The sequence below is a fragment of the Heteronotia binoei genome, chromosome 12, assembly GCF_032191835.1.
Source record: "Heteronotia binoei isolate CCM8104 ecotype False Entrance Well chromosome 12, APGP_CSIRO_Hbin_v1, whole genome shotgun sequence".
In the NCBI taxonomy this organism is placed as follows: Eukaryota; Metazoa; Chordata; class Lepidosauria; order Squamata; family Gekkonidae; genus Heteronotia; species Heteronotia binoei.
In genome coordinates, this window is record NC_083234.1 from 31,255,658 (window position 1) to 31,399,065 (window position 143,408).

The following is a 143,408-nucleotide window of genomic DNA, read 5'->3' on the forward strand; positions in this document are numbered from 1 at the left end:
TGGGATGCTGGGGCTGACTTTTAGAAAGGCTACTTGGGGCTAGTGCCAAAGCATGTCTTTTGTAGCTGCTTCTCAGCCTTCTGGGTATGCGATGCAGTGGGAAATGAGCGGAACAGGCAGGAGGAGCCCTTTTCTGGCGGAAATGATAAACACAAGAAGCTGCCTTATAATGCATCAGGCCAGATAGTCTATCAAACATAGTAGCAGGAGCTCCTTTGCATATTAGCCAATCCTCCAAGAGCTTACAGGACTCTTCATACAGGGCCTGCTGTAAGCTCCAGGAGGATTGGCTACATCAGGAGTGTGTGGCCTAATATGCGAAGGAGTTCCTGCTACAAAAAAAAGTTGTGTAGTAGAGTCTCTCAAGGGTCCCAGGCAGAGGTCTTTTACATCCCTTACTACCCCATCCCTTACTACCCAAGATGCCAGGGATTCAATCTGGGACCTTCTGCATTCCAAGCAGATGCTCTGCTGTGGAGCTACAGCATCTCCACTTCAGCTCAGTGTGGAAGAGAGCTGCTGCAGTAGCAGCAGGAATCCAGTGGGACATGCTGACAGTTCACACTCATCTAGTCATCCCCAAGCTCAAGGGTGTGTGTGTGTGTATGTGTGTGTGAGGAAAGAGAGAGAGAGAGGAGGAGCAGATGGGTCCCTTGTATGCGTGGCTTGAGATTGAGCACCCACCTAAAGGCCAAAGCAGACACACTTGAGATCTGTCTTTGGATCTTATGATTAACATGCAATTTAAATGGAGTCGGAGGTGGGTGTGGGCATGAACAGGAACTGGATCAGGACAATAGCTTTGGGGGAAGTTTCTTCCTAGCTCTTTCTGTGTGCTGTTTTCCTCATTGAAATCAACCCCTCCGGCTGCTATTTGTCTCAAGAAGTAAAGCAGCAGTCAACCCACCAATAAACAATATTATATATTGTGAATATATATAGGTCTATATTCTTTGCTAGAAGAATTAGGGACATCCCTTTCCTCATCAAACAGAAATCAAAAAGTGACAGCTGCCCCTCCCCCACAATTTCCTCATTAAACAGCTGCCCCTCCCCCACACCAGCCCCCACCTCCTGATCAGTAAATGAATGCCTGACGTAGTGGGATTGTACTTTTTTGCTGCCCCTTCTAATACATTAATTGTAACCATCCCAGCATTTTCTTACACATTAAATCCTAACATTTACCTAGCCACCTAACAGCATTTTAGATGCCTATTCTAATACATTAATTGTAAACATATAGCATTTTCTTACACATTAAATCCTAACATTTTTCTATCATCTTCAGTGCCTGTTCTCAGAGTGAGACAAAAGTATTTGACCTTAAAAGGTCAAGTGCTGAAATGTATATCTCGCAGACGTGGGAGGATATTCACCCTGTGAGAGAGAGCAAGAATCTTAGCAAATTATTTAATGCTGACACAGTTTAGACCTGGACAAAATAAACAGATGAAATTAGGTTCTCACGCAATAAATTTCCTGTTCTTATGGTCTGTGATTTAAAATAGCTTTTCCATCAAATTTATGTATGGGCTAATTGTGAGAATAGTGTTTGACCCCCAAAAATGGTCCTAAGAGGTCAAGGGGTTTTATGGCTGTGAAGTGCAGAAAAATGTAGACTTAAGAAAAATGCAAAAGCAGGACAGAGATATACAATTTAGGTTATTTTAAATATAAACAAAGATAGGATTTTCTGACATGTATAGAAACACACAGGTTACAGAATGCCCCATTGGTTTTTTTGTGGATATACTCTGACTGTGTCCAATATGTAGATAAAATAAAATTTTAAATAAAAACAAGCAACAGTAAGCAGTGTTTTAAATGATTTTAGTTCTACATGCCCTGTTAAATGTGCATTCACCCCATGTTCCCCAAGTATTGTTGACAACACAAATATTTACTGCCAACTTTGGTGATTTTTGATATGGTTCCACCAAGATCAGGATCTGAGCCTTTAATTGTATTCAAGTAGGCATTCATTTGCTTTTGATGGAACTCTTAACATCAGAAGATCTGGGGCTTAGTTCTGAGCCATGCAGCTCACTTAATATCTTGGCACACAATACAACTTTTTTCCATCGTCAGCATCCTCCACCTGTTAGCACTCCAAGGAGCTGTCTGGGGGGTTACTTGAGCAATGAACAGGGCCCCGGCAGTAGGAGGTTGCCTAGGATTCTATAAGAAAAAGAAGAGCTTATCGTTGCTGCTTTAGGGAGAAGAGGGGGTTGTGGGTCACGGGCAGCCTAGGAACTGATCTCCTTGATGAACCAAGGGTGCAGAGAGAGGAGCGAATTCCACATTTTAATCACTCTCTGTGTAAAATAGTATTTCCTTTTGTCCACCCTGAATATGCTATCAGCCTCGTTGTATTGAGTTCTAGTATTTTGAAAGGGGGAAAAAGTTCTGTTTGTCAACTCTCTCCACCCCTTGCATAATTTTATAAACCTCTATCTTGACCCCACACCCTCCCCCTCCCCTAACATAGCCATCGCTTTTCTAAACTGAAAAGTCACTCATCAGCCTTTCCTCATAGAGAAGGTGCTCCCCCCCCCCAACCCCCCCCCAATCAACTTTGCTGCCCTTCTCTGTACTTTTTCTAGCTCTGCAATGTCCTTTTGGAGATACGGTGACCAGAATTGTACACACTATTCCAAACAAGGCTGCGATATAGATCTATATGGGGGCATTACAATATAGGCTGTTTTATTCTCAATCCCGTTCCCAAGAATACCTACCACAGACTTTGCCTTTTTCACCGCTGCAGCACACAGGGTTGACACTTTCACCAAACTATCCTCAACACACTTGGGATTTTCCCCCCTCTCAGTCACAGCAAGTTCTATCCCTATTAGCTTATACGTGAAGTGGGGATTTTTTTTGACCCACTATGCCATCACCTTACACTTACCAGCACCTCACCCCTAGTTCCTAATCATTTATGAATAAATGAAATAGTCTTGCCCCCGTACCAATCCTTATCGGACCCCGTAGCATACTTCCCTACATTGTGAGAATTGTCCACAGATCCCCACTCTTTACTAACAGTCATTGAACCAGTTTTTTAATCAGAAAGAGAACCCATCCTCTTATCCCATGACTGCTAAGTTTACTCAGGAATCTCTGGCGAGTCTTTCTCAATGAACTCTAAAAGGTTGGTGAGGCAGGACTTCCCTTTGCAGAAGCCATGTAGGTGAAGAGTAGGTGGAATTCACTGCCACAGGAGGTGGTGGCGGCCACAAGTATGGCCACCTTCAAGAGGGGTTTAGATAGAAATATGGAGCACGGGTCCATCGGTGGCTATTAGCCACAGTGTATGTGTGTATATAAATTTTTTTGCCACTGTGTGACACAGAGTGTTGGACTTGATGGGCCGTTGGCCTGATCCAACATGGCTTCTCTTATGTTCTTATGTTCTTAAGATTAAAAAAACCAAAACAAAAAAACCTGGCACGATTGTGATCTGAGGGTGGAAAAATGTTTTTGTTTCAAACAGTCTTATTAGTAACATATGGCAATAAATTTCAATTTCTTACATCATTAATAATTACTTTTTATCTATCCCATATATTACTTTCTACCCACTCCTCCCCCGTTACTTGACACCCGCCGGTGTTATATACTTAAAATCTTAATATTAAAGGTACCCTTAATTAATAAGAACCAAAATTAATATCCTCCTCCCTCTTGTACTTAGTCATTATCAAAAATTGTCCAATGTCCTTTTATTTTCCACTCTTTTTCTACGTATCTTCTGAACTTTTTCCACTTCATCTTAATTACTTCTAAATCATAGTCTCTTAAGGTTCATGTTAATTTGCCCATTTCACCCCAGTGTCATAACTTTTAAAATCCAATCCCATTTTTCTGGTATTTTTTCTTGCTTCCACAACCGCGCATACAACGTCCTAACTTTTTCCACTCCATCTTAATTACTTCTAAATCATAGTCTCTTAAGGTTCATGTTAACTTGCCCATTTCACCATGTGTCATAACTTTTACAATCCTACCCCATTTCTCTGGTATTTTTTCTTGCTTCCACAACTACGCATATTATGTCCTAGCAGCTGAAAGCAAGTATCAAATTATAGTTCTATCTTCTTTTGGATTTTTTTTTTCCATTTGTAATCCCAACAGGAAAGTCTCTGCAACTTTCTTAAATTCATATCCCGAGATCCTAGAAATTTCTTGTTGAATCATCCGCCAATACTTTTTTTGCCCTTTCACAAACCCACCACATACGGTAGAAAGAACCTTCATGTTTTTTTTTTACATTTCCAACACCGGTCTGGCATCTTATTATTCATCTTTGCCAATATCACCCAGTGAGTTGCATTTGAACACGAGTCTCCTAGGTTCTTGTTTAGCACTTAACCCGCTAGAGCCAGCGGAGTATTTTACTTACTTTACTGTAGCCCCCCCCTTTTTTGTTTTTGTTTTTTTGCTGAGACTGAAATGTAAGAACAATGTTCTCAACTAGGATAGGCATTAGAGGACCACACTAGGATCCGGAACCATCAAGTTCAAATCCTGACTCTGCCACGCAAGATTGCTGGTGACTTTGAGCCTATCACGCTCTCTTGCCTTAGCCTACCTCACAAGGTTGCTGTTGCGAAGATAAAATGGAAAAGGAGAAAAACAATTGATAAGCTGCTTGGTATCATGATTAGGGAGGGAAACAGGATGTAAAAACTAAGCACTACACCACAATGGTTTCAATGAAATGTGGAGGCTGGACAGTTGTAAGAGACCGCAGAGGCTACTGTTACACGGCTAACCCTACTGACGTCCAAGCTCTGACAAAATTGGGCTAGTCGGTTATATTCAGGCTTCCCATGAAACATTTACATGCGGATAATTAGAGAAATAAGAGCCCCAGTGGTGCAGAGTGGTAAAGCCGCAGCACAGCGGTTCTAACCTCTGCTAACGACCTGAGTTTCACGGTTAAAACAATTTTATTTGGTAACAAATTATATGTCCTGCATCATTAATAACTTCTTTTAACTATCCCACATATTACTTTCTAGCCATCCCTCCCCCATTACTTGACCCCCGCCGGTGTTATTTACTTAAAATACTAATGTTTAAAGGTACCCTTAACTAATAAAAAATGAAAATTAACATTCTTCTTTTTTTTCTAAGACTTCATCATTATCAAAAATTGTTCAATGTCCTTTTATTTTCCACTCCATCTTAAAAACTTCTAAATCATAACCTCTTAAAATTCTTGTTAAGTCGTTCATTTCACACAATGTCATAACTTTTACAATCCAACCCCATTTCTCTGGTATTTTTTCATGCTTCCACAACTACGCATATAATGTCCTAGCGGCTGAAAGCATGCACCAAATTATAGTTCTATTTTCTTTTGGAAATTTTTCCATTTGTAATCCCAACAGAAAAGTCTCTGCGACTTTCTTAAATTCATATCCCAAGATCCTAGAAATTTCTTGTTGAATCATCCGCCAATACTTTTTCGCTCTTTCACAAGTCCACCGCATACGGTAGAAAGAACCTTCATGTTTTTTACATTTCCAACATCTGTCCGGCATCTTATTATTCATCTTTTGCCAATTTCTTAGGAGTCATATACCACCTGTACATCATCTTAAAACAATTTTCTTTAATACTCTGACACGTTGAGAGTTTCATAAAGTTCTTCCACAAATATCCCCAAGTTTCCATATATATTTCTTTATTTACATTAATTGCCCACTTAATCATTTGAGATGTCACTACTTCATTTTAAAAGTAACATATAGATTTTTGAAATTAATTTTTCATTGTCTCCAAGCAGAACTTTTCCCATTTCTGTTTGTTCTCATCTTATTCCTTCAGTTTTAACATCGCTTTCCACCAAACTTTTTATTTGTTGCGTTTGAAACAATCATATTTATTATTCAACTCTTCGGCAGTTTTCAATTCTATTTTACAGCTTTGTATTTTTAGTTTATACGACACCCTTTTTCCCTCTCCCATCTCCGCCGTTATCCTTATTACTTCCGCAGGCACTGAGGATAGAGAAATGTTACGACCGTTCCTTTGTCATAGATTGCTATTTGATCATGTTTTGCGCGCTTCGGTTTTAATACAAAGGCACGCAAATCGGGGCCCTCGGCGGTAGTTTCTAAAGCATCCGCGCAATTCGATGTTTTGATTACGCGTGTCTTAGACGGTCGTTGTATATAATCGAATAAAATATAATACGCGATCGCGATGTATAACGTTAGACAACCTTGTTACTCTGACTTTTGAAAACCCCGAGATAGGCCCCCTTCTGCGAATTCGGCTCAGCGGCCCGCCACCAATAGGGGAGTCGCCGTTGTTCAAACGCGCCAGCGGGTGCGGGGGGGTCGGCGCAGGATTCTCTTTAAATACGGGAAACCCGAGCGCCGTTCTGACGGCTCCGTACCACCATGGAGAAATTTTCTAACATGGAGGGACCCCTAGGCATCAAGCCTCACAAACATTCAAGAAAAGGCAACGGTGATGAGATAGAAGCGGAGAACACCGCCCCGGAGAAGACCCCTCTAGAATCTGTACCCGAAAACATGGAAGAGGAGAGTTTGGAGAACCAGGAAGCAGAAACAGATGCACAGGTAAGTTGTGAGAAAAGAGGAAAGCTGGGAGGATTGCAATGGCGGGTCATGTAGCGTTATGCCCTTTCTTTTTTTTTAAATTAGGCGGCGGAGGGATCAGAGACCAAAGTCGCTGATTTAGAGGATTTGATCATGTGTGGGATGCTAACCCTGGTGTTGCTCAAATCTTTAAGAAAGCGTGGTTCTAATCTCAAGAACTCAACACAGGTGGAGAATAATGAATCCCCTTTGAGGGAGAGTTCCACAAAGAAGGCTTGGGAAAAGTCAGAGCTCTCTGAGAATGGCGTCTCTATCAAGGAGTCAGAACGTGGAGGGAAGGCACAAGAAAATATGGAGATTGTGGAGGAAACGGTGTATTTGAAAGCGCTCTTTCCGAATGTAAGGCCTAAAAAAAAAAAACCCACCGAGGTGTATGGAATTGGGGGTGGGGGGCACGCTCATGAGACCGGATACTAATTTTTTTTTTTTTTTTGTTCTTCAAACTTTTAGGTAGAGAATGTGGCAGCGGTCAACTCAGGGAGGCCGGACGCCTGTCATTGCCCATACTGTGGCGGTCTAGCACACTTTCAAGATTCAGATGAGGAAGATTCCCTAGCAGATGCCGAGCACGATACCGCCGGTGATTCCGGAGTGGACATGGAGGATACCTCTGGAGATTCTGAAGCAGACACGAAGGATGAAGCCGCGGAAAAGGCGAGGGAGCCCCCGGTTGATGAAGCGCAAACACCGGAGTCTCCAAAGGAGGTTGATTCCCTCATGGAGGAAGAAGAAGAGGTTGCAAAGCAGGAAAAACATACAGATTAGAATCGAGAATGTCCCAACCACATGTAGATGAGAAAACACACACGTCTGTTTGTATATAAGATCCGTATCCTGAAGCGGATAGTAAGAACTGTATTTTTTCAGTAGGGTGGGGGGAAATAGCACGCATGTTTTTGTTTTCTCACATTGATAAAGCGGATGTATCGTTGCTACACTTTCTGTACATACACACGTGTCTAATCCTTGTGAATCGCAACACGACAAAGATGTACGCCGTATATTTCTTACCCTGCCCCCCCCCCCTTTGCAGGATTTTCCGGCAATCTTCCCTTCCCTCCTATTCGACACCAAAGTGGAAGACGCCTCATTCGCGGAGAACTGTAGACACGTGGGTCGGGATGCAGATTGTTGTTAATTAAAAAAGCTACGCTTTGTATATTCTCGCTTTAATAAAATGCTTTTCTATTAGATATGACGGTATGAAACACGTGGTGTGCTCGACTGAAATAAGCTTAGAATTCCCTCCATAAAAATCCAAACACACATCGTTACGTCGATTGCACCGCAAGGTCATCTAGCGTATTTTAGCATAACGTCTCAGTTCTCTAGAATGGAACTAACAAAACATACAAACTTAGGACCTGAACAATCTTTGTTTCCATTTGTTTGGTTTTTTGACGTTGCCAAGGTGGGTTGTGCTTCATTTAAACATTCAGGCCTAGACACCGATTTAAGCAACGTTATTAAAATTGTAAAAATATAGAGCGGACTCATCACGGGTACTTGTTCATAGTTTCATAGCGCTTGTTCATAGTTTCGAGTTCACGATGTACTTTTATCGCACAGCCATGAGGAAAGCTAATCCTGCTAGGACAAATCCGGCGGTCGCTATGATAGTGTTGCTTTTGGTATCGCACCGGCTGATTGAATCAGAACCGTGTTTGTTGAAGTAGCGGTAGAACCCTTCCCAGCCACCATGCGCCTCCAGCCACTCGCGCTTCTCCACAGACAGATAGATGACCAATGCTTCTGTCAGGCCGCCGATCTCCTCGTGAGCCCCCCGCCCAGCCAGCGCTGTTGCCAAGGTGCCGGTGAACACAAACAGCGCCACTACTCGACCCCAGTTAAGCCCGCCATCAGATGCCATCTGCGCCGCCACACGTCTCAAATGGACGTCTGCCCTACCAGGCTCCGGCAAGATTGCTGTGGAGCAAATGGAGTGAAAGAATGTCTTCTCACGGCTCTCCAGCTTGTCAGCCACTCTCCGCAGGGTCTTGGCCGTGTGGCTGTGAGACAGCACCGAACCACTCAGGTTGCGTCGCAAGTAGCCATCCACCAGTCGCCTTGTCTCGGCTGTCAGATCGCTCAGCATAGCGACTCTTCGATGACTGCCGATGAATACGTCGGCCTGCTCCAACCGTGCCCCAGTACCGCCGGTTCTATACAGATACGGTTTTACAACCTACTTTCCCCCAATCGGTAGGTTTCTTACAAACCGAGAAGCCGACAAATTAAGCATCCGTAATAGATACGGTCATAGAAATGTAGAGGAAGTACCGTCCGAAAGAACACGGGTAAAAGAATGATGGGATTACCTACGTGTATAGACAAGGAACATACCCCCCCCCCTTTCCCTAACATGATCCGGCGGCGGACTATAACGCTGTTGCTCGTGTGTTACTTTGTAATATGTTTATTGCACCCCAACCTGATTCCGGCCTCCCCCATTCTCACCTTTTCCCATTATGCTCACCCTCGGCACTTTTGATTTGTAGCCATCTTTATACAATATTACACCCGCTTTCCTATATAAAATCAGATAGACTCCCTCCGTTTCTTGCCCCGTTTGCCCCAGCTAATTTTAATCCGCCCAAGCAAACGCCGAAGAAACCTATCCTCCCACGATTGCGATCCACAGCCTTTACACCGTCACTCCTACCCTGTTCAATAGGTCATATTTACAGGGGAGTGTTTCACCGTAAAGTGAAAATAAAGGAAAAAAGCTTATATGTAATAACAGGGTGTGTCCGATTATTCAGTGTATTTTTATACTTTGTTTCTTTGTTGCCCAAAGTGTTTTACAAAAAGCCATTAGCCAAAAATTGGCATGATTATACATTATTAAAACAAACCAGGAGAAGGACTTTCTGTGTTGGTGGTATCGGATGAGAGAAGAGACGGCCCCCTCCTTCAGCCGGGGCATAAGAATGGAACCGCTACAGAAAAAGACTTGCTCCGGCTTTTAAAGAACTTTTAAAGAGCTGTTCAGGATTATGTGGGGAAGAGCGTGCACGGTGTTGTTTTTTAAAGTAAGGAACCCGTGAAAACACGCTGTCGGTATTAGGACTTGTGTTTAAATAGCTCTCGGTCTATTTTAAGTTTTCTCGGTGCAGAGCCGTTATTTTCATCGTTATTGGTAAAACCATACGTCTATCGGCGTATCGGCGTCAATCTCCCTCTTACTGATCAAAAGCGACCTCCCTAAATGCAGCGTGATCTTTTTTAATATCGAATATTTTTTAGTATCAAAATTTGCACAAACTCAACGGCTTCTAAATACATTTTTATTTTTATACATGTGAATGTATAAAATGTACATTTATTACAGAAAGTTTTTTAAATTTATTTACAAAAGGGGGAAAAGAAAGGTATTCACAGATGTGCCATTCTGAAATGTATTATGCAGAAATTTCTCAACAAGTGTCACATAGGGTCGGTGGCATTTCTGAAACAACGTTCTCAATTGTTCACAGGGGGTCGGGGATGTTCGTACGCCTTCCACCAGGTTGGCCAACGTTATGACATGATTCTTGTTAATACCACAACAATCAAGAAAACACGCAATAACCGTGATCACATACAACACGGGGCTCATATTCAGATTGCGACAAACATATCTTAAGTTCTCATCGTAAAAAGCAGAGGACCACGTCAAACATACATGAGAATTCTGTCCGGGTCTATCTAAAATGCATCCGTCACACATAGAATAAGAGAGATCGTTGGAGCAATAATTGAGAACAGAATAAGCGGTGGCAGTTATCAGTTTGTACATCGCAGAACGTGACTTTTGCTTGTCCACAGGTGGAACGTCTTCATCGGACACTCCCACGTATTTTTGCAGGACGGTTTGAATCGACGTCTGAACACCGGACAAGTCCACGAGACAAATTTTCTAAAAAAATCACAAACACACAAAATGAGAAAAGGAGTCTAAACAGAAACAACACAACCTTTTACACATCTTTCCCATGTTGTTCTACCCACCTTAAATGTATCTTGTTGTGACGGATTCACGGAGTCACAACTCTCACCATCCTGGAAACATCTACTCCGCTTCGATGTACAGGTTTCTGCCCCATCTTTCATTTTCTCGGGGGAAGCAAAAAGGCGTTTAGCAAGAACCGGCTGTACATTCTCCTTGTCAGAATCGGTGCTAGGTTTTTGAATCCTCGCTGTAGTTTTCCTCCTCACGGGTGCTCCGGGGGCCACGGGATTAAAAACAGACAGAGGTGTATTCGCCATGGTGGTACGGAGCCGTCAGAACGGCGCTCGGGTTTCCCGTATTTAAAGAGAATCCTGCGCCGACCCCCCCCCCCCCCGCACCCGCTGGCGCGTTTGAACAACGGCGACTCCCCTATTGGTGGCGGGCCGCTGAGCCGAATTCGCAGAAGGGGGCCTATCTCGGGGTTTTCAAAAGTCAGAGTAACAAGGTTGTCTAACGTTATACATCGCGATCGCGTATTATATTTTATTCGATTATATACAACGACCGTCTAAGACACGCGTAATCAAAACATCGAATTGCGCGGATGCTTTAGAAACTACCGCCGAGGGCCCCGATTTGCGTGCCTTTGTATTAAAACCGAAGCGCGCAAAACATGATCAAATAGCAATCTATGACAAAGGAACGGTCGTAACATTTCTCTATCCTCAGTGCCTGCGGAAGTAATAAGGATAACGGCGGAGATGGGAGAGGGAAAAAGGGTGTCGTATAAACTAAAAATACAAAGCTGTAAAATAGAATTGAAAACTGCCGAAGAGTTGAATAATAAATATGATTGTTTCAAACGCAACAAATAAAAAGTTTGGTGGAAAGCGATGTTAAAACTGAAGGAATAAGATGAGAACAAACAGAAATGGGAAAAGTTCTGCTTGGAGACAATGAAAAATTAATTTCAAAAATCTATATGTTACTTTTAAAATGAAGTAGTGACATCTCAAATGATTAAGTGGGCAATTAATGTAAATAAAGAAATATATATGGAAACTTGGGGATATCTGTGGAAGAACTTTATGAAACTCTCAACGTGTCAGAGTATTAAAGAAAATTGTTTTAAGATGATGTACAGGTGGTATATGACTCCTAAGAAATTGGCAAAAGATGAATAATAAGATGCCGGACAGATGTTGGAAATGTAAAAAACATGAAGGTTCTTTCTACCGTATGCGGTGGACTTGTGAAAGAGCGAAAAAGTATTGGCGGATGATTCAACAAGAAATTTCTAGGATCTTGGGATATGAATTTAAGAAAGTCGCAGAGACTTTTCTGTTGGGATTACAAATGGAAAAATTTCCAAAAGAAAATAGAACTATAATTTGGTGCATGCTTTCAGCCGCTAGGACATTATATGCGTAGTTGTGGAAGCATGAAAAAATACCAGAGAAATGGGGTTGGATTGTAAAAGTTATGACATTGTGTGAAATGAACGAGTTAACAAGAATTTTAAGAGGTTATGATTTAGAAGTTTTTAAGATGGAGTGGAAAATAAAAGGACATTGAACAATTTTTGATAATGATGAAGTCTTAGAAAAAAAAGAAGAATGTTAATTTTCATTTTTTATTAGTTAAGGGTACCTTTAAACATTAGTATTTTAAGTAAATAACACCGGCGGGGGTCAAGTAATGGGGGAGGGATGGCTAGAAAGTAATATGTGGGATAGTTAAAAGAAGTTATTAATGATGCAGGACATATAATTTGTTACCAAATAAAATTGTTTTAACCGTGAAACTCAGGTCGTTAGCAGAGGTTAGAACCGCTGTGCTGCGGCTTTACCACTCTGCACCACTGGGGCTCTTATTTCTCTAATTATCCGCATGTAAATGTTTCATGGGAAGCCTGAATATAACCGACTAGCCCAATTTTGTCAGAGCTTGGACGTCAGTAGGGTTAGCCGTGTAACAGTAGCCTCTGCGGTCTCTTACAACTGTCCAGCCTCCACATTTCATTGAAACCATTGTGGTGTAGTGCTTAGTTTTTACATCCTGTTTCCCTCCCTAATCATGATACCAAGCAGCTTATCAATTGTTTTTCTCCTTTTCCATTTTATCTTCGCAACAGCAACCTTGTGAGGTAGGCTAAGGCAAGAGAGCGTGATAGGCTCAAAGTCACCAGCAATCTTGCGTGGCAGAGTCAGGATTTGAACTTGATGGTTCCGGATCCTAGTGTGGTCCTCTAATGCCTATCCTAGTTGAGAACATTGTTCTTACATTTCAGTCTCAGCAAAAAAACAAAAACAAAAAAGGGGGGGGCTACAGTAAAGTAAGTAAAATACTCCGCTGGCTCTAGCGGGTTAAGTGCTAAACAAGAACCTAGGAGACTCGTGTTCAAATGCAACTCACTGGGTGATATTGGCAAAGATGAATAATAAGATGCCAGACCGGTGTTGGAAATGTAAAAAAAAACCATGAAGGTTCTTTCTACCGTATGTGGTGGGTTTGTGAAAGGGCAAAAAAAGTATTGGCGGATGATTCAACAAGAAATTTCTAGGATCTCGGGATATGAATTTAAGAAAGTTGCAGAGACTTTCCTGTTGGGATTACAAATGGAAAAAAAAAATCCAAAAGAAGATAGAACTATAATTTGATACTTGCTTTCAGCTGCTAGGACATAATATGCGTAGTTGTGGAAGCAAGAAAAAATACCAGAGAAATGGGGTAGGATTGTAAAAGTTATGACACATGGTGAAATGGGCAAGTTAACATGAACCTTAAGAGACTATGATTTAGAAGTAATTAAGATGGAGTGGAAAAAGTTAGGACGTTGTATGCGCGGTTGTGGAAGCAAGAAAAAATACCAGAAAAATGGGATTGGATTTTAAAAGTTATGACACTGGGGTGAAATGGGCAAATTAACATGAACCTTAAGAGACTATGATTTAGAAGTAATTAAGATGAAGTGGAAAAAGTTCAGAAGATACGTAGAAAAAGAGTGGAAAATAAAAGGACATTGGACAATTTTTGATAATGACTAAGTACAAGAGGGAGGAGGATATTAATTTTGGTTCTTATTAATTAAGGGTACCTTTAATATTAAGATTTTAAGTATATAACACCGGCGGGTGTCAAGTAACGGGGGAGGAGTGGGTAGAAAGTAATATATGGGATAGATAAAAAGTAATTATTAATGATGTAAGAAATTGAAATTTATTGCCATATGTTACTAATAAGACTGTTTGAAACAAAAACATTTTTCCACCCTCAGATCACAATCGTGCCAGGTTTTTTTGTTTTGGTTTTTTTAATCTTAAGAACATAAGAACATAAGAGAAGCCATGTTGGATCAGGCCAACGGCCCATCAAGTCCAACACTCTGTGTCACACAGTGGCAAAAAAATTTATATACACACATACACTGTGGCTAATAGCCACCGATGGACCCGTGCTCCATATTTCTATCTAAACCCCTCTTGAAGGTGGCCATACTTGTGGCCGCCACCACCTCCTGTGGCAGTGAATTCCACCTACTCTTCACCTACATGGCTTCTGCAAAGGGAAGTCCTGCCTCACCAACCTTTTAGAGTTCATTGAGAAAGACTCGCCAGAGATTCCTGAGTAAACTTAGCAGTCATGGGATAAGAGGATGGGTTCTCTTTCTGATTAAAAAACTGGTTCAATGACTGTTAGTAAAGAGTGGGGATCTGTGGACAATTCTCACAATGTAGGGAAGTATGCTACGGGGTCCGATAAGGATTGGTACGGGGGCAAGACTATTTCATTTATTCATAAATGATTAGGAACTAGGGGTGAGGTGCTGGTAAGTGTAAGGTGATGGCATAGTGGGTCAAAAAAAATCCCCACTTCACGTATAAGCTAATAGGGATAGAACTTGCTGTGACTGAGAGGGGGGAAAATCCCAAGTGTGTTGAGGATAGTTTGGTGAAAGTGTCAACCCTGTGTGCTGCAGCGGTGAAAAAGGCAAAGTCTGTGGTAGGTATTCTTGGGAACGGGATTGAGAATAAAACAGCCTATATTGTAATGCCCCCATATAGATCTATATCGCAGCCTTGTTTGGAATAGTGTGTACAATTCTGGTCACCGTATCTCCAAAAGGACATTGCAGAGCTAGAAAAAGTACAGAGAAGGGCAGCAAAGTTGATTGGGGGGGGGTTGGGGGGGGGGAGCACCTTCTCTATGAGGAAAGGCTGATGAGTGACTTTTCAGTTTAGAAAAGCGATGGCTATGTTAGGGGAGGGGGAGGGTGTGGGGTCAAGATAGAGGTTTATAAAATTATGCAAGGGGTGGAGAGAGTTGACAAACAGAACTTTTTCCCCCTTTCAAAATACTAGAACTCAATACAACGAGGCTGATAGCATATTCAGGGTGGACAAAAGGAAATACTATTTTACACAGAGAGTGATTAAAATGTGGAATTCGCTCCTCTCTCTGCACCCTTGGTTCATCAAGGAGATCAGTTCCTAGGCTGCCCGTGACCCACAACCCCCTCTTCTCCCTAAAGCAGCAACGATAAGCTCTTCTTTTTCTTATAGAATCCTAGGCAACCTCCTACTGCCGGGGCCCTGTTCATTGCTCAAGTAACCCCCCAGACAGCTCCTTGGAGTGCTAACAGGTGGAGGATGCTGACGATGGAAAAAAGTTGTATTGTGTGCCAAGATATTAAGTGAGCTGCATGGCTCAGAACTAAGCCCCAGATCTTCTGATGTTAAGAGTTCCATCAAAAGCAAATGAATGCCTACTTGAATACAATTAAAGGCTCAGATCCTGATCTTGGTGGAACCATATCAAAAATCACCAAAGTTGGCAGTAAATATTTGTGTTGTCAACAATACTTGGGGAACATGGGGTGAATGCACATTTAACAGGGCATGTAGAACTAAAATCATTTAAAACACTGCTTACTGTTGCTTGTTTTTATTTAAAATTTTATTTTATCTACATATTGGACACAGTCAGAGTATATCCACAAAAAAACCAATGGGGCATTCTGTAACCTGTGTGTTTCTATACATGTCAGAAAATCCTATCTTTGTTTATATTTAAAATAACCTAAATTGTATATCTCTGTCCTGCTTTTGCATTTTTCTTAAGTCTACATTTTTCTGCACTTCACAGCCATAAAACCCCTTGACCTCTTAGGACCATTTTTGGGGGTCAAACACTATTCTCACAATTAGCCCATACATAAATTTGATGGAAAAGCTATTTTAAATCACAGACCATAAGAACAGGAAATTTATTGCGTGAGAACCTAATTTCATCTGTTTATTTTGTCCAGGTCTAAACTGTGTCAGCATTAAATAATTTGCTAAGATTCTTGCTCTCTCTCACAGGGTGAATATCCTCCCACGTCTGCGAGATATACATTTCAGCACTTGACCTTTTAAGGTCAAATACTTTTGTCTCACTCTGAGAACAGGCACTGAAGATGATAGAAAAATGTTAGGATTTAATGTGTAAGAAAATGCTATATGTTTACAATTAATGTATTAGAATAGGCATCTAAAATGCTGTTAGGTGGCTAGGTAAATGTTAGGATTTAATGTGTAAGAAAATGCTGGGATGGTTACAATTAATGTATTAGAAGGGGCAGCAAAAAAGTACAATCCCACTACGTCAGGCATTCATTTACTGATCAGGAGGTGGGGGCTGGTGTGGGGGAGGGGCAGCTGTTTAATGAGGAAATTGTGGGGGAGGGGCAGCTGTCACTTTTTGATTTCTGTTTGATGAGGAAAGGGATGTCCCTAATTCTTCTTTTGCTCCCTAGCATGTATGTATATATGATTTAAATCTGGGCAACGGCCTTTATTGTCCTGTCCTGTGCATACAGAACATCATCCTAAACATGTCCCCATTGTACATATTTCTTTTGTAGTTCATCTTTCTTGCTGAGGCTTAAGGTGGATTATACAGTTGAAAAGAATGCAATAAGAGCATTCCGATGCATACAATTATGCAGTAAAACTGCACTACAAAATTAGATAAGTGATGCGACGTTGTAGGGTTGGCCCTACAATGGCTTTCCTCTTTCCTTGAAGGTCGGGGCCAAAGGGTCGTGATTGGGGGTGAGCTATCCCAGAGGCGCACGCTTGATTGCGGAGTGCCTCAAGGGGCGGTTCTCTCCCCGATGTTATTTAACATCTATATGCGTCCCCTTGCCCAGAATGCCCGAAGGTATGGGCTGGGTTGTCACTAGTATGCTGATGACACCCAGGTCTATCTGCTTATGGACGGCCGGCCAGCCTGCGCCCCAGAAAATCTGGACCGGGCGTTACAGGCCATGGCTGTGTGGCTCAGACTGAGCGGGCTGAGGCTAAATCCGGCGAAGACAGAGGTCCTTTGCTTGGGTCGTCGGGGTCCGGGGGGGGGGGGGGAAATCCCCCTGCCAGTTTTTGACGGTGCACCGTTGATAGCGGCGAACAGGGTCGCTTCCTGACCTCTTCAAAAGGCCATTTCACCCACTGGTATCAGCACTTTTCTCCATGGGACATAAGTGGCCATTTGGCTCATGTGTCCAGAAGCAGGGGCACTGCTTTGTATGAGGATCAAATGTGACATCTACTTGTGTTTCACCAGACCATAGGGCAGCTTATTTCAAAAGTGTTAACCTCTTTGCATCAAGTAGCTGTTGATGTACCTATCTCACACTGTGCAGAATATTAACCTGCAATAGATATGCCTGTGGACATAATAACCCATCACCAGAGGCAAATGTAAATCATCTCTGAAGTATAATAGGAATCAATTATCTCCCCAATATCTTTCTTGTCCTTGAAAGAATGGTGATGTATGCATGGTCAGGCAGAGAATGAGGAAGGTGAGGCAGGAGAAGACTGCATTCAGAAATTGTGCTGGTAGTGGGGCTGAAGTGTCTCTCTTATCCTTTAAAAAAACTTACTGCTTTTGCTTTGATTTTTGTTTTGTTTCCTAAAGCAGATATTGACAAGGTAATTAATTGTACTCTTCAAACGCTGAGCTACTGGGTCAAAACAAAGCTTTGTTGCAGAGAAAGCTTCAGTTGGACAAAAGGTCTATTCAGATTAGGAAGAGAAAAGCCTGAAGTCTTCCCTTTCATGGACAGCGCTTTTAGCATGCTGTTAGGAATGCAATTTGATCTGGCTTCTGAACAAGAAGGGTGAAACCTCCATTATGGAGACCAGGAGACAGGCACGTGCCTGCCTGCCTGCAGATAAAATAAATGCAGAGGGCTATAAGAAAGGTCTTCCTGTAAAACCTGGTTATTAACCAAGCCAAGGGTTTACTTGCATGTAAGGACCTCTAGTGGATGAATTTAGTAACAAACTGCTTCAGAAATGGAAGGACTATTGTGTCCAAAACCAAAATCCATGTAACACAGTGTATTAAAATGAAGCAAATGATGTAAAATGGTGTGCAAAATGTCAAGTAATATCAGGTGGGTCATTTTTACAAAAGGACACATGCCACATCCTAAATTTTATATTCACAACAGTGGTTGTTGTTGTTTTTCTTTCAAGTCCCAGGGTGCTTGACCTGTATTGCATCCTGGGCTGCAGCACCTCCTAAATATCTCCAGGCAGGACCTGAAAAATCCTCCCCTTTGTTATTTTAAACGTCTAACTTAATGAACCTGGACGGTATCACTTTACTCTGCTCTGGTTAAACCTCATCTAGAGTATTGTGTTCTGTTTGGGGCACCACAATTAAAGAAGGACATAGACAAGCTGGACCGTGTCCAGAGGAGGGCAACAAAGATGGTGAGTGGTCTAGAGATCAAGTCCTACAAGGAAAGGCCAAAGGAGCTGGGCATATTTAGCCTGGAGATGACTGAGAGGTGATATGATCACCATCTTCCAGTACTTGAAGGGCTGTCATAGAGGATAGTGTGGACTTGTTTTCTATGGCTCCAGAAGATCAGACCAGAACCAATGGGTTGAATTTAAATCAGAAGCGTTTTCAGCTAAATTTTAGGAAGAGCTTTCTGACAGAGCAGTTCCTCGGTGGAACAGGCTTCCTCAGGAGGTGGTGGGCTCTCCTTTGGAGGTTTTTAAATAGAGGCTACTTGGCCATCTGACAACAATGCTGATAATGTGAATTTAGGCATAACAGGGGGGAGGTATAGGAAGGAGGTATTTGTGAGATCCTGCATTGTGCAGGGGGTTGGACTAGATGACCCTGGAGGTCCCTTCAAACTCCAATGATTCTATGATGCTACAGAGAATTCGAAAACATACACACTGTTTTGTGTTTTTTGCTGGGCTTAATAAAGTCATTTATGGATTTTATTTTGAACCCACATTTATTTATTAATTTATTTAAAATATTTAGTCATCTTCCACACAGAGCTTAAGGCGGCTTACAATATAAATTATATAAATAAAATAAATTAGATAAAAACATAAAATCCTGCATTTTAAAACTGATTTAATCAAATAAAATGGCCACCTGGAGCACTGTTGAAAATACCCTAATAACTCTGGTTACTGAAATGGTAGCGGAAACTCAGGGACGCTCATTTTATTTTTTACTTCACATTTGTGTATGGGCATGTGCTTAGGCCTTGTCCCATTACATGAGTAGTCCGGGGCACACAAAAATAAAGATGGGTAGTAGATTCAAGATATGAAACTCCCCCCCCCCCCATCACTTTATGATACTCACGGTCACAGAATGTTCTGATGGCCAATGCAATGGCTTTAAAAGAGGGTTGAACAGGCTCATTGAGAGCTAAAATGCCATAAATCTCCATACGTAGAAGCGGAAAGGCAGTTGCTTAGAGGTAACCCTAACCCTGCTTGGCATGCAGAAGGTCCCAGATTCAGTCCTTGGCATCTCCAGCCAAAATGATCAGGTAGTAGACCTCTGCCTGAGATTCTGGCAAGCAGCTGTCAGTCTGAACAGACAGGATTGACCTTGACGGATGAATGGTCTGGTTCAGTAAAAGTTGGGCTGCCAGCCCTGTGGTGGGAAATACCTGGAAATCTGGGGTGGAGCCTGAGGATGGTGGGGGTTGGGCCCTGGGGAGAGTTGGTGCTGCTTCCATGGGGTATAATGCCCTTGAGTCCACCTTCCAAAGCAGCCATTTTCTTTAGGTGAAGCGATGCGACCTCTGTCGCCTGGAGATAATCCCAGATCTCCAGCCACCATTTAGAGGCTGGTAACCCTAAGGCAGCTTTCATGCCTTCAGGCGTATTACTAATGACTTGCGGGGAGGGCATGTCCCCAGAGCGGCATCCAGGGGCCACATGTATAAATGGGATTGTATAGACGAGCCCTGGGAAGGGCAGCCTAGAAGAAAAAGAAAGAAAGACCCCTTCTAGGCTGATGCAGTGGTCCACAATGAGCAGAAAGAGGGAATTATAAATATGATAAATAAATTCCTTAACAGTACTAGGGATTATTGAAGCCTATACTGAGCAAGCTTTATATTAATGAATAATAAAATTAAACTCGATTCCTTTCATTTCCCGCAGATAATAATAAAATTAAACTCGATTCCTTTCATTTCCCGCAGATCCCCTTCTCTTCCTCCACCCCCGCATTTCCCTTCCCAAGACAAGCCTTCCAAAACTACGCCCACCGACTCAGTTAAAAAAAAAAATAAGCATCAGACTCTTCTGATTGGTCGCTTGACTAGCGAAGCCCCTCCTCTCGACGCTACAATCTACCCAATCCAGAATCACCCTCTACCCTACTCAGCCCCGCCTCTGCCAGGGCGGATGTTGCTGCTGGCCCGACCGTCTCCCCCCTCCACCCGATGGTGTCGGCTGCGAGGTTCCCGCGAGATTTCGTGTGCTCGAAGTCCCAGGGTGTGCGGGTTGAGTGAGGTGGGCTGCCTTCGCCGACTGGAACGAGATGCAGTCGGATGACGTGAGTGCAGCAGAAAACGGGGTGGGGGCTGGAATAGGAGTTGGGCGAGGGGTGTGGGGTTGAATCGTTGTCGTCCGGCTTCCCAGGTTCAGGACTTTGCTTGCGCCTCGGGATTCCTTAACTTTCCACGTGGGCAAGCTGGGCGGATGGGGTGGGCTGGAAGTTGATTCCTGTTTCCAGTCAAGGGATCATGAACCGCAGAGAGTGCTTATGAGCATGTGCAGAGTAGTCGCTCTGTTGCTGCCGTGGAGAGAACTGTAAGGAGAGCCCTCGCTCGATCTAGCCCAGCGTCCCGCTTTCCCACGATAGCCAGCCAAATACTTCTAGGAAGCGCCGGTAATTGTGATCGAGATACACTGCCTCTAGAAGGTTCCGTTTAACTATTGTGGCTAAAAGCTATTAACGCTGTCTTCTTATTTAAATCTGTATTCCGCCCGTCCTGCAAGCAGGCTCAGGACAGATCACAAAACAAAATCTAAGCATATCAAAAATTAAGCACAGTTAAGCAGGACTTTTTTTTAATAGCAGGAACTCCTTTGCATATTAGGCCACACACCCCTGACATAGCCAATCCGTCATGAGTTTACAGGGCTCTTATTACAGGGTCTACTGTAAGCTCTTGGAGGACTGGCTACATCAGGGGTGTGTGGCCTAATATGCAAAGGAGTTTCTGCTGCAAAAAGCCCTGCAGTCAAGTATAAAAATAAAAAAACGGGTTAAAACAGTTTTAATAATAATAATAATACATTTTTATTTATACCCCGCCCTTCCCGCCGAGGCAGGCTCAGGGCGGTGTACAGGACATGGTACATACCATGATACAACAACAATAAAATCAAACAATAACAATATAAAACTGTTCATACATTAATTAAATTACATAAATAGTCTAAAATCCAGTAAAACTTAACGGTGCTACAAACTCAGTATATATAAAGATGGCTTGATGTTACTGCTAAGTTCAACTTAAAAGGCTAGTTGAAAGAGGGTGGTTTTACAAGCCCTACGGAACTGGTTAAAATCCCGCAGGGCCCGCACCTCCTCTGGCAGCTGGTTCCACCATTGGGGTGCCATTATCGAGAAGGCCTGCTCCCTAGTTGTTTTTAACTTAGCCTCCTTTGACCCAGGGATTTTCAGAAGATTTTGTGAACTAGATCTCAGTGCTCTCTGGGGAACATATGGAGAGAGACGGTCCCTAAGGTAGACAGGTCCTCGGCCATATAGGGCTTTAAAGGTAATAACCAGCACCTTGTAACGGACTCGGTACGCAATTGGCAGCCAGTGCAGTTCCCGCAGCCTAGGCTGTACATGTTCCCACCGAGGTAGTCCCATTAACAGTCTGGCTGCTGCATTCTGCACTAGCTGCAGTTTCCGAATTCGGTACAGGGGCAGCCCCATGTAGAGGGCATTACAGTAGTCTAACTTCGAGGTGACTGTTGCGTGGATTACTTTTGCCAGGTTGCCTTGTTCCAGGAAGGGAGCCAACTGCCTCGGCCGCCTAAGATGAAAAAAGGCGGATTTAGCAGTGGCTGCTATCTGGGCCTCCATTGTCAGGGAAGACTCCAGTAGCACTCCCAAGCTCCTGACCCTGCGTGCTGGGACCAGTGGCACACCGTCAAAAGCTGGCAGGGAGATCCCCCCCCCAAGCCCGCCACGGCCTAGGCAAAGGACTTCTGTCTTCGCTGGGTTCAGTTTCAGCCCACTCAGCCTGAGCCAATCTGCCACGGCTTGCAACGCCCGGTCCAGATTCTCAGGGACATTATCAGTTCAGCCGTCCATCAATAGATAGAGCTGGGTGTCATCAGCATACTGGTGACAACCCAGCCTGTATCGCCGGGCAATCTGGGCAAGGGGGTGCATGTAGATGTTAAACAACATCAGGGAGAGAACAGCCCCCTGAGGCACCCCACAATTAAGTAGGTGTCTCTGGGAAAGTTCTCCCCCGATCGCCACCCTCTGTCCCCGACCCTCAAGGAAGGAGGAAAGCCACTGCAAGGCTGACCCCTGAATCCCTGCGTCGGCGAGGCGGCGGGTCAGTAGCCGATGATCGACCATATCGAACGCCGCCGATAGGTCTAACAACAGCAACACTGCCGTACCACCTCGATCCAGATGTCGCCGGAGATCATCCATGAACATAATGGACTAAAAATTATTTGCCCATGTGCACTATCTGGCCATATGCAATATGTCTGCCCTTCTTCTGAGAGTCATGTAGCTTTAACCCCCCCACCCCTTACAGCTACCAATGAAAAAAGGTGTCTTGTTTCCAAGTAGGAGCCTTAGGCATTTCTGTATGTAGAACCACCCCTGAGGGCACTGTAGTCAGGGTGCTTTTTCAGGAAGGAGCTGACCAGTGTTCCCTCTAAGCTGAGTTAGCATGAGCTAGCTCACAGAATTTTAGCCTCCAGCTCACACATTTTTGTCTTAGTACAGGAAGAATAGCCCCAGAGCACAATAATTTATGCAGTAGCTCACAACTTTAATGCCAATAGCTCACAAAGTAGAATTTTTGCTCACAAGGCTCTGAGCTTGGAACATTGGAGCTGACTGACCGCATTTGTATAGGCTTGATGGCATGATAGGGAAAGTTGGCAAAAATGGGAAGAGTCATGAAACATGAGGGACTATCAAAAGCAAAGCCTTGACACTCTTTTACATTGGGAGGTGATCTGAAAAAAAAATCTAGAAAGGCAGATCAGTTGGAATTCCAATCATAGTAACCCCAGTCCCCCGGTTAAATTAGAACAGTGACTTCAGTATTTCTGAAGCTAGCCTGGTTTTATCATCTTGGAAGCTAAACAGAGCCAGCCCTGGCAAATGTTTGGATGGGAGACCTCCGTGGAATGCCGGGGCCGTGACATGGAGGCAGCCAATGGAAACGACCTCTGAACATCTCTTGCCTCTTGAAAACCCTATGGGGGTCACCATAAGTCAGCTATGACTTGATGCCACTTTCCACCAACGACCTCAGTACCTTCCTTAAGATCTGTCTGTTTCTGTTTTGCTTTTTCAATAATGTGAAAACTTGTGGCAGGCTTCCCAGTGATGTTACCCTTACATTACCGCTGTGTTCCCTTGCCACAAGGTGCTTTAAAAAAAATTATCATATATAGGAGAGTGCTTGTTTAAGGGTTGTGGGTTTTTTCCCCCTTCAAAACTTTCTTCTGACTACTTTGCTGATTCCAAAGTAGCATTTTTCACTGTGGCTCAGCTTTAGGCTTGATAAAAATAGTCCACCTCTGTCTATGTTTGGCCTGGAAGGTCAGGAGCAGGGCTAACACAGCATCTTCATGTTCCATTGTTATAGTCACAGCTACTCAATGTCACTATTGGTTTTATCTTGCGTTCTGTACCCAAATGGTTTATGCAAAGTGATTGTGAGCTGCTCATTGACTGTAAATAATAAATTGTTTAATGATGTTGCAATCTGCCCTGAGCCTGCTTGCAGGGTAGGGCAGACTATAAATCTCCTGAATAAACTTGAACTTCAACGACGTCTTCTTTTTTTGGCAGCTTGTCTGGGACACTCTTGGCAACAAACAGTTCTGCTCTTTCAAGATCAAGTGAGTATTCTGGTCTTGACTTCTCTTCTTGTGCCAAGTTCAGGGGCTGTTGGGGCTATTATTTTGTGCTGGCAAAATTCAACATAGCTACCTTTGGCCAATTAATTTGCATTGACAAACCTGACATTTTCAGGATGCAGGTCTACCTGGAGTAGTTTGGAACTAGAAGGAGCAGTTTCTTGGCTGTTTGTTCCAGGTGGCCTGCTCTTTTGGTATCTGCTTGGTGGTGGGAAACTCTGGTGTGGCTATGGACCAGTTCTTTAGGAGAAGCTGGGGTCCAGAATTATTAAACAGATAATCTTCTGGCATTTCAGAAGGAGGCTGATGTAAAAGTAGGAATTGGATAGCACAATTTCCTTATAATGAATGTTAACAGAATTTGTAAGGGTCTTCATGCAGGGGCTGATTTTGAGTACTTCTGAAGATGTGGTTCCCTGCTTCCTTGTGAAATCTGAGATAGTGTATTCATGGAAGTATATCTGGGTCAAGATATTGGAGTCTTTCCTCAGCTAGTGTTTTGCTAAATACCTGGGCCATTGTGACTGCTGTCTTTCTTTGGCTGTGGGGACTGCAGGTGTATGCCAGCTGTTTCAGTAGTGCTGTCTGGTAGCAGAAATCCTCTGGTGCCGCAATTTGGAATATAAAAATTTGCCCAACTGTGTGAGATTTTTTTTTTGGCTCTATGTACAGCATAAATCTTATTTTCGTTTGTTTCAGTTAAATGAATTGGGAATGATGTAGTTGTGGACTAATATTTGCTAAAATGGATTAGAGTTAACCTGCTGTGCATAAAAAACACAGCGAACAATGATTCATTTCAAGCCTCTTGTTGCAGGACAAAAACACAGAACTTCTGCCGGAATGAGTTTAACATAACTGGCCTGTGCAACCGTTCCTCCTGTCCCTTGGCCAACAGCCAATATGCTACTATCAAGGAAGAGAAAGGTGAGGGCCTTGGCTGTCACTCCTCACAGTTGTATTTGGCTTGATGGGCTGGATAAACCCCTGGGTTCACCTGCCTAGCCAAGGAGAGAGGAAGGTAGCACTGTTTTTATGGCAATTCTGAGAGTTTGGGAAAGGGCTGCTCCTTTTCTCCAAGGCAGTTGTGTGAAGAACACCTGCAACTCAGCTTAGAAGGTTGATGCTCCATTACTTCCAGCCTTCTGGCCTTATGTGATGTGTGCTTTGTCTGACTACAGCAGACCTGGTGGTAAGTCTGTGTTCTGCCTCTGTTTCTTTTTTAGGGCAGTGTTTCCTTTACATGAAGACCATTGAGCGTGCTGCTTTCCCCAGTCGGTTATGGGAAAGGGTAAGTCACCTCTCTTGTAAATCCTCTGGTATCAAGAATGGTAGTTCTCTAACAGTTAACGTGAAAGGGAGTTGGAAAGCCTTCTATAAAGGTCCTTTAGGGCTCAGATTATATTTCTACCTTGGTTGGGAATGCAGTATTTCAAATGTTGATTTCATAAATTGATTGTGCCCTACAGTTATACCGATTTGGATGAGTGCTAATTTGCAAGGGAATTCTAATACATTTATTTGTATTTAATTAAAATATGTATACCTTGCTTTTTGGAATAAATAATATATAAATATAGAGCCACATAAATAAAACAAACAGAGCCAACTGGCGTACAAGAGCAGTATTATATAGGTCCTTTGTCTGGGTCGTGGTGGTCCGGGCAGGGAAATTCCCTTGCCGGCTTTTGATGGGGCGCCACTGACAACAGTGTCCAAGGGCAGGAGCCTGGGGGTGCTGCTGGAGCTGTCCTTGTCAATGGAGGCCCAGATAGCAGCCACTGCCAAAGCCGCCTTTTTCCATCTCAGGCAGGTGAGGCAGTTGGTTCCCTTCCTCGAGCACTGCAACCTAGCAACTGTGATCCATGCAGCAGTCACCTCGAGACTGGACTACTGTAATGCTCTCTACATGGGGCTGCCCCGTCTCGAACCTGGGAACTGCAGCTAGTGCAGAATGTGGCGGCTAGACTGTTATTGGGGCTCCCTAAGTGGGAGCATATACAGCCGGGGCTGTGGGAACTATACTGGCTGCCAATAGTACACCAGATTCGCTACAAGGTGCTGGTTATCACCTTTAAAACCCTATATGGCTGAGGACCTGTTTACCTTAGAGACCATCTCTCCCCACACGTTCCCCAGAGGGTACTTAGATCTGGGACGCAAAATCTATTAGTGATCCCTGGGCCGAGGGAGGCAAGATTAAAGTCTACGAGGGAAAGAGGGGGAGAGAGAGAGAGAGAGAGAGAAACTGCCTGATTTCCATCTAGGTTTTCCCTGTGCCCATTCTCCTGCCTCTGCTAGCACGCTAGATTCCACCGCTTCCCTATTTTCAGACCTGCTGCTGATTTTTTTCTATTTCTGGCAGGTCCGTCTGAGCAAGAATTACGAGAAAGCGCTGGAGGAGATCGATGAGAACCTCATCTACTGGCCCCGCTTCATCCGGCACAAATGCAAGCAGCGCTTCACCAAGATCACACAGTACCTGATCAGAATCCGCAAGCTGACGCTCAAGAGACAGTGAGTCGTGATGCTTGGTGGCTGCTCTGTACCAGCTGGGTGTTTCCATTGGAGCTGGTTTTATTCCTGCATAGAGGCTTCTTGCTGGTGGAGTTCAGGGAGAGCACAACAGAGAAGTGTTTCTAGTTTTGTGTTGCTGCCTGGCATGCAGAATCACACCACTAATGGCTGTTTCTCCTCTGCAGGAGGAAGCTTGTCCCCTTAAGTAAGAAAGTTGAACGGCGAGAGAAAAGACGAGAGGTAACCCAACTGTTACAGTGATTGCTCATCGCTGGACTCTCATTTTGCCCCCCACCCCTTTCCCATTCTCTTTGCATTTTTGTGAGGGGGGGGGGGAAGGCAGTCTGAGAAAGGGTTAATCTTATCAGAAGAGTGACTTTCCAGAGGCTTATCGTTTTTATTTAGACCATTTAGATGCTGTGGTTTACAACAAAAGACTGCTAAAAGTTCAACCAACCCAAGTAAAACTAGTTCAGCAGCCGTAAAACCAACAGTATATTGGCATAAGAAACAAAAGCATGCCAGCATGCTGTAGAAACCCACTACTGTTGACTTGGAGACTGGAATAACCTTTTCGTTTTCTTCTAAAGGGTCCTCCTCTGCTCTCAGAAAATCCAAAAGTTAGTTGATCAGGAGATGGGCATGATAATTCCAAAGGCAGGGGAAGTGAGAGAAAATCCTCAGTACCCCAGGATGTGTTTGGGACTGAGAAAATACTGTATGAGTGCTCCTACAAAGTGCTTCCTCTTTTACCTGGATTGCCTGAAGAATATGGATTCTCTCTGGCCTTCAATCATGAGCTTCTGTTGCTTGAATTTCTTTTTTATTGTTTGTGAGAAGGCTGCCCATTAGGTGATGCACAAGAAACACCTCTTATAACAAGACTTTTGTGATCTGACCTTTCCCCATCAGAATCTTCCCTTTGGGCTTACCGTTATGTGTGGGTGCAAAGTTAGCATCCATCAGGAACAGTGCCTCTTTTGTAGTTGCCCCAATATCGTGGAATATCTTCCCTCCAGAGGCTTGTCTGCCTTTTATTTAATTTTATCTGGCTGCTGCTCAGATAAAGCTTTATTGGTTTTAAAATGGTACATGAATTTAGTAAGTAGATAAATTGACGGCGCTAAAAAGTCCGACCTCCCAATGGAGTTAACCTTTTCCTGGATGGCATCCTTCCCTGAAAAGGTGGGCCATTGCCCATCCAGTGCTTCTGGATTACCTTCCTCTCTTTCTGCCTTTCCTTGCAGGAAAAAGCCCTGATTGCTGCTCAGCTGGACAATGCCATTGAAAAAGAATTGCTGGAGAGACTCAAGAAGGAGACGGTATGGGCTGTTATAGTATCTTAATGTGTTGAGCTGGGGATGTGTCTCTGCAGTAGTTCAGTTACCAGTTGGCTGGTGGTACAGGAAGGGAAATGTTACAGAAATCCTCACTAATGTATTGCCATGTTGTTTGAGCAAGGTTTTGCATGTGGTATTCAGGCTGAAATGGTTGGGTGGGGGCCAGAACACGAGGTGGCAGATTTTGGGGCCCAGGGAATGGTCTGCTCTCATGGTGTCATTGCATTGTATAGGTTGGATCCTTATCGTTGTGTGGATGGGTGACTACTGGGAGCCTCGCAAGTGGCTCTTAGCTTTTTGACAAGGAAAAACAACATGTAAATGTAACAGCTGGAACAATCGGGCAGAGACATAGCTCAAGTTGGCCAGTGCAGCTGTTAGATTTACAATATCCGCTTTGTGTTGAGTATCAGGTCCAGATCTATTGTTTTCAGTGCTTAGTAGTACTAGATATATATCTGGTTGTGTAAAAAAAAATTGACACATTTTTCAGTTATTGAAAAGTGTAGTAGACCCTCACCGTTTATGATCTGAGATTTCGCTTTTTTGCAGTCCAGTCGCATGAAGCATTCTCAAAGCTGTTTATTCCCATCTTGTCATAATCAGTCTTTTTTTTTTTTGGCTTGGGATTTTCAAGGCAAGAACCTTTCAGTTGTGGTTTGCCATTGCCTGCCTCTGCATAACAAACCCTGACTTCCTTGGGTCAGGGTTGCTACTTTCCAAATACTCACTAGGGCTGACCCTGCTTAGCTTTCAGGATCTGAAGAGATTGGGCTAACCTGGGCAATCAAGCATCATGTCATTATATTTTGCAGGAAACTGGGTCGTTATGCAGCAGAACCCTGCCTCTCGGTATTTGCAGATTGTGCCATTCGCATTGAATGGATGCCCTGCAAACAGTGTGGGTCTTATGTAATCTCTCAGGGTACATGTTTCTCCTCTAGTATTGGACATCTTTATGCTATAACAGCATTAAGTTTTTCCCTGAAACAATGCGGGCCAGAGCCCCGTTTCTGGTGTTAATAGGAAATAGAGGGACTTTGTTACATAATTATTAGATATTTTTACACACACCCCCGCCCCCCAAATAATGATTTCAAAATGACCTTAAAAAAACAAAAACAGGCACAGTGACAAAAATTCAGTACCCTCCAATATAGAGCTTTCTGGTTTTTAAAGATAAAATATTTCTTTGTGGGGAGGGCTTCCCTGTCTTTTTGTTTACATGCTGCAGCTATTCAGGTTCTTAACCATCTCAAGACGGTCTTCTATACATCCGAGCCATAGGAATATATGTAGCTGTATGCTGTCTAACAATATCTGCTATTTCACTTCAATAGGTAGTGAGTGGCTTCCCATAATTCCATCGGATACCAATCACATCTGCTCAAGGGGTATTCTGTGGTAGCAAGCATCTGCTGTTTCCCTAGTGACTTGGTTTAATTGGGGTTAAATACCAGTTACATAACAGTTTAAGGCAACTTTCCTCTAAGCTAGTTGAAATAAAGCCTTTAAAATCTTTAATAAAAATAACTTTCTATACTGTTTGTTTCTGGCTTGCACGCATTTTTTTAATTGACCCCACCTGCCCTTGCCCTCCAATTTGTCTGTGTCGATCTTCCATATTCTTCAGAGAGCATCAAAAGTTAATGTTAACTCCATATTATCTTATGGGAACTAAAAGCAGTAGCTTGGTGCCTTTATAATCCTGAATTATTCAAAAGAGCTTTTCTTGGCAGGCAGTAGAGTCACACTGCACTAAACATTCCACAGAGTTACTGGGATAAATTATTAGGGCTGCAGTCTACACTACTCTGCAGAGCTTATTGAGACTAGGATCCTACTGTGTGATTTTGGCATCATTTAATGGGTTTATATTTCAGCTTTGCTTCAGTTCTGTTTTTTGACTGCTGTTTGGTTCTGTGACTCAAATCCTGCTTTATCGTTCATTGACTGTCCCACCCTGTTGATTGTATCAGCTCACTCTGTGTAGTCTGCCTTAAGTGCAAGTGAGAAAAGCGGACTAGAAGTGATGTAAATAAAGAATCTGTTGCAAAGCTTATCCAAATTCAGCAGCCCTGATGGGCTGGAGATCTCTGTAGGGTCCAGAATGCTCTTGCCATGTCAGCTTTGGAATCCTCCCGACGACTCTTCCTTCCTGATGTGCTTTCTCTTCTTTTAGTATGGTGATATATACAACTTCCCCATCCACGCCTTTGATAAAGCTCTGCAACAGCAGGAGGCCGAGAGTGAGTCCGACTCTGATACAGAGAAAAATGAGGAGGAGAAGGTAATGATTATGAAATTTGACAGCATGGTCCTCCTGAGGCCTTGTAAATCTCTGGTATATTTACATTGTGCTTGTGATATATTCCTAGTGAACAGGGCATTTGTCCTTTGTGTATAGCCCCTTTAAGATTCTAGTGCAGGGGTGGCCAAATCTGCTTGACGTAAGAGCCACATAGAATAAACGTCAGATGTTTGAGAGCCTCAAGATATGAATGTCAGATGTTTCAGAGCCGCAAGACAGGAAGGAAGGAAATAGATGGGGAGAGAGAGGAGGGAGAGAAGTGGAAAGAAAGCAACATTAACTTTATTTGTATTCTCCAAGCTGCTGGATTTAAGAGAGAAATGCCTTCTACAAGTTGGGTGGTAGGATGGTGGGGGCTTTGAGTGCCACACAGTATGTGTGAAAGAGCCACATGTGGCTCCCGAGCCACAGCTTGGCCACCCCTTTTCTACAGTATGTGTGTTAACAGTTCTCTCCATTCCTAAAGTTCCTTCCTGTAAAAAAATGTCATTGGAGTCCACTTGTAAGATTAATTTCCTAGGTTTAGTAGACTAGCCTAACTTAGGCAACTGCGTGTGGAGTCCTGTGGGCTTCAGACTGTGCCTTACTGCATGTTGAGAAACCCTGCTTGTACGGGGCTTTACAAAATGCTCATTTGGCTGTTATGCAGGCGGAGTTGATAGGTGCCCTCTTTGCCTTCCCCAAGCCTGCTTCTGGGCAATTGAGGTTGCAAAAGTTTGGATTTCCTTGATTGATGATCGGGGAAGAGAATGATGGAGAGAATAGCTAAGGGAAGAATGAAAGCTGCTCCTTCAAATATTGTTTTTGCTTGTCCTTCCTCCCCTGCTCCCCCCCCCCCCCAGGACTCAAACAAGAGGGAGTTTGTGGAGGTGGATGAGAGTGATCTCAGTGACTTCGAGGTAAGTGCTGCCCCCTTGAGGCTGTAATTGAAGGTTTCAGAGGCTCGCATGTTGGGATCTGAGGGGTGCCAGGGAGAGAAGAGATCCTGCAATTCTTCTGTTGCTGCCTGGGTGCTTGCAGCAGTGATACAGAAACCCGGTGTTCAAGCAGAAGCTCCAGCGCAAGGGCTTTGATAATCCTGACCTGACCAGCAAGGAGGAATCTTTTGCTTTGGACCTTAATCTGTATCTTCCTTGCTGGCCCCTCAACTACTCTAGTTACCCTTATTTCCCATCAAGCAGGGCTGGGAATCTGCACTGAAACTCAGAAGTGACAGGGCAAGCTTTGTTTTAATGCAGGCTCAGCAGGTGTTAGGGCCTGGATTTCCAGCAAGGGCTGGCTCAAGCAGGAGAGTAAAGTTGACTGTTACTGATCAGCACTCCTGACAATGTGGGTTGGCCTGTTCATTCGGGTGATCCTTGCTAAGCAAACCACCTCTCAAACTGAAGGGCCTGGATTGCCTTAGGTGGCAGTTCCTGGATTCCCAAATATTGATTGTGACCAAGATGACAATGACTTGATGCGCTGCAGTGTAAACTGGAGAAATAGGTTTGATTCCCCACTCCTGCACATGAAGCCTGCTGGGTGAGCTTAGGCCAGTCACAGTTCTCAGAACTTTCTCAGCCCCACCTACCTCACAAGGTGCCTGTTGTGGAGTAAAGGAAGGGAATGTGATCATAATGCTGCTCTGAGTCAAGGAGATAGAGAAAAGTGGGGTATAAAACCTACTCCTTGTTGTCTTCTAATGCAGCCAGTGTTAATCTGAAAAAGCTTGATCCCCCCCCCCCCTCCCAATTGAGGGTTCCAAAATGACTCTTATATTTTGGTGAAGTTCCTTTCCGGGCTGTGTTCTTGCACTGTTTGTGGAAAAAGGGTCACCAGTGTCTTCTTCTGAGAAGTTGAACTTGAGAGGCCCCCCCCCTCTTTTCTCTTGAAGGTTTTTGTTGCATAATATGTCTTTTCTTGGGTATAAATACATTTAAATTGCAAATTCCTGGTGTGTTACTGACTTGATTACTGGATCAAGAAGCCAGGGCATTCAGCAAGTTACCACCCTTAAACTGTTCAAATCAATTTTAGCAACTGTCTAAATATGCACACAGGAGCTCAGTGGCTTTGGCTGATGGACAATTGTGCAGCTGCACAAAGTTCAATTATACCTCTCACTATTTTCAAACACAGCACAGGTTTCAGGGCAAGGGAGCTCATCTTGCATCCTAAGCTAGTATTATGAGCCATGGAAATTTTGAAGTTGAGCCCATGATTTTTGAACAGCAGTGGCACTGTTAATTTTGATATACGCAACTGCAGTCTAGGGCCCGGAGAAGGAAGCGGAGAAATATTGCTCTAAGATTGGATCTCAGGAAAGATTTAATTTGTAAGGAGGGGAACTGGAAACAGACACAATTATACTTAACTGTATTTTCTCTGTCCAGGATATGGATAAACTGGAAACAAGCAGCGAAGAGGAAGAAGAGGCCACATCCAGTGAAGAGGAGGAGGAAGAGAGAAGTGGTCAGCCCAAGTCAAAGGGCAAAGCACCACTGAAGGGGCCAGTCAGGAGGAAACGACCCTATATTGAAATAGAATATGAGCAGGAAACAGAGCTGCTGCCTAAATCAAAAGCGACGTGACGACTCTTAAAGGGAGGAAGCCAAATCTGAGAACTGTATTGGGTGAAGAGATGCCTGCGTCTCCTCATCTCTAGAACTTTTACAACCCAGGAGGCTGCCACAGACCTTCCACCTGACTGAAAACTGGGGTGGTGAAGCTAAGGGGTGCATGGCAGGAGGAACTAAAAATTCAGATTCTGAAATGTTATTTTTATACTTGTTTGCTTTGGATGTCCCTCAGTGTCTAAATAAAACCACAGCAGCCTTTGTACATGATCTTAAAACATTTTATTTTGCTGCCTTTTTTGATGATCGGAAACAGTTTTTTAGCTGTATTAGAGCAAAAATGCCCTTCAGGAGGGATTCTTAAAATCTAGAGGGTGTTTTTTCCAACCTGGCATGCATTGTCTTTGCTAAAACTCCCTCTTGGGCTCTGTAGAAATGAAGCTTTCTACATGCTCCTCTTCCACTTTCCTGAGGCATTCCTTCAGACGATCATCTTGACAGCTGTGCTGGACTCCTTGCAGGAGAACCTGGAAAAGGGAGGGAAATACTTCATGATCAGTCCTCCTGCTGGCAGCAGAAAGGTGCACCCTTTTGTTCTGCTGTTCCTGAGTGCCCCCAGATGCATCAAGCTCTGGTAGCCAGAACTGCTGTGCCCTGATCTCAGCATTGCCAGAGGTGCAGCCTCTTTCCACAGTGAAATTTCTGCATACGAGGATTGAATTCCCACTAGTCCATGTGGAGTCTAAAGGTTAAAATAGGGGAATGGTTTATAACTCTGCTGGAATGGCTTTATTGTCTCAGACCTCTGCCCCATCATGAATACATGAAGTTGCCATACACTGATACAGACCATCGGTCCATCAAGGTCAGTACTGTCTACTCTGACTGGTGGTGGCAGCAGTCCAGCAAAGTCTTTCACATCACTTACTGCATGGTTCTTTTAGATGGAGATCCCATGGACCGAACCTGGGACTGTCCACATACCAAGCAGATACTCCATGGCTCCATTCCCTTATGAAGAAATACTTGTATACCCACTTTGTGATGGAGAGAGTTCACCCCTTGCATTTTACAGGTTCACTGTCAGACATCTCTTGCAGATACTGCACAGCTATCTGCTCTCCTGTTTAAAGAATGGAGGCTGCTTATGTTCTCCTTTATATCAGGTGCTTCTCTTTGTCTGACTCACCTTCACCTGGCCGTGGGAACACCGATCCAGCAAGAGAAGGCACTCTGTGGCTCCCTGCAGCAAAGCAGCAGTTACTGGCTCGGGAGTTGAGCTCCTGTCAGTGACTGTGTCCCACATGAGCCTCAGCAAAGCTTGGAGCAGCACAGTGAGACGGCTTGTCATCCTGAAAGGAGATGGTGAACAAGGCTCAGTTTGATGGGTAAAGCTGTTTGTAGAGCCAGCTGGTATCCCAGGAGGATACAGGAACACAAATGCAGCCTGGCAGCTGCTGCTCACTACCCACAAAACCAAGTTCATTAATTGAATATCGTATCCTGTTTAATACTTGTAGCCTTCCTGTTTGCCAGAAGCTTTTGGAAGGTGGCTTACTGTGCTAAATAGGAGTAGAACCACCATAGCATTGCTTTTTCTAGCACTGCCCCAACCTCAGAGCCATTCTAAACTCTGATCCCAAAAGACAGCCTAAACCGAATGACTACATTTCATAGCTAACGCTGTTTTGGAAAGTCTCTGAAAAACCAACATGAAGGAAAGCCATTCCATCACCCAGAGGTCTAGGATAACCAGAGGATGATCTAAGTCAGGGGTCTCCAACATGGTGCCATAGAGCCTATCAACACCTTTCCTGGTGCCTGTGAGTGTTTTTGGAAAGTGTATGGGGCCAAATGAGGCTATTGGTCACTGGAGGTTTGATTGGCCATGCAGATTTTTAAAAAATGCAGTTCTGGCAGCAGCTGTCACCACAGCACAAGGAGTTTCACTGTACGACTGAAGGTAAACTGCAGCAGCTGTTTTATGGCTGTACTCACCATGCTGTGTCGGAATTCCATAAGGTGCCCACAGGCTTTAAGCTTTCTGCAAGTTGGAGTGTAAGCCATTGTTTGCAGGGTTGCATCTCGGTGCCCAATGGATTGTAACATGGGACGCTTCTCAAGCATGTCTTCTTGACGCACACACCACTCTGCTTTCAAAGGGAGCTCCTAGCCTTTGGAATTTCATGGTCCTAGTGACATTTTTTCCCAATGGCAGGAAGGAGCTCAGAGGGCTGGGACAAGGATGGGAGTCAGCTATACTAATGGACTGGAGTAATGGAAGCATCAGGAGTCGTTTGCACCCTTAAGATGTTTCTGTCTGAGGGGTGGGAGAAGATGAGTTCAAGCACATTCTGCAGCACAGCTTAGAACCAACATATATCTGCTTTTTGACAGTCACTCAGAGGGAGAACAGCAGCTATGTTCAAGTCCAGCAGCACCTTAGAGACCAACAAGATCTCCAGGGTCTGACCTTTCAAGAGTCAATGGCAACACTGGACTTGAATCTAGCTGTTTCACTGCAGACCAAAAGGGCTGCTCTCTGAAACTAGCAAGGGGGGCAGATTTCAAAGGTTTATTATTTAAAGGTGATTTTTTTTTTAAGCTAGAGAGCACCATGCAACTATAGAAGCATACATTTTTGAGTTGTGCAGGTTTAAAGTTACCTGGGCCAGGCGTTCTGTATGGTCCGCTTCAGTGTTTCTAACATGGCCAATCTAGCAGTTTCTTCTGGTCCATCGTAAACCTCCAGGTATCCCACAATCACCCGCTGCAGCCTCTTCAGATGACGGGCTATGTGGATGCCCAGCCTCTCAAGGGAATGAATCATGGATTAGAAGCTTGCACAGAGGGCTGCTGGCTTGTAAAAACATTGAAAGCAAAGTACACCCCTCACCTCTCAACAAAGGCAGGCAGGTTCTTGGCATACACTCTCCGTAGAGCAAGCTGGTGCTCTGGTTCCATATGGGTCAAGACCAGCCGGAGCACCTTGTCAGAGGGCACAGCAGAGGGAAGCTGGCGGGATGGTCGTCCAGGGGCCCTTTCCAAGATTGGCAGCAAGTCCAGTAAGCAAGGCAACACAACCTGTTTTAGTAAAGAGGATGAGGTCAATCAATGGGCTTTCAAGTATGTTTCTTTGGAGGGCAGTAGAAAAGGGGCTGTGGCTCACTGGTTCAGACTTTGGTTTGCATGCAGAAGGTCCCAGGTTTGAACCCTTGCATCTCCCACTGAATGACCAGGCAGCAAGTGATGCGAAAGACCACCTGAGGCCCTGGAGAGCCACTGTCAGTCTGATTCACTGTAAGGCAGCTTCATGTGTACAATCAGGCAGCACTCTTTTCCTGAACCCCAGAACCATGTCAAATAGGGGAGGGGAAAGTCCATTTCCCTGGCTCTCTGGGACAGGTTAATCTATCCTAGAGTACTTTAAACTTCCTACAATTCCTTATTGTATACAACCTGTCCCTTGATGCAACTGGCTTCGACCCTACTGATGTCAATAGAGCTTGCATTATCAAGTCAGTGGGCTTAGAAGGGTGAAACAATGTTTACGACTGCACTGTCAGAGTAGCATCTACGATTAAACTGTAGAAAGGGAGCCACCAACTCTTTTTCAAAACCAGGACACCACTAGGGAGTAACCTCTAACATTAGAGGCTAGCAAGCAGGAAGGGAAGAGGAGATGTAGCCTTATCCTTGGCCCACCAATTTGGCTAGTTCAGCACAGAATGCAAAGGACAGCAGTGCATGCACTCAACCCCCTCAAGTTACCTGCATGAGCTGGGCCTCCTTGCTGTAAAGATGGTTGGAGAGGGCATGGTGCACAACCTGTGCCCGGTTAAACTGGCAGAGATCAGCTCCTGGCTGCAATGAGAGGAAGCCACTGAGATAACAGGACTTGCTGGATTATGGATGCATTCATTTGCAAAAAGAGACAAAGTTCTTCTATACCCCATAACACTGGATGATGAGAAAAGCTTTGGCCAGGATCTAACATGAGCTAAGTATGTAACAGAATGGGGGAAATGCCACTATGGGCACTGGTGAATATCAGATACTTGGAATGAATGGGAAGGTTATTGCCTCCAAAACCATTTGAAAGTTTCTGGGGAATCTGACTGGCGCCTGTTTAAGGCAGTGTTGGACCAGTGGGACATGGGCTGTCATCCAACAAGATGGTTTTTAAAAGAGTTAAGCGCTGTTTGATTGGATATATACCCCTGCACTATCCTGAAGGCTGATTGCAGCTCTGTACTTTTGGCTCATGAAGCTGTAGCTAATGAAGCATCTGACCGATCTACTGTTTAGGCACACTTCCTTAAAGGAGCTTGAATTAACACACATGATTCTCCCCTCCTTAGTTTCATCATCACAACCACGCTGTGAGGCAGGTTAGGCTGAAAGAATGTTAACCAATGAGCTTTATGGCAGAGTGGGGATTGGGAGCCAGACCTTCTAGGTTCTAATCTGACCCACTAATCTTTAAGCCAGCATGACTTTACAGTTATTCCCCATATGTTGTCCTCATATTCAACCCCCACTCTAGAATTCATTTATTTGAAAACAAAGTTAAACATTTTCATCCAACCATCTTTTCTTCTCTCTCATTCTAAAGAATGCTGCTGAATGTGCAACTCACACATTATCTCTTGGTCCATCCAGGCCCCATTTTTCTTGTCTAATTTAGCCTGCCCCAAGCTCATCTCTTGTGCTTTGCTGATCTAGAAACTGGTTCACTGAAGGCCTGCTCATTCCCCAAACCTTTTCCAAGAACAGAATGAAAACAAACAATTCCACACCAATGTTAGTTTACATTTTGCAAATGCCAAGCACAATATATTTCTCATAGCTCCTATTAATTTAATAATAAATTGAACACTGGGACTTGGATCCAAAAGTGTGAAAGTAGAAAGATAAAAAGACTTGGCACAGTTCTGCTAAGATTTGCCCTCCTTATATATTTATGCCCAGAAACTGGTTGCATAAAATCTTGGGCAAGTGGAAATACAACTTGGAATACAGTAATTCTGCTTCACTCAATGGCTACCATGGTCTTTTTATGGCAATAAATTCCATAAGTTTATTGTGCGAAGTATTTCATTTGTTTGTGATTCCCCTAGTTCTACTATTATGAAAGATGGAAGAAAATGAAGAAGTCCCAAATACTTTAGCATTTCTTTCTAGACAGAGATGTAAGGTTTCTGGAATTTTGAACTCATGGGAAAAATCCCCCCCCCCCAGAAAAGCTCAGAAATTTTTGGGAAAAAATGAAATACATGTGACACTAACTTTTCTACCAAACTTAAATTTCTTTAACTGATTTAACACAAAAACCTATCATTTATAACTTACCATATAAAATTATACCATTAGGCATATTTATGGAATTTAAAAGTCTTAAGTTTTTTCATTTCATTCAGACAAATCACAAATACACCCAATAGCTTAGGCTACAAAAGCACATTTATCTTAGTTTTTGCCATCTGAGAGGTAGGAAAAAAGCTGAGGGAGAAAATAAATTCCATAGTAAACAAAAGAATGTGTATCATTTGGATAGAAATGCTCATATAGTTTTAATAGGGAGAACTACCAGCATATCTGGATATTAAATTAACGTTTATAAAGCACTGAAAGTGGCATAATAATGGACTAAAATTGGGACCTTGGGTTTGAATTCCTACTTCCATTCATCTTTCTGGATGTTTTTGGGCCAGTTGTTCTCAGCCTCATGTATTTCACAAGGATGGTGCGAGGATAAAAATGAGGAAGAGAGACACACAAACACCACCTAAAAATCCTTAAGACGAAAGGTAGGGTGAAAAATGTATCTGACACGAATCAACAGAGGCAGTAAAGCCACTTCTCAGTGTTCCCCCGCAATGGAGGGCCCCAATTCACAGTGCCTGCAGCGCTGGTGGGAAGGGCAGCGTGAATTCCTTACCACATTACGAATGATATGGTGCAGGCATTGCACGCCCAGGATTTTGTTTTCTATCCGGTAGTCATCTGACAGGAGCAGTGATGGTGGGAGGACTTTCTCCAAATGTGGGCCAAGCCAGGGCCGAGTGACCTGCTGGAGTGTCCATGAAAACACGTGCTTTGTGGCTGGGTTGCGCTGCCATGTTTCTCTGAAAAAGACCAAAGATTATCACTGCTGCTTCTGCCTCCCTTCCAGGACAAAATCAGAGGCAATACCTACCCCTAAATCCTGTGAAAAGCACAAGGAAATTGATGGAAAGGATTTCTTTTGGATCACTTTGAGCAATGCTTTTGCACAGAAGCAGAGACTTTCACTGTTTTGGCTGCTCTTCAAATTCCAACACAAATGAGAGACAGGACTCCTTCCCCTCTCCTGAGAGAAGCAGAAAAACTGGGGGGGGGGGGGGGGGGGCGCTTAATGGGAATCACAGGCATATGGCCAAGTCTAAAGTATGTGGACTCCTGTTTCCATTTGATGGTTTCCAAAGATCTGTATCTTCGGAAACCATCAAATGGAAACAGGAGTCCACATGACAAAACAGTTCCTATGTACTAGGCTTTGTACAGGTTATCTGAGACCAGAAGGGGGCAATTTTGATGCTTTAGAGGTGGCTGGAAAAGTGGTGCTGGAGATGTTGCCTTAGAGCACATGAAGAAATAAATAAACTGCACCTCCCTGGAAAATGTCTATATGAGTATCTAATGCTGGGTGGTTTTTTTTGTCCATTTGAGAATAGCATGAGTGAAACTGAAACTGTCCAAGATGAAGCTGAACCAGTTTGGGCGAAATGCTCAGTGCACAGCTTACTGGGAATACCAGCTGTCACCAGATACAAGACAGAAAGCACAAGTGTGCTAACCCCCTCCCCGAAGCCCTTATCTCCTAACTTCCTCCCTGTTTCCATAATGCCCCTTCAGTGGGCTTCCACTCACTTGGTCAACTCTGGCTTCAGGGACTGCATCACCACCGCAAACCAACCCTCTTCATCTTCAGTGGCTCCTCTGAGGAACTCAGGGACCGACTGGCAGCCCCAAACCTGAAGTAAATCTTCCAGCAGGTCCTGGGCCAGGGATTGAGTCCTGGGTTTGTTCCATGGCTTCTCTGCAGCATGAGTCACAGCAAAAATATACATGGGCCCCGCCACCTGGCGCAAGAACGAGCCAACCACCATGCACCCCAGTTCCTCTGAGCCTTTCGCTGCTTCCACCTTTGCCAAGATGCTCCGGAAAACCAGGCTGACATCCGCTGCCTGACTGGCTGCAGCAGCATAGGATGGGTCCTTGCAAGGGAGCTCTGCCCCATCATGTTCCCGCTGGGGTAGCGCTGCATAGGTACTCAGTGCAACCACCAAGTCTCTAAGAACAACCAGGGTGGAATTCTCCTGCCAGCCCCGCAGCAGCCATTGGCAGTCTATGGCCTCCAAGATAGCAAAGAGGTCTCTGACCATTCCTCTCTTGGTTTTGCTGCTAGCCTGCTGGGCTCCCACGCTTGCAAAAAGCTGCAGAAACTGGGGGAGAACCTGCTCTACTGGGGGGTACTCAGGGGCTCCCTGCCCCTCTGGAAGGGTCAGCTGCAGAGAATCCAACAGGGAATGTCGTTCCATGGCTCTGAACACCCTCCCCGTGGGATTGTGCTCTAAAAAAGAAACTTCATGCACTTTCCACCCTTGCTGCCCTTCATATAACTCCCATCTCCCATTCTCTCCCTCTCCACCCGCTTAGCTTTCTCTCAATTTTTCCCCCGAGGGGAGCCAACCAAGGGGCTGCGCTCTTGACAGACGCATCCGGTGTCACACAGAATTGGGTTACTTCTATGCCCAACCCCAGACATATACAGAGGAGCGCTCACTATAGAGCCGTTCAGCGACAGAGCGCCACCGCTAAGCGTCACGGCCAACGGCTGCTTCCGACGTGAAAGCCGGAAGCTCAAGTTCTTTTAGGCGGCTCCAGCCATAGAGACCGAAAAAAGCCCAGAAAGGACGCCACGGTTTTCATCCCACCTACATTCGAGAGAGAGATTTCACCATAGAGATGTCACGGGCTAGTGAGAACGAGAAAACCAATACAGAATTATATGACCAATACTGGCTCTTTTTTATAACCGGAAATTCCGGTGGCGTCACAGCAGTTTCTATGGTGACTCCTTTCGTCGTTCCTTTTTTAGAAAAATGTATTCCTCTCCTAGAAGGACCTACCACAGGCTCCTCTTTCCGATTTTACGCCGCTTCGCTCTCAAAGACCGGAAGGGGGGGAGGGAGAAGAAAAGGGCATCGTCGGCCCAACGGCCCTCCCCATTCTCATGCTGCCGTAAACCACCAAAGGGTTTTCCGACTTTGTCGCAAAACGCTTCTTGCGCAGCGGGAAAAGGGGCGGAGCCACTTATGAATATATTAGCATTCGTAATATTTCGAGCTGTTCTTGAGGAAACAAAACGTATGTCGAATACTGAACCAAAGTAAAGGCAAGAGAAGGCTGTTTTCTGTTCGAATATAAAAATGAGACGGCAGTACCGTCAGGAGCGAGCAGTCGGAGCCGGGGTCGCTATGACCTCAGTGATTAGGGCAGCAACTAGCTCGGCGGACGCGAGAACAGCGTGACGATCCTTCAGGTTCTTATAATGTGATGAGTGGGTTGTGCATGCGGCTGCGTGAAATGTGCCGTCCCGATTGTTACGACGGGGCACAGTACCCATCTGATTAGAACCTTTTATTCATTTTTTAAAATGCAGGTTTTTTTTAGTATGAGAACGCAAACTCTTGTCGGCTTTCATCTTTTTTCTTACTTGATGTTCTGCTTATTATTATTTAGCGTGTTGCCTACTAGTAATAGAAAGAGCCCTGTGGTGCAGTGTTCCACCTGAGCTCGATCCCCGGTGGAAGCTGGGTTTCACGTAGCTTCCATCCTTCCGTGGTCGGTAAAATGAGTACCCAGCTTGCTGGGGGGGAAGTGTAGATGACTGGAGAAGGCAATGGCAAACCACCCCTGCAAAAGTCTGCCGTGAAAACCAACAGTTGTTTAAAAATATGACTCGGGTGGCTAGCCAGTAGAGCAAAGTTTGGGTCCAGTGGAAACTTTGCTGCTTCAGACCAACACAACTACCCACCTTAATCTAAAAAGAAAAAAAAAATCACTCTTTCAACACAAAACACCACCAAATGTACACTATAAAATAAACTGCTTTGCCCTCCTATTTTAAAGCTGTTCTTTTTCAAATGTTTATATGCATAAGCATCGTCTTCATATGTTCATGTTTTGGGAGGAAACATTGTTAAACTGAATCAAGACTTGCCTTCAAATTGAGCCTTCCTTATTTTGGATGTAATGATTTTTTTGCCTTCCAGCCATTAGAGGACACTACCCAATCCAAATTCCGTGCTCTTTAGCTTGAACATCGCATAAATTACTCTTCGCCTTTGTAAGGGTTATTTTATTATTTCTTTACTGCATTTTCATCCCTTTTCTCCAGTGTACTTCATTCTCTTTCTCATTTTATCCTCACAACAATCCTGTGAGGTAGGTTAAGCTGTCAATGCCTGGTCAAAGATGACTCAGCGAGTTTCATGACAAAGAGGGAATTGGAACTTGGGTCTTTGAGAGATACTAGTCTTACATCCTAACTACTACAACACCTATCCCACAAAACTGCCTCTAAGATGCTGTGACTCACGCTTTGTGGATTGGCTTGCCCAAGGTCAAGAAAGCTCCCAGTCTCCTGGCTTTCTGCAAACTATGCAAAACTGAAGAGGGCTTCTCTGTGCTGGTAAGAGGGTTGCGCTGTACAACATGGTTTTAAAAACTTGCTTGGATAAATTATTAAGGACTGTGGTCTATACTGCTGTGTATACCTTATTGTAAGGAGCCTCATGGCGCAGAGTGGTAAAGCTGCAGTACTACAGTCTGAGCTCTCTGCTCACAACCTGAGTTCGATCCTGGCGGAAGCTGGGTTCAAGTAGCTGGCTCAAGGTTGACTCAGCCTTCCAACCTTCCGAGGTCGGTAAAATGAGTACCCAGCTTGCTGGGGGGAAAGTGTAATGACTGGGGAAGGCAATGGCAAACCACCCCGTAAAAAGTCTGCTGTGAAAACGTCATGATGCAACGTCACCCTAGAGTCGGAAACGACTGGTGCTTGCACAGTGAATTACCTTTACCTTTATAGTTTATTGTAACTACAATCCTATTTATGTAGTTTCTTTACCACTTAATGTGTCATGCCAATATTTCTGATATCCTTTGGCTCTTTCTGGGGAGGTTCCAGACTTCTAAGATCCTAATGTCGATTGTACTATGTGGAATCCTTCATGAGTCCCTGTGAAAAAGGCAGACTATAAATAATGCAAATAATTTTTTTAAAACCCTAGAGCCTGAGTTGATGATTCAATCCCAGCCAAACTGACGCTATACCCTCCGACAAACCATTTTGTCTTGAGCTGCCAATTGGCGCTGGAGGTTGTGCTACTACTGGCACAATGCAATAGAAAGGGGATTCTTTTCCCCTGTTCGCAAGAACCCCAGTTTAGGGTTCATGTAGATATTATCCAAGAGCAGGAAAAAACCCCTGCAAGTCCCACGACACCTTCAAGGCTCAGGGTCTTGTCACACATGACAGATTTCATATGTTGGTTGGTGGGCATTCTTATTATCATCATTGTTATTACTACTTGTTTAATCACCCATCCTGGCCAAGGCCAGGCTCTGGGCGATGTAAAGTAAATGTAAAAGTAGTCCCCTGTGCAAGAAGACGACTGCAGATTTATACTCCGCCCTTCTCTCTGAATCAGAGACTCAGAGCAGCGGGTGGGGCTGAGGGGGCCCTCACAGCAGCTGCCCTTTCAAGGACAACCTCTGCCAGAGCTATGGCTGACCCAAGGCCATTCCAGCAGCTGCAAGTGGAGGAGTGAGGAATCAAACCCAGTTCTCCCAGATAAGAATCTGCACACTTAACCACTACACCAAACTGGCTCTCTCACCAAACATGGTTTGCCATTGCCTTCCCCAGTCATCTGCAAGTTGGGTACTCATTTTACTGACCTCAGAAGGATGGAAGGCTGAGTCAGCCTTGAGCCAGCTACCTGAACCCAACTTCCGCTGGGATCGAACTCAGGTCATGAGCAGAGCTTGGACTGCAGTACTGCAGCTTATCACTCTGCGCCACAGATAAAACAATACAAAATCAATACAATTGCCATTAAGACATTTCAAAAAGTTAAGCCAATAAAGCTCTAAATACCCACGATGGCGTCCCACTGGTTAAGTTTTCCTTCCAAACTATCAGAGCATATGGTGAGGGAGTAGTTTCTGAAGAGGGGCGGACCAAAAAGGAAGGAAAGGTGCCAGATGCTGCTGCTGTCCTTAATCGAAGGCCTGGTGGAACATGAAGACTTGGAAGTCCCTTGTGTGATAGGAGCTTTGTGCCTCCCAGGTTTGGGTGTATTGTTATTATTATTTATTTAACTTATTGAATTGCCCCGTCCTAGCTGGTGCTGGGATATACAACAAAGTAAAAAAAATACATACATACAAACCAATAAAACCATTTAAACTAAGACAAATGAAACCCCAATGGTGTCTTATAGTGCTGTTGATCAGATTTCCGAATGTTGCATCAGCCGTGATGATAGTTTTTTTTATATCCCAAAACTATTGTGGCTCTGCAGAGCAGCCTAGGGATGCGGAAATGGTGTGTTAAAGACTGAAGCTTCTTTGCCCTGTGGCCGTGAGCAAAAAAGCGTCACTGTGCATCTTGGAGGCACACAACTCCCATCGTTCATCTGCTACAAAGTTGTCCTGTTGTCCATCCACAAGTCCAATAACTCTGTAATATGTTGCAAGGCCTTCAGGAAATTTATTCTGGCATAAGCTTCTCCAAGTCTGACTCAGGTATGCTTATGCTAGAATAAATGTTGCTAGTCCTTAACCCCAGACTCCTGTTTTACCTTGCCACGAGTGTCTAACAGGGCTACTCGGAATTATTGGGAGAAGGCGGCTGCTTGACCCTTTCATCTCCTTTTGACTATTTTGCCATTCAAACCTCCATTAGTTACCTTTTGGTTGGTTTTACATTTTCATCATACATCCAATTGCTTTAAGTCTGAAAGCTAAACAAGATTTTAAGTGTGGATGCTGAACAGGATCTGTGTGTTCATTAAGTGCCATGAAGCCACTGCACGAATGGTGACCCTACAAATCTAACATTCTTGCAAACTGAGGGCTGCCTGGTTTCCTTGATTATATCAATCTATCTCATGCTGGGTCCTCTCTACTGGCTGCCTTCAGCTTTTCCTAGCATTCTCATCTTTCCCAGTTATTAATGTTTTCTCATAGTGTGACCAAAGTAGAACAGCCTCAGTTTAGTCATTTTATCTTCTGGGACAATTCAGGAATGATTTACTTGCCCTTTTATATGCTTCAGCTTACCATTGCTTCATTGTACTAACCAATGAAGGGGTTAGCAGTGGAATCCTAAGCATATTTTCTCATTAGTCAGTCACACTGATCTCAGTGGAGCTGCTTACTCCTCAGTATGTTTAGGATGGCATCCTCCACCTTTCTGTTATATACAGGGACCTGACGGATTTACACTCCAATGAATCTGATGAAGTGAGCTTTGACTTGCTAAAGTTTTGGCTGGAATAATTTCTGTTAGTCTTTGAGAAGCTGCTGGGCTCATTTCACTTTGCTGCTGCTACAGATGTGCCCATCTAGAATGATCTGGAGCAGAAGGGGGTCTTCTTAGGTGGTGCTTACTCCCCATGATTTAGTAGCTGCAGACTGAGAGCGACCCTAAGCCAAACTTCTCAGAATTAATTCCCCCTGTATTCTATGGCCCCAATTCCTAGGAAAGTGGTCTTAAAACTACAGTCCAGCTGCTTCTCTGGATTTATCAGCTGGCATATAACAGGCGGATAAAGGGAGGTGGTGTGGTGTTCACCCACCTCCCTTTAGCTCAAGGTGAAGGTAAGGTGAAGCAGGAATTCTACTTTCGCCCCTAGATGACAACTTTCTGTCTTGTTCCAGAAACCACACAAAGTAGAAACTGAGTCGCCTTAAGCGGCTGTCACCTTGAAATGAGTTTACAGATATAGAACCTGTGCAGAGGATGCAGAAGGGTTATCAAGAAGTGGTGTGAAAGTCCACATGCACAGTGATGATCTCACCAAGTGCAGTGAGTGCACACACGTCTTGCAAGGATCTGGAAGGAAGCACAGCTGGTGGTTAAACCCAAGCCAAATGTATTGAGTAAACACATTTTTATAGCCTGCCCCAAGCTGAAGTTACTTTGCAGATGAACAGTTCTTCCTCCTGATTCCTGGGGATTTCCCCCCAGGGTGACAGCATCCCAGTTTATTTGGGAGCTTCCACATGACACCACACTCTTTGCAAGCATGCCTTATGCAGATTCTAGAGGATGTCCCCTTTAAGCTGGAGCAAAGAAATACCTCCTTTTACTCCAGACTTTAAATGCAAAACAGTGTGCCAGCTGTAGGCAGAGGTTCTGTGTGACACGAGACTGGAAGAGGGTTGGCGCTTTTACTGCCACCTTCAGAATGGTAATGCTCAGCTCTGGCACTCAATCACCTCCCTTTAGTTTTTTAACAAGGTATTTTTAGCACAACAAAAGCTCAGCTGTGAGCCTCAGCTCAGTGGCAGCAAGATTACTGTCAGATCCTAGTGAACAGGTAGTACCAGCAGCATATGGCGTGGGGGACTGGCTGTGCCTGGATGTGCAAAAGGGAACAGCCAAAGTTGACTCTGAAACTCAAATATATTACTATTAATTTTTATATAATAAATATTTTAATACCAAATTGCTTAATTATTCTGTTTCTCGTGTGTTATTTTATAACAGATGTTTATAACACATGAGAAACAGAATAATAGAGCAATTTGGTATTAAAATATTTATTACGTAAGAAATTAATAGTAATATATTGAGCATGATGAGGTGTTGTGGTTATTTTGTATCTATTTACTCAGCGGTTCCTGTTTTTCTAGAAAGTAAACTTTAAGGCTGCTTTCAGACATGTTGGACAATATACTTCCAGTTAGGGCTTTTTTGGTAGAAAAAGCCCAGCAGGAAGTCATTTGCATATTAGGCCACACCCCTGATGTCACTGCTGTGCCACACAAGGTTTTGTAGAAAAAGCCCAGCAGGAAGTTATTTGCATATTAGGCCACACCCTGGCACCAAGCCAGCGGGAACTGTGTTCCTGCTCAAAAAAAAGCCTTGCTTCCAGACAGGTGCCCTTTAGCGCAAATGATTGCTAGAATGCACTGGAAGCATATTATCCAATGTGTGTGAAAGCAGCCCACGTGGATGACGGATATAGCGGAGTCCCACTGAACTCCCCACCCCCCAATGAAAAGCAGCCTTGTGTGACCGCAGCTCTAAGGGGAAGAACAGTGATGGGGAGAGGGAGGGCAATCCACATCCCAAGTTGCTTTTCTCCATAGCAGGAAAGATACAGTTCAGATGCACAGGTCTGAGGTTTCATTTCACAAATGTGAACATGCAGGTTTCAAGAGAAAGATTTATTTTTTTTCTGCACGAGGACAGAATAGGAAGGGGGGGAAAAAACTTCAAAGGCCACTTAAGAAAATACATCCCACCCATCTTCCAGATCAAAAAAGAAGAGCCCCCCCCCTCTTTTTCTCCCCTGATGCCTCCTCCTCCTTCACTAGATGCCAGTAAGGAATGGCCAAAAGTCAAGACCTGGCCCCTTTCCACCTGCTCAAGCCACAAGTCTGAGGCAGCGGTGCAAAGACTGACCCTCTTGCTCTTCTGCCGGCCAGGCGGACAGCATCTTCAACAGCATACATAATGCTCTTCCATCTGTAAACACAGACTGTAGGTTTTGCAGAGAAGAATCTTAGCAGAACCCAGCGACTGATCTGGGTCAGGCAGCACCCAAGCTATAGCTCTTGGTTTTAATTGGGAAAAAAGGATACTTCCCCAAGCATGAGTCCGTGGCCCCACAATGGGGGTGGAGAGGTCTGACTTTCTATTTTTTAAAAAAGGGGGGGGAGGGTGTTATTAGACCTGCTAAAAATAGAAGAGATGCTGAACAATTGCCTTTTGTTGGCTGCAATTCCTAGAGGAAGGGAAGACTCGATCTGGCTGCTGGAGCTCAAAGTGTCCCCAAGAGTCCAGTTTCAGAATCTGGTGGCAGAGACTTGTATTGTCCTCATGGGAGGTGCATCCAAGCTCTTGGTGCATTAGAGAATGGTGGCACACGGCTTTCAGGCTTGACTTCATCCAGCATCCCCTTGCGATTGCTCCCAGGCTGCAGACTGGCTGCAAGGCCTACTCGCCCTCTGTCTTGGCACTCGACATGGTCCTTCTTTCCCTCCTTCTGGGAGGGAGATGACAATACCCGGCAGAAGGTGTCTCTGTCTGGGAAGCAAGTATGAAATACAGAGTCTCTGGGCAACAGTCTGCTTCAGCAGAGGCTCTGCTATGGGGCAGCAGTTGTGGGTGGGGGGAGGCAAATGTCACACCAGCTCATCCAGGAGGGTCCCGATGCTCTGGTGAGGCTCTGTGGGGCCTGCAATGGGCTTGTTGCACATGGGGCAGACACACCGGACTTCCAGCCACTTCACGAGGCACCTGCAGGCCAAAAGGAGACAGTAAGAGGAAGCAATCCTGAATCTGTCCCTTTGGTGGGATGTGTGTGGGGGTATCCTGTGGCTGAACCAGCCCTCATCTTGGTTGACCCAATATGGCCTTCTCTGCCACTCCTCCTCAGCTCAATTTCAAGCGTTTTCCTCCCCTTCTATTTTTGTATTGTGCCTCTATTCTTGATACATCACTTTTCTCTCCAATGAGAACAGCTCAAATAGCCCACCTTTGCCTGGGTTTGCCACAGTCAGTATTTGGATGGGAGGCCACCAAGAAGACAGGGGTTGTCACACGGAGGAAGTCAACGGCAAGCAACCTCCGTTCATCTTTTGCCTGGAAGTCCCCTTGAACAGGGCCACCATGAGTTGGCTGTGACTCAATAGCACATTCTTCTTCTTTATCCCCAATGAAGACTCAACCTTACAGCACTGTTCTCCTATTTCATCCTCACAGCCACCACTCTGTGAAGTAGACTAGGCTGAGAGCATGTGGCTGGCCCAAGGTTGCCCAGCAAGCTTCCATGATGGAGCAGGGCTCTGAACCTAGTTCTTCCAACTGCTAGCCTGATACTCTAACCACTGTTCCCACACTGGTTACATGCTACTGCTATATTTCTCACCAAGGTAGTAAAATGGTGTCTGAGTTGTACTATTTGAGACGGGGGCCCACAAGACGCAAGGCTCTTCCTTGCAAGAAAATTCCTTCCAAGTAGAAAACTAGCATGTCAGGGAAAAGTCTAAGCATTGACCTAGAGTTGTGCAGCTTTGGCCCGATTCTTCTGATTGCTTCCCATCTGTGCTCTTACTGAGTGAATTAAGAGGCCTTAAATCTGCCTGATGAACAAATGGGAACAGTCTGATTCATTCAACCCTTTTAAAACTCCTGTTGCTATTCTGCACCCCCCACAAAAATCAGCTGCAACAACCACCACCCTGTCCAGATAACCTCCAGGGCCTATACCTCTGCATTGCAAAAAGACCAAAATGTATCTGTATTTTTTAAAAAATCTAAAATCTGGCTTCAAACCCATGAGTTATATAATGCATTTAAGATTTCCTATCACTGTGTGGATTATGGTGAACATAAACACACCATTTGCAAAGGAATCACTGTCACGTCTCCCCCCCCGCTCCCGAAAAGTCTCGATGGCTCCAGGCAGCTGCTTGGTCAATGGCCTGTCATCCTCTGACCGGATCTGGCTAGTGACCAATGCAACTTGAGCCCTACCCCTTCCAGTGTTGGATGCTGGGACTGAACAGGATGTGACAAGATGATGGTAGAAAACAAACAACACCCCCCCTGCCCTCCCAACTTCAATCTCCTGCTTCAATAGACACATGTGGATTCTGAATCAAATCCACATGAAGATACTGATTAGATGGATAGAAAGGGCAAATGAGAACTGTGCAACTTCTTTCATACAATGGGATGCTTATACTTGACAGCATAAAGGTTTAATCACTAAGGGAGCCTGACTTGGTATGGCTTTGTGGTCCCCAAACTGGGTAAAAACATCTCCTTTTTACAGAAAACCAGAATTGTGGCCACAAATCATGACACCACAGATGCAACCCTCAGCTCACATGGGGCACCGGAAGCAGACTGCTTGGACAGTGGCTTAATCTGTGAATCAGAGGCAGAGTCACCCTGTGAGATGCATGATGAAGATCTGACCCTGAGGCTCCTAAGTCTTAGTCTTATACTCTTAACTGCTACACTACACTCCCCACTCCTCCAGTGTCCTGATTCTCTCCAGGAAATGTTGGAGACTATGAGTTAACTCAGGGTGGCTGGAAGTCGAACCCAGGTCATAGTTCTGGAGGCTTAATCCCCACAGTTCTTGCACTTGAAGCATTGAGGGGTTAATCCCTTGATAATTAATATCTAACCCCAGTGGCACTCCTACAGTTATTATTACCTTCATTGTTGCCACAATCCAGGAAGCTCCGGCTGAGGCCTACTCTCAGACTCTTGGGCCCAAGAGATCTTAAAGTCAGGCTCCTTGCCAAAGGAACTGCCCACCTCCCTTCCCAAGCACAGGCACAAAGGGTGTTGAGCCAGTGCTGGGCGGCTGGCAGAGCTGGGCACACAAAGGAGCTATTTGGCCTGTCCTTGGCAGCTACTCACTTTCTGTGGAAGGCATGTTGGCATGGCAACACTCCCAGCTCATCTTTCACTTTAAAGTCTTCTAGGCAGACGGCGCAAGTCTGCTGCGGGGAAAAGAGAGGAGATAGAATCAGCAGGCATTATAAAGCCAGACTGTGCCTGCGGAACTGGCAGCAAAACATGGGCCCCACATTTCACTTGGGCCTGTTGAGGAACACAGACACACATGGAATAAAACGGGCAAGGGTTGCCAACCTCCAGGTGGTGGCTGGAGATCTGATATTACAAGTTATCTCCAGGCTACAGAAATCAGTTCGCCTGGAGAAAATGGTGGACTCTATGGCATTATATCCCATTGAAGTCTTTCCCCTCCCCAACCCCCTTCTCTCCAGGCTCCACCCCCCCAAATCTTCAGATATTTTTCAACCCGGAGCTGGAAACCATAACTCCAGTCCTTGTGATGCCAAATCATTTGATACCAGTAGCTTTGGAATGGGACCTAGACCCACTGTTCTCTGTGACTGAGGCAGATTTCTTTGACCTTGGAGGTTCCCAAAGTAACAGAGTATTCTGTGATCTCTCACTACACGCTCTCCGACATGAGTGGCGAATGTGTTCTGTCAGCATTCTACTGAGGGCTTATCAGTCACCCCAGAGGGGTAGAAGTGTTAGTTTGCTACAGACAAAACAACAGGAGTCTTGGGCAGTACCTTAAAGAACAACAAAGTTAACCATGGCAGCAGCTTTTGTGAGCCAGAGCTCATTTTGTCCAATGCATAAAGAATAAATCTCTGTGTACGATGTGGGTGACCCCCGGGGTGTGTTTACACAATGCAGCTGGTGTGTTGGGAATGTGGGTTATGCGGATCTGTGAGGAGAGGCTAAAGCAGTCACGGGCAAAGATGTACACGCTGGGGGGGAAAACACAACCCAGAAAAATGTGCTTTCTACTTGCAACTATAATTTTTTCTTACAGCACAGATGGCAAAAAACAAACAAACAAACCCTAAGCTACATGTGCTAAGAGAGCACAGGCTGCATCCCTTTGCAGCCCTTCCTTTAATACTAAGCATCTCTGCAATGTGGCTTGTATAAAACGAAGACATTTGTAATGTAGATTTTATAAATAGCCCAAACAGAACCATTTAATATGCTAACTAAGCTATAAACGGGTGCTTCTAATGTTGTTAACACAGTAACAGAAACTAACACTTAACAGAGCAAATAATGCATCGTTTTCAGCTGCTCTCCCTGGTGGCTTCACAAGTTCCAGAAATTTTACACCTCTTGCCAGAGGATCTGCCAGTTTGCACCTCAACCCATTTTCAGCAGTTTGGGGGCTTCTGGCTCTGTCCCATCCCATCCCTACAATGAGTGATAGGGATCCGTGGGATAAATGCAAAATATGCCTGCAAAATGGGTTTTCATCTCACAGAAGATACAGCCTGTCACTTCTGGCATGCTACCGCATACACTTGAAAAATGATGTTGTCATAAACCATTCTGAGCAGTGGCAGATGGACATAGGCAGCAAGGGGTGCTGAAGCTTTTCAAAGGAGCAGCATGTGCCCAGACGACCATGTATGGTGCCTAAATATCAGAATATAGAAATAAGTTATCTTTTCCTCACACTGACTACTGCTGGGTATGTGAAGCCCCTACAGTGAAGTCACATGCCCAAGTAAGCACTGATGCAGGGCAGGGCCAACTCAAGATTAAGTCTTCTTAGGTAGGCATCCCTGCATGAACTGAGAGTTAATTCCAGACCTCACCCCACATCGCAGATGACACAAGGGTCCATAGCTAATTTATGCACAGAGCCAAATTAGTGTATGGTACTGAGCAGATCCAACCATCCTCCAAGTAGCCTTCCTCCAACTTAAATGGTTCTTCCTCCAATGGAAGAGACATTTAATTAGGAGAAATGAAGGGAAACAAAAGGTACCTTAAGAGAGGTAAGAATGAAATGAAAGGTATCTAACGAAGGGAGCTTTGACTCTGGGAAGCACATACTCTGAAAACCTTGTTGCTCTCTAGGGTGTTACTGGACTCAAATCTAGCCAGTCTCCTCAGATTCCTCCCATGAAGTTTGAAATGTGGCTGTCATACCTGTATCGAGGTCTTTTTTGTAGCAGGTACTCCTTTGCATATTAGGTCACACCCCTCTTATGTAGTACTCCTCCAAGAGCTTACAGGGCTCTTAGTACAGAGCCTACTGTAAGCCCCAAGAGGATCGGCTACATAAGGGGTATGTGGCCTAATATGCAAAAGAGTTCCTGCTAAAGAAAAAGCCCTGCCTGTATCTTTGTATCTGTAGACCAGCATGGCTACCCTCTGAAATTAATTTGGAGCAAGGCATCAAACTTGTGTCATAAGGACAGGTGGGCTATAAAGACATTAAAAAATTAATTTTGCTTAGTGGAGTGGTAGGACAGGGGTTTGATTTACCCCATGACTTCCAACTGAGGTGGCTGTTTTGTCTTCTTATGTATCAGAGTCTGCTCTAGTGGAGAAATAGGAGATATAAGAGCATGTGGTCTGCAGGTGCTGAATGCACATTCATCATTATTTTCTTCATTTATATACTGCTTTTCTCCTCAAAGGGGACTCACAATAGTTTACACCATTCTCCTCTCCTCCATTTGATCCACACATCCACCCTGTGATGTAGGTTAGGCTGAGAGTGTGTGACTGGACCAAGGTCACCCAGGAAGCTCGCATGGCAGAGTGTGGATCCAAATGTTGGCCTCTCAGATCCTAGTCCAATACTCTAACTGCTACCCCACACTTCTGAAGCCATTCACGAGATCTGTGTAGAGGCACCCCTAAATGGACAGTTTTCCATGGATCTGGGTTTGAATTGCTATAGATTTGCTTGAACGGTTCGCCTCTAAATGCTTTTGTTTAGTTCAGCTGTATGGATGTTCACTAGGTTACTGAATATTTGTGCAGATTCACAGGCATGCGCTCCAGTAAGTAATGATTGGCCTTTGTATTCTCTCTGCGGCCCAGGAAGAAAACACAAGGGAGCCCTGTTTTCGACAGACTGGGTAAAATGCCAGCCCTCTTCTCTGAGCTAATCAAAGTGTGTTTCGCACTCACCCCGTGCAAGTTGAGTTTTCTGGCATCACCTTTCAAAACCACCTGGGAGAGAAACAGGAAAGAGAAGCAGGCAGATTAGGAACAGGACACAGTGCTGGATAACCAGGGCAGGCATTCTGATCCTGCCAGATAGCAGCCACTACTGAACACTGAAAATCTTGGCTTATGCAGAAACCAGACTGGGTGGGCCCATCAGTTGAATGTGAACTATTTCCCCATTATAAAAGTTTCTGTCCTCTCAAACTTGTTTTAAAAACTATCTGCCCCAGCAGCTGATTCTTTGCTTGATCTCTTGGAACTCCTCTTCTGCAGGCATAAATAATTTCTTCATTTATAACAAAATCTATATCCCACCTCGCCTTTTTGCCTTCACAAGGGCCACCAAGGCAGCGAACGAATTAAGGCATATTATCAGCAAATGAATGAATGAAGAAATATATTATGAAATCACATTTAAAAATTTTTAACACCCTTCTCCAAACATAGATAATTAAAATACACACAAAGACATAAAAACATTGGTCAGGAAAGAGGGATCGCTGAAAGAATGCCAAACAAAACAGAAGTCTTCACCTGCTGGTGGAAGATGGTAATAGAAGTGGACAGACCAATCTCCCTGGGCAGAGATGCGTTCTATGGAGGGCATCAGCTCTCAAGACCCACCTGTGGTTTAGATTGTATAGCTAAGAGTCCAATCTGAAACAGGTCCATTCAGTAATGCTTCCGGGTAAGTATCAGAGGACTGCAGTTTAAGTCATGAAACAGGTCCGGCAAAAACAAAACTATGGTTTGTTAGTGGACCACTGGCCACTTTCTGGGGAATCTTCAGGGCTTCATTTGGACGTCATGGCGACCAGCACCAATAAATGTAATTGCTGCCAAGTGTGTGCATTAGGCTTTGTTCTTCCCTCCTGCGGGGCTGCCAACTGGTCTGGAGAAAAAATCCAGTCCCTTTAATGTGTGGAAATGGAGGTTAAAGCTTTTCATGGGATGGAGGTCATTAACTGCACCTGATAAATAATATCCTTTTAAAAGTCTCTATTTAAAAAGGACATTTCTTTTCTCAAGTTGGCAATGCTACCTTCTACTGGTTTAAAGACACCTCTGGTTACTTTTGCTATGAATTCAGCTGCATGTTTTAACTGGAGTTAGTTTAACCTCTGTGCACTTAATGACTGGGTTTCTAAACCTGGATTATACCCTGAGCAGGCAGGCAACAGCAGCTGGATTCTACCTTGGAAAAGGCAAAGTCTGGCAAAGTTATATTGGTGGAGTTCCAGTCAATGAAACAGAGGCATAGAAGTGCATACAATCTGTGCAGGGTTCTGATGTTAGGGAATGAGAAAAATGGGCTCTGTTTCCCTGACTGTGTCCAGCAATATGGACAGGATGGTTTTCTGTTTGTAAAAGTTTGTGGGTTTCTGCTTAGGAAAAAAAGAAGAGGAAAACTAAGTGTGGGGGGAAAACAATACAACCATGCATACTGTGGAGGAAGTGGAAAGAGAGAGAAGTTCTTCTCCTTCTCCCATAATATTGAAACTCAGGGAGGGGACTCAATGATGTTAACTGGCAGCAGATTTAGGAGAGAGGAAAGAAAGCACTTCTTTGCATGAAATGCACAATTTACCTAAGGAATTCTCTGCCACAGGATGCAACGATGACTTTAGATATCCACAACAGGAGTACTAGCAGGGCTTTTTTGGCAGAAAAAGGAACTCATTTGCATATTAGGCCACACCCCCTGATGCTAAGCCAGCCGGAACTGCATTCCTAAATTTTTTTAAAAACCCTGGGTACTAGAAAGATTCAGGAAGGAGGGATGAATCAACGGCACACTGCGTAAACCATAATGACTAAACAGATCCTCCATGTTCAGGGGTAGTGTACCTCGGAACACCAGTTACTTGAGATTGACCAACAACGGGAAGCACTGGCTTCCACAATTTGCTTGTAGGTATCTGGTTGCCCACAGTCAGCTATATACCTTACCCAGGTAACTAAGCATTCCTGTTTTGCCCAAAATATTCCCTCTGCTTCTGGCTGTACATTAGAGGGCTGAGCCAGCCCTAGCAAGTGCTGCCTGAAGGTTCAATGGGAAGCACTTCTGCTTCTTCCCATGCTATTTCATAAACAAAACCACTCATTTGATCTCAGTTCAGAAGGCATGAGGAAAACTACTTAAAACTTAGCCCGCCCAGCTCCCTTACCTCCTTGTATCCAAATCTTTCACTCTGTGCTTGATGCCGAAGTTTGCTGCAAAGAAAAACATCACCATCAAAAACTGTTTAGAAAAAGAATCCCTGATGCCTCTTGGAAAGCACTAATACAAGACCCCAGTCAGCCCTTGCAAAACATATGCAGAACACATTCCTCCAGCCCTTGCAAGCCAGGAATTATGTTCCCAAATAACACCCTTATATCCTTTCACTCACTCTGACAAGCAACTCCCCTTTCGACACTTCATTTGCCCATCAGTTTCTTATGCCAAGTAACCAAGGGACCAACTGCCCCTCACTTCACAGAAACTGGATTGCACCATGCCAACAGCAGTGTTCCCAAGCACTTGGAATGTTTGTGAGTGTGCCATTTGTGAGTATGCCAGCAGCTCCCCCGTATCAGTTCAAAACCACAATCACGATTCAGTATAAATGTCCTGCTCAAGAATGACATGAGGAAATACAAAACTTAGGTATGCGATGACTCCACTCTGCCCCAGTTCTTTACCTCTGAAAATGTTTGCCTGTTTGAAGGAGCTCAGCACAGCCTGAAAGCTTGCCAAGTGGAAACAAGTCTAGATTGTCCTGTCAGTCAGATGTCTTGTCGATCCATCCTGTCAACCAAATGCCTGATTAGGTACTTGAAGTTAGTAATGGCTTTGGCCTTGGGCCTTTTTAAGCATCTGAGGGGAGGGTGGCTGTGGCTCAGCAGCAGAACCTCTGCTTTGCATGCCAAAGATCTCAGGTTCAATCCTCAGCATCTCCTGTTTAAAGGAACAGGTAGGACTGATGATGTGAAAGAGCTCAACCTAAGACCCTGGAAAGCCACTGCTGGTCTGAGTAGATAATTCTGACCCTTATGAACCAAGCAGAGGATTCGGTATAAGGCAGTGCCATGTACACAAAGCAGATCACAGCCGAATCCCTCTGCACCAATGTTCCCTCTAAGCTGCAGAGTCTTGTGAGCAAAAATTCTACTATGTGAGTTATTGGCATTAAAGTTGTGAGCTACTGCATGAATTAGTGTGCTCTGGGGCCACCTTCCTGAGCTAAGACAAAAATGTGTGAGCTGAAGGCTCACGCTAACTCAGCTTAGAGGGAACAGTGCTCTGCACTGCTTCCACTGTCTGAGTAGATAGTACTGACCCTGATGAACCAAGGAGAGGATTCGGTAAAAGGCAGTGTCATGTACACAAAGCAGATCACAGCTGAATCCCTCTGCACTGCTTCCGCTGTGATAAATGTTTATAAAATATCAGAGTTCTTCTGTACCTTGAGCTTTTCCACTGCTGGTTTAGGATATTTTAGGGCTGGGATTTAGGGGGACCTAAGTAAGTTGCTGGGCAATAGATTCAAGATGAACAAAAGGAAATACTTCTTTACTCAATGAGTCATTAAATTGTGCAATGGGACTTGCCACAAGCATAGATGGCTTTAAAAGGGGATTAAGGTGGATTCATGTGGGATAGGCCCATCAGTGGCGATGGTTACTAAAGGGCACCTCCATGTCAAGAGACATTAAACCTCCAATACCAGGAGGCAACATCAGAAGGCCTTGGCTTTTGTGCCCTATCTGTTGGCCCTCCAGGGCAAAATGGTTGGCTGCTATATGAAAAAGGATGTAGGACTGGATCATGGGTGACCAAACTGTGGCTCAGGAGCCACTTGTGGCTCTTTCACACATATTGTGTGGCTCTCAAAGCCCCCACCACCCAATTGTTTGGCTTGGAGAAGGCATTTCTCTCTTTTAAAATTACTTCGCCAAGCCAGCTGGCAGCTTGGAAAACACATATAAAGTTAAAGTTGCTTTCTTTCTACCTCCCCTCCCCCATTTTCCTTCCTTCCCTCCCTCCAACATGTCTTGTGTCTCTCAAATATCTGATGTTTATTCTGAGTCCGCTTGCGGAGAGGGTGGGATATAAATGGGAAGTAATAAATAAATAAACAAACAAACAAACAAACAAACAGCTGGCTCCTATGTTAAGCAAGTTTGCCACCCCTGGACTGATGGAACACTTAATCTGATCCACATGGTTTCTTCAGTTTCTTATGCCAGCGAGAGCATTTTAGAAAGGAACTGTTGTTACACCAGGAAGCAATACTTCTGTACCCTAACCTGGATGTCTCAGGCTACCTCAATCTAATCAGATCTCAGAAGCTAAGGAGGATTAGCCCTGATTAGTATTTGGATGGGAGACCACAGAAGGGTTGCTACAAAGAGGCAGGCAATGGCAACCCACCTCTGTTCACCCCTTGTCTTGAAAACTCGATGCGGTCACTGTGAATTGGCTGCTACTTGACAGCCCTATTCACCATGAATAGTTCTGCAGTTTAGACTTTCGCGTGAGAGCTTACTGATGTTAATGGAACAAGTGGTGGAGCCCTTCAGTAAAACTGATTGGCTTGACAGATGACACCTATGAAACAGTTGGCACATCCAGATTTTTCATTAGGATAGTTGTGAGAAAGTACTCAGAATGTAGCTTCTGCTCAGCCATCTGCTTCAGGCATTGGGGTCCAGTGAACAGCGAGGTCCAGACATGCAGCAAAATGCTGAAGGATGCTAGCAAGGGCTCCACTTCTGGAGTGTCCAGCCATGGCTCAGCTGAACCAAAGTCCAGTCATGGCTCAGATGAACAAATGCCCATTTGCTGCCAGGGAAGAAAATCCAGCTGGCCTGAGCTGTGGGTGGCAGAAAACTGGCTGCAAATAATAGCCCTCTTCTGTGCAGACACAGATTCTTTATGCTCAAGCAGCAATCCGGGCTAGGCTGGAGGTGGGCCAAGAGACAGCAGACGCCGCTCTTGCCTGGCTGTTCCCTGAGATGGCAACAAGTTCTTTGCTGAGCCATATCCAGAATCTGAACAAGATGCAACTCCAGTGAAGTCTTGGGAAGAGTGTTCACCTAGCATAAACTACTGACTCTCTCGGTAAGGAACGTGGTTTCTTGGAAGGCAAGCCCCTAAATCTGTTGGATCAAGCCTGAGCTATCCTACAGACACCAGAGATCAGAATCAGATGAAAAATATAAAGTGTGCTTCAGATCTTTGTGAGCTATAATAATAGATTTGGCCTACATATGTAGCAGAATATGCTGACTAAACAGACAGTTCCAGTACAGATCATGGAACTCTCTCATTTCCAGACACTCCGACTAACCTGTTCCCATGTGGAGGATGGAAAAGTCACCTCCACTGCAGAAGCAGGAGCAAGTGGGGTGGAGGTATACCCACGGCTTTTGTAGCAGGAACTCATTTGCATATTAGGCCACACACCCTTGTTGTAGCCAATCCCCCAAGAGCTTACAGTAGGCCCTGTAAGAAAAGCCTTGTAAGCTCTTGGAGGATTGGCTACATCAGGGGGGTATAGCCTAATATGCAAAGGAGTTCCTGCTACAAAAAAAGCCCTGGGTATACCCATGCTCTATCCCCATGCCACTTGTTGCAGAAGGGGTGGTATGATGAGAATCTTGCCCAATCAGAGCCTGGCAATCCCCACCTTCCTTTTCAACAGCTGATCCATGGTTCTCAGCTGATAAAATTTAAACAGCCATTAAAGAGATGAAAGAGAAGGGAACAAAGGGGGTGGTTATTTTGCTCCAGTTCAAAGGAGAAGGCCCTGGGAGCCACTCGGGTTGTATTTATTTTCCTTCCCCAGTTTAGCCTTACAAACTGTTGTGAGACAGAGCATCAATGTGCCCCAAGTTTCATGGCAGAACGGGATCTGAACTCAGGTCTACCAGATCTCAGGCCGACACTCTAATCATTACACCACACTGGGGCATGTACCAGGGACTGTCCCTATTCTCTGATCCCTGTCCCTGGTGAAATGCATTCCTCATTTTGAGGAGATTTTAGAAATGCCTTTTTAAGGTGCATCAGACTTCCTCAACTTTCCTCCCACATCTCCTCCCCTCAGCAGATGGCAAATATTGCCAACTTGTGTCTGAGTTAACAGATATTCTATAACAAGCAGAACATAGCTTGTAATGAGATTATGTATTCTGTTCAACTACTTATAAGTATTTTTTAAAAGAAAACTATTACAGTCAGGTTGCTAGTACAGTTCTTGCAGATGCCCATGCAAGGCAGGATATCACATATATTTTGTTCTGGTCTGCTTTGACCACACAAAGCTGCTTTCTACTGAATGAGTCCATCAAAGTCAGTACTGTCTACTCAGACTGGCAGTGGCTCTCCAACATCTCAGGCTGAAGTCTTTCACCTCACTTATTATCCAGTCCTCTTAACTGGAGATACCAGGGTTTGAAGCCGGGACCTTCTACATGCCAAAGAGATGCTTTTCTAATGAGCCGCAGCCTCTCCCCCAAGCCTCTAAGCACAGTGTTTAAGGCAATGTGTCCAGAGTGGAGGAGGAAAGGCATCCAAGGACTTGGTAAAAGAACAGCAGTGATTTGATTCGTACTAGGGGCATGTAGAAAAAAACACAAACAAACAGGATTTTTTGGGTTCAGGTATAGTGGACATTAGGGATTCCTGGGGTAAAAAACAAATTCCAATACCGATGTGGTATTTGGATTTGAGTTTTCTCCTCTTTCTGGCTCCATTATACCCTATGGGACCATGATGGGTGTCCTGTTTATTTGAGGTAGGGGCATCAACATTTCAGCATAGTTTCAGTGACCTTTCCAAGTTTCAAAAAGACTGGACTAGGGGGTTCAATTCTATGGGACCCAAAGAAGGTGCCCTTATCTTCCATTGTTTCTAATGGTGGGAAAAAACACCTCCAATGTCTAGTTCTTTGCATACTGTTTTGGTTTCCCACCTTCAAGGATGCTGCAGCAAGAGAAGCATTCAAAATCAGGATTGACTTCATCTGCCATCTGGACTCGGGCAGACCATTCCTGCAGCCCAACATTTGGTCACCTCTTTCTGCTGCATGCCTTTCCAGGCCTTAAGAAGTGTACACAGAACAAAGCTGCACTTCAGGAGGCTTTCACAGCAAGACATGATCCTTTTTTGAATCTAGTTCAGTCCTGAATGTTGCGAAAGCAAGGGGGGGATTGTTTCACCCCAGGGCGCTCTCAGACAGGCTCTTTAGATCAAGTTTTGAGTTTCATATGAACATATGAAGCTGCCTTATACTGAATCAGACACTTGGTCCATCAAAGTCAGTATTGTCTTCTCAGACTGGCAGTGGCTCTCCAGGGTCTCAAGCTGAGGTTTTTCACACCTATTTGCCTGGACCCTTTTTTGGAGATGCCAGGGATTGAACCTGGGACCTTCTGCTTCCCAAGCAGATGTGCTACCACTGAGCCACCGTCCCTCCCCAGTAGGTGCCATGTTATTACATATTTTCCCACAGTGCCCCTCACTTTTAAAGAAAATTCCCTAGCACACTTTTGCTCAATACCGGTATGTGGAAAAATGGCTTCACATACAAAAAAAGGAAGAAGTTGAAATGGGCAGGAAAAACAAAGTGACTCATTACAAAGCACTACAAACAGTTCAGGCGTGATCTGCTACAATTTAGAAATGCAACCAACCAATCAACAAAACCTCAAGAAATATGGTTAAAAAAGGATCATGCCTTCATAAAAATGAGACAAAAATGCTTGTGCTTTAAGAACCCTGAAATTGAGGGGGGGAATCCAAATCTGTTCTCCATTAGACACCAAAATGGACTGAATACAGTAGCACCTTAGAGACTAACAGGATTTTCAGGATCTCAGCCTTGGGCGTCAAAATTGTTTGTTACAAGGACTGGATCTGACATGAATGCCACTTCGTTGGGCTGGGCTGCGTGTCTCTTAAAATGAAATGCCAGGTACAGGAGATATAAACTTTATAAAGGATGTAGGCAAACCCAATTAACAATATTATATTTGTCTCAAAATACAATCATATTTTAAACATTATTTATCTTATTCAACTTATAGCCTGCTTCCCCCAAAATGGCTCAGAGCAGGTAACAACATCTGATAAATATACAGTTAAAAGCTTTCAAAACATAACATATAATTACTCAAAAACCATAAAAACAAGAAAATCAATATGGCAATTAACATTCTTGCAGTTTTTCCTCAAAGTACCTCCCTGATGCTCAGCCTTCCACTTCTACTGCCTATTTCTCATTAGCACTGGGCAGGGCATTTTTTGAAGAAAAAGCCCAGCAGGAACTTATTTGCATATTAGGCCACACCCCCTCACACCAAGCCAGCCAGGACTGCGTTCCTGTGTGTTCCTGTTAAAAAAAAAAAAAGCACTGCCACTGGGACAATATACAAGGGGCATAATGACTAGCTTCTGTCATTTGACAAGAAAGGTAATGCCAATTACTTGTGGGCTGGATAGAGCTGGTTCTGGTCTGTGGGCCATATGTTTGACACTCCTGGAATAAGCTTTCAAGAGTCAAAACTCCCTTCCTCAGACATGAGTAGGAATGGAGATCAGTTCCCAGGGCTTTTTTTGTAGCAGGAACTCCTTTACATATTAGTCCACACACCCCTGATGTAGCCAACCCATGGCCTGCTGTAAACTCCAGGAGGATTGGCTACATCAGGGGTGTGGGGCCTAATATGCAAAGGAGTTCCTGCTACAAAAAAAGCTCTGGGAACTGATCTCCATTCCTACTCAAGTCTGATGAAGAGAGCTCTGACTCTCAAAAGCTTGTTGGTCCTGGACCCTAATCTAACAATTCTACTGCAGATAAAACATAGCTATCCTCTGGAACTATCAATATGGACTAAGAGCCCATCTGAAAGACATAGCAACATCCCTTCAGTCCATATATAATGGAGTCTCCTTTCTGACTTTGCCTGTCTGCACTGCAGGCCCATGGAACACAAACCACTGGTGCTGAACATGTCTGACCTACCACCCCAGCAGATTCCACCCCAAAATGCTGTAGAGTAGGAAGCAGAAGCTGTTGTTGGTAACAGCAATCTCTCCTGCCCCCTTCTTTGGTCCTTAGACACCAAAATAGGATGTGACAAGATGTGTTTGTTTCACCAGAGCTGGGCAGCATCCAAGTCAAAGCTGGAAATTTCACTTTGCTGTTACTCCTCTTTGCCATTAGCCCTTGGACCCTGTGTGGTAGACAGATGAGACAGTCCTCTCCCATCATCTTGCTTATCTTGGAATAGTTTGGTCCACAGGAGCGACAGAGGCCAGTGAAAACATGCACCAATATGTTCTCGGGGCTGGGTAAGATGCATTGTGGCCCATGAGAAATGCCAAAATGCTGCCTTTCCCCCTCTGCCCATGGTGGAAATCAATCTGTATTCACTGTACAACTTTCGCTTAATACCATTCTGCTCAAGAGGGACTAGACAGGGCTGCCCAATCTCACACATCTGGATTGCAGTGATAAGAGTGCTGAAAGAAATCTATGGGTTTAAAAAGAGTTCATTTCTTCCAGCAGCCTCTGACTTTACCTCTGTTCTTTCCCCAATTCGCTGTCTGATCTGCCTCCAAGACCTTAGACCCCAGCTATCTAGTTTAGCCCTGCCAATCCAAGCTGAGGTGCTTTGGCTTGATTAAACTTGGTTCTTGGAATGCTTCCCAGAAGTTCCCATAAAAATCTTGAGAAAACCTTGGTGAAGGTGATCTGAACAGCAGCACAGCTCAGTTTCAAATTGAAGGGCTGAGTGAGAAGATCGGCCTTAAAACTGGGTGCCTCCCTTTCAAAGCAGATCTCCCTTCAGGAGGACTGGAAAAGCTAGATGTAAACGATCCCCTCCCCCAAATGGCTGACTGAGTGGAAGTTCCAACTAGCTGGGAGACAGTAGCCCTATGTAATCTGCTTGGCTCTCCAGCTGCAGATGAATGCCTAGTTTAAAAATAAAGTTTCCTTAAATAGAGGATGAGACCAAGACATCTTCCCTTCATTCTTCAGAAACAATGCTTCTATCTGGCCCAGCCACATGAACAATACGCCCCCCCCCCCAACTTCCTGCCATTTCCTGTGACATCAGAGCAAGCGCTGGCCATCTCGGCTTGGCAGCATGCCTTGCAATGCGTTGGCTGTTTGATGTTTGAGAAAAACGGCTGCCAACCCACAGAGGCTGAAGGACAAGGATACTTTGCGGATTTTGGGAACATCTGGAACAAGGTCGACTTCAGCAGCACCTTGAGAGATCAACAAACTTTCCCAGTGTGTGAGCTTTCACACGTCAAACCTCAATTTGTCATTTGTAGGGCTTTTTGTTGGCCTCTAAGGCACTACTGGACTTGAATTTTGTTGCGCTACTGCAGGTTAACATGGCTACCCACCTGAAAGTATCTTCTGAAACAATGGCGAAATACTTTAAAAAAAAGAAAAGAAAAAGAAAGAAACCCCTTGTATTCCTCCCTCCAGATGCTAGGAGCCCACCCCATGAGTGGTATACGAAGCATTTGGGTTTAATATCTGCATGCTCCTAGCAACATTTTTGCCGGTGATGGTAATGGGGGTGGTGGTGGAAGGCCAATCTGGGCACACAGTGGGGGCAGCCGGCCTCCTATGAGCAGAGCCCTTTGTCTGCCCAACCATGACATCTTCCTCTGTGGGTTGAGCTGCCACGGAGGTTAGTGACCCGCGCCTGGCTTAACATGGGAAGCAGCCCTAAAATCATGTTAGATTTGTATTTGCTCAGAAGACCTGATAAAAAGCTTCACTGTTCAGAAGTCTTAAGCCAAGAGCTCAGGGACCCCAGAGGACAGAGCCACATTCATACACCCGCTAATCTATCAGCACATCCCACGTGGCACCGGCCAAAGTCTCCTCCGGTCAAGGCTGCATCCCACACTGCATTCCAACACCCACCAGCTGCTACGCATTCACGACCCAAATGGAGACCATCATCAGTGCCGTACAGGGGAAAAACCAAACCAGTCTTCAGCAGTGCCTGCAGACAGGGCCTGCCAAAAACACATCCTGGGTCAAGGCATTCTTACATGTGTGTTGTGTGCTTGTGTGGATGCAAATATCCAAAGCTACAAAACCCTGCCTTTACATAACCAGCACGTTAGGGAACCCTAGGAAGGCTGCCTCTGAACAAGTACGAAGGGCAGAGCCTTTCTGATCACTTCATCCCTCTCTGTGCATGTGGGTCTAAGTGTGTGTGAGTGATCTAGGTGCATCCGGACAAGCTGAAACACAATCTGCTTTCTTAAACAGAAAGGAAACTTTATTACTGTTGATTAAACTAGAGCACGGACATGGAAAACAGCTATCATGCCTACTGGCTACAGATCAAAGGAAAAAAACATAGGCCTAAACTAGGGTATGAAACAAGACAGTTTACCTCTGATGGCACACCTGGCTGCTATGATGAAAGAAGCAGACCAAGCCTGCTTTCCGATGCGCTACGTGTTTATTTTCAGCATTACAACTGTGCTCCCAGTGGCCCCCCTTACCTCATCCCAGCCCTGTTTAAATCCCCCGTCCATACACCTGGCGCTCATCTCCCTTAAAGGGGCTGACGCTCTCCCCTAAATCGTCACAGCTGCTGGAGAGTAAATATACTCCCAGACCCCCCTACTGCTTCTCTGCAGAGAGTCAGGGTCCCAGCGTAAGCTCACAGCATTTGAACAAAGAACAAAGGAAAAGTCAGCCTTTCAAGCCTTCCTACCTTCTTTGGTGGGAGCCTATCCCAGTTCAGATTTAGGGGACCTGCCCCACATAAGCAGATATGCCCAACCGCCTCCAATCATGACAGATCTCATGTAGCTCACACCTTCATACCTCAGATCATGTTTTACAGCAGTCATCTAGCTTTCCCCCCTGAGCTGCAACTCATCTCCAGCCCTCACTGACCTCTGGGTGCATTTTATTGCCCTCTTCCTTGAGAAAATAAATTGCTGTTATGATCTCAGGAATTCCTTAAAGCTTTTCAAAGCACCTTATATCGCTGAATCCAGAACAGGGGAGACTTTCACGTCCTCCAAGACTCGGTCCCAGGCCATGTTTTCAGTTCCAGGGACAAACCCCCAAGGCCCTTATAAATAACACCATTTCAGCTGGGCTGAGGAGCTCTTCTAGCAAATTGCGCACCATGTTGTTAGAGAAATAACACCACTTAAAAACTTCTGTCTTTGCTTTCAGAAATGTCTTCTGCTTGCTCAGAGCTCAGCAGACTGTGCAGAGGTCATGTGATCACTTTGCCATGAACGTGGTTGGTAGCACATTTCACACTGACTGCCAGGGCTACTGAACATTGGTGGCTACTAGCCATGGTGACTAAAGGAGGTTGGACCAGATGACCCGGGAGGTCCCTTCCAACTCTATTATTCTATGATTCCACAATCAGAGGCAGTAAACCTCTGAGTACAAGTGTTAGGAGGACACAACATAAGGAGAAGACATATGTCCTGTTATCAGGCATCCATTGTGGTTGGCCACAGTGTAAGACAGGATGCTGGACTAAATGGAGCACTTGTGTGATCCAGCAAGACTCTTCTTAATTCTGTGATCACCTGATTATAGAGATGAGCTCCATGGGACACATTGGCAGCTTTAGAGAGTATCACATATCCACTGTATTCCTGTTCCTAAATCTCCAGGAATTTTCCAGACAGGTGATGACAAGCCTATCACATTCTGAAACCAGGTTGAACTGCAAGCAGTGTACACCTGTACTGTCAGTCACAGATCCCCTGCAGAAAGCCATGCAATGCATATTATCATAATGCTAATCTGATCATCTAACTTAGTGTTTAATCAACCCCCTGAACCACCTGAGCCAGGAGACCAGGACTCCAACTTCTACCTCCTTCACAACATTACCTCCAGAGGATGCAAATGTTAACTACAACCCAGTGGTTTTGGTGCTGTCACCAAATGCTGCCGTTTTCTCAAGGAAGTGGTTTCCAATGGAGAAATACATTCTTACAAAATGATGAGACCGCTGATGTTTGTGTGAGTGAATGCCATTTGGTTTAAATGATCCAGATATCTTCTTCCTCAGGCTTCTGAGCCTTCTACTAAGATCAAAAATAGTTTTACAGGTGTCTTTTATTGTCTGGTTGTGCTTGCCAAATGGCAAGGCGGTGGGGTTGTGCTAAATTAACCTTACTATTCCCTAACCATGATCCAATGAAAAGGGGCGATTTTGCTTCTGATCTCATTCTTGTATTCATGCTTTTGGGGCTTTTTTTGTATATCACACTGAACCCCATTTGAACATATCTTCTAATTTTGCCATAGGCTAAGAGACTCAGACCATGGTCCAACCTAGTTCCATACTGTATACTTTGATGGCAGCAGCTTTGATGGCAGATGGGAAAAAGGTATTCCCAGCTCTGGCTACCTGAGCTTCTAAAAACAAAGATGCCAGGGACTGAACCTGGGATCTTCTGGATGCAAAGAATAGGTGCTCCACCACAGAACAACAGTCTGTCTCCAACCAACATGAAAGATAACAGCATACAGTTTTCAATGGGAGGCATTCCTCCTTTACTCCCCAGTACTAATGTCCTGTGCTCAAGGAATTAGTTCTGTTCTGGATCAGAGGCTTTCCATCTAGTCATGATAAACTGCCTCCTTAAGTCAATTGTAACTAAAAAAAAATCACTTTAAGCAGCCCAGCCATTCTCACATCAATAGGAAAAACGTCCTTTTGTTTAACTTAGACAGAGCAATAGAGCAATTAACAGGCAGCTTTTATTACCTTTTATCGGTTTCCCACGCAAATGCTATCCAGAGCAAATGTTCTTTCCATTTGTTTATTTCACTATTTTCCCATTGGACCCCAACCTTGTATCGCTTTACATTTTTAACCAATGCCCACCAGCTATGTGCAGTTCTCCTCAATGTACCCCATTCCTTTGTCTGAAGCTGACACATGCATACAAAAGCTTACATTCTGAATAAAACTTTATTGGTCTTAAAGGTGATACTTGACTCCTACTTTGTTCTACTGGATCAGACCAACATGGCTGCCCATCTGGACCTAACCCTGGATGGATGTGGATCTTGACAAATCCATTAGGGAGCAGCGGAACAGAATACGTCAAGACAGGTGGAGTCTGGAGCATTAAATGCTTTTGGAGAGGCATCAGCTGCTGCTGATTTGCTTTTTTTTTTTTACAAAAACTTTCCTGTTCTCCAAACAAGCTATTTCATCCCAAAGTTTAAAATTACACATGGAGCTATGTTATACCGCAAGGGTGGCCCAACTTGCTTAACGTAACATATAGAATAAAGCTCAGATGTTTGAGAGGCTCAAGACAGGAAGGAAGGAAAACAGACGGGAGGGGGGGAGGGAGAAGGGACAGAGAGCAACTTTAACTTTAAATGCATTCTGCAAGCCACTGGCTGACTTGGCTTGGAGAAGTGGGGGCTTTGAGAGCCACACAATATTTGTTTAGTTTATACCTTGCCCTCCCCTCCAACGCAGGCTCAGGGCAGCTTACAGGCCAATATGTATGAAAGAGCCACATTTGGTTCCTGAGCCACAGTTTGGCCACCGCTGTTATACTGTGTCTTATTGACCACTGCGAGTTCCCTACAGTCTCAGGAACAGTTTTTTAAAATTAAATATTCCCTACCTACTTCTGATCCTGTTAACTAGAGATGCCAGGGATTAAATCTGGGACCTTCTGCATGCAAAGCAGATGCTACAGAGTTGAGCCATGGCCTATCCCAGAAGGCATGACAAACTAGTCCTCTAGGCAAACCAACCACTGGCCTCCATTTGATTTCAGCTCGGGCTCTGAAAGAAGGATTAATTCACCAATTGGGTTTGAATGATGTGAAGCCTCCATCCTTAGGGGAGGGACGGTGGCTCAGTGGTAGAGCATCTGCTTGGTAAGCAGAAGGTCCCAGGTTCAATCCCCGGCATTTCCAACTAAAAAGGGTCCAGGCAAGTAGGCGTGAAAAACCGCAGCTTGAGACCCTGGAGAGCCGCTGCCAGTCTGAGTAGACAATACTGACTTTGATGGACCGAGGGTCTGATTCAGTATAAGGCAATTTCATGTGTTCATATCATCTTTCATCCCATATTACAGCCAAGACGAATCAGCAGAGTCAACTGCAGCCAGAAACCCAGGTGCACCTCTCCTGAGTTTCTCCACTGCTGTACCATCTGTGTTTACAAGACCCTGGAGACTATGACTCACCTAATGAAGTAGCAGCAAAAAATGAGGCTAAGGACGAAAACGAAGATGCCGGTGCCGAAAATCACCATGTAGATGTTCAGTGGTAAATCCTGGAAGGTGATGGGAGGCATGGTGCAGGATTTGTTGGTATAAATCAACCCCAAACCACAGAAGCATCCTTGGAGCAAGGAAAGAGACAGAAGACAAATCACCAGATTGAAGACAGACAGAACACAGGAGGAGGATGTTCTTTACCTCAGCAATAAATTTTCATCCATCTCTTCTCCTCCGATTCTAATATAATTTAGTATATATACTGAGGAATAGCCAGAACTGGTTGACATATTTAAAGAATTTATATTCTGCCTTTCAACATAAATGCCCTCAAGGTTTGTAAACAAAACTGATAAAGAATGAAGAACATAAACATACAGGAATGGACCTGCTCAATCAGATTGAGTCCATTTAGAGCTCACCATCAAATTTCCAATGGTGGCTAAACAAATGCTCCCAGAAGCCCATTTATTTATTTTGGCATTTATATCCTGTTTTTCTCCTTACTGGTGACCCAAAGCAGCTTGCAACATCTTTTCCGTCCCTCCCTTTCCCTTCTGCTAGGGTTACCAACCTCCAGGTGGGGCCTAGAGATCTCCTAAAATTAGAACTGATCTCCATGCAACAGAGATCAGTTCCCCTGGAGAAAATGGCTGCTTTGGAGGCGGACTCTATGGCATTATACCCCACTGAGGTCCTGCCTCTTCCCATGCCCTTCCCTCCCCAGGTTCCACCCACAAATTTTCCAGTAATGTCCCAACCCAGAGCGGGCAACCCTGTCTCTGACCTACAGATCTTGAGTTGTATCAATCAATCCCAAATAGGAGTAAGAGGAGGAAAAGAAGAATTCAAGCCACAGAGACCAGGCTATACCATATTAGGGATGATGTCTTGTCACAGGCTGCCTGAACTCTAATGGCCTGAACAAGGGATTCAGCTAACAAAAGAATATTCGCTGGCTTGGAATCCATTAATAATGTAGTAATTAAAATATCTAGGGGAAATTTCATTTTGCTGGCACTTAAGTGGTTTGATCCATTTCTCTCTAGCCTCCCTATACCATGGGCATTTAAACAGATCATATTTCACACAGCTCACAACATTGTTCTCCCGTCTTCTGTTTTATCCTCACAACCACTACCCTGTTAAGATTATGTTGAGTGAGAGTGACTGACCGGGAATCACTCCTCAAGCTTCCACCGCAGAATGGGGATTCGAACTTGAATCTCCCAGATCCTAGTCAGACACTCTAACCACTACACCATGCAGGATCCAAAGCCTTCTCTTGCTGTTGTCTCCCACATGCTAAGGCACATCACCTCTGAGCTTTCATTGCTATTGATAGACTGCTCCTCAATTTGTCTAGTCCCTTTTGAAGGTGAAATAAAATACAAGCAAATCAATGTTAAAAATCTCCAATGAATAATAATTTGGAAGCAACAAAATCACATCCATATGCCATGAGAATATGATGAGCAGCACAGAAAATAACTCTTCATTACTGTTTGAAGTATCAAAGAACAGGACAATCTTTGCATGGGGCCTAAATGATGATGGCACCCACTAGTATGATAAGCTCCAAAGTCCTAGGGTTTGGGCCACCAGAGAAGAGGCCCTGCCCTCTCTTAGACAGACCCTTTTCTCATTTCTGAAGGTTTGTTTATAGCATACTAAGACCACTGAGGTTTCAGTTCCCAGACTTCCACAGAAGTTTGCTGGATGGCCTTCAGCCAGTCATCCTCTTTCCCAAACTTACGTCACTGCCTCTCCTTCCTGTTATGTGCTTTTGTTTAATTGCCATTTTTATTTCTAGGAAACTTGTTTTAATGGTTTGGATCATTTACCACCTTGGGGACCCCAAGTGGATGGAAAGGAGGCATATAAATTGTTTAAATTTATGTTTATTTATATTTGTTACAGTCTGCCTTTCTCACTGAGAGCGAAGACAGACTAAGCGATGTAAGTTAGTGCAATTGACAGAATAATGCATCTGATAGGCTAAGTCATAGGACAAACTGAAATCTGAGAATGAAGCTTAAATATTTGTCAAAAATTAACAATGCCAGGAATGTAGGAAGAGCAAGATAACACATGGCAAACAGATAATATACGCTATACACAGTAGAGTAGCCCATGTTCTCTTTATTAAATCACCTTCTTGAATCATCATTATCATCAGTAATAAATAAAAGCCCTACTGTGGCGGCAAATCTGAGGATTTTCATTGGTTGGATGTGGCCTATGCAGGATTGACTCATACTCTGTCTCTGGCATGCCACTGGCTGATTCTGCTCTCTCCTGCCCACCACTGGCCCCATCAGGTGAGAACTCCACCAGACAGCCACTGACCTCTGAGGGAGACAGTTCTCTGCTGACAGGTTTTCCTCAGGGCTTACTTGATCACTACTGCCTCTCTTCAGGGCCCGTTGTAGGAAGTCCGGGACAGTCTCTCTCCCCCCCTCCTCCCAAACAACGCTTCCACAAAGCAAACAGTGAAGCAAACAATAAACTGTGAGAGACAGGTTCATGAGGCAAACAGTAGCAGTTACTTCTCTTCAACTGACAGAAAAGGAATGTCAGTCTTCCTTTGTGGTCTCCCATCCATTTATTAACCATAGCTTAGCTTCCAAGCTCTGATGAGATTGGGCTAGCCTGGGCTAGCAGGCTGCTACAGCGATCCCTTTAAACAATTGTTTAAAGGTACAATTGTTTTATGTTAAAAATAAGCAGCAGTCTTGTGGCATCTTAAAGACTAACAAGGCTTTATTCCAACATAAGCTTTCACATAAAGCTTATTGGGTCTTTTAGATACTTTAAGACTCCTGTTCCATTTGCACCAACAGACAAATAAGGCCATCCTTCCTGAGACAGCTTCAAAGTGAACACTCTAAAGAGAATCCTGCAATATTGACTCTTGCAAATTCGTTCTTCATCTACATGTGTGCTTATGCACTCTGGCACTCAATCCTCCGTATGCTACACTGATTAGGTTATGTAGCTAAGTCAACAGTGGAATAGGTGACTGATCAAACACCTGAAGAAATCAAAGAAGGTACAGTATCTTGTGTTCACTGCCTTTGATCTTGAAAATGCAACTGTACAGCAGTGCCATTAACTCCCTCTGTCTCTTCCCAACGCTGCCCTGCCTGAAACAATGAATGGGTGATCAAGGTGACCTCTGAGACATACTCTTCATGACTGCAGTATGACTGGCTTGGTCATTACAGCCAATCCAAAACCAGAAGCAGAATTTTGTACACACTTCTGTACTGCAAAAAGGCACCCCCCCCTAAGTGTTTTTTTTTTTTGTGGGGGAGGAATGGGCTCAAAAGAGCATGGAATGATTTACTGGGAGGGAACACAGCAGCTTGTTGCCCCACAACTAAGAGGAAGGGTTCATTTACCAATCTGATATTGTGCTGGAACCATCTGATTGACAACATGGTGCTATGACAACATTATTTCTGTAATGGGATCCCTGATTGTTTGGGCTCATTCAAAGAGGGATAGAGAGAGAAAAGACTGGAACCAAAGCAAACCATTCGTGACTAGTCCATCAGAGCAAATGGCCCACATCTCCTGGAGTCTCAGGGAAAGGATGGCTATCAAAGGCTCCTGCAAGAATGTATTCTAAGCCCAGGGCAAACTTGTTTGGCTCAAAACCAGATGGTCTGGGATGCAGCAAGAATAGGGAGCTGCTTTACCATCATGAAAGGAAGGTGGGTAAATTGTGTGATCAGAACAGAACAACTGTAGCTGCCTTCAAATAACCATAACATATTTAAACATTTTTTTCTTATATGAGAAAAAAAAACCCCCTAAAGCACCAGAAACATTCATGCAATTGTATAACATAATGTGCAACCAGTCTGAAAAATGAAGAATTCAAAATTCAACAATTCTATTTATCTTTGACTGGACTGCTGGTGAGGGAAAAGATGGTCTGTAGAAAGCTCAGGTATTAACATAAGAAAAACTCTGCTGGATCAGACCAGTGGTCTGAGAAAAACTCTGCTGGATCCATTCTAGTATCCCACCTCACACAGTGGCCAGTTACCCCAGAGGTCCAAAAACAGAGCACAAGGCCAAAGCAGTCTATTTTTTTTAATTGAGACCTTTCTCCAAGAAAATCAGGGTAACATACATAAGAGGAGCCCTGCTGGATCAGATCAGCAGATTATCTAGTTGGCATCCTGTTTCCCACAGTGGCCAGTTTGATGACTCAGAGGGCCTACAAGCAAGGCACAGAGGCCAAGGTCTCTATCTGCTGTTGCCATGTAGAAACTGGTATGCAGAGGTATACTACTACCAACCATGGAGCTTCTTTTCATAGTCATGGCAAAATGCTACAAGGGACCTGTCTGTTGATTCCCTTTTAAAGACTTCTAATCTAGTGGCCACCACTATGCCTTGTAGCACTGAGTTCCGTTATAAAACTAGGCATTGTGTGAAGTCACACGGAAGCTGCTCAGTTTGGTGTGCCCAGAAGACCAGCACCCTAGGCAATCATGTAGTTTGCCTAGTGGCAAAGCCGGCCCTGGCTGGTCTGCAAGAGAAACCAGCCATGGCTGATGTGAGCGCTCCCCATTATCCCGGCTGATCCTTCAGCAGACTTCTGGTGTGTCAGTTTGGTGTAGTGGTTAAGTGTGCGGACTCTTATCTGTGAGAACCGGGTTTGATTCCCCACTCCTCCACTTGCACCTGCTGGAATGGCCTTGGGTTAGCCATAGCTATCGCAGGAGTTGTCCTTGAAAGGGCAGCTGCTGTGAGAGTCAGTCCCACCCACCTCACAGGGTGTCTGTTGGGGGGGGGAGAAGATATTGGAAATTGTAAGCAGCTCTGAGTCTCTGATTCAGAGAGAAGGGTGGGGTATAAATCTGCTCCTCCTCCTCCTCTTCTTCTTCTTCCCCTTTAAAGTTTAAAGGAACTGCATAAGCCTGCTCAACAAACACCTGAGAGGCCAGAGCAATCTGCTCCCATCTCTCTGCTGTTTTCAGATCTACCCCAAATCCTTGAATATATCTGGGATTTTCTCAGGACTTTTGTTTTCCCGACAAAACTCAGATTCATTCGGGAAGCCAAAATATACCCCACCAAAAATACCAATAAGGTATTTATCGGGTATGTTTTCAGCTTGGGTAGACCTGAATGCATGCCCCTGGTGCAGACCCAGTCACAGCAGTGCTCGTTCTTGTTCATCAGCTCCAGAAGCTACAGCAGAGACAAAGATGGCTTGCCTGGAACAGCCGTCTGTTTCCTAGTCAAAAATAGAAAATGATTAAAACATGATCAAATCCACTATATAAAGCGTCACGCCACAACAAGAGGTTATGTTGCCGTTTTCTCTGAGAATCGGAACAGCTGGAGTTGGTTACAGGAAAGCTTGTTTGAAAGTGGAGGGGGGAAAATAACAAACCCAAGTGACAATTAATAGCCATTCAGAAATCATAAACAATATATTAAGGGAAAAAATAGAATGGCTGAGCAGGGGTCCAATTCTCTGGCAGAAACGAGCCTCTCTCTCTATTAGCAGTTGCTGAGCACCGGCCATTCAGCACCAAGCAACCCACTTCTTCCACAAAGACTTCAAGGAGAAATTGGTATCTTAATTATATAAAGAATAGAAATGCGCCTATGGAAGGACTTAATCCTGGGAGAAGGCAGTGAGCAGCTGGTACAGAGGGTTCAAACAAAGTTGATGATTATTGTGTGGGTGGCAGTGTGGACTGGACCCCCAAAAGATGTGCATGCTTGTGTGCACACACAAACACTATACCACCGTGAGGATTGCTTTCTAGGATATATGTGAACATATAGGTGCGGAAAGCAAAGAGAATGTATTGCGTGAGTGCAGGGCTTTTTTTCTGGAAAACGCAGTGCTGGAACTCTCTGGAGGGAAATGATGGAGAAACATACAGGTGTCCCCATGAACTTTTAAATATTTCTTTGAGAATTTTGTTTCCATAAAGAGGTTCTGGAACTCCGTTCTGCCACATTCCCCCAGAACAAAAGCCCTGTGTAAATGTATAGTGAGGGCTGGCCCTGAACACCCCCTCTGCCCAAAAACACTGTGGTGAGGGCTGTGCAGGTATGCTTTCCTCAAATGTAGAGTTGGCCAGTCTCCAAGGGGTGGCTGGAGATCTTCTGGAATTACAACTGGTCTCCACACTACAGAGATAAGTTCCTCCAGAGAAAATGGCTACTTTGAAGGTTGGACTTTAAAGCATGGCATCCCGCTTTCTCTTCTCCTCAAGCTCTACTTTCTTCAAGCTCCACCTCACAAATCTCTAGGAATTTCCCAACCCAGAGCTGGCAACCTTACATGGCTGAGGAACTTTCCTGGTAGCAGAGGATAACATGCAAGTGCTAGGCCCCCACATACACATATGCCTTAATCTGAATCAGACCACTGGTCCCAAAAGGTCAGCCTTGTCTACTCAAGACTGGCAGCTGCTCTCCAGGGTCTTACCTCACCTACTATCTGGTCCTTTTAGCTGGAGACGCTGGGGGCTGAACCGGACATCTTCCACTGAGCCATAGCCCCTCCCAGGCAGATGGGGGTGGTGAGGATACTGATGGCCAAAGGAAAGCAAGCACAGTTTAGATTTGGTCAGGCAATACTAGGACTTTCCCTGTCAGATGATCTTAGGGAGGCCCACCATAGTATCCTGAGAGTACTTGGACCGCAGTGCAGATGTACCCAGGATCCACCAGTCTCCTGATTCCGTGGACATGCCCAGATATGGGACAATGGTCCTGACAGAACGGGATGACAAGTCTCCTTAGGGTGCTCTTGCTGGCTGATGGAGCTGCTGAGTAAGAGCCCCATGGGGAGGTTTCTACCAGGCTAATTTCCCCCCTCTATCTCATATCCAACCCAGAGGATGAGGCATCCCTTTGCTTCTGGTGCAAGAGGAGAGGGGAATGAAGCTCAGTTTGGGTGCAAATAGTATTCAAATATCCTCTCCCAGCTACCAGCACTTCTGAATCCAACATCAGGGAAGGAAACCGAGGTCAGCAGAAGCTTTCTTAGAATGCAGTCCTCCCACCCCCTCACCAATAATCAAGGCCTGTCTTGAGTCTTTGCTACTGCAAGTAGGCTTATGAAGACGATTTGCCATCAAATTCCAGCTGCGCTCTTTCTCCTGTAGAGAAAACACAAGCAAGAGTCTCACAGCGCCTGAAAGATTTAACAGGTTTATTGAAGAAGCTTCTGAGGGCTCTAGTCCACTACATTAGATGCAGGATCGTTTAAGAAAGGTCAACTTGCACAGAGCTGCTGTGCCGAGGCAACGGTGCAAGTCTTGCTTTGGTAGAAAATACCAAACCTGAACTGGGTACCACTGACTCAGAAGGAGACTGACTCTGTTCCAAGAGAATTCAGTTTCATTCTGCAGGGGAATGAGTGTTCAGCTAGGATTTGGGAGACCCAGGCTCCAATCCCCACTCTGCCATGGAAGCTCGACAGGTGACCTTGAGTCAGTTGCTCACTCTTGGCCTCACTTTTCTCACAGGGCAGTGGTTGTGAGAATAAAACAGAGGACAGAAGAACAAAACAAACTGGTCTGGGTCCCCACTGGAAAAAAAGGGATGGCATAAAACAAAAAAATCATGTTTGGTGGATTGCTATTGCTTGTGTATGTGCACAGAAGTGGGGAAATGATACAATGCAATCCCATGTAGACTGGAGCAGTTCTGCACTCAGACCTGTAGCTGCTAAGTATTCTGTTCTCAATTGCTGAACCATTCCCGTAAGCTTTCAAATGTCATGCATTTGAGAGGACAAATCCATTTGCCATGGGGATGCTGCCAAAAAACCAGATTCCCCGTAGCAAACCCAGTTTTATGTCAGAAAGTTGGAGCCTTTCTTCAATTCCTCAGTTCAAGATCCCACCCTGCTGGTGAGAGTCGATTTAGTTTATTTTCATCATGCCCTTCTTTCAAACACTGGTTTCCCTTCCTCATTCTCTCTGTTCAACAGTCCTGAGCAGGAGGTTAGGCTGAGACAAAGGGTGTGAGTGGTCCAAGATCACCCGCTGAGCTTCATGGCAGAACAGGGATTTGAATTGAGATCTCCCAGATTACAGCTCAGCATGCTGGCCACTGCACCCCACCAGTTCTCCAGGAATGTGCAGCAACCGTAGCTTGTTTTCCAAGGAGGTATTCCATCCAGGAACTAGCTAGACCTAGGCCTGCTTAGCTTCAGCAAGATTGCTGCATCGCGTACCTTCCAATACAGATGATCAGAAGGATGACACCTGTGTTGCAGAGGGGTGGGATTCCCAGTTCTTTTGTCCTGCTGAAATCTTTATTTTCAAGTATTTAGTCTCTGTCTGACAATCTGACTGCAACACTACCCTGACTGTCAAGTGGCACGGTTACCCTCTTGAACCATCTGTGCGGATACTGCAGAGAATACAGGGGAACCTTTTAACAAGGTACTGATGTCACTGCTCTCCTTGAAACCTGAACAGGGCCATCACCTGGGCAGAAGGAAAGACTATATCACCTAGAGTAGTACTTCCTGAAGTCTAGCCCTTGAAAAATGGCCAGTATTGGCAGCCTCTCACTCACTAGAGGTCATGGCTTCTGCTTTCCTGTAGTATTTAGGAGGCATAAGGCCAGGCCACAATTCCAAAAATATCCATCCCCCTAGAGGCAGGTATCACAGTTTCCAGATATCCCCTTTCCAGAATCTGAAGCAGCTACTGTAGTGCCAAACCAGAAATAGAGGTGAAGCAAATGGGATGCCCTTGATAGCATGAAGGGTTTCCTGTTTCAGCCGTTTTTGGAAGCCGAAAGGTGCTTCCTTGCCAAAACATCTGCACTGATCAACCCCAAGAAGTCATCCATTCAGAGGAGCAATACTCTCTGATCTCTGCTGGTCCTCACAGCCTGTAAGAACTAGCAAGGAAGGTGGAATTAGTGCCAAAATGCCAACTACAGCTCTAGAGCCCTATAAGAGGAACCAGTGTTCAGAGGTGTTTCCCTTTTGCCGGCTACCATCTGTCACTGGAACAACATGGGGAAGAATTCTTGGTCACTTCCTCCTCCTTGGTGCCAATAATGCTGGCCAACCCAGGACAGCCCCAAACAGCAAGAGAGACCACATAGTCCCCTTGCTGGATTCATAGAATGGATCCTCCATCAAAAGCAGCCTGAAGGGAAGGCAGTGTGGTATAGCCTGATCTCTTCGGAAGGACTGGTACCTGAGTGGGAGACCACCAAGCTAGGCTCTGCGCAAGAAGGCAATGGCAAACCACCTCTGGTTCTCATTTGCTTTGACACCCCTTGCTGGTGTTGTCCTAAGTCTGTTGTGACTTGACAGCACTTTCTACATTTATAAAGCAACGAACATTTTCCCAAAAATGCATGCAAGACACTCAGCTAAAGTTTCTAAAGCTTCCAATCTTGCTGAGCCTGCAAGTTCTTTGAACAGGCAGGGAGCTCCACCTCAAATGGCTGCCCCAGGGATGGGGCCCAGCACAGAATGCTGGAAGGTTCCAAACCAAGTGCAGTTCTAGGATAGTGGCAACTGCTTCCCTGCAAATGCTAGACAAGGCCTCATGAACTGAAGAAGCAGAGAAAAGCTGGGACGCATGCCTTGCTTTGGGGAAGAAAGGCTGTTTGGTTCCAGTATCCAAGGAAGGGAGAGGTCTTCATGAGGGTGCATGGCTGTTATTTACTTGCTTGAGTTGAGCTCAACAGGTAGCTAATCAGACAGCTGGTTGGGAGCAACCTGTAGATCCCCATGTGTTCTCCCTTCTTGTTCTACTGGAGACACTTGGACATTCAGTCCTAAGGCTCAAGCAGCAAGCAAGCATCAGGAAACTCATCCATGGGTGTCACAATGGGCATCCCATTTCCTGCTCTGAATTATCGCGTATAGGTGCTGCTGTGCTATCAACACCAATACACTTTGGCTTTCCTGCTTCATCAGTTCAAAGGAAAGACCTGCAGGAAGAAAAGCGGTGAGCTTCAGAGCTCAGCTTATGGCAACATTTTAGCAGCTGCTCAAGTCCAATTCTATGTTCCACATATAAGTGTCACTGAATTCAGCAGGGGTTACTCCCTCCCTTCAGCGCAGGCCTTTTGCGGAAGGATGAAATGAACCTCTAGTCTAAGAGCTTTGGAATTCAAAAGGAAACTTTGGGAGGCCTGGCAGCTTTAAAAGAAACAGATCACGACCAAGCCTGTAATTCTCTGGTTTGGCATATGAAACGTGGGGACTCCAAACACATGCCTCCAATCCAAAAAGCATGTTAACAGTTTGTCTCAAGTTTGGGCTGCAATCTGAGCCATGGGAAAAATTCCTCTCCCTCCCACCTCCACCCACTTGGCTGCTGCTGTTGCTATTAGTCAAGTCTTGTGCTTAAAAGGCTACTATGGCAGAATCCCAGGGGCCCAAAAACTACATTTCCCAAGATTCCTAGGACACTGCCATGGCTGTGTTTTAGGTGCCAGGTAGGGTGAGAAGGAGTTTCCTTGCAACTCGGCAAGGCAAGGACACTTTGAGGCTCAGAGGGACTTATGTAAGGCTTGGAGGATGGGATTCTGGCCCTGTTACATCCCAGATTTATAGGGAACTGAAGCAGGTCTGAACTGAGTTTTTAAAAAGAGCTATTTTCTGATTTTCTTCTCTCCAGGAAAATAACCTAGTGAGTTAAGCCCAATTTTTCAACTGAGCCCAGGGGAATTTGTCCAGCACTACAAACAATCCAACGTCTTCTCTCACTTTCCTTGGAAACAATTGTGAGAAGCAGACTATAAGCAATACTGTTAGTTGAGTCTCACCCATTTTATGCTGGGATGGAAAATTCCCTTCAGTGGTATCACAGCTCGCAGGATAGAAGCAAGAATCAGGAAGCCCAGCTGACTGATGCTGGTGTGAGTCAAGATAGACCCGAGCAGTTATTAGGAAGCGATTCAGCAATGAGAACTGTGCTGTAAATTGGTTTCTGGAGCCAGGAGTGCTTTTGTATCACCAGTAATAACGAAACAGCACCATGTATACAATCAGTTCCCCAGGACACAATCTCTGAGGCATCACCAATTGATAAAGATGTATACGTGATGTAACATATTATGTAAAGCTATGATATATTCTATGGCTGCCAGATGTTTATCTGGAAACAGAACCTATCCAAAGCACCAGGATGGGGAAAGGGGATGTGGGAGGGGACGACAATGGCAGCCTCTCTTGGGAATCCCAGGGCACTCCAAAGCCCAGTTGCCAAGGGAGCACCTGGAGTTCTTCTATCTGGTCTTGGAATAGGTTGTTTGTTGCTGTAAAATTGTGCACCGCCATGTTAGGGGGTTGACCGTCACTCTTTGCTTTCCCTCACCCCCATGAAAAAAAGCAGCAGCCAACTTTTATTCCTATGGAGCAAATAACAGAAACACCGTTATCAACACCACTTGCCCATTCATTTATTACAGAGGTCCAAGTTCATGTATGCAGTACAATGTAAGCAAACCCCAAAGTTCCCTCTAAGCTGCCCTAGGGGGCGCTGGGGCACAAATTTTTAGCTGGCAGCACAGGGATTTTTAGCTCAGCCCACTAGAAGGCATTTTCTCTCTCCACTGGAAACAATAGAGGATGGGGGCACCTCCTCTTGGGGCCCACAGAATCGGACTCCCCGGTTCAATCTTTTTGAAATTTGGGGTTTTTTTTTGTTTTTTTAGGAGAGACACCAACAGCTGCGCTGCAAATTAGTGCCTCTATCTCAAAAACCACTGCCCCCAATTGCAGATACACCTCCGGACTGATTATCCATTATATCCTATGGACCCTTTGACTATAACAATCCCCAAAGGCTATAATGGAGCTAGGAAACTTAGATTTTTTTTTTTTGGCATACCCCTATTATGCTTTTCAGTACAATTTGCAAGCTGCCTCACAGCACAGGGAAAAGTGGGATATAAATATTTGAATAAATAAGTCATTTGGGCAGGCTGACAACATTTAAGCAGCTTCCTGTTTGTTTGGTTAGGCAGGGTTCTGACAGTGATTGTTCCACCTCTGTTACACTTGACCTGTAATGGAGCTTGTCATTTCACTGTAAAAAATTAAGTAGACTGCAAAAGACCCCCTCCTCCCAAGTACTGGAATGTTTTCTAAGGCTCAGTGCAGGATGACAGTCCAAGGCCAGGTCTACCAATATAGTGCAAAGGCATGGGCAGACCTGTTCTCCGCAGGCCTGATCTACCCCCATAGAGGACTTTTTTTGTAATAAAATTTGACTTGATTCTGTTTTATAATGTTTTAAATTATTCTTAAAATATAGTTTAAAAGAATTTATTTTTATATTTTTACAAGGTTATGGAAATAATCTTCAAAAAAAACAAAAACAAATTTGCATTCTAATCTGAGCAAATCTGAGACCTGCGGAGAGTCAACTGTAGACTCACTCACAACTTTAATGCTACTAGCTTTTTTCACTCATGAGGTACAATTTTTGCTCACAACACTGTGGAGCTTAGAGGGAACACTGGAATGGACTATACCATTTCAGAGCCGGTGGGGTAGATTCCAGCTTGGAATGTTCCTTTGCATTAAAAAAAAAATCCCCATATAAACAGAAAGTCAGTCCAGCAAGAGAGTTCCGTTCCTACTCATATCTGACAAAGGGAGTTTTGACTCTGAAAAGCTTCTATCCCCCAAATCACATTGGTCTCTGAGGTGCTACTGGAGCCATCTAACTATTCTACTGCAGATTAACAAATCCATTTGTTTTATTTATACCCCACCTTTCTCCACAGCGGAGACCCAAATGGGTTACACTTTTCCCTCCTCCATTTTATCCTCACAACAACCCTCTGAGGGAGGCTGACCAACCCATGGTCACCCAGCAAGCTTTTGTGTCAGAGCGGCAGCCTGAACCTGGGTCTCCCAAATCCATGTCCAACACCCCAACCATGAGCAAATGCTAGTTCTCCTTCCCTGGAGGTTTTTAAACAGAGGCTAGATGGCCATCTGACAGCAATGCTGACTCTGTGAATTGGGCAGATCATGAAAGGTGCTTAATTCTCATGGCCCTTTCTTACACACGCAGGGAAATACCGATTGACACTTTGGGGTCAGTCAGCCGGCAATTTTTCTCCAGGCCAGTTTGGCAAAGGATCCTGAAGGTTTTTGCCATCTTCTGGGCATGGAGCAGGGGGTCACTGGGGATATATGTGTGTGGGGAAGGTATTCATAAAGTTCCTGCATTGTGCAGGGGGTTGGACTAGATGACCCTAGAGGTCCCTTCTAACTCTATGATTTTATGATTCCAGCAAATGTTAGCCAGGCTGGAAAATCCAGAAATTTGTCCCAAATGACTGTATTCTCATGTTATTGCCCAATGCAGTTTCAGTCTCCCTCAAGTGCTTATAGCTGTCAGAAGAGGTATTCCTTTCTAGGATGAACTGACTAGTGCAACTGGGTCATCTGCAAAAAGTGGGTTGGTGACACAGCTACTAAAAGTGCAGAACTCTGCCTTCCTGGATTAGCTGCCCTGTCTGCTATTCCCTTCACCAGCCCCGTGAACAAAACTAACAAAGGTCACATTACTTCCATCCAGGGATCACTTCGTAGAAGGCCCGCAGGGCCTGCAAGACCGTCCTTTTTAAACTGGCACATCCGGACTGTTAGGAAGATCAAGAATTAAGGAGCCGCCAATGCGGTCTGAAGATTCACACCGCAGAATAATTATATCATTGAACTGGTTTTTAATGTTAGTAGTTTTATTGTTGATGTTTTATATTGTTGGATTTAAATGTTTTTATAATATCACTGTATGTTTTGTAATATGCTGTTAGCCGCCCTGAGCCCGCTAAGGTGGGGAGGGCGGGATAGAAATAAAATTTATTATTATTATTATTATTATAAAAAGAGGTGCCGGAGCTCATTAGCACAACTCATTTGCATATGCCACACATCCGTGACATCACCAGAAGGTGTACAAAATTATATCAGCTCAGCATCTACCTTAAAATGCTTCTTAAATTATAATTGTCATAATAAAACCTTACTCCCATCATACTTTTAAAATTACTTTCTCCCACGTGGCCCCAGGGGCATGATGAAGATTTCCATCTGTCTGCTTTATACATTTTGGTTATTTCCCCCTTTTTTGTGGGGAAAAATACCAGAAAGTTTGTCAAAATCTTAAGAGTTCAGCAAAATTCTCACAGGAGGGTTTAACACCGGAGCCCAGAAGCAAGTATTGGGGGGGGGGGGGGGGGGGGGGGGAAGAGCACAATAAATTTTTGAAGTTCCAGAGCTCTGCTCCTTTGAGCTCGTGCCCAAAATGAGGCCTACTTCTATCTCCACTCCATTACTATTACTTTAAGGGTTATCATGCACATCCCATGAAAAAATGCTGTCTTTGTGGGGGGAGGGGCAGCTTTTCAATTTAGCTGTTTAGAACCAGGAAGACCAACCAACCAGGAAGACAGGCTACTTGAAAACTATCTGCCATGCCTATTCCCAACACTCCTAGGGGAAACAACATCACATGACTAGTCAATTTGCCAATAGTAATTCAACACTAAACTGCTGCTAGCCAAGCAGAGCTATTATGGCTCAGTGGTAAAGCTCTAGTTTCCATGCAGAATGTCCCCTAGTTAAATCCCCAACATCTCCAACTAATGACTTTGAAGTTGCAGGTGTTGTAAAGACCCTGGAGAGTGGCTTCTAGCAAGAACTGACAAGGTCTGGCTTAGAAGCTCCAGATGGGAAGGGAACAATGGCTCAGTGGTAGAGCTCATGCTCTGCATGCAGAAGGTCCCAGGTTCAATCACTGGTATCTCTAGCTAGAAGGCATCAGGTGCTGGGCAAAACCTTGGGGATCTGATGCATGTCAGAACACAGAAAATACTAAGCTAGAGGGATCAGGGATTTGTATTGGTATAAAGGTATCTTCATAGGTTGACACACAGAGTTTGTTTTGGGCTAGTTACAGTGAGAAAACGTCACAATGATTACATGATTACTCCTCTCCGCACCAATCTCATTATAAATGGTGATATTCCAGTAACATAACAAACCATGTGGATTAGAATCTGGGAGAGCTGGGTTTGACTCCCCAGGCTGCCATGGAAGCTCACTCAGTGGCCTTGGGTTGACCACTCCCCCCCCCCCCTGGTTAAACCAGGGGTGTCGAACTCATTTGTTATGAGGGCCAGAACTGACATAAATGAGACCTTGTTGGGCCAGGCCATGTGTGTCATAAAATGTATTGCCAGGTAGCCCAGATATAAACTTTATAAAGGACATGGACAAACACAATTAACGATTTTTGTAACAAAAAACTTAAAATATGCTTAAAAGATTAGCACCATTGCAATATTTTATTTAACAGTTTCTGATATCTGACACCTCTTGCTCTGAATTATTGCATCAAAATTTGGAGACAATGTCTGTGCTGTAGCAATCTTGAGTATGCTGTTCAGGTGGTGTTCAGATGCATGTCTGTAAGTTGCAAACCTACTTTTGATTTATTGACATTCATTAAAGAAATGGCATGGTCAATGCTTTGAGCTTAAGACCTAGGGGAAAAATGAAATGGGTGGGCATTGCAAGCTTTTGTACAAAAGTTGCTTCATGTGCTGGTCAGCCAATCAGAAAATAGAGGCTTTGCTTTCCTGTGCGGAAATATGACCAATGAAGAGACTGTGTCGTTGGTCCCTTACAGCATGCAAGGATTCACAATGGGCATCTGAGAGCCAACAAAAAGGCCTGTAGTTAACCAAGATTTATTGTGGGTCGAGATGGTTAATTTCACACCAGTCACCATGGAATTATCTGGATGAAAGACAGTGCAAGCAAGCTTTTGCCAGTTCCAACACAAACCGGCAGGAAAGACTTGCTTTTTTTGCCCTTGTCCTGCAAAAGTGAAGAAAAAGACAGAACATCAGAGATGAAAGTGGACTCAATGGCTTGAAGCTGCCTTGGTTTGTTCGTGAACAAGCTAGAGGCTCTGTTCTAAGTGAAGTGCTATTCTTCTCCAACAAGGAAAGACCTGCGGAGAGGAAGAAAAAAAAGCCTGCCCAGTTTCTGGCAACAAAAACAACAGAAGAAAGAAATTCACTTCATTGTGTAGTGCTGTGACCTAGATATTGTCTGTGTTTGACATAAATCAATAAGGAACTGCTGGGGGGGGGGGGGTGGGTGGGTGGGAAGAGAGGAAAAGAACAGGGAACTTCATGCAGGCACATAATGAATCAACAGCTTGCCAAACCTCTTCATAACTATTTGCATGTAAGAAATTCAAGCTAGCCAGGACTGCCAACTGGGTTTTTCCTGGCAGGATGGCTTTGCCTTTAGCCACTGGGTGACTGGTGGAAATTAGGAGAGCTTCACAGGAGGCAGATTTTTTATGCAGACATTTATACGCCACTTTTCTCTCCCATGGGTAGGGTTGCCAGCTCTGGGTTGAGAAGTACCTGGAGATTTTGGGAGTGGAACCTGGGGAGGGTGGGGACCTCAGCAGTGTACAATGTCATAGATTCCAACCTTCCAAGCAGTCATTTTCACCAGGGGAACTGATCTCTGTCATCTGGAGATGAGTTGTAATACTGAGCGATCTTCAGGCCCCACCTGGAATTTGGCAACCATATCCAAGAGTATCTATCCAAAGAGGCTTCCATCATTCACTTCTCCATTTTATCCTCACGCAAACAGAGAGGTTAGGAGGCGAATCAAGAAGAAGAAGACCATAGATTTATATCTTGTCCTCCTCTCTGAATCAGTCTCAGAGCTGCTTACAGTTTCCTTTATCTTCCTCCCCCACAACAGACACCCTGTGAGGTAGGTGGGGTTGAGAGAGCTCTCACAGAACCTGCCCTTTCAAGGACAACTCTTGCAAGGTCTATGGCTGACCCAAGGCTATTCCAGCAGCTGCAAGTGGAGGAGTGGGGAATCAAACCCTGTTCTCTCAGATAAGAGTCCGCACACTTAACCACTACACCAAAATGGCTCTCAGTCAATGACTGATTCCAAGCCCCCCAACAAACTTTCATGGCAAAATGGGGATTTGAACCTGGGCGGCCCACATCATAAGTCTGAGATTTTAACCACTGCACCACACAGTACTGAACACATCAAGGCATATATACACAGTGTCCATGCACATACAGCAAACATGTTCATGTAACTTATGAAAAGGGTTATGGATGACTTTTAAAAAGGGGACTAGATGAACTCATGGAGGATAGGCCTGTCTATGGCTTTTAGTCATGCTGGCTCAAGGCAACCCTTCATGCTCAGCAGTGGTCCTCATCACTGATGACTAGTTGCTGGGGCAGCAAAACATGGTGTGATATAGAAATGGCTACTGGCATAGAATGCTTTAGAAGGGGATTAGACAAACTCAAGGAGAATAGTTTCATGCATCAGTGGCTAGCAGCTATAACTAAGGGAACCTCTATATCTACAGGCAGGAAACTTCAATACCAGCACTAGGGAGAATTAGCCTCTATGCCTTGTTCGTTCATCTTCAAGGGCAACTGTGCAAAGCAGGATGCTGGACTACAGAGACCACTGGCCTGATCCAGCAGGGTACCTTTTAGGTTCTTGTGGGAAGATTAATCCCCTTTTGTCTTGTCTGTACACTTCTTAGGGGCATCTGTGATCATTAGGATGCTGGGCTAAATGGATTTTTGATGATTTCACAGGGCACTTGTTGATATTCAATTAAACTTTCATCTGACACTCCATTACAGTTGCGCTTTCAGCTGCCAGCCAGCCATGAGCTTGCTCAGCACAAAACGATAAAACCCTCCCATTCTATTCTGCAGACGGCAAGCTGTGCTCTTGATCTGACCACGGGCCAAGGTCGTGCCCATGGGGCTGCCATCACGTTAGTGTCTTCTGATTCTTCATTCAGAGCTCTTTAGTGATAAAACACATGACGGGTTTTATCTAGTGGAGTCACGAGTCTTTTGGTGGGGGGCTGGGCAGGGATTCACAAAGCATATCTGGCCTGCAATCGTTGCCTTCCAGAAAACTTTCACAAAGTCGGTGGAGCCCTGAGGTGGTGAAGCGAGAGGCGGGAAGTACACATTTTAGTTTTGTTGTCTGGATTACACAAAACAGAGAGGATATGACATTGTTACAATCTAGCTTAAAGCTGTTCCCCCCAAAGCGATAAAAGGTTGCCATCTTTCTTGAAACAGCTTGGATGTGATGCATGAAAATGCATCACATCCAAGTGTAAGAAAAAACAAATGGATCACAATCCTACCATTCACAAGTGCCCAAAGGGAAGTGGCATTCCCTTTCCATTCTATCACAATGACGATTCTAACCACTGTAAGGTTCTGTTTAGGCATTATGATAAAACGTTATTTGTGCAATACACTCTGGGTAGCCCATGAGGAGTCTGTTTTATCCTCCAATTAGTCTGCTTCTGAACTTTTCACCATCTCCCAGCCAGGAGGATATCTTCCCATCCCTGCAAGCAGGTGGCTGAAAAGGTGTTAGCACTCAAACTGCAGTTCATAAATTCAGACCTCACAGCAATGAGAAACTGAGGCTACAACCTGAGTTTGAAATCCCAGTTTAGTACCAACCAACTAGCAAACTGGACCATCTGTACTCAGATGCCCCACCTAAACCAGGATTTGATCAAACCACGGTTCATAAACTCATAGGATATCTGAACACAGCCTATGCAGGTTTCCTACTAATTCTCGATACAGGACAGCATCTTAGCGAGCCGGGTACCAGAGTATTCACAAGTCTGGTCATGAAGCAAAACCCCTCAATAGATACAACCTCTGTTAGGCTTACCAAGTAACAGCAGATAAAAACAAAACAAAATCCACAGATTCTAGGAGCTTCCAACTTCCGAGCATGTCAAATCCAGCTTTCTCAACTAAGTAACAGATAGACAGAAACTACAGCCATTGTAAAGGTAAAAAGTTCAGTCCCATTTAGGGAAGCCAAGGCTGTCTGTAGATCATAAGGAAATGGGACATGTTTAAAGTGGCCAATTTTTTCCCCCCTGGCAAGTCTCTCATCTTTTGAACAACTGCCTGGACAAGTAATTGAAGCTTTTCCTGGCATGCAAGTACCATGATGGGAAAAGCTTCACCTACTGAGTTTTTGTTTACCATGTGGCTGTTTTCATGTACAGGAGCCTCAACACATTAAAAGTGGCACCCCTACTGCATGCCTTAGTGCTGCTGTGATATTTTGTCCTTTCTCCAAGTGGCTCAGGGCAGCAGACATGCCCCTCCCATTCCATCCTCATAACCACTCTGCAAAGTAGGCTATGATAAGAAAGTGATCGATCCAAGACCAGTGAGCCTTATGGCAGGGTGGGAGGACAAGGCTGCCTGTAGCTCTCAACCCAGATGTCCCCAACCTCTAGCAGATACTCTAACCACTACAGAACATGGAGCCTGGAAGCTCCTTATTAAAGAAAGAAATTAGAAGAAAGGAAATGTAGGGGTGCAGTGGGGAGGGAGGTAAAAGTGCTGCAAGATCCGGAAGTCCCCTTATGAACCCCCCCGCCTCCCGGCCAACTCCTGAAATTATTTACACTGGTTTTCTCTCTCCTATGTAGCCAGTGGAACAACTTTGCTTCAAGGATGCTAATTACTCGCCTGGAGAGTCAACTAATTACGATAGGTGCTATGGATAAGCCACTGATCAGAGAGAAACTGAAAGACAACTGGGGAGCGTATGTGATGGGTGAGCAGCTGCTGCAACTGGGGTTTTGTGAAAGTGAACAACAGGTAGATTGTGATTGTTCTCCAGAGAATCAGCAATGCTTATGCCAAAGTTGGTTCACAGTTCTTTTTCCAGTTTGGAGGTGCAGAAGGCAGCAGGTTGAACAGATAACTGGAATTTGAACAGCTTAGCACCTAAAATAAATCTTGGGTCACTCTAAGCTGTGCCTTTGTCTGACTGGGCCTGGTGCGATGCCATTGCTGAGCATCTGTCCCAAAGCAACCTTTGCTTCACAAAAACTGTGACAAGCTGTCTGGAGTCACATGCCAGTGGCAGCAGAAACACAAAAGCACTCAGGTCGGGAAAACAACTGCAGAGGGGAAAATCACACAGGTTTGTTGCAAACACACAGAGATGGCCTTGGGGCACCATAAAGGCAAACCAATCTACTGTGGCAAAAGTTTCATGGATGAGAATGTGTGAATTGTGTCTTCAGCTGGCAGATACATGTACACGGGCATCGAAGTGTGGGAAGCAACTGCTTTTTGTTCTGTGTGTAAAATATTTGCCAATATGAGCACACTTCAAGCACCAGATGAAGAGCAATCTCTAATCCATAAAAGCCTAAATCAGGAAGATGCTTGTGCCAGCCTTCATGGTGCCACACTGTAAAAGTTTAAGTAGTTTCCCTAGTTGGAGGACTAAACTCCTCTGGAAAGGTCAGTTACCTCACCACAGTTTACCTTGAATTTTTTTTTGTAGCAGGAACTCCTTTGCATACTAGGCCCAAACCCCTGATGTAGCCAAATCTCCAAGAGCTTACAGGGCCTACTGTAAGCTCTTGGAGGATTGGCTACATCAGGGGTGTGTGGCCTAATATGCAAAGGAGTTCCTGCTACAAAAAAGTCCTGCTTGGAATTATTAATTGCATGCTTAGTTTCTAACACAGGCAGGCAGCGGCACCTGAAAAAAAAAAGAATATAACCTCAGATACCTGAGACAGTGTAACAGGTTTTGAAAGCAAACTAAGCATGCTGCACATGCTCAGAGGTACTCATGCACTGCATCCTCAGATGGACACAATCCATATTTAGACTGATCTTCATCCTTGCCTTAAATTAAGCCATGCTGCTTAAAGTTAATTAAGCCATGCTGTTTGGCGTTTCTGTTACTTGCTAAGAGGCCTTAGCACCGCTGACCTCTATCAATATTGTACTTTTTATTATGTGTTGTACACAATCCTTGTAATATATTTTTGCAAACTGTAAGACGGTGTATTACTTGGTGGCTTTGATCAGTCAACTTAAATTAAGCCATGGCTTGCTTCACTTAGAACAACCCTGCAAGGTAGATCATCCATACTCCTGTTTTGCAGGTGAGGAAAAGAGATTAGAACATATCAGCTTGCTTCAGCCTGCCTAGTGAGTCAGTGGATGGGAATTCAGCTCAACACTGGCATGGTAAATGCACCATATATACTCTTCTCTGGCCTATCTTTGCTTCTGTATTCTAAGGCAAGAAATTTACTTCAATGCATATTATTATTATTTTATCAACTGAGACTTAGACTTCCCTCCCCTGTGGAACAGGGCTCAGGGCAGTGTACATCCAGTTCGAAAGGGTTGGGGCAGCTAATTTGCTTTCCTCTGGGACTTTTAAAGTTGCAGCCATGAAGCCTCATTTTTGGAGAGAGTCTCCAGCAGAAATGGGTGTTGAATAATTCATGGGGAGCTTTGCTGCTTCTGAGTTCAGCTGAAATTATCAGACTTCCCACTCTTGTGTCAAACCACTCTGATTGGCTCATATTACTAGTTCTTTCCAGAGTGTTTGTTACAGTAACATAACAAAAAGAAATCGTGACATTTTAAAGGTGATCAGATTTATGATGGCACGGTTTGATGGCCTTAAAAACACCACTTTTAAAAAATTTGTCATCGGTGTACGCCATGCCTCCAATGGTGGAGGGAACTTCTGACCCACAAATGTTTCTCCCACAGTAGATCTGTTGGTTTTCAAAGTGCCACAAGAGTACTTTTCATTGTAACAGCACCAGCAGATGTCCTGACAGATGGAGGGGAGGAGGCCTTCGTGCATTAGGTTTTGGCTAGCTGGTTGCTCTTGTGGCTACATTAAGGGACAGATCTCTGGTGCAGGTTCAAGTTATGCTATTTTTCTCTCTCCAGCCAACATTTTTGCAAGTGGTCTAATTGCAGTAGAAGAGGACAAGCCTTTTCCATGGGGAAAGTCCCAGGTTCCATCCTGCGTGTCTCTGGAACGACTCACACATTGTCAGGTCATGGGGGGGAGGGGAACCACTCCTTTCAATGATCTTCTACCAGATTAACGCTGCAATCCTAAAAACACTTTTTTTGGGGAATAAGACCCTCTGAATAAAAGGGGAATTACATCTGAGTATGAACCAAGGCTGCAGAGCTTTTTAAAAAAAGTAACTGGCTAGGCAATCCTAAACAGTTGGCTGTAATGCAAGTCAAGCGGCTGTAAACTGTTGAGGACTGCGCTGTTCAGGCCGCTTCTTGCAGCCACAGCTCTGACGCTGAAGATGTTCAAACTCCTTGGGAGGGGCTTAATAAGACTCTGCAAAGAGCTGGATCTTTCTTTCTCCCCCCCCCCCGATCCGCTGCTCCAATCCACGTGAAAACACAGGGCGGGCGGGGGGGGGGGGTGAGAGAGAGAGAAGAGCTATAAAAAGAAACAGCCAAGCTAGGCACCGGAGGTGAATTTCGCGGTCGGCTTCGATTCCTCCCGGTCTGTGGGCGCACACCAAATAAACCCACTCTCCCCCCACCCCTCTGCCATTGTCTTCGGGGCACATGGCCCAGCGGCTGCGGGGTTAGTTAAATTTCAAGAAACTCGAGCTGGCCAATGCGGGGGGTGGTGGAGGAGGCGGCGGCGACGAAGGCGAGCAGAATAAAGAACCGTCTGAACAAAAGGCGCCTGGACGTCATTAATTCGGGCTCATCCCGAGCAAGAGCGCTGCTTCCTTTTAATTAAGCGCCAGCCCTTCACACACAAAAAAGCAAGTCACCATCTGCTAGGCCGTCGGAAAGGAACCTCGCCAGACCAAATGCTTACAAGAGGGCTGATTTTTAAAGTAAAAACCTTTGAGGCTATTAAACCGTACCCCCCCCCCCCGCCCGGAGGATTTACTTCTCCACAACGCGCCCCTCCGGGGGGGGGGAGCAAAACATTCATTCTTCTCTCCCCCCCCTTCCAATGTCCCCCATGCAAGAATATGAATTGAGTGGGGAAGAAAACTTTTAGAGGCAACCAGAAGGAAAGCATCCATTCTTAGAACTTCAGTAATTTTTCCACGCTGGACCGAAACGGGGTCATCACTGTATTAACTGTGCAGGACTAGGCAGAGCTGACGTGCATGGAATATCCAGCTATTTAATTATACGGAGATTTTTTTTTTTTTTTAAAAAGATAAGAATTATGGCTGCAAGAAAGGGGTAAAAAAGCCTGACAGCCAAAGCAAAGCATCTCCGGAATTAGATGCATGCCCCATATATGCGAAGGGGAGTCCTGTTTCAGGCGGGGCGGAAAAGCGAGAGCACGGGGGGCTCGCCAGTGCTCTCGATCTCGGACCACAAGAAGGTGCTGTTTGCAAACAAGAGACAGAAAGTGGAAACAAAGGCAGGAGAGCCCGACCTCGCGCGGAGGAATCCGTCTCCCCGCCCCCGATCGACAGCTCCTTCAAAGCAATCCGGGAAACATTAGCTTGCAAACGCTGTTTTGTGTGTGTGTGTGTGTGTGTGTGCAGAAATTCGCCTTTTGCTTCGCCATCCCAGGGGCGGACCATGAACTTGGTCCCCCAGACCTGCGCTTCGGGGGTTGGCAGGCGTCGGAGCGGGACAAGGGGGAAGCGAAAGAGGCGTCTCCTGCCCGCACGGTCCCCATCTGGCCACCACTGTCGCTTACCGTTACACCACTGGAACGGGTGCATCAGAGTCCCCAGCGCAGCTTCTTGCAAAGAATCGAGATGCGGCGGAAACGCGCTCCCCTCTCGGCCCCCGCGCGGCTCTAGCGGATCCCCGGAGACTCCGCTTCCCCCCTCAGCAGCAGCATCAAGGCGAGCAAAAAAAAAAAAGGGAGGGTCTCCGAATGAACAACAAAGGAAACTTCCGAGGAAGGCTGGAGAGGAGCCGCGCTCCAGTTCTCCGAGGCTGCTCGGCAATTCCTCGCCACCGCCTGCCCGTCGATGGGATTGTTACTGGCGGAGACATTCGAATGTGGCTTTGGAAACTGACTCTGTGCAAATCGGCCCCGCCCCTCCGAGCTAGCCAATCGTGGCCCTGGATAGCAGGAGCTGATGTCCACTTTTTTTTTTTTTTGGTTTTGTTAACAAGAGCCGCGTGGGGATAGGCTGTCTCTTCGGAGCGGGACTCCGGCCAAAGGCGTTGCAGCCAGTTGGCTTTGTTGAGGCTTAAGAACTCGGAGAAAGAACTGAAGTTAGCGGGAGAAGAGTTTTTGCCTGGGAAAAGTTTGCCGGCTGACAGTGCGATCCTAAACGCACTTCCCTACACCCATTGGTTTAAAAGGACTTGAGGAGAGGGTAACTGTATTTAGGATTGCAGATAACCCTTGCGGAGTGAGTGTTGCCAAATTTTAGGTGGGGCATAAAGATCTCCTGGAATCAGAGCTGATCTCCAGACTCAGTTTCCCTGGAGAAAGTGGCTGCTTTGGAGGGTGGACTCTAGCTCTAGTAATAGTAATAAATACTAGACAGCAACTTCTTATTTCCTTCTAGCAATAATTTCTCAAAATTGGGCATGTTCAGCAATCTTCTCCCTTTTCTCCATTGAGCACTCAAAGAATTCCTCAATTCCAGATGTTTTATTATCACCAGGTATAACTTGGAGGAAGGATTAAAAAAAATGTAAAGGAGTTTTAAAAACATTTGACCCTCAATTCTGAAGCAGCATAGGGTTGCCAGATCTGTGTTGAAAAATACCTGGAGATTTTGGGGGTGGAGCCATGAGAGCATGGCGTTTGGAGAGGGGAGGGTCCTCAGTATGTACAATGCCAGAAAGTCCACCCTTCAAAGCAGCCATTTTCTCCAGGTGAGCTGATCTCTGCCAGCTGGAGATCAATTGTAAAATTGGGAGATCTCCAGGCCCTACCTGGAGGCTGGCAACCCTATGCACAGACCATTCAAACACTTTCATCACAGTCTCCATGCAGCACGTATTGACAAGACTTCCAGGCATCACAATTTGTGTTAATATTGAATTTGGGGAGGGGGCAGTTCTCCTTCATGGACTGGTGAGAAAAAGGCTCATCGGTTTCTCACTGATGCATTACATCACTTCTGGTACATAACCAGAACTGATGTTATAGTGTCTGAGCGACACTCTTAAGATTTACTCCAAAACTATAGTTTGGGGCTCGAATATCATACTGATGTGATGATGCCACTTCTGGTAGAAGTGACATTGTGCTTTGGTGTGATGCTGGTGAACCTTTCTCCACAGTTTCTTTTGCTGGGTTGCCAGATACAATTGGCTACCCTAAACCGAATACGTGAAAGTTTTGCACACAGAAATGTTGCAGTTTATATTCTTTCGCACCTTAGTTGCACACATGATCTGCCAAGTGGGCTGTAATCCTTGAAACTACATCACAATGACATCTGCTAGTCTAAAATGCTGCAAAACTCGGTTTATGCTACCCCTGAACAGGTAAAAGTTCCTGAGGTTGATTATTCCTTTATAGCATAAAAAACCTGCCTTGTGCTGAATCAGACTGGTTTATGGCAAAATGGCAAAAATTCTGCAAATATCCAGGGCATCTTCTTGAGTGTGTGTGCGTGTGTGATTGCACGTGCACACTGCTGCTGAACCCCTTCAAACTGGAAATGTCATTACGAGCCCTGAGGAGTTTACTCAGGCTCTGTTTTAAAATAAATATTTGACTGCTCTGAAGCAGTGCTTGAACATATCAAGGAAACATGGCTCTCATGGAGATGGGCCAGTTAGCTCATTTAAAGAATATCACTTGAAAAGAATATAACTTATGTCTCAAAATGGCCCCCCTCCCTGGCCCCACTTTCCCACTTTCATGTCTCAGTGCCCACATGTTTCTGCTTACACAGGATGGGGTTCATGGTTGCTTATTTGGTTGCCTTCCCATTCAGATTTGCATTACTCTTTTATAGTTCAAACTTAAACAGAGTTACGTCCTTTCTAAATCTGTGGAAATCAATGGCTTTAGGGGTGTAACCTGTTTGGGATTACACCGTTAATCCTAATCTCACATAGTGTTCTGCGTTTCACAGAAACTAGGGGAAGAAGAAGAAAGGCATCCTGGGCATACTTCTGAGTTCTGATCCTGTCCTATACTGGTCAGACTGTTGGTCTATCAAGAACAATATTGTCAGCCGTGACCTGAATAGCCCAGGCAAGCCCAATCTCATCAGATCCCAGAAGCTAAGCAGGGTCGACTCTGGTAAGTACTTGGATGGGAGACCTGCATGGAATACCAGCAGTTGGGAGGGCAGGGACAGGCTTTATTCAGCCACCTCTCTGAATATTCTCCAGGCCCCCAGTAGGGGTCAGTCACCAGAGGTCGCCATGACTTCCAGGTGCACATACACCCATACACACACAAATACAAAAATACCCCCCTAAAGAGAACAATATTGTCTACTCTGACAGCCTTCATGTGAATTTGAGATTTAACATAATAACATAAGAAAAGCCCTGTTAGATCAGACCAGTGGTCCATCAAGTCCGGCAACCTGTCTCACACAGTAGCCAACCAGTTCCTCTGGAGGGCAGACGACAGGGCATAGAGTCTGAGACCTTCCTCTGATGTTGCCTCTTGTCACTGGGGTTCAGAGGTCAACTGGCTCTGAACTGGAGGTTCCCTTTAGTCACTACGGCTAGTGGCCAATGACACACCTATCCTCCATGAATCTGTCTATTCCTCTTTTAAAGCTCCCTATGCTGTGGCCATCACTGCAACCTCTGGCAGCAGATCCTTGTTGAAAACAAGGGCATCTTCATGCTGGTTCTTCTCACAACCCTGGTGGCTGTGGGGGCACCACTGCTGTTTCCTTCTACTGCCTGAAAGCAGTTGGCAGAGAGCATAATTAACTTGAGCAATGGGGATGGGATGGCCTTTTATGTTTAAACAAGATGAAACCCATCATATCATGGCAGATTCCCTGTTGTGCACTGCACAGTGGAGCCTCACAGTTGCTGGATGCTTCTGTAGCCTCATATACCAGTCAAGCCATATGCATGGGCTGCTGCCTGAATATGGCTGCTTCTCTCACTCTTCTGTTCAGTGAGAATTATATACACCTGCAGCTGTGGTTGCCAACCTCCAGGTAGTAAACACTAGAAATAAACACTAGAAACATAAACATTTTTATGTTGCAAATAAATGCTTAAGCAATTTCTTTCATAATGATGCAATTCTATTATTATCATCACAAACCAAAATTCATTAAATGTCCATAGAAAAATCAAAAAATTATTTCACACCACTCTTGTAAGGTAGTACTTTCAAAATCAGAATATTATTTCACATCACTCTTGTAAGGTAGTACTTTACAGTCCATTGTCTCAGTTCTCCTTTGCTTGAAAGATGTAGACAATACCACGCTTGTATATGATTCCTCCTATGGGTAGGAGACTGAAGTCCGACAGGTGCGGTGGCTACACAGGTTCTAGGTTCAGTTCTGTGTTTTGTTCACCTTCCATGGGCCACTTTCTTTTAGCTTTGGAACCCGTGCTAAAGGCAATTGCTCACACATTACAATACAATGTTACTTTGCAGCTTGCACAAATGGTTCTCCATTCCTGCAAGAGGTCAGTTTTTGCTACAAACAGAAATAACTCCTTATAAGGGATTGAAAATGGAAGTTGTGTTTTTAAAGAACTATATCTAGAGAGAGGGTAGAAAGTTAAGCCACAATCTTTGTAGATTTATGTATTTAAAACAGGCCCAATGAGGCTCATAGAATATACGCAAAAGCATAAAACCATATCAAGACAGCTTTAACCAAACATTAAGATAGCATAGTATCTTTCAATAGGGCATCTATCAATAGGGCAGGCATCTTCTGACAGTCAGAAGGGTGTGTGTGTGATGATGCCAGACAATGCAGAACAGACTGATTTTAAGAAGAATTTCATAAGATTGAGAAATGCAACAAGGATATAGTAGGAAAATAATGTAGGTAGGAATAAAACAAAATAAGGGAGCAACTCACTACCATGCTAGATATAATTATGGTTCTCCATTCTTGCAAGCTGCGATGGTTCTCCATTTGTGCAAGCTGCAAAGTAACATTGTATTGTAATGTGTGAGCAATTGCCTTTAGCATGGGTTCCAAAGCTAAAAGAAAGCGGCCTGTTGATAATAATAGAATTGCATCATTATGAAAGACATTGCTTAAGCATTTATTTGTAACGTAACACAGTGGTTTATTTCTAGTGTTTGCTAATCAGTACACTGCAGTTTCCAGTTTGCCCAACTCCCAGGTAGTGGCTGGAGATCCCCTGGGATTACAACTGAACTCCAGGAGACAGAGCTCAGTTCCCCTGGAGAAAATGGCCACTTTGGAAGGTGGACTCTATGGAGAATACCCTGCTGAGATCCCTCCTCTCCCCCAAAACTGCCCTTTACAGCCTCCACCCATGAAATCTCCAGGAATTTCCCAGAGCTGGCAATCCACTGCAGCCCCTTGGAGGAAGGGCAAGATAAAATGCACTGGCTAGGTAGTCCATGAATGGCATCCAAAGTCTGATGCCTGGAGGCGGGTGTCTTGCTGTGTCTCTTGCTAGGTCACTCTCTGGCTTCACGGCTCCTGAACTTTGCATCGACTCTGCAGATCCATAAAGCCCACTGAGGGATGGGGCTGCCCTGGCCTTGCCTGCAGATTCCATCCTCCTCCGAGGTTAAACAGCTGATCCACAGTCAAACAGTCTCACCCTCCTGCTCCACGCCTCCCTGATCCCAGCTATAGCAAACAATAGCCGTGTTTCTGATTAGCAGGAAAATACACAATGGGAGCAATAGGACAGGCTGAGCCGCCACAGGCAGGCAATGAAACCATAAAAAAAAGGGTAAGGCGCATTCAGAAACCTTGCCCAGAGCTCCGTCCAGTCTTCCCTCTTCCTTCTCTGCTGTTCTTGGCCTTCCCTGTTTATGTCCCACCTCCAGTGGTATGGTGCTTGCTGAAGTCTGTAGCCGTTGCTAGCTATCTATCAAATATGTGCCCAGATATCTGAATGAGTGCCATGCCACCCAAACTATATGGTGGCTGAAATATTTATGCAGTAGCACTTGGGGCAGCATTGCACATGAGTGATTCTTTTTACCAGCATTTTACTTGATTTCATTTCTTCCACCATGGAACTTACAGCAGTTTACAAAGCCTTCCCGGGAGGTTGTGCATCCAGATACTGGCCAGACCTAGCCTTGCTTAGCTTCAGCAAGAGTCGCATCAAGTATCTTCTGGAATAAAATGCTAGAATGGTGAGTTGAAGGATGAGACCAATAGGGTGGAAGAGGGGGCTTCTTTACTCTGTTATCCTGCAGCAGATCTCTGTTCCCAAGAACAGCATCGCAGTCTGACACACTGCATCAGGGGTTTGCCAACATGATGCCCACCAACACTTTCCCTGGTGCTTGCCAAGTGTTTTTAGAATGTGTGTGGGGCCAAGTGGGGCTTTTGCCCAGCAAGCCTTCTGACTGGCCTTTGGATATTTAATTGGCTATAACGCTTTTTAGAAATTTTGCTTCAGCAGCATCTGCCACCTCAGCACAAGGATCTTCACTGTGTGACTGAAGGTAAATAGATGCTAGGGTTGCCAGCTTTGGGTTGAGAAATACCTGGAGATTCTGCAGGTAGAGCCTAAGGAGGGCGGGGTTTAGGGAGGGAAGGGACTTCAGTGGGATATGATGCCATAAGCTGGGGTGGCCAACAGTAGTTCTCCAGATGTTTTTTGCCTACAGCTCCCATCAGCCCCAGCCATCAGCCATGCTGGCTGGGGCTGATGGGAGTTGTAGGCAAAAAACATCTGGAGAGCTACCGTTGGCCACCCCTGCCATAGAGTTCACCTTCCAAAGTGGCTATTTTCTCCAGGTGAATTTATTTCTTTCAGCTGGAGATCCGTTGTAATCCCAGGAGATCTCCAGGTTCCACCTCAAGTTTGACAACTGTAGCTGTAGCAGCCATTTTGGTATTTTTGTGGCTGCCTCTGCCTCTCGTGGCAGCCGTTTTACAGTAACCATTTTGTGGCTGCACCTGCACCCACCACATTTTGTCAGAATTCCAAAGATATGCAGAGGTTCAGAAAGTTTGGGGATCCCTGCTGTACATTATATTGGGTATCAACTGGTAAGATTGTAAGGGCCAATCTCTCCTGAGCTGTCTGTCTAGACATTACAAGGAACACAGGAGAATGCACCACTCTGGCTCCCACAGAACCCACAATATCATGTATCTCCCAGCACAGTTGCTGGGACTGCATTTTGAAGGATGTGATCAGGGTGTGCGTGTGTGTGTATGTGTGTGTTAATCTCTACCCATCCCCAAAACTGCTGTTTACCCATGTTAGGGAAAACCTGTACGTATCTCTGTCAATTTTGCAGAGGACAAGTAAATATAGTTAGGAAGCGGCAGAGACCACAGGGAAAGGGGTTAAGCCACTTTTTTCAACATGCTGGTCTCTCTCCAGATTTTGGTTTTGGATGCAGTTGGCTTAAAAAAGAGGCATCAGTGAAAGGAAGCACAACATGTTTGCTCCAAATACTAGTTTTCTTGTGAAGCCAGTCTGTACCAACGATCAGTACTCCCTCCATGCTGTGGAGTCTTGTGAGCAAAAATTTTACTTCATGAGCTACTGGCATTAAAGTTGTGAGTTACTGCATAAACTTCTTTGCTCTGGGGCCTCCCCCCCCCCCTGAGCTAAGACAAAAATGTGTGAGTCAGAGCTAAAAAAACCCTTGAGTTAGCTCACACTAACTCATCTTACGGGGAACACTGCCAAGGATCACTGGATTTTGAAACAGATTCTGAAAATAATGGTCTGCAGAAGTTACATTTAAATAGAGGACCTATAATATAGTGGGTTCAATGCATGGAGGAAACAAGGCAGCAGTGATTCAAACAAAGCTCTTTTATTAAGTACAGCATGGTAGTGGCTGAACTCAAGACTGCAGAACTGGACCAACAGGGCCAACTATATACACTACAGGGCTCGTGCACAAGCATGCCATTGGGTCATTCAAACCAACAGGGGGCCTGTGATTGGACCAGGGCAGCAGGGATTTGAATCCTACTGCCCATTGTTCCCGGGTCCCCAAGCTTGGTTCTACAGGCTCCAGTGAGCCAGGCAGGAACACCATTGAATATACATTTCACAGTTCACATATGCAGCAAGTACCTATATTGCTATAGCCATCATTAAGACGCGTTTCCTATCTAGAAGGGTCTGGAAATGGCTCAGTGAATGTCTACAGTAAGGTTTCCATCCTTGCTGAACCTGCAGGAATTTTGGGTGCATGTAGTAGGAGCCACCACAAAATGGCTGCAATGGGCAGGGATGATAGATCACAAAATGGCTGCCAACAGGCTTAATTACAAAATGCTGCAGGGTTCCAAGCTGTGCATCCTCCTATTTAGAGCTGGGTACTTTCTGCAGACATTAAGGTGATGCCTCCCAGCATCTTTTGAAGCACCTTCTGCTCCAGTGATATGAAGGAAAGTCGGGACTAACTTTTTGTTTTGGCAAGAAGCAAGTTGGTGGGCACCATGATGGGGATCTTTGATCTACAGCTTTTAAAAACTGGGCTTGCCTGCTTTCCTGACATGGTGATGCAGCTTGATCACATTGCTTGCCCTCTGTCTAGGGCTGCCAGCTGAGACTGGCAACCCTCCAGGAGTAATGGTGCAGCAGGGATGTTGAGTTTCAGGGAAATGCTAGCGCTCCCAGCAACGCAGTGATGTAATTTCTGATTATGCAGCTGAAAATGAAATTGTCACATCACCAAACGCTGTCCAGCATGAGGTGAGTCTCTGCCCTTCCCACCCAAATCTCCCAGGAATTGCTGGAAGGCTGGCAACCCTATCTACTGTGGAACAGATAAAGGAGGCAATGAACACACATGTAGCTGCCTTATACTGCCTAGCCTATTGTGAATCACACCCTTAGTCCATTGAAATCAGTATTGTTTACTCAGGTTCGCAACAGCTCTCCAGGTTCTCAGACTGAGGTCTTTCCCAGCACCTACAGCCTGGCCCTTTTAACTGGAGATGGTGGGGATTGAACCGGGGACTTCTGCATGCAAAGCAGAGGCTCGTCCCTCTCCCAGTCCTTGCTGTGTCCCAAGCTGCCAATGGCTGAGAGCAGACCAAACCCTTGTGGTATATTGGCAACCTGTCCATTGTGCTTCTCTAAATCATTGCATCAGTGTGTGTGTGTGCAGTACTCTCTCTTGGTTGTTGCTTTAATGATTTTCATCTTAATTCCAGCAAAAAATGGGTTCTCAAAGTGTACAGCCATTAAAAATCTATGGTAGCATCAAGTAAAATACAATATGCTTCTTAGGGAGGAAGATTTTTGGTTGTTGGATTCTCTGCACTTGGTACTGTCAGAGAATCATGTAAAACTAACAGCGCTCAAGGCCAGAGCTTTTTCTGAACAGGGATGCACTGGGATGCAGTTCCAGCCAGTCCCATAGCTAACCAGGGGCCCACAGGGCCTGGCACCCTGATAGGGTTTTTTTGGGGGGGGGTCTCTTGCCCCCTTCCCATGGCCACCCCCTCCTATTTGATTTAAATCGCACCACTGCCCCTCCCATGCCATTTAAAGGGCCCGCCAATCAGCTGATTGACAGGCTCTTTAAATCACACAGGAAGGAGAGGGATTGCCCCCAACCTCTCCAGCTTTCAACACTCACCCCCACGGCCCCCCTGAGGCCCCCTCCCTGTGTGGCCCCTAGCTATGCGGCTGGTTCCATCTGACTTGGTGTCAGGGGGTGTGGCCTGGTATGCAAATGAATTCCTGCTGGGCTTAGCCCTGTGTGAAACAATGCAGACATCAGGGAATGTGGCCTAACATGCAAATAAGTTCTGCTGGGCTTTCTCTCCCCCCCTTCCCCCCCAAAAGCCCTGCTCAAGGCTTTAATGCAGCAGAGCTGGGTTCAGGTGTGAGAGCAGACTTGACAAAGTTACAGAGTCAGCAATTAGTTCTAAGACCAATAGACAACTTTTATTAAAGGAAACACATGCATGATAGTGCAGGTGACAGAGAGGGATAGATTACCTATTCTGCCTAACTAGATGGTGTTGGATGCATGTCCAGACTCCATGGTGCAAGACGGAGAGAACTCACACTTTCTTTGTGTGTGCGACAGAGAGGAAGTGTGAGAGGAAATTGCACCCTAAAAATAGCATTCTGCTTCAAAGGAAAGTATCAGATAGCAGGAAGGAAAGGATGCTCTGTGTGCCCTGACCTTTCTATCTGTCTAAAGACTTTGGTGCCATCTCTCAGGTTTGAGACAGGGGACAGTGCAAAGTCCTCCACTTCCAACAATGGTGAAATCCAGTTCTGATGGAAAACTGTCTGTCTTCTATCTCTTCTCTGTCAGTCCTGTGCAGTAGCAATTAATAGCTTAGAAAGTGACAAGGATGGTGAGCTGAAGGCATGAATGGAAAGAAGCCTGTCGCCTTTCACCCTTCTTGTAAATTATAAAGTCCCTATGAAATCACTTGACACTAGAAACTGCTCCCACAAATCTCAAATCAATAGGTCTGCTAGCCTCCAGGTAGGAGAAGCTAGCCTATTCTGAAACTGACACAACAAACGATACACCACAGGGAACTGACAGCCTTGTGGTCTGCAGAAAAAATGTTGGAGGAAGTCATTCCAGATGAAAAATGAGGTTTTAACGTTAAAGAGTGGTTGTGAAGAAGCCTGTGAAAACATGCTTCAAATTCAGAGAGTGCATCAGTCACTGGCTCATCAGGGTGTCACATGTCCAGGGCTGATGTACAAGAATATTGAAATTAGTCTCATGTAGTGAGAGTTGATTGTCTTCATATTATTGCAAATGGGGAAAAAGTGCACCCTTTAAATGTTATGTTGCAGAATCGTTGAACCTTGACAACTGTTGTGTGAATGTAAAAATGGAATATGATTTGATATGAGGTTATGAATATGGAAATTGTATATCTTAAAATGATTATGGTTCTATAGAATAAGAGATTGTTATATTTTACATGGAGGGTTTTTCTCTCATGTAGTGAAAGTTGATTGTCTTCCTATTATTGCAAACAGGGAAAAAGTGCACCCTTTAAATGTTATGTTGTAGAATTGTTGAACCTTGACAGCTGTTGTGTGAATGCAAAAATGGAATATGATTTGATATGGAAGCTATTCCATACCATGTGATCCCTTAGTTTGCTTTGTAATTAGCTTCTAGGTAGGGCCTGGATGTCTCCTGGATTTGCAGCTGATCTCCAGACTACAGAGATTGGTTCCCCTGGAGAAAATGGCTGCTTTGAAGGGTGGTCTGTATGGCATTATACTGTTCTGTGCTTCCTTCCTCCCCCAAACGCCACTCTCTCCAGGCTCCATCCTTGAACATCCAGGAATTTCCCCACCTGGTGTTAGCAACCCCACAATGCCAGGTCTCCTGTGGCAGAGCAGTAAGAGCAAATAGCCAGGGGGAAATTGGTGTCATATTGACCTTGTGATGTCACTTCTGGCATGAACCTAGAACTCTATGATTTTATCATAGAGTGTTTTTGGGTGAATTCTAGAGCATTATGCCAACATGGTGTCATTACTTCCAGGATGGTGCTGGAAGTGCCATTGTTGCATTGGCATGACACCATTTGTTGAGACTTTGCCTCCCCATCTGCTTGCATTCATAATCTGCTTTTCTCTCACACCACACTTGGATGTGTGAAAGGTAGGGTTGCCAGGCACAGCCTCTGGCTAGCAGGAGATAAGGGGGAGTGACACTGGGAGTGGCCATCAGCAACAGAGTAGTCACTACTGAGACAACCTGGAAGCAATGTCGTAACTCTCTAGGAATTACCAGAAACTCTGTGGTAAAACTATAGAGTGGCGATTCCTAGAGAGGACTGGCATCACTTCTGCATTTTCTCTAGCAATTGTTGGCATGATGATCATTCAAAAAGCATTTTCCTTCCACTGCTGCTCAGACAGGCAGTGGGAAACAGGAACCAGGGCCTGGCAGCCCATGATGTACAGCCAGTCAAGTTAGAGAGAAGGAAGAGTAAGCTGAACAGCTTAAAGAGGAAGCTCAAGGGTAGGATGAAGCCAATTATAAGGACAAGAACTGAAGAAATGTAGAGAAAAGGGAAGAAAGCAAGAAGAGAGACAGGTCAGCAGAGATCACAGTAGACATACAGTCTTGAGTACTAATAGACCAGAATTTTTTTTTTCCTCTGACATAGACAGTACACAGCACAAACACTCTGTCTGGGGTGGATATTTGACACTGTTCTTAAGCAATGAAAAACAGTTTGACTTTGATTTACTTATGTATTTTATTTTCTTGCTGTTTACAGTCATTTTTTTGGTTCCAATGACATATGGACATATGAAGCTGCCTTATACTGAATCAGACCCTCGGTCCATCAAAGTCAGTATTGTCTTCTCAGACTGCCAGCTGCTCTCCAGGGTTTCAAGCTGAGGTTTTTCACACCTATTTGCCTGGACCCTTTTTTGGAGATGCCAGGGATTGAACCTGGGACCTTCTGCTTACCAAGCAGATGCTCCACCACTGAGCCACCGTCCCTCCCTTAGGGTCATGACATATGACCCTAATTCCATATAGCCCTCTCAAATTTCTTTCTTCTTCTTTTTAAACCTTAAATTGTCTCTCTGCCTGTAATTACAAAGGGGAGGCTGGTGAGAACGGAGGAGGGGGGGTAGAAATAACTTTTTTTTCTTAATTGGTTTCCATTTCTCTATCATTCCTCCACTAAGCTGCTTGCTGCTGCTGCAGTTATTATTATTATTAATTTCATTTATACCCAGAATTTATTCCCCATGAGTGACCCAAAATGGCTAACGTTGCTTTCCTTTCCTCCATTTTATCCTCACACCAACCCTGTGTAGTAGATTAGGCTGAGAGTGTGACAGGCCAAAGGTCACCCAGCAAGTTTCCATGTAGGGTTGCCAGCTCTGGGGTGGAGCCTGGGGAGGGTAGCATTTGGGGAGGGACCTCAGTAGAGTATCCTGCCATAGAGTCCACCTTCCAAAGCAGGCATTTTCTGCAGCAACTGATCTGTCTCCTGGAGAGCAGTTGTAATTCTGGGAGATCTCTAGCCACCACTGGGAGACTGGCAACCCTACTTCCATGGCCTGAGATTCACACTCTGGCCTCCCAGACCCTAGTCTGACACTAACCACTTCACCAAGCTAGCCTTATAAAGAAAAAGGTTTGGGGTTATCTATGATTACCCCTACATAGGGCCAAAAACTTTGGGATGGGTTAGTTAGGAATCCTCTTCTCTGGTTGGAAAGGGGAGAAAGCAGCCTGAACTGAGGAACAAAAGAAAACACCAGATCTTTGAAAATGGTAGTCTGTACCAATACTCCCTCTAAGCCATGGAGTCTTGTGAGCAAAAATTCTACTTTGTGAGCTAGTGGCATTAAAGTTGTGAAGTGCTGCATAAATTAGTTTGCTGTGGGGCCATCTTTCCTCAGCTAAGACAAAAATGTGCGAGCCGGAGGCTAAAAAAACTGTGCTAGCTCACACTAATTCAGCTTAAAGGGAACATGAGTCTGTACCTTCCTTGCTTGTGTTGATTGTTCAAATGATAAACTAGTGTGTGAATACCCCTCAGTTTAGAAATGAATCGCTAGGCCGACTCTCACGGCTGTAATTGAAAGAGAATGCATGTTTTCTACATGCACCACAGGGATCTTTCCTCAGCCCTGTGAACTCACTCACTGTTTGACAGTATCTGATCCCTCAAATGGCACGACTGTCATCCCAGATTCCCATTGGGCCTTGCCTGGATCTCTTGTCTGGATAGAAAACTCATTTATAGACACATTTCCCTAATCTCAGCACAACAGTGGCAGAGCAGCGGGAGAGAGCAGACAAAACATGCCCCAAGAGTCCTTTGTGCGCATACCCCTGTTATTTCACCTCACACCCTGGCTTCCGCTGTAGCCAGAAGAGCCATGGACCCATCAGCTCACCCCACTGCTGCATTTGAGGAGGTTTTTCTGCCATAGTCTCATTCCCCACCTGCCTCTCCTTCTACATACAAATGACCTCTCGGAAGACAAAGGGGCGGATATGCTTCTGGCAAGGAATCCCTAGTGGTCTGCTGGGCTCCAGGCCAACTCTAACACTCGTCTGGGATTACAAGGCAGTCCAGATGCAGGGCAGGTGCTTGCTAGCACCCTCCCCCGCCCTCCCGGCTGAGCGCAGCACCCTTCATGGCTGTCCGTCCTCTATTGTCTGTGTGCTGCAGAAGTTCAGACAGACAGCTGCAGTGCCCAGGCCCACAAAGAGCCTTCAGTGCCAGCACGTATGTGCCTCCCTTTGTTGCACGTCCTCACTCCGCATTACAAGAACCATATGTGAATTGGTTAGTGGCTGGGATCCAGCCTTTATTGAGAGTGCCTCTCTGTAGCAGCCCCCTTGCCAAGAGAGTGATGTAGACACACCTGCTGCCTCCAAGTTGCTTTTTATTTTATGTCCAGTGTTCCCTCTAAGCTGAGTTAGCATGAGCTGGCTAACAGATTTTTGGCCTCTAGCTCACACATTTTTGTGTTTGCTCAGGAAAAATAGCCCCAGAGCACACTAATTTATGCAGTAGCTCACAACTTTAATGCCAGTAGCTCACAAAGTAGAATTTTTGCCCACAAGACTCTGCAACTTAGAACATTGCTTATGTCTGTCATTTTTATGCCGCTTTATAGCCAAGGTCAGTTTGTCCTTGCTGGCCCAGGCTAGCTGGATCTTGTCAGATCTTGGAAGCTAAGCAGGGTCAGCTGGCTAGTATTTGGACAGGAGACCAGTTCACCAAGGATGGCCAGGCAGGTTTGACAAGGAGTAATAGCTGGTGGAAGTTTTATGTTTCTATTGTTTATAAAACCTTTCAGACCAAACCCTCCGGCCTTCTGGGGAAAATGGAAATGGCAACCAGATATGGCAGTTAGCAGACTTGATTGCTGAAGTGATTTTGGTTCGGAAAGTGTTTTAGTTTATGTGTTCTTAAGAAGTAAAAACCAACGTTTTCCACCCATCCTGCCTTTCCCCCTGATTGGAGTGTAACAAAAGCAAGGGCATACCACCTCTGTATGTTTCTTGCCTTGAAAACCCTATGACGACACTTTTCACCATTATACCAAGGTTCCAAAGGAGTGAACACAGCATCCCTAAAAATACCAAACATCCACTTCACAATGTCTCAAAGCAACAAATCCATGAAAACGCGATGCTGACTTGTACCAAGTTAGACCATTGGTCTGACAAGATCAGGATTGGCTATGGTTAGGCAAAACAGGGTACTACTAAGTTGCCAAGAGGAACCAGGAATAGTGATGCGGACCAATCTTGCCTACTGAGGGCCAACTGATATAAGTTTTAGCCAGCCTTTGGAAGGCCAGCAAAGGTGACACAAAGTCTGTGAGCTTGTGTGGAAAAGTGGCTTGCATGTGGCATTAAGATCCTTAGAGACTTGCGCTCATATCCCCCACTCTGCATGAAAGAGGCCAGATAAAACTTGTGCCAGTCTTTCTCTTGGCTGGACCTACCTTTCTGGGTTGCAATGGGGGTAAAATGGGGGCGATCTAGGTATGTTGCCTTGAACTCCTTGAAGGAAGGATGGAGTAAAAATGCACTGATGGTTCCAGGTGTTGGCTGACGGGGGGAGCATGATGTTTTCAGTAGGTGTCACCGCTAGCAGGCCTCCCATCACACGCCCAGTTCCCAGGGTGGCTGCTGCCACATGGTTGTTGTTGCTGCTCTCGGTACTCAGCTGCTCTGTGTACTGGGCAAGCCAGCCAGGGAGTGAGCAATTGTTTGCAACAGACAGTGGCAATTGTTTGGAAGGGTAGGTACTGCAGGCAGACACCCATTGTGAACACTGCCTGCTCATATGTAGGGGCTATGGTTCAGTGGTAGAACATCTGCTTGGCGTGAAGAAGGTCCCAGGTTCAATCCCTGGCATCGCCAGTTAAGATCAGGTAGCATGTAATGTGAAAGACTTCCACTGCTTGTGACTTTGCCGGACGAACGGTCTGAAGGCAGCTTCATGTGATGCGTTCACAGCAACCATAGTTGCTGTCAGTCACCAGACCAGCTGCATGAGATAGCAGTCAGTGGAGGAGCCACACTGCCAGTTGGCAGTAGGGAAGGGTGGTTGCCTCTTGGGAGGGCAAGTAGCTGGCAATGCTGAGGGCTGAGCAGCCCAACTAATGCTGACCCTCAGTCTCCTTCTGCCATTTGGGGACCAAGCCCTTCCCAAAGGAGCAGAAAATGAGCAAACTCTTTAAAAAGGGCCACAACACTGCAGAAGTTGGGAAGCAAGTGTGGGTGTCTCTCTGACATATCCATAGGCTACAACTAAATAGGACTGAAGGAGAAGAAAAGAGATTGGATTTATACCTTGCCCTTCACTACCCAAAGGAGTCTCAGAGTGGCTTACAATCTCCTTTCCCTTCCCCTCCCCACAGCAGACACTTTGTGAGGTAGGTGGAGCTGAGAGACTTCTGACAGAAACCACGCTTGAGAGGAACAACTCTGAGAATTTGTGACTGACTCAAGGTCACATCAGCAGGTACATGTGGAGGAGTGGGGAATCAAACCCAGTTCTCCCAGATAAGAGTCCATGCACTTTACTATTTCTCCAAGCAGGAAAGAGAAGGAGGTTACTGATGAGGCAGCGGTGAGGATTCCTATAGATGGAGAGAAGGAAGAAGCTAAGTAAAAGAAGGAATGCAGTGACAAAGCCAGCAAGGAAGAGAAAAACAGGGCTGACATTTGCTCATTTTCTATGAATATGAATTCCAGAGAGGCAGTGTTTTATGATGTAGTATGCTTCTAGACTGCCTTTTGGGCATGGCTTGTCCCCAAGGTGGTTCACAATATAAAGGATACCTATATGACATAAAAGTAGAAGTCATTGAAACAAATAATAAGATGTCACCTTGCTGGAGCACCACATCTAATACAGAGTACCATGGACACACATATGGACTGATGGAAGGCTACCCCTTCAGGCAGATCCAGAAGTCTGTTAGTAATATGCAATCAAATCTCATGGAAACTGAAAGTCTGATTTGTTGCAGCTAGATTTCATGGGTTTGGAGTCCAGTTCATTCAATGTATGCTCACTTGAGAGAGACAGACAGACAGACGATATACATATGGATGTAGGGGAAACACTGTAAACAATCAGCTTAATAGGCCATGAAATGCCGGAGGTAGTCTGTGATATTTCTGCACAAAACTCAAAAGTATCCAATAGAAGCCCTGAAGGCTCTATATGAAAGAGAAACATCATTCCCTGCTGTTGTGCAACACTGCCACCTTGTGTCTATTGTTGTGATCATTACATAACTTTTATTTGAGAATAATTTTTCCTATTAGAGTGCTTAGTAGGGATGAGCACGAACCAAGACAATCGTGGGTTTAGGTGGGCAGCTGTGTTGGTCTGAAGCAAAAGCACAAAGCTGGAGTCCAGTGGCATCTTTAAGACCAACCAAGTTTTATTCAAAATGTGAGATTTCATGTGCCAAGCACACTTCATCAGACAATAGTACAGCATGGATTAGCAGCCCTACATATCGGGAGTGGGCAGTGAATTAGTATGCAAAATAGAGGCAATGTTTTTAATAGATTAAAAGAATAGCAATTTTAGTTCTGGTTATCGTCAGCTTGGATTCAACTTGGGGGGGTGGGGACAGCAAAGACAATAAACATGTCAGATTTGGAGATTGATGCCAATGTCATTAGGGTTCTGAATTGTGAAGAATAATAAATGTAGAGTCTGTTGTAATGTTCCATTGGTCTCCTCTAAAGCATGGGTTAAAATAACACCAGCTTTCTGTCAGAGAGATCTCTATCGAAATACAGTAGTTTGCGTTGGTTTGTGGTTCATTCAATTGCATGAAAAACTAATCCATTTCCCAAACTGGTCCATGATTCATTTGGTTTGAGAGGTGGTAGAACAGCTCCCTCACAAGTTAGAGATGCCAAACTCATTGGGAGTCTTCAGCAGGTTCTCCTCCACCCAGCCTCCAAGTTTGGCAAATATTGGGTTTGGGGTGTCCAAGTTATTGCCCCACGAGCAGGTGCCCCAGGAAAGCTCAGCTCAAGCTTCAAGTTTGGTCCTTGAAACCACAGCAAGGAACACCTTCACAACTGGGAGATGTACTTAGAAAATTGTTATGGGCAGGGCTTTTTTTGTAGCAGGAACCCTTTACATATTAGGCCACACACCCCTGATGTAGCCAATCCTCCTGGAGCTTACAGTAGGTACTATACTAAGAGCCCTGTAAATTCTTGGAGGATTGGCTACTTCAGGGGTATGTGGCCTAATATGCAAAGGAGTTCCTGCTACAAAAAAGCCCTGGTTATGGGCAAGATAGGAGATACTTCACCTGTTCTGTCCCTATTTACCAAGGACAGTCTGTTTTCAAGTTTATGGTAAATCACTACCTTTGTTTTTTATTTCTGGGCATTCCTTGTGAAAATGTTGTTGTTTATACAAATTGCTAGCTGTGTCACTCTTCAGGGCTCTTAAAGCCCTTTTCTGCATCTCTAGAAATTAAATCAGTTAAAGTAAGATCAGGCTATCCCAGTCTTGTCAGATCTTGGAAGCTAAGCCAGGTAAGCCTTGGCTAGTATTTGAAAGGGCAACCTCCAAGGAATAACAGGGGCATGATGCAGAGGCAGGCAATGGCAGATCACCTCTGAAATGTCTCTTGCCTTAAAAACAATTCTAGCTTGCCATCTAGTGGTGCATAACATTACAAGAGACGGAACTTCTGGCTGCCAGACAATCTTAGGATCTCCTGGCTATACTATGCTCACTGTCATACAATAATAATTATTATGCACAAACTCATTAATGCATGCACATGAACACCAGGCTGCCAGGCGGTGCCACTCACGTTCTGCAGTAGCTACATAGTCTGAATTGTTGATAATGTATTATAGGACTATTCTGTCATTTTTCAAACATCCACCCAAAGAACAAACATTGTCTTGGCACTGAAACCCAGGGAAAGCAGGCTGTTTGGCAGAGCAAACCAATGCAGTACAAAACTGGGGGAGCAGAACATTCCATAATGTGAAATAGTGTGGTCTGAGCTGTGATTCTTGAGGACTAGGGAGTTGCAAACATATACTTGTTTTCAGCTGCAAAATGCTGGAAGGCATGACATTTTGAAATATCAAGTTATACCCTGAGCTCTGGTAATGTTCTCTTGATCAAAGTTTGCTGTAGACTTGATATTGAACAGCATTTGTGCACATTTTGAATCTGCATTTGCAGTCTTGTCCCAGCATTTGGTTGCCACCTTGCCAACAGACTTCCATTGCCATCCTAGAATTGGACTGATTCATAATCCAGTTTTGATGCTTTCTGCCTGTTCTTGTTTTCAGCACACTCCATCAACTGTATTGGATAGTGTACATGCACACATACAACTGCCAAATTCATTATTATTTTATGGCCCCCTCTGTCTCCTGCCTACCATTCCAGGAAGAGAAACTGCATAGGTGCAAGAATTGCAGAAATATCACTATCAAGATGAGGAAGTACAAATTTAACATAAGAAGAGCCCTGCTGGATCAAGGCAATGATCCACTTGGTCCAGCATCCTGTCTCACACAGTAGAAGAATGGTTGGAGATGCTGGACTTTGCAACTATGGCTAAAATTATAATATTGATTAGTGACTTTATTTATTAGGGACTGGAAAGCCCTCATTGATTTTTGCATGAAAAAAATTAAGGATGATTTGACGATTGGTGGGCCTCTCTACATGGGGCTACCCTTGATGCTAACCCGGAGACTACAGCTAGTGCAGAACGCTGTGGCGCGGCTTTTAATGAGACTCCCTCGATGGGAGCACATTCAGCCGGTGCTGAAAGAGCTGCACTGGCTTCCTGTTGTGTTCCGAGTTCATTTCAAGGTGTTGGTGTTGACCTTTAAAGCCCTTTATGGTCAGGGACCTGTCTATCTGCCAGACCGCTTTTCTCCACATATTCCCCAGAGAGCACTGTGTTCAGGGACGAAAAATCTATTGTCCATCCCTGGACCAAAAGAAGCCAGGTTGCGTACGACACGAGCCAGGCCCTTCTCAGTGGCAGCGCCAGAACTCTGGAACGCTCTCCTGGAGGCCATAAGGGCCCTGTGGGATTTGTCTACATTCCGCAGGGCCTGTAAGACCGAATTGTTCTGACAGGCCTTCAACATTTAACCGAGAGAGAGCTGCTACTGGACATTGTATATAGAGCTCCACGCAGAGTACCGATGGTCACCATCGAATTTTCAGAACCGCTATACTGTACTGTATTAATACAGCACCATGAAATGTTTTAAATAATTTAAATATGTAATTATGTTTTATATGTTTTATTGGCTTTTAATGGAATGTGATGTTGTGAGCCGCCCTGAGTCCGCTTGCGGAGAGGGCGGGATATAAGCTTAACGTAATAAATAAATAAATAAATAATAAATAAATTTTTTTGAATAAGAAGTTTGTTTAAAGGGAAATAAGAGAGTTCTTGTTTGTATATATAAGCCAGGAAAATGCTGTTATCAAAATTATGTTTGTTGTAAAGAAAACAGGAAGCCTTTTATACCCCCTTTTCCTTTTCTTTATGTTTCTTCTTGTCCTTTATGTTGCTGTTTGTGTATGGTTTTAAGGCCCCCCCCCGGTGTATGTCTTCTAGTTTTATTTCTCTAATAAAATTAAAATACACTGTCTCACACAGTGGCCAACCAGTTCCTCTGGAACTTGCAATGGAATATCACAAGACAGGCAGTGTTGACTGATGCTACTGATGTACCAGTCTCCACATAGGACACATGCTCTCAGGTGAAGGACTGTGCTCTTGGAGGGTGTTCTTTTTGGCTTCTTGGAAAACCTCTAACCTGGTTAGTTCCTTGAGGGTGAGCATTAATTTTGCTTCACAAGTAGCCATATAAGTGGCTACATGTGCTGTTAAGAGTTGCCTGTCACATCCACAAGGAAGAGCCATCCTAACCATAACAGGAAAAGAAACCATTGGTGTTAAATATGTTGTCAAAGGCTTTCATGACTGGAGTTCATTAGTTGTTGTTGATTTTCTGGACTGTAAGGCCATGGTCTTGGCATAGTAGTACCTGATGTTTTGCCAGTAGCTTTGACCGGCATCCTCAGAGGTATAACACAGAAAGAGTTCTCTGTGTCAAAGTGAGAGGAAAGAAAAAGAAAATGGTAGGAATTTATATCTACTCAGGAAGGTGGGGTAGGGCTGAGTCATTATCTTGTAGAAATTTCCCAGGCTGTGTGACCTGTTAATGGAGGAGCTTTCCTGAGGAGGTTCTTTTGTATATGGAGCTTTTCTGAGGAGATTCTTTCCATATGGAATGGCTGTTGAAATTCTAATCTTATCTGTAGTGCTGTTGTAAGCTGTAGAGCATTTTGTGTTTTTCAGGACTGGAAACCATGCCCTATTCGTTTTTAAACTCTCTTCTTTCCGGTTGAAATTGTGTTTATGTTTGTGGATTTCAATGCCTTCCCTGTGTAATCTGACATGGTAATTGGACTCAACCTTACCTCACCTTCCTGAGTAGATATAAATTCCTACTATTTTTTTCCCTTTCCTCTCACTTTGACACAGAGAACTCTATCTTTCTGTGTTATACCAGGCTCTGAGGATGCCAGTCACAGCTACTGGCAAAACGTCAGGTACTACTATGCCAAGTCCACAGCCATACAGTCTGGAAAATCTACAACAACTAAACCATTGGTGGTTTCTACAGTGTGCTCTTTGTCCATCTCCTTTCCCCCCAGCTTTTGGAAGGTGACCAAGATGATATTGAATTTACATCCTGCCCTCCACTCTGAATCTCACAGGGCTCACTATCTCCTTTATCTTCCTCCCCCACAACAGACACCCTGTGATGTGGGTGGATCTGAGAGGATTCTTACAGCAGCTGCCCTTTCAAGGACAATGTCTGCTGGAACTATGGCTGACTGACCCAAGGCCATTCCAGCAGGTGCAAGTGGAGGAGTGGGGAATCAAACCCGGTTCTCCCAGATAAGAGTCCGCACACTTAACCACTACACCAAACTGGCTCTCCATGCATGGTCTGAAATAAAATGAAAATTAATCCCAGTTATATGAGTCTCTTTCTGTTCCCTAATATCTGTGGGAGACATTGTTTTATTATTATTTTTAATTAGATTTATGAATCGCCCCATTCCTGCTGCATAGCAATGTGCAATAACAATAAAAATACCAAATAATAACTAGGCAATTAAAATAACATTAGTACTGCACTTATTAAAATAACATTACTAGCACACTTATTAAAGAAACATTAACATTGCACTTTATAGTAGTGGGGGTAAGAAACTGATCTTATTCCAGACTTGCTGAGCAAAAAGATGGTCAGGCCTCCATGGACTGACAAACGTCTCAATATCCGTTACTGTAGAGCAGATCTGCTTCTCTCACCCTGCAAGCGCTTTAGGTTGGACTGTGTTTTGAGGATGCTGCCCCTTTGTGGCTGTTATGAAGGATGGCAGCACTAGTGCAATATTCAGGACATAGTTAGGAGCCCCATGGCACAGAGTGGTAAAGCTGCAGTACTGCAGTCCAAGCTCTCTGCTCATGACCTGAGTTTGATCCTGGCAGAAGCTGGGTTCAGGTAGCTGGCTCAAGGTTGACTCAGCTTTCCATCCTTCCGAGGTTGGTAAAATGAGTACTCAGCTTGCTGGGGGGAAAGTGTAGATGACTGGGGAAGGCAATGGCAATCCACCCCATAAAAACCCTGCTGTGAAAATGTCGTGATGTGACGTCACCCCAGAGTCGGAAATGACTGGTGCTTGCGCGGGGGACTACCTTTACCTTTAGTTAGAGTCCAATGGCACCTTTAAGACCAACAAAGTTTTATTCAGGGTGTGAGCTTTCGTGTGACAGACAGAGGAAGTGTGCATACACATGAAAGCTCACACCTTGAAGCTTTTCTGGTCTTAAAGGTGCCACTGGACTCTAGCTTTGTTTTATTGCTTCAAACCAACAGGACTACTTACTTGGATCTCATTTCAGGACATCTTCATTTAATTTTTTTCATGCATAACTGCTTGATCCTTGTTAATATGGCAGAAGAAACAGAGGAGGGAAGTTTGTAACATGAACAGACATTCTGGCCAAGAAAGACTTTGGATCTGGATTAGAAAACTGATTGGAACAAAGGATACTGAAAAACAGCAACTCCTCCACTCTTTTTTAGATATTAAAAAAAAAATCATGGGAAAGGCTTATGTTTTTTTTTCTTTTGTAGAGATGTCACCGGTGCTCTCCTATATACAAACATGGCGATGATTTAATAAAAATTTCTGGGTCTGCTAGCTGTGTTTCCCCAGAAATTTTTTGATTTGATAAGGAGATTTCCAGAATGCAACATATAGGAAATGCATCGATTTTCCAAATCAAACTGTAAACAAAGATGTGCTAGTAATTCCATTGCTATGCTCAATCCCATTGAACTGTATCCAAACCCTGCCCCATGTCACAGTCCTCTCTCTCATAGCCAAGTAGGGCTGCCAAACCTCCGCTGGGGGTGGGGGATTCTCCACCACCAGCTCCCTTTCCCCACTGCTGCCTCTGCAGCCAGCAGGACAGCTTCAAGAGGGGATTGAATAAGCATATGGAGCAGAGAGAGGTCCATCAGTGGCTATTAGCCACAGCTTATCGTTGGAACTCTCTGTCTGGGGCAAGTGATGCTCTGCATTCATGGTGCTTTGGGGGGGGCAACAGTGGGAGGGCTTCTAGTGTCTTGGCCCCACTGGTGGACCTCCTGATGGTATTTGGGGTTTTTGGCCACTGTGTGACACAGAGTGTTGGACTGGATGGGCCATTGGCCTGATCCAACATGACTTCTCTTATGTTCTTAAATCTAAACCTCCCTCCAAAAAAAAAAAAATCAGACAACATCACTTCTGGGGGTGGATGGGGGGGGGTGAGTGATAGTCCTCTCAAGGAATCACTGGAAATGCTATGGTTATGCAGTCGGGTTGCCAAGTCCAGGTTGGGAAATACCTGGAGATTTTGGGAGTGGAGCCTGAGGAGGGACTTCAATTGAATATAATGCCAATAGAGTCCACCTTTCAAAGCAGCCATTTTCTCCAGGTGAATGGATCTTTGTCAGCTGGAGATCAGTTGTAAGAGCAGGAGATCTCCAGTCACCATGTGGAGGTTGGCAACCATATTATACAATCCAGCGATTCCTAGAGAGGACAGACATCCAGTTCTGGATTTCCTCTGAAAGTGATGTCACATTATTGCTGATGGTGCTCCCTGTGTTCCCACTGCCCTGGTCTCCTGCTGGTTGTCAGGTCATGCCTGGCAACCCAATATCCAGGTCAGTGGACTTAGGTACTGGTCACATCCTCCTAAGAAACTATACACCCTATGTTACACTTTGTGGTTGTCTGCTAATCAGGCCTGCTCCACTGATAAAATGAGTTTTCTAGTGAACCCCTAATATAAGCAGCAACTCTGGCTCATCTACCATATTGTTGATGGATGTTTTATTTGTAACTTAGGGCTGCCAACTACAGGTAGGGAAATTCTTGGAGATTTGTGGGTAGAACCTGCAAGGATGTGATGCCTCCAGAGAGTCCATCTTTTAAAGCTGCCATTTTCTCTATGTGAAACTGATCTATGTGGTATGGAGATCAGTTATAATTCTGGGAGAACACCAGTACCCACCTGGAGGCTGGCAACCCTAGTTTGTATTTTCTGCACCTGTTTAAACCAGGAAAGACTCTATGAGGCAATTCATCTCAGCAAGATTTTATTCTTGTAGATAAAATACATTGGGGTAAGGAGGTATCCAAACTCTTTGACAAAGGTTACAAGCAAACAGGAAGCAACAGGCCATGTCACATAGTGCTCCAAAGAAATTTAGGCAGCTGAAATGTGCCTCAGTCTCAGGTTGAGACATTGTCTAGGGGAACCCCATTGTGTGGTTTCCCAAAGCCAGCAAAGAGGGAAGGAAAAAGACCTTCAGAAACCTGAGCTGGCTAGCACCTCGTAGTGACACCTGAAGCTAAGATAGCATACATTAAAGGCAGGTGGGAAGCTTTACAATTGGGCTTCTGCAGGGCAAGATCTGTGGAAGCTCAGGGATACCGGGCCCTGAAATCTGACCCAGTAAGAAATGCCTCCGACCCACCAACAGATTGGGATGGTTTCCCCATGACCCTCCCACTCACGGTCTCTACTTCAACCTGAGGGAGTTGTCCAGTGCGGCCAACTGGCGCAAGAACCCCCGGTTGGGGATGATGCCTCTGTGGTCCTTGACGGTCTTTATGGCCTCCACCAAGGTCAAGTGGTGGTGAATCATGAGGTAGGCGAGGACCAGGGTGGCTGATCTGCTCACCCCTACGGCACAGTGAACAAGGATCTTTCCTGCACAGAGAAAAGGCATTAGGCGTTAGCAAGAAGAAGAAGAAGAAGTCAGTATCAAATGTAAGTAGAGGACATACGGCCTAGAATTTAGGAGATGATGTCTGTCTGTCTGTCCGTCCATCCATCTATCCATGATGTATTCATCCATCTGTCCATCTGTCTACCATCTGTCTATCATCTATCTGTCTATCCTTTCTCTCTCTCTCCCTCCCTCTGATTTCTTTTTACTGTAATCACCCAATACTTGGGGCTCAGGGTGGTGTACAACATTTAAATACAACTTAAAATAATTAAAAGCATTTTAAAGCAATAGAGTGATTGATCCAAAAGGCACTTAAAACCCAGGTATCCTTAACTCCAAGCAGGTGTTAAGTGGGGGTGGGAGAGTGGACAAAAAAAAAAAAAAGACACCAGGCTCATTAAGACCACTGGTTAAAACTGTTGGATTCAAAACTGTTGCTGTCCTCAAAATCCTAAGCCTGGTGGTGGAGCACCTCTGCCTTATGAACCAGGTCGAGGTTGAGGACAGCCAGATGTCTCTTGGCCAGGGATCTGCAGAATGTTGTCATGAAGGGCCTCTGCAGCAACTCAATACAACCTCTCTTCCCCATCATCGCAGGAGACAAGGATACTGACCACACCGTACCCTATAAGAGTTCTGACAATGTCAGTTAATGCCATCTGTTTACTTATAACACAAACAGATGCGATGCAGGGTATCTGTGATCAAATCTCCTAATTTTCTTTTGTGGTTAAACAAATGTGGAGATCTTTGAGTCTGATACTGCGGTGGGCATGGCTGGCATCACTTCCCCAGACATATTCTGCCCTGATTTAAACAAAAGCTGGTATCATCTCTGCAAGGCAGCAGCGGACGGGAATAAAGCACAACCCTTCTATCCTCACTAATAGCGCTTCTAGGAGGGGGTAGTTTAGATCAGGAAAATGGCACCAGGTTTGGGCCTAGACATTAGCCAGATGCACACAACTCTGGAGGGGAGGATGGGAACTAGTGTGGTAGCCCCACCCTCACCTCCTTGCAGTCGTCTACTTGCTTGCAGGTATGACTGCACAAAGGAAGTGCCCATGCACAAAGTCAAAAATACAAATGCATAAAAGTCTTTAAGATGTCATTGGGCACCTGCTCTTGGGTACACAAATCCTCCTCTGAAGCCAACAACATCCCTACATCAACCATTTAAAAACCAAACAATATCTCCCCCCTGGAAATGAAAGAACTATGTATTTTAGCCACAAGGATGTACAGGAAGGCTTGACTTCAGCTTAGCATACTTTGGACAGAGAGATGGTCAAGATGAGAATGGATGTGTGTTGGTGCAATCGCACAAAGACTGCACTGAACACAGCCTGGATTTCCCAATCCAAATATTCAGTGGGGCAAACAGAAGCTATAAGCCCTCTCAAGCAAAGACATCCTATTGCAGAACGCAAGAGCTGGACTGTAAGCCCACTGCTTAGTCTGAACACAAAGAACCCCGATGATGGGGAAAGCCAGCTCTCACCACCGTCACTCACCTCCACTCTTGCTCAGAGCTTGTTGGATGAAATCAGCTGCAGGGTGAAAGTAGGGGCTCATGTCAAAGGTGGGTGAGTCATGTGCCTCAATGCCCAGATAGCAGATGCCCATGCCCTCATAGTAGTCAGCGCCTCCCCGCCACTTGCTGTGTGAAGCATTGAGGATATGGGTGATGCCTAGGCGCGTCAACTCGCGACGGTTGGCTGCTATATCTCTGCATGGGGAAGAGAGGGAAATAGCAAGCTCAGTGGCAGCGTGCACGCATGTCTCTTGCTTGCTGTCACTCTGTCCCTCGCATGCTGAGGCCAGAAGCCCCTCTGCAGCCACCACTGAGCTTGCCCTCACGGAGGAAGCGGGGGGTGGCAGGGGGCATCTGGCCCGGGGTGCTAGCCTTGCACTGGCTCCCCAGTGCTGGCACTGTCTGCAAGTGGAGGAGTGGGGAATCAAACCCGGTTCTCCCAGATAAGAGTCCGCACACTTAACCACTACACCAAACTGGCCCAGATTCAACTGCCAAGCTAGTACATACTGATCTCCCAGGTACAGTCCCGGCCAGACTTCATCGGCGTGGTTACAGGCTGTCTTTCCTGTGTATAGCAACCTCTCCAGCTCAAAGACGCTGAGGATGGGGTGGCTGATTGTATCGTCATGAGTCTTCTGGCTGGGAGTCCTGGATCCACTCCGGGAGAATCGAGATGTGAAGGCCATTGGTGTTGCCAAGCCCCCTGGTGCATCCCGGTGCTCTTGTCGGGGCTGGGCTGGGAGAGTGTTTCTGCTGCTACTTCGACCCACGGTCGGTTCTCAACTGGAAAAAGCAGAGACGGTGTTAAGAGAATCTCACTGAGTTCTACAATTGCTACTCCACGTACCTCTCTGAGAGAAGCAAGGCAGTAAATAAAAAATATTATGATCCCATTTTTTTTTAAAAAGGGAGAAAGAAGGAGAACCTGCCTGTGTGCTCAGGACATTAAGTTACTACTACAGCTTTAACCCTTGACTCATACCAGGTAGTAATTGTACACAGTTGTTGCTTCCAGGTGGGAGAACTGCATTCACATCACAAAGTGTAACAATGGAACATGCATTTCTTTCGCTGCATGACTTCAGGAATATACAGAGAATTGTCACTTCCTGCTGTAATTTTTATATGTGTGTGCCAAAATAATGTGAGAGTTACTCTTTGCTGGGTAGCTGGAGACAAAAGAGGCACCCATGTGGGAAAATGTTCTTGTACAAAGCAGTCCTTGGGGTTCATTCACTCCTTCTACCAGGACAGTGATAGCCGGTTTATATCAGCCAACTGCACCTGAACAATGACCTACTTTTCTGGGCAATCTGCTTTCCTCTGAAGCCAATTTATTGTCGTCTGTCTCGACTTTTATTATCTCTCCATTTTAACAATGCACTCAGCACGCTGTGTCCTCGCTGTCTATGTAATAGAACACCTCTGGATTTTTTTTTGTTGTGCCATCAAATCACAGCTGATTTAGGACAGTCTCATGGCATTTTCAAGGCAAGAGACTTTCAGAGGGGGTTTGCCTTTGCCCGCTTCTGCCGCAGGACCCTGAACTTCCTTGGTAGTCTCCCATCCAAAGAGTAACCAGGGGGCAGCCCTGCTTAGCTTCCAAAATCGGACAAGAAGATTGGGCTAGTTTAGGCTCCAGGTGAGGGCTCTGGACCTAGGGCATGATGTAATTCATTTCATATTTAACTAAGCACCGCAACGAATACCAAATGGTGATGTTGCTTTTCAATCTGTTCTCTGGTTTTGGGCCTCAGCTTTGATACTTCGTTTGTTTTACATAGGCAGGGCTTTTTTTGAGCAGGAACACAGTTCCGGCTGGCTTGGCACAGGGGTGTGTTTGTGTGGCCTAATATGCAAATGAGTTCCTGCAGGGGTTTTTTTTACAACCCTCCCCATGTATGAAATTGCTAGTGTGTTCTCTAATTTTGTACTCCCGTTTCACAGCATTGTTGACTAATCGTATTATGCTGTTCTTAATCCATCATTTTTAATTGTGTAATCTAGCTGGAGTCTCTGGGAGAAAGGTGGACTGTAAGTAAATAAATACAATTACAAGACACTAGAAACAAGGAAAAATCATGCAAAAAGCTGCATTATTGCATCAGCCACTGTTATTGATGCTCAACTCATTTGGGGTCACCGATGGAAGTTGCTTTGTTAAAGCAATCTAGCATCCTTATAAAACTTAAATTGTATAGATACAAGCAGTCATGTTAGATATCCTACAACCACCACAAACCTTTCTTCTTCCTGCTGATATATCTACTGAGAGAATATGACAGAGCATGTAGTATGATGGTTATAGTGTCAGACCAGATCTTGGTTCGATTTACTCTGCCAAGAAGTTCACTGAGGTTACATTCCTTTAAAAAAATTTTTTTAGATTTTTTAAATTGAAGCAACGAACAAAAGTAAACATAAAATACATCAATATATAACCATCCCTTTTCTCTTTACAACTATGTAGTTCCTTTATCAGCAATAGGGCATTTATGGTTCTGTTCTGTTCTGTTCTATTCTATTCTATTCTATTCTATTCTATTCTATTCTATTCTATTCTATTCTATTCTATTCTATTCTATTCTATTCTATTCTATTCTATTCTATTCTATTCTATTCTTCCCAGTTCCATTCTGTATAGCCCTTGATCATAGTTGGTCTAATCTGAATGTTTCTCTGCCTTTCTGGCATGCTGTTAATTTTTCAAGGGGATAGAGGAAAAGTCCATGGCTCAGTGGCAGAGCATCTGTTTGGAATGCAGAAGGTCCCAGGTTTAATCCCTGGCATCTCTAATAAGGGCCAGGCAGTAGATGATGTGAAAGATCTCAGCCCGAGACCCTGGGGAGCAGCTGCCTATCTGAGCAGACAATACTGACCTTGAGGGACCAGTGGTCTGACTCAGTATACAGCAGCTTTTTATGTGCATACAGATCTCCTTTATTTTCTACTACTAGCCTTGCAACTTAGGAGTTATTTTTTTGTTTCCATTGCCTTTCAAAGACCAACCTGGTGACAGTAATCAGATGTGAGGTGACAATTTACAGGTTACTAGGGATGTCAGGTAAATAAAGTGACACTGAGCTCAATGAACTTACTCCCAGTCCCTAGTAAGGATACTTGAGTTTGCATTCCTAAGCATGCTTAGTTTAGTTTAGTTTAGTTTAGTTTAGTTTATTTACAATTTATATCCCGCCCTTCCCACCAAAGTGGCTCAGGGCGGCTTACAGCATATAAAATCTAACATAAAAATATTAAATTTAAACATTTTACACAGTTAGAACATTAAAAAGCATAAAAACATTAAAAAGCATAAAAACTACACTCAGTTTACGATGCCGGTTAGTTATAAGCCAACCGGAAGAGGGCTGTCTTACAGGCCCTATGGAACTGGGCAAGGTCCCGCAGGGCCCTCACCTCTTCCGGTAGTTGGTTCCACCAGGAAGGGGCCGTTACAGAGAAGGCCCTGTCACTAGTAGATTTCAGGCGGGCTTCCTTTGGCCCAGGGACAACGAGAAGGTTTTGGGTTCCCGATCTCAGTGCTCTCTGGGGAACATGTGGGGAGAGACGGTCCCTCAGGTAGGCAGGTCCCAGGCCATATAGGGCTTTAAAGGTAATGACCAGCACCTTGTACCGAACTCGGTATATTATTGGCAGCCAGTGCAGAACCCGGAGCCCCGAATGTGCTCCCGTCTTGGGAGCCCCAATAACAACCAGGCAGCGGCATTCTGCACTAACTGCAACTTCCGGGTTCGGCACAAGGGCAGCCCCATGTAGAGGGCATTGCAGTAGTCCAACCTTGAGGTGACCGTTGCATGGATCACCGTTGCTAGATCATCACGTTCCAAAAAGGGAGCCAACTGCCTCGCCCGCCTAAGGTGAAAGAATGCGGACTTGGCAGTGGCTGCTATCTGAGCCTCCATCATTAAGGAAGGCTCCAATAGTACCCCCAAGCTTTTGACCCTGTGCGTCGCTATCAACGGTGCACCATCAAAAGCTGGCAAGGGGATTTCCCTTCCCGGACCCCGACAACCCAAGCAAAGGACCTCTGTCTTCGCCGGATTTAGCCTCAGCCCGCTCAGCCTGAGCCACCCAGCCACGGCCTGTAACGCCCGGTCCAGATTTTCTGGGGCACAGGCTGGCCGTCCATAAGCAGATAGAGCTGGGTGTCATCAGCGTACTGGTGACAACCCAGCACATACCTTTGGGCAATCTGGGCAAGGGGACGCATATAGATGTTAAATAACATCGGGGAGAGAACCGCACCCTGAGGCACTCCGCAATCAAGCGTATGTCTCCGGGACAGTTCACCCCCAATCACGACCCTTTGTCCCCGACCTTCAAGGAAAGAGGAAAGCCACTGTAAGACCAACCCCATGTCGGCGAGGCAGCAGGTCAGTAACTGATGGTCAACCGTATCGAACGCTGCTGATAGGTCCAACAGCATCAGCACCGCCGAGCTGCCCCGATCCAGATGCCGTTGAAGGTCATCTACCAGGGCAACCAACACCGTCTCCGTCCCATGGCCCGGGCGAAAGCCGGACTGAAGGGGATCAAGGACGGAAACATCCTCCAGGAAGGTCTGTAACTGCATCGCCACTGCCCTCTCGATAAGTTTGCCCAAAAAGGGCAAATTTGAGACCGGCCGGTAATGTGCCAATTGGGCCGGGTCTAACGTTGTTTTTTTCAAGAGGGGGTGGACCACCGCCTCTTTAAGCGGTGTTGGAAAGTGCCCTTCCGTCAGGGATCTATTTATGATATCCCGTACAGGATATCTAAGCTCCCTCTGGCAAGATTTAATAAGCCAGGAGGGGCATGGGTCCAATTTGCAAGTTGTTGGGAGTGCAGATAAGAGAATCCTGTCAACTTCCTCCAGGCTGAGAGGACTGAAACCATCCAGAACACAATCTAAAGACAGTCACGGAGCCTCGGTTTCGCTAGCTGTCTCTAATATGGCAGGGAGGTCGAGGCGGAGCGATGCGATCTTGTCCGCTTACTAGGGAGCAAACTCTGTTGAGCTCAGTGGTACTTTATTCTCAAAGAGGGCTTGTGAGGATAAAATGAACGAGAAACAAACCGTGTATGACACTCTGAGATTCTTAGAGGGAAGGCAAGAGACAAATGAGGTTGCTATTAAGTTGGTACCTAATACTGGCGCTTAGCTATTAAAAGTGCACATTTAGAGGGCCAAATTAGAATGACTTACTTGCAAACCAGGTGCTCAGGTCTGCTATGAATTCTGAATGTAGTCGTGTTTTGTGAGTAAATAAATGAGAACAAAAATGGCAGATGCATACGGTGTATAGGTCAAATTAGATATGACATGCATGTATAATTCCCTAGATTTTACTGCATGTATAATTCCCTAGATTTTACTATGTAGCTAAAAACTGATCACCCTGCTACTGCCCATAATAGCAAACTTCTGATGCAATACTGCACTTCTGGAACTCATTGTGGACCATGCTGATAGGAGGAGGCAGCAAAATTTGGGGCTGTAGCTCAGTGGTACAGCATTGAGGCTCCAGATTCAGTCCCTAGCATCTCCAGCTTTTTTTTTAAAGATCCAAGTAGTAGGTGATGCAAGGCAGCCCCGTGGTGCGGAGTGGTAAAGCTGCAGTACTGCAGTCCTAAGCTCTGCTCATGACGTGAATTTGATCCCAGCGGAAGCTGGGTTCAGGTAGCTGGCTCAAGGTTGACTCAGCCTTCCATTCTTCCGAAGTCGGTAAAATGAGTACCCAGCTTGCTGAGGGGAAAGTGGAGATGACTGGGGAAGGTAATGGCAAACCACCCCATAAAACGTCTGCTGTGAAAATGTGATGTGACGTCACCCCAGAGTCAGAAACAACTGGTGCTTGCACCTTTACCTTTAGTAGGTGATGCAAAAACCTCTCTTTCCTATGGACTTGCTTGGTACCTCCAAACTTTCTCCACTGGATCTTTTCTTTTTTGACACAGTCCTGTTTCTTTTACTGTTTGGATCTGAGCCTGTCTTAAGCAGTACTGATTTAGAAGAAGCCATCCATTCCATAAAGCTTGGACTGATCCTGAAAAATACTTTGACCTATTTCTCATTTTCTCTGCGTACGGCTTGGGCTTGCCAGCCATGAAATAGGTGGACCATCAGGGACAAATACTTGTCTGTCTTTCAGCCTGTCTGCTTACTTGTTCAGATTTTGCTCTACGTTGGATTGCTAGTCATCCAGACTACTTTTCTGGTTGTCCTGAAAAGCAAAGCAAAACAAAAGCCCTAGAGCAACAGTTTACCCTCGCTGGAAATCAGCCTCAATAAACTCCTTTGGGGGGGGGGGGCGTGATTTTCTGCCAATTAACGCAAGCAAACGAGGAAAGGACACTCTCCTTTGATCTCTCAAGTCCAGATCAGAGGGAGCTCAGCTGCTGCCTTCCTTCAAAAACGTTTGGCAGCACAATCATGCCAGTTCAGAGGCTGCCAAAGCTTGGACATTAGCAGGAATGCCTGGCTGGAGCCAAGAGCTGTGGACACAGTGCCAAAGGCCAGGGAAGGAGGAAGAACATCCCATGATGTTTCTCTGGCCTTATATGTAGAGAAGCAAGCCCTTGTGCTCTTGCTTTATAATGGTGGTGTTGGTGGTAGTGGTGTCAGCTCTGGGTTCTCAGTGAGGAGGCATGAAGAAGGAAACAACCACCATCTTCCTGACTCCTAGGGTTGCCAAGTCCCCCGCAGCCTCCGGCTGGTGCCAAATTGCTAGAGTGTCCAGGAAAACTATAGAGTTTTCCTGGAAGCTTCTAGAGCTGCCAGCATAATGTCACCACGCTGGCGATGTTGGGGGAGAATCCCCCCCCACTGGCCCAATGTAAGCCAGTGGGTTGGAAACCTCCCAGACAGGGGAACCCCCACCCAGCCCGGGACCTTGGCAGCCCTACTGATACCCCAAATTTGAGACTGAGTAGCTTTACAGCCAAAGCAGACTGTTCAGGGTATAAGCTCATTCAGAACTCACCAGGACATTCTTTGGAATCTCTTTTCAATGTCTTGGAATGTATAAAGTCATCATAAAGAAGGGCGTGCCTTGCCTTCAGGCTGGGTCACATTCTGTTCTTTTCTCAATGGGTAACCCTGTGTTGTTCTTAGTACTTTAAAGGCAGGGTCGTTTTTTTGAGCAGGAACACACTGGAACACAGTTCCGGATGGCTTGGCACCAAGGGGTGTGGCCTAATATGCAAATGAGTCCCTGCTGGGCTTTCCCCACAAAACAAAGCCCTGTGTGAAACAATGGCAATGTTATGGGGTGTGGCCTAATATGCAAATGAGTTCCAGCTGGGCTTTTTCTGAAAAAAAGGCCCTGTTCAAAGGAATAATAAAGATGGGGTGTGTGTGTCTGACTCTTCTGTATCTGTGTCTTTTGATTCGTAAAACTTCCTTCCCTACATGGTCCTAATCCAAACCTGGTTACCAACACGGTTGTAGTTTAGGTACTGAGAAAACTGATTGCTGAGAGTGCCCAGAATCTGATTTATTTTGAGTCTCGTTTCTTTTGCCTGTTGCTGGGGCACCAGTGTGCAGGTGGGACTGCAGCATCTCAGCCACCAAGGGTCCTTTGTATGTTTCTATTTTTCTTTTCTTTTCCATTTACACTGTCTCCCAATAACTATTTTCCCCAGCTGTCTGCCCCTTGGAAAGGTTGCAATCATTCTGACAGCATTGGGGGTTCACGTAGAGACTGGACATCAAATTGAGGAAGAACATGTTCCTTCTCCCATTTCTCCTCAGCTGGATTAAAGGATGTTGCCTGAAGTTCAGAAGTCACCAACCAACCACCTCTGGCCATTTACAGTACAGTTCTAAGCAGAATAACACCCTTCTAAGTCCACTAACTTCAGCCCAGTGTAACAATGTTTTGAATTTCCCTCTCTATCTATGTGATTGTGAAGTAGAACCTCTTGCATTGATGAGTCAATGCAGACTTTTGCTTCATGCTGCACCCAAAAGCATCCTCCTGAAACTAAACTCAAGTCAGCAGTGAGAGGACTTCAAGGAACTCCCAACTTGAAAGCACCCACCTGGAAACTCTTCCAGTTTTCACAATTTCCATAGGTGCTCAACAAGTTTTCTCTCATTGAGCACCTCTTGATACTATCTGGATTCAGAACAACATGTGAGAGTCTATATGCTTTGTAGATGCACATGTGGAATCTCAGTTTTCTTGCTGAATAAGAGAAGGCTGGGATGTGGAATAGTATAGTATAGTACAATTTTATCAAATCTTGGAAGCTAAGCTGGGTCATACTCAGATGGGAGACCACCACTGCAGAGAAAGGCAATGGCAAACCACCTCTGCTTAATCATTTGCCTTGAAAGCCCTATAAGGTTGCCATAAGACAGCTGTAACTTGGTGACACAGAAGAAGAAGAAGATGATGATGGAGAGGCAGAAGATGAAGACAATGATGAAGGTTAGGAGGAAGAGGATGGATTTATACCCTGCCCTTCACTTGGAGTCTTAGAGCGGCTTACAATCTCCTTCTCTTCCTCTCCACAACAGACATCCTGTAAGATAAGTGGAGCTGAGAGAGCTCTTTCAAGAATTGCTCTTGAGAAAACACCTCTGAACTTGTGATTGACCCAAGGTCACCAAGCAGCTACATGTGAAGGAGTGGGAAATCAAACCCGGATTAGAGTCTGTGCACTTAAGCACTGCATCAAATTGGCCCTCTTTCTCTTACAAAGTATTGCACGGGAAGCCTAAAAGAAAAGATCCAGGAATGTTTATTTCACATGACATGGTGACATATTGTCCTGACACTTTTGGAACATCAGACATAAACATAAGAGAAGGCCTTCTTGGAGAAACACTAGATTCTTATAGAAACACGCTTCATGATATAGCCAAGTATTATAAGGTCAGCAAATGCATATTCTGAACTGGGTAATTATGAACTTTGGGGAGATCGCTACCCCATAATGATCACTGCATTTTTGCTAACATCTCCAGATTGTTTGTCTACTCAAAGGGTACTCTTTTAATAATTTCCATCTGTGTATTGTGATTTAACTACAGTAAAACAATTGAGGATCCAGAAACATTGCAGTCTAGCAGAAGAAATAGTGTTAAAGGGGGGCAGAAAAGTGTGTTGCCCCTCTTTTTTTCCTTTTCCTTTTTAACACCCACTTTTTCTGCTCCCCATGAGCTTAAAAGCCCAGTCACAAAGGGAGATGTACCAGCGAAAAGCGAAGTATTGCAAGGGAAGCCTACAAAAGTCCAGAAATGTTTATTTCACTTGACAAGGTGACAAATCTTCCTGACACTTTTGGAACATCAACAACTCTTCATCAGGGAAAGACTCTAATGTGCTTGCTGGTAGACCCCAGTGCGATGTGCTTGTAGACATTTGCACAAAGCTCTTCTGACAATGCAGAAGCTGGGCTGCAAACATTCCCGACATTTGAATCCTTGGACTGTTCATGAAGGTTCTGTGCCAGCTTGCCAGCTCAGCCAATCAGAGGCTTCGCTGCCACAAATGCAATGCATTATAGATGAAAATTAGACTTATGGCTATGGTCCTAACACATGCTCACTCACAATTAAGCCCCATTGTGGGATTCATCTCTAAGTAAACACTTTTTTGGTTTGGTCTGCCAGTTTAAGTATCATATGCCTTTCAATGCAAACAAATCGTGCGGTACTGTTCTTTGATTATGCTATAAGCAAATGCTCCCCCCCCCCACCGTCAAGTTCATGGATCTGAAGAATTTAGGTGCACATTAATAAACTCCCTACGTTTATGGAAGCTTTCAGTTCTTTCTCCTCAAAGACTAGGGATGCTTAATAATATTTAGCACACTTACGTTGCACTTCAAAGCACTTTGCATGCATTATCTTGCTGTAAGTCTTATAAGAAGTCTCTAAGGTACATCAATATTATTATTCTCATACTGAGGATTGGAGGGGGCTGAAGCTGGGATAAGAAGCCTTGCATGAGGCTCTTGAAGTAAGTTTGTGGCAGAGGGAAGATTCAAGGTAAGAACTGCCAGATTAGTAGCTCAAGCTCCTGGCTGCCACTGATCTCAGCTTCCTTCCTTCCTTCCTTCCTTCCTTCCTTCCTTCCTTCCTTCCTTCCTTCCTTCCTTCCTTCCTTCCTTCCTTCCTTCCTTCCTTCCTTCCTTCCTTCCTTCCTTCCTTCCTGTTTGATTCAGAATGTCTTCTGATGGCTCTTTTAACATAACAGGAGAAGCAATTTTTTGAGATGAAGCTTTGTTTTCAATTCACCTGCTGAAATTCCTAGAAGACCCAACCTGGTCAGAATACCTGCAAGAAGTCTTTCAATCCTGTCTGATCTTACACACAGTGAATTCCTTTTTTTCATGTCCTGGGTGGAGTCCTAGCAGACAAAACAGGACAGATTCTTTCCGGCTTGATCTTTTCCCTGCTTACTCCTCCTCAATTCCTGAGCAAAAAAGGAAGGTGCATTCCACCCTGTGCGCCTTTCTCATTGTTGTTCATCTTCCACAAACGATTTCCTATGCACAGCGCATTTTTCAGACTTTAGCATCCTCACCACAGCCTGCAGAGAGTCACCGTTCTTCCCATTTTACAGCTGGGGAAAATTAGATTGGGTTCCAAAGAAAGGTGTCTTACCCAAGCTAATCGAGCCTGGAAACAAGGTGGGGAGGTTTCAATCACCTTCCTTTAGGCTTAGTCGAAACATCTATCAGCTGCATCCTGCTGACTCTTGGCCCAGCAGATATTTCCACAATAAGGAGCTCTCTGACAGGTTGCAGAGGAAAGATGCCCCATTCAGTTCTGTGTGGCTACGAGGGTCGGGAGGAAGAAATCTTTCTTCTCAATCAGGGGCATTTCCTTCCAATGGGACATGCAGAAACCCCACCCAGAAGCACTCCCTTTCCCTCACTCCTTTCCCAACACTGCTGGGATCAGGTGAGCAGACAGTGCCTGCCGCTGTCCCCTTCCAGGTCCCAAAATATCAGACCTCCCTCCCCTCCAAGCATCGATCCTGCCAGAGTTCTACCACAGACACCTGACATGCCGAGAACACAACCAAGGACTGGCAGCTGCTTCTCCTGGTTGTTTCGGAGGGAAGACGGGCACACTTCTGCCCAAGTCTCAGCCCACACGCTCTGTGGACAGACGCAGAGAGGCAGCAGCCGAAAGAGCCAGCCCCGTTACCGTTACCGTACCTTTGTCAAAGCTGTGGTTTGTCAGCTGGAAGGAAGGGAGGCTGGTAGTGAGTGAGATCTAGGCGGCCATCTCTCTCTCTCTCTCTTTCTCTCTCTCTCTCTCTTTCCCTGCTGCTGCTGTTGCTGCTGACGCTGTTGCTGCTGAAGGAGGAGGGTGGTGGTGGGGGGGAGACATGGGCTGCTCTCTCAACATCTATTTTTAGCCTTGGCATGTCCAGGGGCAGATCTGTTTCTATCAGACTGTGAACGGGCAAGAGTAAAAGAGCTGGAGAGAAACAGCCAGTCAGGTAGCCGCATGTGTAAACGCACAGCACACAAATGTACCCTGTACAACACAGAGAAAGCACGTGTTAGGGTGCACATGAGTTACAGGGCAAAATCCCCAAATCCCTCCTGCGTATAGATACATTCATTCTAATATATGCACACCCATTTCCTACAGTGGGCATGGCTAGTTTGTGATCCAGAGGCCAAACCTGGCATGGAAAAAGAATTTTTAGCTAGTCCTCAGGTGTTATATTAATCCAAAGGTGATTTTTTTTGTGCTCACAGGTGTTTTTTGAAAATTTGATAAGGTAAAGGCAATGGCTTTTAAAAACTCTCTCTGTGTGTGATAGAAACAGCTTTCATATTTAAATGTGGTGTTTATTCCTCATGGTTCTCTATGTTATAATCCCATAAATAGTTCTCTTGGAAAAAACAAGAGGACGCCATGTCTATATCATACAGTGTTTTCCTTTCGCTGTCTTATGCCATTGTGGAAAGGTCAGAGTACCGCAAATCTGTCTCTTGAGGGAACTTTCTTTCTCAGAAGCATATTGTTCCGTGAATCCGTGTAGCTCAAATCTCTGAGCTGTGGGAAGTTACAGGGGCTGGTGCTTACCTGGGTTGGTTCCCTTTGGAGGAGAGACCTATGCCATTTTTGTTAAATTTTCTTTATTTTCAAATATACAGGAAGAGTAGATGGGGATGTTTTAATAATTCTGGGTTCTGCTAGGCCATAAGCAGGTAAAGCCACAAAACCAACATAAGTGAAAAGTGAAACCAAAACAAAGGCTTTTTTCCGTTAAGGAATCATGTGAAAACCAGGGGTCGTTTTGTAGAAAAATAGGTGGTGAAGCTCATCCAGGGATTGTTATGCAGCTGCACCTACTATTCAATGGACAAGGAGGTGGAACTCTCAGAAAGGTTCAGGAGCTGTGTTCCTGTGAGCTCCCACTGAATCTGAGGCCTGGTTAAAACAATTATACAATAATATCTGAAGGAGCGAGCAGTGACTCACAAAAGTTCATACCCTGCCACAAATTGTGTTTGTTTTTAAGAAGAAGATGATATTAGATTTATATCCCACCCTCCACTCTGAAGAGTCTCAGAGCGGCTCACAATCTCCTTTACCTTTTCCCCCCACAACAGACACCCTGTGAGGTGGGTGGGGCTGGAGAGGGCTCTCACAGCAGCTGCCCTTTCAAGGACAACCTCTGCCAGAGCTATGGCTGACCCAAGGCCATGCTAGCAGGTGCAAGTGGAGGAGTGGGAATCAAACCCGGTTCCCCCAGATAAGAGTCTGCACACTTCACCACTACACCAAACTGGCTCTCTTTTAAAGGTGCTACTAGACTCTTCTTTGGAGGATGGTAGAAGACAGGAGGGCCTGGCATGACATTGTCCATGGGGTCACAAAGAGTCGGATGACTGTGTGACTGAACAACAACTGGACTCTTACTTTTTTCTACTTCTATACAATAATAAAACATCACAAAAATCCACAGCTCCCCACATTATAATAAAGGCAAAGAAGCATCCCACAGGACAAACGATTTGTTTCTCCACACCACAGCCTCAGAGAGCTTCTGCATTTCCAGATGCTTCAGTCAACCCATCAAGATGTCTGTCTGCTTCTCCGTATCTCCTTGCAGCATCAAAAGGCTGTATTTTGTTTTTTGCTTAGATGCACACTGGTCCTTCTCTTCAGCTGGGGCGGTGGTGGCCATCTCTTCCAATCCCTGAAGTGCACTTCACTAAAGCAATTTCCTGACACTCAAGATCCATTAAGGAGATGTCTAAAGTCATCAAAACACATCCCCATTCCACACTTGATAAACTGAGCCACAAGTGATCAGAGGGTGAGACAACAGCACTGCCCTAGGGATGACTACACACCACTTATTTAGTACATTGGTACTATTGCTTTAAGGATGACTCCCGGGGCTCTATAGAAAGGAGCATAACTGGAGGAAGAGATAGACTTACTGAGGCCTAATTGTGGCCTCTTTGTTGGTTTTTATGTTCTAGTAAACATAGTTCTTGGGATCATTACTGCTTCTGCTACTGGTCCTTTCCCACCCCAAAGCTGTAACAACAAAAGTACATGGGCTTCAGAGCTACAAATAGGTTGCCCACTGAATGCTGGCAATCAGTGGGAGTATTTGGGGGGCAGGGACTTGGGAAATGATGTCATAACGTATTTGAGTACCTTGAAGTGAGGGCATGCCACTTTAGGAATTAGTTGATGTCTGTGGTAAAAGTGAAGTGATTCTGGCAAATCCCTAGGGTGCTATGGCATCACTCAAACTCATCCGAAAACTCTGCCCTCTGGGGTGGAGCTTGAGGAGAGCCATATTGGGGGATGGGATGGACCTCAGTGGGGTCTAATGCCTCAGAGTCCACCTTCCAAAGCAGCCATTTTCTCCAGGAGGGAATGATATACAACAGGTTCTGGTATATATGGAGCAAAATACAAAAATAATTGCTGGATCACAATAACACCTTCACACTCTCATTGTGTACATATGCTCTGTTCCGTGCAATACAAATAAACATAAATTAAATACAATAATATATTACTCGCAGCCACTCAGAACTGAAACTCAGGGTGCTCTTCTCTCCCCCAAAGAGTCTTATTCCAAAGTAAATTCCAGGCCTCAGATTCAGCAGGAGCTCACAGGAGCGCAGTTTCTGAACCTTTCTGAGGGTTCCCTCTCTTCATCCCCACCTACCTTGTCCATTGAATAGTACATGCAGCTGCATAACAATCCCTGGATTAGGCGACTGGGCAGCCAGCCAGCCATCAGGAGCTGTGCCAGACCCCCAGCAGCCCTCATTAATCCCTGGATAAGCCCGTGCTACCCTTTCTCCACTTCTTACATGTTAAAACAATTTTATTTAGTAACATATGGTAACAATATCTATTTCTTGCATCATTAATAGCTTCTTTTTATCTATCCACCCCTGGCCCCATTACTTGACCCCTGCCGGTGCTATTTACTTAAAATACTAATGTTTAAAGGTACCCTTAACTAATAAAAACAAAGATTAATATCCTTCTTCCTTCTAATACTTAATCATTATCAAAAATTGTCTAATGTCCTTTTACTTTTCACTCTTTTTCTACATATCTTCTAAACTTTTTCCATTCCATCTTGAAAACTTCTAAATCATAGTCTCTTAAAATTCTTGTTAATTTGTCCATTTCACTCCATGTCATAACTTTTACAATCCAATCCCATTTCTCTGGTATTTTTTCTTGCTTCCACAACTGCGCATACAATGTCCTCGCAGCTGAAAGCAAGTACCAGATTATAGTTCTATCTTCTTTTGGAAATTTTTCCATTTGTAATCCCAACAGAAAAGTCTCTGCAATTTTCTTAAATTCATATCCCAAGATCCTAGAAATTTCTTGTTGAATCATCTGCCAGTACTTTTTTGCTCTTTCACAAGTCCACCACATATGGTAGAAAGAACCTTCATGTTTTTTACATTTCCAACATCTATCTGGCATCTTATTGTTCATCTTTGCCAAATTTTTAGGAGTCATATACCATCTGTGCATCATTTTAAAACAGTTCTCTTTAATACTATGACACGTTGAAAGCTTACCAGAATTCTTCCACAAATATTCCCAAATTTCCATCTGTATTTCTTTATTTACGTTAATTGCCCACTTTATCATTTGAGATTTCACTACTTCATCTTCTGTAGACCCTTTTAGAAGTAATTTATATAGTTTTGAAATTAATTTTTCATTATCTCCAAGCAGAACTCTTTCCATTTCTGTTTGCTCTTTTCTTATTCCTTCAGTTTTAATATCCTTTCCCACCAAGCTTTTTATTGGTTGCATTTGAAACCAATCATATTTATTATTCAGGTCTTCAGCAGTTTTCAATTCTATTTTGCCACTTTGTATTTTTAATAGTTGGTTGCATGACAACCACTTTTCTTCACCCATCTCAGCTGTTATTTTTATTACTTCTGCTGGCACTATCCATAACGGCTTTCTCTCATCCCCATATTTCTTATATTTCATCCACATATTTAACAGGTTGTTTCTTATATAATGGTGAGAAAAAAAATCCATCTTTTTTTCTCCATAATACATATAAGCGTGCCAGCCAAATTTATTTCCATGACCTTCCAATGCTAAGAGTTTTTTGTTTAACAGCATCATCCATTCTTTTTTCCACACTAAACAAACTGCTTCATGATATAGTTTTAAGTCTGGTGATTGAATTCCACCTCTCTCTTTTGCATCTGTTAAAATTTTCATTTTAATTCTTGGTTTCTTCCCAGCCCACACAAATTCTGAGATTTTTCTTTGCCATCTATTAAATTGTTTACTGTCTTTCACAATCGGAATAGTTTGAAACAAATACATTATTCTTGGCAGAATAGTCATTTTAATTGCAGCTATTCTGCCCAGCAATGACAAATTAAGTTTATTCCATTTTATCATATCTTCATCCATTTTACACCATAGCTTTTCATAATTGTTTTTAAACAAATCAATATTCTTCATTGTTATCTCCACACCCAGATATTTTACCTTAGAGGTAACTTCACAACCCGTTAGTTTCTGCAATTCCTTTTGTGTATTTACTTGCATATTTTTACATAGAAGTTTTGATTTTTCTTTATTAATATAAAGTCCCACCACTTCTCCATATTCTTGTATTTTAGCTAACAACAAAGGTGTTACTTGTATAGGATTTTCATTTATAAGCATTATATCATCTGCAAATGCTCTATATTTATAAGTAAATCCTTTTACTTTTAATCCTTCTATTTCTTTGTCTTCTTGGATTTGCATCAGTAAGATTTCAAGAGTCATTATAAACAACAGTGGGGAAAGCGGACAGCCTTGTCTTGTACCTTTGCTAATTATCATATCTTCTGTAAGATCTGTATTTATACATAGCCTTGCACGTTGTTCAGTATATATTGCTTTTATCATCCTTATAACGTTTTCCCCCAACTCCATTTTCTCCATTACTACAAACATAAAGTCCCAATTTAAATTATCAAATGCTTTCTCTGCATCTGCAAAGAATAATGCTACTTCCTTTTCTGGATGTCTTTCATAATATTCTACAATATTTACAACAGTTATAATATTGTCTCTTATTTGCCTTTTGGGAAGAAACCCCGCTTGATCCTCCTTTATAAAATTTGTCAAATGTTGTTTAAGCTGTTCTGCTAATATTCTTGTATATATTTTATAATCATTATTTAATAGTGAGATTGGTCTGTGATTTTTTACATTCGTGACATCCCTATCTTCTTTTGGAATCAACGAAATAACAGCTTCCTTCCATGTATTTGGTATTTTCCCTTTTATTCTTATCATGTTCATCAATTTCTGAAGTTTTGGTATTAACTCCTCTTTGAAGGTTTTAAAAAAATTAGCTGTATATTCATCTGGCCCAGGTGCCTTTCCAATTTTCATTGCATTAATCACTGCTTCAATTTCTATTTTTTCAATTGGATCATTCAAAACTTTCCCCATATTTTCTGTTAAGGGTGCTATTTTAATGTTTTGTAAATACTCTTCCATCTTTTCTTTCTTTATTTTTACACCCTTAAATAATTTGGCATAATACTTAAAAAATTCTCTTTTTATTCCTTTTTGATCTACCACCTCTTTTCCATCAACCACAATTTTATTAATAATTTTGCTTTCTCTCTTTTTCTTCAGTTGCCAGGCCAAATATTTTTCAGGTTTATTTTCTCCCTCAAAAGATTTCTGCTGCAATCTTTTCAGATTCCATTCCAGTTCTTTATTTAACAAATGTCTCATTTGTGTTTGTAATATTGTAATCTCCCTCATAATTTTCTTTTTCCCTGGCCTTTTTCTCAGTTCCCCTTCTTTTTTCTTTATTTCATTTTGAATGTCCAGCATCTGTTTTTCTTTTGCCCTCATCTTTATTATTCAAAGTAATCAGTATTCCTCTCATTATTGCTTTATAAGCATCCCATACCGTTGGAAATTCTATATCTTCTTTATCGTTTATTTGGAAGAAAGCTTTAGTTTCGTTTTCTAGAGATGTCACTATTTCTTTATTCTTTATTCTGTAGTAAATCTTCATTTAATCTCAATTTCTCAACTTTTTAGACAGTTTTGTAATCCACATTATTGGATTATGATCAGTTCCTATTTTAGGTAAAATCTCTATTTTCTTTGTTATAAGGCCTAAATCCTTAGTGCCCCACAACATGTCAATTCTGGAAAAAGTATTGTCTTGCTAAAAAAAAAGGTATAGTCCCACACTTCAGGGTTAAATTTTCTCCATATATCCTCCAGGTTTTCTTGTTTGACCGATTCAAAAAAAAGACTTTGGCAATTTTCCTTCCTTATTATTTCTCCCCCCCCCCCCAGACCTATCCAGTGTATTCTTAATTGTTCCATTAAAGTCCCCCATTATCAAAGCTTGATCATATGTCACTTCATCAAATTGTTGTATAATGTCTTTAAAAAAAGCATCCTTTGCTCCATTTGGTGCATACAGTCCCAATAACAACTTTTTTGTGCATTTAGTATTATTTCTACCGCTACAAATCTTCCATCTTTATCTTTAAACACTAATTTCGGGTCCAGTTCTTGTTTAATATAAAAGATCACTCCCCTTTTCTTCTGTTCAGCCAATGAATGAAATTCTAATCCCAATTGCTTATTCCATAAAAAATTGTAATCCTTTTGTTTAATATGTACTTCTTGTAGAGAAACTATATTACAATTTTGTTTTTTAATCCAATGAAATGTCGCCTTTCTTTTTTTGTGGTGAATTTAGTCCATTTATATTCCAAGATAATAATTTGTAATCCATCATGGTGCAAATTCTTTGTGTTCTTAAAAAAATCTACGCAGTTCCTGTGTATTTGTAATTGTAATCCTTCTTCCTTGAAGTTCAAAGCTCAAACCTTCAGGTATTATCCATCTATACCTCATTTCATTGTCCCATAATTTTTCTGTCAATTTCTTATATGCTCTTCTGTCATTTATCACCTGTCTTGGCAACTCCTTCATAATTCTTACTCTGCTGCCTCCCACTATCAATGTCTTCAAAATTTTTATTCATAATTTTCCCCACCATATCTTTTGTCATATATCTTATAACCACATCTCTTAGTAGATTATTTTTTTTTTATCATAAAGTGAATTCACTCTATACATATAGTCATACATGTTTCTAGTCCCTTCAGGATCTTCCTCCAGAAATTCTGCAATTATTTTTATTAAATATTCTTTCAAGTCAGTTTCTTCATCCTCAGACGTACGTCCTCAGATGTACTCCTCTCAGACGTATCTGAGTCTCCATCAATTTGCAGTCATGAATTGCCACTTTTTCTTGTATTTTTAACAAGGTGGAATCATGTACTTTCACTCTTCCTGCCACCTCTTGCACTTTTTTTGATGTTACCACAGTCTCATTTCTGAGATCCTCTATATCTTTTTTTAGCTCTTCAATATCTTTTCTAATTTCTTTTTTGGAAGCAGTTATCATCTCCTTCATCCCTTTCATTATCCTGGCTTCCATTGCATCCAATTGGTCCTGCATTTTCTCCAGTGAAGCAGTCCTTGCACGGGTTTGCTTGTGGTCTGACGTGTAAAAACATCGAAAAATTTGACCTCACCAAATTAAATTTCAGCTATCAGGTTTAAAAGAGTGAAGCTTGCTTTCTTCAATAAGCCTAATTTCGCCGTCCTCAGAGCCTCCTGGGCTCAGATATTAATTTTTAAAGTTTTTATTTTCTCCAAAATGGTGGTCGCGACTTTCTGCTTCACTTTAATTTTTTTTTCTTTTTTCCTCTAGAGGCTTCTAAAATGTTTATTAACAATGATGTCCAATAACATTTACCTTATAATCGTCACCTCTGTTGGCTCCACCAATTTTTAATGTCCCGAACACTTTAAAAGTTTTATTTAAATTTTGGCCTCCTTGCAATGGCCGCCGATGTTTTTCTATGATATTATAGTCCTAGAGTGGGCTGGCTGCTTCAATAATTTCCTTTTTTCATCCAATACTTTCTGCTTTACTTGCCACCAAATCCCGTTTTTGCTGGTAGAGAGATCTCACAATGTTTGACGTATTTTCTGTGTTGACTGTGGGAGCTGTAGTTCTATGATGATGGGGCTTTTTCTCAAAAACTGCAAGTAGACCAAACAATAAATTCCTTTCCAATTTTTAACACTGTCCTTTAAGTTTACGAAGTCCAGATTTTGCCCCTTCTCCCCTTCTTCTTCCAAGCTTTCTAGATTTCAATTTCCCACCTTCTGATTTTATTTTGTTTAACTTTAATTAGTCCCAGAATGAAAGATAGCAATCTGTACCTTTTCTGTAGTTATGCAGATCAACACCAGTCTTGTATAGCTTTAGATGTTTAGTAGTATCAAAGAAGTAGTATCAAAGAAGATTATTTGAACTTAAGTCAAATAAATGACTCTGGAAACTTCTGCAGATGATGAAAATGCAACTCGTCTCTGGAGACCCTTCAAAGCCTCAAAGGAGCCCCTCCTGGGACTCCCTTTTAGCCAAAGTAAATCTCCTCAAAGTTTCCTGTGCATATCTTGGACTAATCTCTGACTGAGAAAAGCAGGCAGTAGGCATTAGATTGCCTTCCACTACCCCGAACAGAAGTTCCAGCCTGCTCCCCTTCTGAGAAGCAGTTCAGCTCAGCATTTTCCAACCCCAGAAGTCCCCTTTCTCCATTTCTTATGTGATTTTGGGTGGCGGGTGGCTTGCTGGCCTTTTGACCAGGGGCGGGCAGGAGAGCCCCAGGAGAGTGAGGCGTGCTTGGGCCCAGGAGAGTGAGGCCTGCTCACCCGGGGCTCTCCTTTCTTGCATCATGTTGCTTTTGCCTGGGAGGGGGGCGACATATGCTAATGAGTTATGCTAATAAGCTCCACCACCTATTTTTCTGCAAAAGGACCCCTGGTAAATTCAATGTGCGATATTCAAAGGGCTCATGCCTCTACGATGTCAGTTAATATATTTATTTTATTTATTTTATTCTATCAAATTTATATCCCGCCCTCTCCTAACGTGCTCAGGGCGGCTAACAACAGTTAAAAACTGCATAGAATATTTGCAATTTTGGGAGGAGCGTATGATTGTATTTAACATATGATTGTATTAAGGGGTCATTTTGTAGAAAAATAGGTGGTGGAACTCATCCAGGATTGTTATGCTGCTACACCTACTATTCAATGGACAAGGTGGGAGGAGGAGGGGGAACTCTCAGAAAAGTTCAGGAGCTGTGCTCCTGTGAGCTCCCTCTGAATCTGAGGCCTGATTGTATTTAATGCAGGTTTATTTGTATTTAAAGTATGTTTATTTGTATTGCACTGAATAGAGCATATGTACACACTGAGTGGGTGAAGGTGGTATTGTGATCCAGTGATTATTTTTGTAATTTTCTCCAGGGGAGTTGATCTCTGTCACCTGGTGACCAGTTGTAATTCTGGAGGATCTCCATCTGTCACCTGGAGACTGGCAAGCTTAGGTGAAATGGTGTCTCATTTTTCTATCAAAAAGGGGCCTTGGGTGAGGGAATTAATTGAACCCTCCCTCCCAGTGTACCTCCTCATGCCCCATCATTTCACTTCTACTATTTAAGCCAGGTTGGGGGGGGGGCACATTCCTGAGACGACAAAGCACAGGGAACCAAGGTAAGGAAGGAGGGAAGTTAAACTCTTCTCACTTGCAGGCTTCTATTAGGGTTGCCAGCCCAAGATAGTGCAATCACTTAGAGATAAATTGTATGCACAATAGATAAAAAATTCAACTCATAATATATTACAACAACAAAGCTGTTAGAAACAATAATATTGAACGTATACAATGAACAGTTCTCTGACAGTCCAATGTAGTTGTTTTTCTTTCTCTCCAGTTGCAATACATGTACAATTCTTGTATAACAGTTCAATGTGTGACATGTCAAAAATGCAGACATAGAATAAAATAATATTGTTGAAAATTCTTCAAGGTCTGTTGTGTGGCTGTGGCAACATGCTCCCTAGCAGAGCTTTTTTGTGTGGAAAAAGCTCAGCAGGAACTCATTTGCATATTAGGCCATACTCCCTGACATCACCATGGTTCCATACAAGGTCTGTTGTGTGGCTGTGGCAACATGCTCCCTAGCAGAGCTTTTTTTGTGGAAAAAGCTCAACAGGAACTCATTTGCATATTAGGCCACACACCCTGACACCAAGCCAGCTGGAACTGCGTTCCTGTGCATTCTTGCTCAAAAAAGCCCTGCTCCCTAGGTTTCTCATTAGCATGTTTCGATAAGCAACCTTCTTCCTGGCCACGCTGATCTAGGAACCTTTGCTCAGTGTTATTGGTAACACATTAGTCTCAGCACTTCAGAAAGGCAAACCAGTTCTCCTATTGCAATGGATCTCCAGGTGACACAGATCAGTTCACCTGGAGAAAATGGCCACTTTGGAAGGTGGACTCTATGGCATTATACCTCCCACTGAAGTCCCTCCTTTCCCCAAACCCTGTTCTCCTCAGGCTCCACCCCTCAAATCTCCAAGTATTTCCCAACCCAGAGCTGACCTGGCACCCCTACTTTTGGTGTAAACAACTGTAATGGTTGTATAAGCATCTCCAACCAGTGGATGGTGCTGCACATCTGAAGGTTTGGGTTGGTTCTATATCGTTTCTAGTTGTGGCTCTGTGTTCTCCAGGAAATCATTTTTAAGAGCTGTGCATTAGAAAACCTTTATTACAGTCAGTTTCCTTGAACAAGTGTGTTACAGATCTTCCCCTCTTTTTATGTCTAAATGGAGCAACAGACAGAGTTGCTCTGCCATATATCTAATTTGGCCTGGTGATTAAAAATCTCAGCACAGTGTAATACAATATTGAAAGTGGTCCGCAGAGCAGTGGTGTAATTCACAGCTGTAGGAGAAGCAGTGGCCTCAGGCAGTAGCGGACTGTGGGATGCAACATCCCCTTTGCCTCATGTGTTTGCTAATGCCACTACCTTTCCTCATTCCCCATTTCTCTCCTGCCTAGGAACCAGAGCACAGCTCAGAGAATTGTCCATCCTTCTTCCTCCAGGTGCCTTTAAACACAGTGCAGCAAGGTGTCAGTAGACCTTCCCTAACTATTGAGAAGAGAAGATTGTTAGCTGCTTTGAGTAGTTAGGGTAGCCAACTCTGGCATGGGAAATTCCTGGAGATTTGAAGGTGGTGCCTGGCAGAGTTTGAGGAGGAGAGGCAGCTCAGTGAAAATGTAGTGTCGTAGAATCCTCCCGCCAAAGCGGCCATTTTCTCCTGGGGGAACTGATCTTCGTGGTTGAGATCATTTGTTATTCCAAGGGAACAAGGCCCCACCTGGAGGCTGCCAGCCATATGGACAGAGACACTGAAGGGGGGCAGGCAGTTATTCTTTGGAGGTCCACTGAAAGCAGTAGGCAGCTACCAAGTGCTGTTCTAGCTGACACTTCAGGTTTTGAATGCCTGTCTCGAACTTACATGTTGGTGTGCTTTCTCACAGTTGCAGCTCAGTACTGTGTCTCAAAAAAGAAAAGCTCAGGAATCTTTCTGAGATTTTTTTTCCTCTAGAGAGAATTCCCAAAGGTAGGTATGACCCCCCAGTCCCTAAGGGTTATAGATACAGGAATGATGGATGTGCCTTGAGAGAAAATAGCCTTCTGTGGTTATCAGATGCTGTCAGAGAACAAGTCTGAGCTGCTATAAGAAGCCGGGGGCTGACAACAGGGTAAAGAGTGTGAATGGAAGACACTTGAAGGACCACCTCCCCCAGTACTGTCTCGCTTTCCAGTTCAGGCTGTTATTTTTTTAAATGGTTGGATTTCTTTTATGAATTGCAACGATTTCTACGCTTCCCATCCTCTCATCTTTCACTATGCAAGCTGTTCTCTGGAGAAGTGGCCAAAACATTTTCTGAATAAATAATTAAACATGATGCAATGACTTTGTTGAAGCTAAGCTGGTCTGGGGTTGCTTCGTGCCTGAACAGAAAGATCCCATAGGCCTATGTATGGAAGAAAAGCGGGAAATTTTATTGGCAACAAGGGCAATAATAATAGTACAACATATGCATTTAGGCAGTTAAGCTGGGTAATGCCATATCTTTAGCAGACTCTTCAGGTTGCGACTCAGGTCTGCTGTTCTCTAACAGCGTCGTTTCTTTGGGGTTTGATTTTATAAATGATAAATGAGGTATCTTTTGAAAGAAGGGATGTGGTCAAAGCTGGGCTATAGTTAAAAGGGTGTAGTGAAATGGCATGGGAGCAGGGAGGCTGCAAGGGCCACGGGCTCACTGCAGCAGCTTCTATGAGGGTTAACCCAAATGGGGCAAGGGCCATGCCCGGGGCTTTTTTTGTAACAGGAACTCCTTTGCATATTAGGCCACACACCCTGATGTAGCCAATCCTCCAAGAGCTTACAGGGCTCTTAGTACAGGGCCTATGGTAAATTCCAGAAGAACTGGCTACAGCAGGAATGTGTGGCCTAATATGCAAAGGAGTTCCTGCTACAAAAAAAGCCCTGAACATCCCTTTTTTGGGGGCAGGGGTGGCTCTGATGGGGGAAGGCAGCCCCCCAGGCCATCAGCCAACCTGGATTTTTCCTGGTGACTTTAATGGCCAATTCACCCCATTTGCCTTGCTCATAAGGCGGCACTGTGAGCCCATACATTTTTACTCAGGAGCAAATCCCACTGAATACAATGGGTGTTTTCGCACTCATGTTTTACTGGCGCCACGACCCTCCTGACGCCGGCGAATCTGCATGAATTTCGCACCAGAAGCTCCGGCGCTCCCAGAAGCGCCGGCGCTTTCCGTCGCTAAGCCAGCGCAAACGTTTTCCTGCATCTTTGCGATTTCCGTTTGCGCTGGCTTAGCGACGGAAGTAGCCGGCGCTTCTGGGAGCGCCGGAGCTTCTGGTGCGAAATTCATGCAGATTCGCCGGCGTCAGGATGGTCGTGGCGCCAGTAAAACGTGAGTGCGAAAACACCCAATGACACCAATTTCCCTATTAAAAGTGCTTAGATTGCAGCCTCTGTCACAAAAGGTGTTCAGTTCTTCCTTGATTCTCTACAGGCTCTCTTTCCAAAATGAGTGGCATCAGCACGGATCCTTCCACACCAACTCTCTTGTGTTGTTTTTCCCCCCAAGCTGATGACAAGACCGTCTCTTCTCCCGCAGGGCTGT

At 44.5% G+C, this 143,408-nt stretch overlaps 4 protein-coding genes and 1 non-coding gene across 6 annotated transcripts; 2 read left to right on the top strand and 3 right to left on the bottom strand.

Moving 5' to 3' along the window:
- Positions 1-20,269: 20,269 nt before the first annotated feature.
- MAK16 (MAK16 homolog) lies at positions 20,270-33,039 on the top strand. The gene is made up of 10 exons (XM_060251725.1): positions 20,270-20,451; positions 23,968-24,017; positions 24,853-24,962; positions 25,262-25,326; positions 26,401-26,552; positions 26,738-26,792; positions 27,800-27,874; positions 30,075-30,182; positions 31,046-31,102; positions 32,579-33,039. Exons 1-10 carry the CDS (start codon positions 20,437-20,439, stop codon positions 32,774-32,776), a joined length of 885 nt encoding a protein of 294 aa, XP_060107708.1. The 5' UTR covers positions 20,270-20,436; the 3' UTR covers positions 32,777-33,039.
- TTI2 (TELO2 interacting protein 2) lies at positions 33,021-40,974 on the bottom strand. The gene is made up of 7 exons (XM_060251724.1): positions 39,674-40,974; positions 38,703-38,889; positions 36,533-36,625; positions 35,658-35,845; positions 35,428-35,571; positions 33,951-34,113; positions 33,021-33,288 (listed from the first exon to the last, which is right to left on the bottom strand). Exons 1-7 carry the CDS (start codon positions 40,342-40,344, stop codon positions 33,169-33,171), a joined length of 1,566 nt encoding a protein of 521 aa, XP_060107707.1. The 5' UTR covers positions 40,345-40,974; the 3' UTR covers positions 33,021-33,168.
- Positions 40,975-41,339: 365 nt separating this feature from the next.
- LOC132580826 (small nucleolar RNA U13) lies at positions 41,340-41,438 on the top strand. The gene has a single exon (XR_009556099.1). It is a non-coding gene; the product is annotated as a small nucleolar RNA U13 (small nucleolar RNA).
- Positions 41,439-47,254: 5,816 nt separating this feature from the next.
- On the bottom strand, positions 47,255-92,828 carry RNF122 (ring finger protein 122). Of its 2 annotated transcripts, none has more exons than XM_060251728.1 (6): positions 92,480-92,828; positions 68,842-68,998; positions 55,772-55,817; positions 53,565-53,606; positions 50,484-50,563; positions 47,255-48,344 (listed from the first exon to the last, which is right to left on the bottom strand). In XM_060251728.1, exons 1-6 carry the CDS (start codon positions 92,502-92,504, stop codon positions 48,230-48,232), a joined length of 465 nt encoding a protein of 154 aa, XP_060107711.1. In that variant the 5' UTR covers positions 92,505-92,828; the 3' UTR covers positions 47,255-48,229. The 2 variants fall into 2 exon arrangements, with proteins under 2 accessions (XP_060107711.1, XP_060107710.1); XM_060251727.1 differs by having other exon boundaries at positions 50,484-50,566; positions 92,480-92,827.
- A 23,751-nt stretch (positions 92,829-116,579) lies between these two features.
- Positions 116,580-130,054, bottom strand: DUSP26 (dual specificity phosphatase 26). The gene is made up of 4 exons (XM_060251370.1): positions 129,951-130,054; positions 119,280-119,550; positions 118,750-118,964; positions 116,580-117,213 (listed from the first exon to the last, which is right to left on the bottom strand). Exons 2-4 carry the CDS (start codon positions 119,456-119,458, stop codon positions 117,023-117,025), a joined length of 585 nt encoding a protein of 194 aa, XP_060107353.1. The 5' UTR covers positions 119,459-119,550; positions 129,951-130,054; the 3' UTR covers positions 116,580-117,022.
- Positions 130,055-143,408: the final 13,354 nt, after the last annotated feature.

Bases quoted from the DNA above. Each gene is read 5' to 3' on its own strand.
- MAK16 (XM_060251725.1), top strand. The intron at 25,327-26,400 runs GTAAGTCACCTC...TATTTCTGGCAG, and splicing joins CCAGTCGGTTATGGGAAAGG to GTCCGTCTGAGCAAGAATTA. The intron at 31,103-32,578 runs GTAAGTGCTGCC...TTCTCTGTCCAG, and splicing joins GTGATCTCAGTGACTTCGAG to GATATGGATAAACTGGAAAC.
- TTI2 (XM_060251724.1), bottom strand. From the start codon at position 40,344: ATGGAACGACATTCCCTGTTGGATTCTCTGCAGCTGACCCTTCCAGAG. The intron at 36,626-38,702 runs GTAAGGAATTCA...CTCTCATTGCAG, and splicing joins ACCATATCATTCGTAATGTG to CCAGGAGCTGATCTCTGCCA. The intron at 35,572-35,657 runs GTGAGGGGTGTA...TTCCCTTGAGAG, and splicing joins CTGCCTGCCTTTGTTGAGAG to GCTGGGCATCCACATAGCCC.
- RNF122 (XM_060251727.1), bottom strand. From the start codon at position 92,504: ATGCACCCGTTCCAGTGGTGTAACG. The intron at 68,999-92,479 runs GTAAGCGACAGT...CCTTGCTCCAAG, and splicing joins CCCGTTCCAGTGGTGTAACG to GATGCTTCTGTGGTTTGGGG. The intron at 53,607-55,771 runs GTAAGGGAGCTG...TTTCTCTCCCAG, and splicing joins AAAGATTTGGATACAAGGAG to GTGGTTTTGAAAGGTGATGC.
- DUSP26 (XM_060251370.1), bottom strand. From the start codon at position 119,458: ATGGCCTTCACATCTCGATTCTCCCGGAGTGGATCCAGGACTCCCAGC. The intron at 118,965-119,279 runs GTATGTACTAGC...TTCCCCATGCAG, and splicing joins GGACTGTACCTGGGAGATCA to AGATATAGCAGCCAACCGTC. The intron at 117,214-118,749 runs GTGAGTGACGGT...TTCTCTGTGCAG, and splicing joins AGCTCTGAGCAAGAGTGGAG to GAAAGATCCTTGTTCACTGT.